Below are 144,179 nucleotides of genomic sequence, written 5' to 3' on the forward strand. Positions count from 1 at the left end.
ACCCCTTTCCAATGGTGGACTGATATCTGGAGTGACTGAGGCAAGTGGTGACCCTTCTGGCGAAACGCCCAAAACATGCGTGGAGAACGATTCAACTTTCCTTATCCAGTCTCGTATGAAAGCCGAAATTGCCGTAGTTTTAGACCAAAATGTTGTCGTGCCCGCGAGATCTGAGATGATTGTAGAGGGTAGATTAGTAAAATCAGCACAGACAGAAATAGGCATGATAGCGCCTCTAAAGAGCGAGTCAGGTAACGACATTCATGTGGCACATACAGTAGTCTGCCCGCAAGGTAGAAACATTGTTTTACGAGTCATGAACGCACATAGCGAACCTAGCGAGCTAAAATTCGGTACCAAAATCGCAGCATTTAGCCCTCTAGTCCAATCTCACAGCAAAATAAGTAGCGCAAGCTGTGGTATTAAGGCAAATAACGGAAAGGGCGAAACAAACAAATTTGAAGGTGTTGTAAATTCTAATTTAAATCAGGCCGATAAAAGCTGTGTTCTTGAAGTCCTATCCGAGTTCGAAGATGTTGTTTAGGCTACATTAGGGCACACAAATGTAGTGACACATAACATCGATACAGGTAACTCTAACCCCATTAAACATCGCCCTCGCCGTTTGCCGTACGCGTATCGAGAAGAGGCTGACAGACAAATCAAAGATATGTTAGCACAAGGTATTATAAGTCCTAGTACCAGCCCATGGGCAAGCCCTATTGTGTTAGTTAAAAAGCGGTCAGGGGAACTACGTTTTTGTGTAGATTATCGGAAATTAAACGAAGTAACACTCAACGACTCGCATCCAATTCCAAACATTGCGGACATACTAGATTCTTTGGGCGACGCAACATATTTTTCAACATTAGATCTACGCAGCGGGTACTGGCAAATTAACGTTGACCCCCGTGATCGGCCAAAAACGGCTTTCGTGACAAGCTCGGGTCTGTTTGAGTTTAACCGCATGAGTTTTGGCTTAAAAACGGCTCCGGCAACTTTTCAGCGTGCTATGGAAATAGTCTTAGCAGGTCTCACGTTCGAAATATGTTTATGTTATCTTGATGATGTTATTTGCTTTGGGCGCAACCTTGGCGAACACAATGACAGATTGAGAGCAGTCCTTGACAGGTTTCGGCAGCACAACTTGCGCGTTAAGTTGGAAAAATGTCGGTTTGCGGAAACTAGGGTTGCATTCTTAGGTCATGTCATTTCTAAAGACGGCATCAGCCCTGACCCACAGAAAGTCGAGGCAGTACAGAACATCAGTGCGCCAACATGTATAACAGAGTTGCGTAGTTTTTTAGGACTCGCCAGTTACTATCGCCGCTTTATTGCGAATTTTGCAACAGTCGCCGCGCCTCTAACTAAACTTACAACAAAAGAAGCCGCCAGAACACCTTTTGATTGGTCGAACGAGTGCGAAATATCTTTTAAGGAAATTAAACGTCAGCTCTGTTCCGCACCCTTATTAGCTTACCCAAAATTCGATCGCGAGTTTACTCTTTACACGGACGCATCAGATGTTGGTTTAGGTATGTACTTGCCCAGCACGATGACAATGGTATAGAAAGAGTCATCGCATACGGCTCTCGCAGTCTGACGCAACGGGAACGCAATTATGCGACCACTGAAAAAGAAGCGTTGGCAATTCATTACGGCACCCAACACTTTCGTCTATACCTCTTAGGGCGCAAATTCAGAATAATTACTGATCATAATGCACTTCGTTGGCTAAATTCCATCGAGCCGAAAGGGCGTTTAGCCAGATGGCTAATGGATTTGCAAGAGTTCGAATTTGTGGTTCAACATCGACCGGGTAAATCGCATTTGAATGCAGATGTCTTATCACGCCTAGTAGCTAAGAAATGCGAGGAAACATGTCAAACTTCCGCTATCCACACGATTCCTTCAATGCTAACTGAATGGAAAGCGACGGCAAAGCGTCTCATAACAGCGCCTGTTATCTATGTGCTTGGGCTCCTTTTCATGCTTTGGGCTAGTTGTGCACGCGCTATCGATTTTATCACATTGCCGCAAAAATGCACTACAAACAAATTACTCAACCCACACGCGCGCGCTTTCCAACCGCAAACACAAGCAACTGAGAATACACCTGTCTTTAGGCATGAAAAAATTAACTCAATTACTGTAAGCCCAACTATAAACCTACATGAAGCACAACGGCAGGACAGCAATATCTCGAAAGTTTTGGAATTTAAGATGCACAAGAAACCACGCCCAGATTTCAAGGAGTGGAGCATTGACCCAGTTCTGAAAAATTTTTGGCATAATTACGATCGCTTATTTATACATAATGGTTTACTAGTACGATCTCGCCACAACCAGTACACATATCCTGATCACGCCATTGTGATTCCACAATCCATAGTGCCTAAGATACTCGACGGTATGCATGATAGTCCGTCGTGCGGTCATCTCGGCTCAGCACGAACCGAACAGCGTATTCGCGAAAGATTTTATTGGGCAAATCTGCGTGCCTCTGTGCAAGCCCATATCCAACATTGCGTATCTTGCCAGCGCCGCAAATCACCTTCGAATCCAGATAAAGCGCCTATGAAAACGATCAGTGTTAGTGAGCCTTTTACATTTTGGGCATTAGATTACATGGGCCCCATATCGGAGACCGCGAGGGGGAATAAATATATACTCGTTATCATGGACCATTTTACCAAATGGTGCGAGGCGTTCCCTACGAAAGATCAAAAGGCCTCAACCGTGGCCGACTGTTTAATATCCAAAGTATTCTCGCGTTTTGGACCGCCGCTCGTGCTGCACTCAGACCAAGGGTCAAACTTTGAAAGTATCTTAATGCACGAAATTTGTAACATTATGGGGATAACGAAAACACGAACCACAGCATACCACCCTTCCGGGGATGGCCAAGTGGAGCGACAGAATCGCACGCTACAAGATATGCTTGCGCATTATGTGTCTAACAATGCTGACGATTGGGATGTTTGGCTAGATCCCGTTCTCTTTGCCTATAATACAAGCAAACATGAATCTACTGGGCTCTCCCCGTACGAACTCGTATTCGGAAAAACACCTCGCATGCCTCTGGAATTAGAATTCGGTGTAACGACTGGGAATCCAAGCACTCAACCAGAGTACGCACAGAAAGTCCGCAATAACCTTAAGAATGTTAGGCAGCTAGCTAGAGAGCACTTAGATAAGGTAAGGTCAACCAGGTGTTCAAATCACGACAATAAGAACTGGAAGCCGCATGCAGTAGGTCAGACCGTTTGGGTGAAACGCCCAAAGAAAGGTAAGTTCGGTAGGAAGTGGATAGGGCCGTATAAGGTAGTGAAGAGAATGGGACGACCTATCGAGTTAGCTCGAATGATGGAAAAGTTATGGTAGTTCACCACGACAACCTTAAGACAGGCTATATACCACTGGATAGCGGCCGAATCGTTGCTCCTGGTCGTGAGTCGGGTGATTTCGCAGTGGTTCACGCATTGCCCGAGCACCCCGTGTTACAACCACCTCCCCGTAGGCCTAGAGGTGACCCCCAACGTTATCAACTTCGGCAAAACATACGTCCTCCCGAACGTTATGCTTACGATTAGCTAAATCGTCGACTATGTAAAAATATGTTGTTTTCGGGGACGAAAACTTAAGTGAGGGGAAAATGTAACAGTGCACCTATTGTAATTAGATAAAGTAACAGTGCACTATTGTAATTAGAAATATGAGAGTCTTGAGCACATGTATATAGGGAGCACGAGGATGAAATAAAAGACACTTAGAAACTGGATCGAACGTGTGTGTGTCTCAGACAGCTCGGCCCGTTACACAGAGAACAAAAACAAGACCCAAGAGATGGAATCTGCAGTTGCTAGTGATTCTGTGTGAGGGGAAAATGAAAACGAGGTGGAAGATGAATAGCATTGGACGTACAAGAGCAAGGAGATCCTCCTGAACCAAACCAAGAAGCGGATGAGATAGAACCACAGGAACAACGTTATCCTCTGAGACTTCGGCAAGAACCGGTTAGACTAGGATTTGATAGTTAGACCAGACAGACCACTATATATACATATATGTTTAAACTAGGGTGCAAACCTTTTCGGACACCAACTGTTAACAGTTGAATATTGATATTAGAGGGACAACATTTATATTAGTGGGAAAAGATGTAGTGTATGACCCAGCATGCATAGCGGGTCAAACAGGACCGACACGTGTTGACATTGAGCCTCAGAATAAGTATTGTAATGGCTGAAGTTGAGTTGTATCATTTACAAAAATTAAGTCGAAAACACTACACACGTATCATTAACCTTTCCGAAAACGTCTTTTCATTGACGAATATGGCTGTATGCAGATGAAAAGAGCGGCCATTTTCAGTAGCCAATATATTCGTTCACATTACACGTGTATTTCTAGATACCGAATAACAGTTCTTTTTAATTTAGAAGTCCTTTCTTAGAACACCTTCTCAGATTTGGTTAAAAAGCTTAAAAAAATCAATAATTTTGAATAGTTGATGAACTGAGACAAGTAAATTATAATAAGAAATGTTATTTTGGAGGTCAAGATACTCGCGTGTAATACATGCATCTGAACAAATATGATACTGAAATTCGCTGCTCTTTAATCTCCCGCTGTCAATGAGTGCATACAACATGATAGGGCATAGATATTACCATGCAGCTTTTCAATTCCCATGTACATAATAGTGCTTTAAAGGTCACCATTATAAATTATATATATTTTATAGATATAAAATATTGCATGTGCATATACAAAATTTAATTACAGAAAGAGCGTTATCTATATGGACATTATTTTTTAATTTAGGGACGAGACACTCCGATATCCAAGAAAACATAAACAGACTTGCAGTTAATGTAAAACAAAATATTTACGAAGGAAATAAGAAATTTATGTAATGTGATTTTATAAATAGACTACGAAGGCAAGGTGTACCCCCAAGGGGATACGCCTTGCCGACGATAATTAAAAATCTTATATTATGGGCTTTGCGTCCTATCTAAAAGACCGACAGGTAATGGATGGCACGCAATATGGGAAAGGTGGTGAATGGCCAGCAGCAAATGGAAAACAAACAAAGACCGAATACCCAAACCACAAACGGTCGGTTTAAGCGTGACATCGCAAAAGACAGGGCTCCTTTAAAGTTGAAAGGTATTTACAGAAGTGTTCTATTAGTTTTTCTATATATTTATATATTAATATACATATACATATAGTAGCTACGAATACACAATGGTACCCCCAAAAGTTTTGGTCCTGGGACACTCATTTGTTCGTCGCCTACAGTGCGACCTGAAGCGTAACCGGGATATTCGCATGTGCCCGACCTTTAAACTCAAGGGCACAGCGAGAGTTTATCTAAACGGTATAGGGGGTAGTACAGTGGAGAAGATCCGCAAATTTGATTTAGGGGTAGTTCCTCGGCGTGCCCCAGATATTGTTATTCTGGAGATAGGCACCAACGATTTGTCCGCTTTAAGGCCCGAAACAGTCGGTTCACGCATTGACGACTTGGTTGCTCTAATGCTAGATCAATATCGCGTAAAATTGGTATGCGTATGCCTGATTTCCCCGCGAAAGAACAACCCCCTTTTTGAAAAGCAGCGTTTAATGCTAAATAATTACCTACAGGTAGTTTTAGAGAAGGTCCCGAGAGTGTTTTTATGGACACACCATGGCTTTATACGACCTTCCGTGACGCCATTTCTACCTGACGGGGTCCATTTTGATAGAATCGGGCAATATAAATTATACCGAAGTTATCGGGGGGCAATTCTTCAAGCAATTAAAATGTTATAAAATTCTTTCTCTATTTATATATAACAAGCTGCATGTCGTACGTTACATTTACTTTTCTATAACCTTGAAATTTGACAAACTTTACTCGTGATTACTTCTTATCAAACGCCTTAGCGCCTTTATCTATTCTATCTTTATCTCTTATCTATATGAGAGTTCTCACACTGTTTGTGAGTTTTGTTGGCCATATGATGAACGGTGCGGCGATCTTCGGATCTGCCATGTTCATCCTGCTGACGTTTGACTTTGTCTTTATCTCTCATCTATATGAGAGTTCTCACATGTTTTGTGAGTTTTTTGTTGGCCATAGGGTGAATGGCGCGGCGATCTTCGGATCTGTCATGTTCATCCTGCTGACGTTTGATTTTATCTCTCCTCTATATGAGAGTTCTCACACTTTTTGTGAGTTTTTTGTTGGCCATAGGGTGAATGGTGCGGCGATCTTCGGATCTGCCATGTTCATCCTGCTGACGTTTGATTTTATCTCTCCTCTATATGAGAGTTCTCACACTTTTTGTGAGTTTTTTGTTGGCCATAGGGTGAATGGTGCGGCGATCTTCGGATCTGCCATGTTCATCCTGCTGACGTTTGATTTTATCTCTCCTCTATATGAGAGTTCTCACACTTTTTGTGAGTTTTTTGTTGGCCATAGGGTGAATGGTGCGGCGATCTTCGGATCTGCCATGTTCATCCTGCTGACGTTTTATAATCATTCTTTCACACATTCCAACTTTCAATTACGACAAAATTAATAACGAACGAACCCTCACTATTGAATGTTCGCCTTACGGGGGATAGTTTTATTTCTCGCACAACGACAAAAATTTGGGTGCGGTTGCTTTACTATCTTTAACTCATCACGCCATAAGTATCTATTTCTGCTTTTAAAGTTTTATTTTTTAGAATGCCACCCGTGCGTCGTTCTAAGCGTGTCGCCGCTCCATCAGCCGTTTTGCGAGAGTCTGTTCAGAACCAACCAACAACATCTCGCCGAACTCGAAGTTCGCCCAATGCTGTATCTGTTGGTGCCACCCCGTCAACGTCAACTGTGCCCGTGAGTGATGTGGCTTTGCCCTCTCTTTCGAGTGAGCTTATCTCAACACTGGTGTCTTCGGTTACCGAGATAGTCACGCAAAAGTTAGCTGGCTTCTTACCAACCTCTGCGACTTCTACATCCACAATGGCGTCTGCCCCAACAGATTCTCTCTCCGGAATCCAAATCTCAAACCAGGGTCCCAATGCAGATTCTCTGGTCAACGACGCGCTCACGTCCATACAAGAAAACCTTACAGGTCAGACCATTCCTTTTTCTCTTCCATGTTCAAGTGCTCCGGGTCCACGGGAATCGTTCCACTCTGCCGCTTTGCCTCTTGATTCGCGGATTCCGGATAAAATAAAGTTTAAAATATGGAATGAGGAGTTTGTCGATATAAGTACTTTGTCAGGTGGTCCAGACGTGGCCGCTAAATACGAGATTAGTGTACGGACCTCTGACAACGGTCAACCTGCTTCTCTTCTTCTTGAGCCGGCTGCGAAATCCAAAAGGGTCAAAACTATTAGCGATTGGCTTCGTTCGTTTCATATTTTTGTTTCCATTTATACACAACGGTACCCTCATGAGTCCCCCGCGCTCATGAAATATTGTCAAATCATCCAGGATTTGGCCAATAGGGGTCATAATTGGTTTTACTACGATGAGAATTTTCGATTTTTGCGCCAAACATAGGCCACGCGCGTTCCCTGGGCGACCGTTCACTAGGAGTTATGGTTAAAATCTCAATATCCCACTACGTCTAAGCCGAACACGCAAGGCAACAATTATACACACGGCATGGTGGAAAACACGGATACCGGATAGCGGATACTGGATAGCGGATAGCGGGTACCGGATAGCGGATACCGGATAGCGGATACCGGATAGCGGATACCAGATAGCGGATAGCGGATAGCGGATAGCGCATACCGGATAGCGGATACTGGATAGCGGATAGCGGATACCGGATAGCGGATAGCGGATACCGGATAGCGGATAGCGGATACCGGATACTTAAATAAATGGAGAATAGAGTACATAGATTATATATACCTTTGGCGGCCATATTGGATTTACTGTCGTTTCAATTTTCAATTATTCGTCGATGTTTTGCAATAGATGTGCACTGATTTTAGTTTACAAAGAAGTTCTATGCTCCTTCATCGTTTCCGAAGAATTCGAAAGAACCAGTCTTATACGTTTGCCATTCACGGGAAAATATCTTTATAATTATAATCATAATACCCTGTTCCTTCTCTTTATTTTCGAATTAAAAATCCTGTCCTAGTCATTGCAAATCGAGGCTAAAAACACCTTTTGAAAATGGCCTTTGGCTAATTATTAAATGATTAATTTTAGCAAAATTAAACCTTCAATGTAATGGATTATGGAAGAATATTTTCCTATTTTGAGATGTACACTGCAATGAGAATGAGGAATTTTGGCAATTATTCATTCAGAAAATTATGGTCAAGTTCTTTTCTATAAGAGTTAGTAAAATCAACTGAGGTCAAATATCATAAAACAAGCCTTGAGAATTATTAGTAATAATAGTATTGGGAATTACCTGTTTGTTTTCATGAAGCACATTGTATTATGAATGACCATTTAATGCTAGTATTCCTCTGAATATTTAGGTGAAATTCTACATTATGATAAAATAGAAAAAAATTGAACCTTGTGAAAGCTATTAAATCAGCAATGACACTGTCAATGTAATGATCAGAAGAATATCTTTCCTATTTTGAGATGTACACTCCTCCAATGTGATTTGAATAGGAATTTTAACAATTATTCATGATAAAAATTATACTAATGTTATAACAGAACACTTTGTAAAACACTTTGTAACATAACAAAATTAAAATTAATTACAATAATAAACCCTAATATTTAACGTCCTTTCGTTAAGTTAATTACTAAATATGAATTTTAAAATCGCAAACATCTATACACATTGATTTTTTGTGTGCGTTGCGTCCAGTTGTTGTAACCCAAACTTCAAACTGATTATATGAAATATATAGTACTACGGCAAGCTGTATGCTGTAAGTTAAAGTCCAAAGTTGATTCTTAGGTATTCTTTGTGGACCGTGACCATACGAGATTTGACGTTTTCAGGAACACGGCACATGCTTCTTTCGAAGTTTGGTTGCTTTCGCTGCAAACATGGCCATTTGCAGTGAAAGTATACATTTGCTAATTTGCTTTGAGGGGTACCTTGATACGAAAATTCACGATACATCTTTGACACGATAACAAGGTCGTCAGGGGCTTTTCTTATAGCACTTCCATCCTTTAGCGGTAAGCTGCAACCAAAACACGAAGCGGTTTTGCTTGGGCAAAACTGGAGCAGTTTTTAATGATATTTGTCCTCAGTTGATTTAGCCATTTGCATGGAAAAGATTTTCACCCTAAATATCTGATGAACAATATTGCTAAAATTCATCTAATAATTAGCCAAAGGCCATTTTCAAAAGGTGTTTTTAGCCTCGATTTGCAATGACTAGGGTATTATGATTATAATTATAAAGATATTTTCCCGTGAATGGCAAACGTATAAGACTGGTTCTTTCTTCGGAAACGATGAAGGAGCATAGAACTTCTTTGTAAACTAAAATCAATGCACATCTATTGCAAAACATCGACGAATAATTGAAAATTGAAACGACAGTAAATCCAATATGGCCGCCAAAGGTATATATATCCTTTAGCGGTAAGCTGCAACCAAAACACGAAGCGGTTTTGCTTGGGCAAAACTGGAGCAGTTTTTAATGATATTTGTCCTCAGTTGATTTAGCCATTTGCATGGAAAAGATTTTCACCCTAAATATCTGATGAACAATATTGCTAAAATTCATCTAATAATTAGCCAAAGGCCATTTTCAAAAGGTGTTTTTAGCCTCGATTTGCAATGACTAGGGTATTATGATTATAATTATAAAGATATTTTCCCGTGAATGGCAAACGTATAAGACTGGTTCTTTCTTCGGAAACGATGAAGGAGCATAGAACTTCTTTGTAAACTAAAATCAATGCACATCTATTGCAAAACATCGACGAATAATTGAAAATTGAAACGACAGTAAATCCAATATGGCCGCCAAAGGTATATATAATCTATGTACTCTATTCTCCATTTATTTAAGTATCCGCTATCCGGTATCCGCTATCCGGTATCCGCTATCCGGTATCCGCTATCCGCTATCCGGTATCCGGTATCCGCTATCCGCTATCCGGTATCCGCTATCCGCTATCCGGTATCCGGTATCCGCTATCCGCTATCCGGTATCCGCTATCCGGTATCCGCTATCCGGTATCCGCTATCCGCTATCCGGTATCCGGTATCCGGTATCCGCTATCCGCTATCCGCTATCCGCTATCTGCTATCCGGTATCCGTGTTTTCCACCATGCCTACGCGCCACCCTTCAAAGGTGTCTGTTCCTCGGGGATATTGTTTTAAGTTTCATCGCGGAACGTTTTGTGCCGGTTGTGATTTCAAGCACATTTGTTTTAAATGCAACTGATCGCACCGTGCCGTGAATTGTAATTTTCGTGCCAACAACAGACCATCTCCCACTGATCGATCGCCTAAGCCTATTTCAACAAATTCCGTTGCCAACACCCGTAAAACTTCATAATTTACAAATATTGTTAGAAGGTTATCATCCCAAGTATTGTTGATACACTAATTTCCGGATTTACTTCGGGTTTTCGCATTCATTTCTCTGGCGCCAAACAGTCGTTTGAAGCAAAAAATTTACGGTCTGCTCTTGACAACCCAGAAGCGGTTGACCAAAAATTAACGAAAGAGTTAGAGGCATCTCGCCTTGCTGGGCCATTTAATTCTCCGCCCTTTCCAAATTTTCGGGTTTCGCCTTTGGGCCTGGTTCCTAAAAAACAACCGGGTGATTTTCGCATGATTCATCATTTATCGTCTCCAAAGGGAGCATCAGTTAACGATGGTATACCCGATTTCGAAACATCTGTGCGGTACTCTACCGTTGACGACGCTATTCAACTTATTAAAAAAGCGGGCCGGGGTTGTTTCCTGGCAAAAACAGATATAAAAAATGCTTTTCGAATCATTCCTATCCGCCCAGCGGATTATCACCTCTTAGGCCTAAAATGGCGGAGTTTGTATTATTACGACCGGGCAATGCCAATGGGTTGCTCCAGTTCGTGCCGCACTTTTGAAATTTTTAGTACGGCTATCGAATGGATCGCTAGGGAAAGGCTTAACATCGGCAAACTCCTTCATTTGCTCGACGACTTCCTGTTTGTTGCACCGGATTATTCTGCTTGTAAAACAAATTACAATTACTCATTGCTCTTTGTGATTTCATTGGCGTTCCTATAGCACCGGAAAAAACCATGGGTCCCTCAACAACCTTAACGTTCGCTGGGATTGAATTAGATACAATACAATTCCAGGCCCGATTGCCGATTGATAAAATCGAGAAATGTGTTCAATCTATTGCACGCTTTTTAATTCGCAAAAAGGTTACACTCAAAGAACTTCAGTCCTTAATTGGATTACTTAATTTCGCATGTTCCGTCATTATGCCAGGTCGCGCATTCCTGCGACGCTTAATTGATCTAACGCGTGGCATTTCACACCCTCATTTCTTTATTCGCTTAACGCAAAGTGTGAAACATGATCTTCGTGTCTGGCAAACGTTTCTGTCGAATTTCAACGGCAAATCATTCTTTTTGCACAACCGTTGGCGTAATAACTCCCATTTGAATTTATATACTGACGCTTCGGGTAATATTGGTTTTGGGGCCCTGTTTGGTTGCGACTGGTGTTATGGCGCATGGCCAATTGACTGGCGGAGTTACAATATTTCCGTTCTAGAGCTATATCCGATTGCCTGTGTTTATGGGGATCAAAAATGCGCAATCATTGTATCTTGTTTCTCACGGATAATGAAGCTTTGGTGTCTGTTATTAATGAGCAAACATCAAAGGATTCTTATATCATGACACTCGTTCGCCGGATGGTTTTAGTTTGTTTAGAAAACAATATTTTATTCAAAGCAAAGCATATATACCAGGTAAACAAAATGTCCTAGCTGATTGTTTGTCTCGTTTACAGCTCCAAAAATTTTCACAATTGGCGCCGGCCGACATGCATCGAGCTCCAACGCCTATTTCCTTTCACCTGCTGCCGGAAAATTGGCGACTATAGTTTCTCAATTAGCTCAAAGTAGCTTGCAACCTTCCTCAGTGCCGACTTATAAGCGGGCATGGGCACTTTTTACGATATTTCATGTGGCAATTTTTAATGAGGGATCGTTCACTTTGCCTTTGTCGCCCTCAGTCGTCGCGTTATTCCTGGCGTACTTATTTGACCTGTAGTACGCCTCTTCAACAGTTATTTCTTGGCCAGTATTAGAAAACCTAAGTTTCTTATTATTTATGCAAGTTTTTTACTATATAAACGTTAGCTGAATTTTGTATTAGGTCTTAGTTCCGATGAAGGTTGTGGAATACAATCGAAAATGTAATATATAAGCTTTAATATTTATATTCAAATATACTTTGATTCGTAGTAGACTTTGTGTTTGATATATTGATATATATATATATATATATATATATATATATATATATATATATATATATATATATATATATATATATATAAACTCATTGCCTGATGTAGTAGAAGAGCCAGAAGAAACTTTACTGAGGAGAGAAAGAATATACGTCTAGGTTTATATAGGTACCTTACGAATAGGTTAGAACATTTTTGGAACAGGTGGAGAAAAGAGTATTTGATTATATATATATATATATATATATATATATATATATATATATATATATATATATATATATATATATATATATAATTAAATCATATGCAATTCTAATTAGACTTCGAGTATCTATCTATCTATCTATCTATCTATCTATCTATCTATATATGCGGCCAACGTTTTTGCAAATGGGTATATATATATATATATATATATATATATATATATATATATATATATATATATATATATATATATATATATATATATATATATATATATATAGGTTATGACATGAGGGGCGAGGTGATATCAGTTTTATCGCTTGAGGGACGATATCATAAATGTCACGAGTGAGCGCAGCGAACGAGGGACATTTATGATATCGTCCTGAAAGCGATAAAACTGATATCATCTTGTCCCGATTGTGATAACCTGTTTATCACATGCTTCTTTTTGTTCTATAAAGCAATCGACATCGGCTGAAAGAAACCTCGAACTGCTCGAGTCAGCCATCTTTGTTTTGACAGCGGCAAATGCAGCGGGACAAAAAGCGATATCAGTGACAAAAAGCGATATCAGTGACGATATCGTTTTTATGTCACCCTGTTATCGCCCTGATAAAGGCACAAGTATGTGATAAATATATATATATATATATATATATATATATATATATATATATATATATATATATATATATATATATATATATATATACATATAAAGCAGTTACTTTTAGACAATTAGCTATTTATTTAATTAAAATCTAAAGATAGCAAAGCTGAATTATCTTCACGTAATGTGAACCTGAACTAAGCTCCCTCAACAAATGTGACAAACTCGCCTACACCGCAAATAAATCTTACTGGGGTAACACATTGTACCCACATGCATATGATCTATTTAATTTATCCATCTCTTTTATGTATACTAGTGGCTTACCAAAAACCATCCACTACAGTCGGTTTCATAGACCACCTAAAAATTTTTGTATACGGATGAAACATGACCATCCGTTCCTCGTGTTCCAAATCTGCAGACGTGTTAGGAATAAGGAGTATAATCTTTTCCCTTCAGATGATAGGCTACATGAAGTATATATATTCCCGACATTATTATCCTATACACATTAACCACGCTAGGCCTAGGGTTAGTGTTAGTAATCACAATTCTATAGTTTGGTAAGACAATTTATTTACCTTAATTGTTATAATGTTTGCAAAACCGTCTATAATAGGGATTGATTATACAACGAATATAATGGCGCAATATTTAAACCACCGTCAAGTGTATATATAATATTATATATATATATATATATATATATATATATATATATATATATATATATATATATATATATATACATAAAATACATTTTCCTGGTGGGGAAATACATTTAAAAAGGACGTTTATGCGTGATATAAGCAAATATGCAAAACTGACAAAATTTCGGAATTCACTAATTTGACGATGATTCCCACCCTATGACTATATATCCAATTGTACAGTATAAGCACGAACTTTGCTGTTTAGAAGCTATATGCATAGTATAAAATGCTTAATTCTGAGACAACGAAGCGCGGTGAGTCATTGCTGCATTCCTGGTGAGTCAATCATCGTACACTATTATACTAGCTATTACAGCGGCAGATGAGAAGAGCTGAGCAGTCAATGTCGTTAACATCACACGAGGGTATTTCTACATACAGAATAACATTTTTCATTAATTTACACGTCAGTTCATCAAATATTAAAAAATATACAATCGTTACATAAAATATTACATTGGCACTGTTTGAATTCTCATGGAAGAGTTACAAGAAGAGCTTTTCTTAACTCAATCTTTGTCATGTTTTGTACGATGACAAACATTTTTCTTTATTCTGACGAATCAATATTATCGTAAGAACATGCAATCATAGCTGCCACAAATGTTTCTTTATTATAAGCACGCTTTCGTCTTGGATATTGGAGCGTTGAGGTTTAAATGAAAATGTCAATGAGTAACTAGTTCTAGTATCTTATTACCCGAACACAAAATTTGTTCATTTCGTTGAACATTGAAAATTTTACATAATAATACTTCGTTTTTAAAAGCTAGATTTCTTCAAAGTTTAAAAATAAGAGAAACAACTATATCAAATTCCCAGAAGGTATGCATGATGCGAAGTTTTACGACTTTCAATGAAAGATCGTGGTATATGCTTCTGCACCCTGATGAAATGTCCCCCAAATGGTTGCGTTAATTGCATTTTAAAATTGAGTATCATAAATCAGTAGCTATATGCAAGTAGCTTTTGAAAAAATTCGGTTATTCACTCAAATAATAGACTGGACTTTTTTATCAACCTCTTTATTAATCAATGAAAACTGGACAAGTTACATTTCATAATTGCTTAATTAGATTATTCCAGCTTCATTTTCTACCTCAAAATGGGCTAAAAAAAAAGATTTTCGTTAAACTAATATTGAAATCAAACAAGGATTATTTAACCCCACAAGCCGCACAGAATTCGAATAAATATGTTCATTTTAACTTTGTTTTTTGCGGTATATATCGTTCTCCGTGTTACGAGAAAATTGTCAGGTTTAATTTCTCTTTTAAAATAGTTGTCATTCAATTAAAAAATTGGTCATAATACATACCAACAGCAACGTTGAAATCCTGGACAAAGATATTGAGGGCATGGAGTGTGTGTTGGAGGACACGGGATGCGTGGAGAAATACACACACCGCCCACAACTGTACATGAAACTGAAATATGAGAAGATATAGAAAGTATATGTGAGCGATATAAAGTGAATGATCGTGAGAGAAATCGAGAATTTTTTTGTGGGCGAGTAACCCGATAATTATACTGTGAACGTTTCATGCATACGGCCACCAAATGCCCTTGTCCCCAATACCAGCATTTTTATGACCACTGCATGCTTTATTTTTTTAATTATAGTACAAAATAGTGGCCTACCTTGAGAAGATTTACGGTCATCAGCATCAGAAAATGCCACGAAAAGTATCAACAAGAGACAAACATTCAGACGGAAATCCATTTGTGCAGAGAATATATCTGTAGAAATTAACATTAAAACATGCATATATAGATAAATAACATAAACCAAAGAGAACAGATTGAAAATACGACATGAATTTGCTGATTTTGTTATATTGTAGGCTATAATTGATTACTGCAGCCGTATCGGAAAAACTACGGATTATATAAGCCCGGTTGCTCTCGGAATCTGGCTGTAAGGTTTTAACGGGTACATCTTACATACAACGTTTGCTCGCTTGATTTACTAGAAACTCACATTTGGAACATCTATACGATGAAGGCAAGTGACCTAAAATGTGCCCCCTTTGCAAGGTTATGAATATCGCCATTTACCAACCAAAAGGCGACTTTCACACTATAACCTTCGAAATCGAGACAGGATTTAGCTACGTTGATTATAATTATATAATCTCGAAATTGAAGTATGTTAGATTTTGATTCTGTTTAAGATACCGCATTTAAGAAATATACTACATTTGGCAAAAACATATGATTCTTGCGGGAATAAATCGGCAACAAATTGCCTGAAAATACTGGGCTTTTTCTCACTTGGTTGATTGGAATCTGCTTCGTTAACAATTCAATAATAAAAAGAGATTTAAATCTGCCTTTTTGCCTTTTTATGATGGTCGCGGACTGCTTAAGCGTCTCGTTTTAGAGATATATATTTTTAGTATAGATGAAATTAATTAAGTTTTAACAATTCGAATGATCGTTTCAGAAGAAACTGACGTGAAACACAAAGTGTAGAGAGCTATATATATCCAAATTTTGTAATATTTCATTGATTTTATTTTATAAATTGCTCTATTAAATTTTGATATCGTGCTCTTTCAACTTGGATACTTTACTGATATATAGTGGTAACATGCATCGCATACCTGAGATCCCTAAGACCTCAAATTTAAAGCTATTTATTTAAACACAAACAGAAGCTTACCTCAGTTTGTAGACCAAAAGTAATGATTTGAAAACTTCTCAGAAAAACTTCGGTTCGGCAATGCATTAGGGTTGTTTTGACGCGAGTATATATGCCATCCGTTGTACTGAAAATGTCAAAAATAATGCACTTTCACACTTCCGATAAGTGTTTTTACATTCTTTATGATTACATTAAACGTCTATTCTTATACAAGTATTCACATCACTCTGTCGGATACGAGTGTCTTGGCTGTAAATTAACAATATCGATCAGTAGCGTTCTTCCGATGGCCGCCAGATTAACGAATTTGCCTGAGTAATAATGAGTACAACCTTCAAATCTGCCCGTAATAAAAAAATGCCTATATAGATATAAGAGTATATGAATTATGCTGTTCGCATGCTAGGGAGTTTTAGATGCATGTTGACAACGGACTGATTGCTAATACTAAATACTTCTCATTTCAAATTCATCTCGGATGATTTTACACGACATACAAGCTGATTTGATATCAAGGTTATTTTACATTTATCATCGGGCTGGTTTATCATCGCTTATTATAGATCCATTTAACGAAGTCATAATATCGCGTCGAATGCAAATGACAATCATGTGATAAACCATGATAAGTTTTACGATCATCTCATCAACAATATTGTTTGAATTGTATTCGTTGGAACCAAAATGCGTATAGAACATTTTCGAGTTGTGATTCGGCATTATTTTTGCAACATCGGATGCAAGTGCGGTGACTTAGATAGGTTTAAGTGTTTACGTAGAAGTTTTCAGACATAAGCATGAATTACCGCAACATTTCGCAACGTCTTAGAAGTGCATTGATCATACATTTTCAATAGTAGCTTTCTTTAGCTTATTTTCCTCATATTTACATTAACTGCAAGTCTTTTTATGTTTTCTTGGATATCGGAGTGTCTCGTCCCTAAATTAAAAAATAATGTCGATATAGATAACCCTCTTTCCATGCGTTAAAAATTTTGTATATGCACATGCAATACTTTATATCTATATATATATAATTTATAATGGCGAACTTTAAAGCACCATTATGTACATGGAAATAGAAAAGCTGCATAGTAATATATATATGCCCCATCATGTTGTATGACAGCGGGAGATTAAAAGAGCGGCGAATTTCAGTATCATATTTGTTCAGATGCTTGTATTACAGGCGAGTATCTTGACTTCCAAAATAACATTTCTTATTATAATTTACTTGTCTCAGTTCATCAGCTATTCAAAGTTATTGATTTTTTTAAGCTTTTTAACCAAATCTGAGAAGGTGTTCAAAGAAAGGATTTCTAAATTAAAAAGAACTGTTATTCGGTATCTAAAAATACACGTGTAATGTGAACGAATATATTGGCTACTAAAAATTGGCCGCTCTTTTCATCTGCAGCCATATTCGTCAATGAAAAGACGTTGTCGGAAAGGTTGATGATACGTGCACCTGCAAAGACTTGCGCATGCATCTCTGCACATTGGTATTGAAACATATCATAACACAGTCAGGTGAAAGTTTGAAGATGAAACAGTGTTAACGGTATGGGTGATAAAGGTAAAAAGAAAATAATTTTGTGTGTTTATCTCTATGCACAGGATTCTTGCCTTTTCTCAAGCATTTCCATTTACTTAAATTATATTAGACCCATGCATGACGTTGCATGACTTCATAATAACATATATTTCACGAATACACTTGATAGTAGTATTAGGAAAATTAAAGAAGGTCAATATAATTATACGTATAGATCTCTATTCCAATAACGCTCCTGCATGCGCACTTGAATAAATTTTTGCGAAATATATTATTTTTTCCGTCTATCGACTGTTTGCATGACAAGACATGTTCGTACTAGAGATCGTCATGCAACCAAAACCTTCTTTTCAACAGCTAATAGTCCAGTCATTATATATAGACAGCAAGAGGAATTGCACAGGCCTGAACAAAAGCGTTTTTATTTTTTACCAAAACAAATTAGTTTTTGTATAAGAAATGTATATGAATATTCACCCCCTCTCCCAATTATCGTTCTAGTTACGCCACTGAGCACACGCAAGCACTATGGCACTTAGTATCCAGTTTGTTTTTTGCTCGCGCATGCAATCCTGTTGTGTGCAGGAACTTTATCACGGGGGTACAAAAGGCGTTGAATTGCGTAGAATGACGCGTGCGCTTCTGAAAAGTTTCGGACACGAACCGAACATTAGCAAAATGCAAAGAATGAGAAGTCTAGTATAATGTCTATTCTGGTATATAATGTCTATTTATAGGTAGGTTTCTATTATTGGCGGCTTTACGGGCTACTCCTATTACTCAGGCAAATTCGTTGATATGGCGCGCGTCGGAAAGGACGTTACTGATCGATATTGTTAATTTACAGTCAAGACACTCATATTCGACAGAGTGATGTGAATTCTTGTAAAAATAGATATATCCTGGAATATAAATATATAAATAGAATGCAAAATAAGTATAATTTATCTTGAATGAAAGCATATAAACAGAATGTAAAAATAGATATATCCTTGAGTATAAATATATAAATAGAATGCAAAATAGGTATAATTAATCTTGAATGAAAGCATATAAATAGAATGTAAAAATAGGTATATCCTTCTTGGAAGTGTTAAACTGCATTATTTTGACATTTTTCGACCAACGGATGATAGCTATAATTATATACTCGGGTCAATAGAACCCTAAGTCAATTGAAGAACTGAAGTTTCTCTGCGGAGTTTTTGAAATCTTTCCTGCTGTCAGACTACAAACTGAGGTAAACTTCACACTTATTGTCTGGGCCATAACTAGAACAATAATAGAGGGGGGGGGGGGGGTTTATTCATATATTCAGTTCTGCCCGACGGATTTCTTTTGTAAGTCCAATAGCGCTCAAAATGGAAATCCGTCGGGCAGAACTATATTCAGGTTTCCCACCCATACAAAAAGTTTTCGATCGCTCATGATCTCTTACTCTCTAACTATCACACACTTTCTATGTTTTCATCTTTCAGAAGATTGCCCCGTGAATGGCTTGTGTTTAGAAATTGAGTGTCATGACAACTACTATGAATGTCCTGAGTATTTTTGTTCGCATCCTTGGCAAACTTGCTGTTGTTAAGTATCGTTTTTTGTGCTATGTTGATTACCAATTTTTACACTAGGTGACAACTATTTCAAGAGAAAAATTAAACCTGACAATTTCATGGTAACACGGAGAACGATATCACAAAGAAAAGGGTAAAAATGTTGGGAGAAAATGATTCTTCCTTGATTTCCTGATCAAGGAATCATTTCTTAATTATATAACAGCAAAAACTTCCGAGTTATATTTTATAAGCTCTTTATATAATATTTAACGCAATTATTAAACTTTTTTTCAGCCCATATTAACGTGGAAAATAAGAGTGGAATAGTCTAATTAAGCCGTTATAAAATGTAACCTGTTCAATTTACATTGATTAATTAAAGGGGTTGATAAAAATAACAGTGTATATTTGAGTGAATAACCGAATTTTTTGTACAGCTACTGTCATATACATACTGCATGCTATTTTGATTTTAAAATCCAATCAACGTAAACTATACTAATTGGAGCATAATCCTAGCTAGTAGGCAACAAGGCTACTTCATCTAAAATCACCGAAATCTCGCACGCTTTCACCTTTTCTTGGATTTAAACTATAGCTCAGATCAATAATTTGAAAGTACAGCGAACAAAATATGTCTGGAGGGAACTTTGGAGCATAAAAAAGTAAAATGGAAACAGTCTGTATGATCTTTTCACAACGATCCTCCAGCAAAGTTTGCAAAACTGAGCATGCATCATCAACAGAGCCGTCGCTAGAAGTTTAATGGGGGGAGGGGTGCATATTCGTATATTCGTCTTATTCCCGACTGTTTTCGTTTATAAGCTATTGTTTCTATACGGTTGTACCACTGAGCTAAATTAAAAAGAACTGTTATTTAGTATCTAGAAATATACGTGTAATGTGAGCGAATATATTGGCTACTGAAACTGGCTGCTCTTTTCATCTGCAGCTATATTCGTCAATGAAAGACGTTGTCCGAAAGGTTAATGATGCGTGCACCTGCAAAGACTTGCGCATGCATCTCTGCACATTGGTATTGAAACATATCATAACACAGTCAGGTGAAAGTTTGAAGATGAAATCACTGTTAACGATATGGGTGATATAGGGAAAAAGAAATAATTTTTTTATCTCTATACATAGGATTCTTGCCTTTTCTCAAGCATTTCCATTTACTTATAATATATTAGCCCCATGCATGACTTTCGACGTTGTCTCTCTTTCTGAAGATTTAATTCATGTTATGTTCATCAAACAATTGAAACAAATGTTCTTCATCAAAAGAAATGCAACGACTTTTGCTGTCGTAGAATTTAAAATTTTGTGTAACTTATATATAACCTCCATAAAAGCGATTCTTTTCTCCTGGATTTCTGATCATGTCTGCATGATCATCAAGGAAATACAATACGTACCACATGATAGGGCATATATAGAGATTTTCAGGCCTATATTGTATAATCTGGCATATGATAGGACGTCGTTTGATAAAAAATCCAGTTTTATGGCAGCACTGCATGCATATATTCGCATCATCATCCCGCGCATATACATACATATAGGATGCAGCCCGTTTAGAAAAATATAACTTACAAATTGTTACAAGGAGCATTTTCGCCTTCTTTTTAATTCTTCGTAATAATATATATTTCACGAATCCACTTGATAGTAGTATTAGGAAAATTAAAGAAGGTTAATATAATTGTACGTATAGATCTCTATACCAATAACGCTCCTGCATGCGCACTTGGATAAATTTTTGCGAAATATATTATTTTTTCCGTCTACCGACTGTTTGACAAAACATGTTCGTAGTAGAGGTCGTCATGCAAACAAAACATTCTTTTCAATAGCTAATAGTCCAGTCATTATATATAGTCAGCAAGAGGAAATTACACAGGACTGAACAAAAGCGTTTTTATTTATTACTAAAAGAAATTAGTTAGTAACAAATTAGGCTATAAATGTTCCTTATAATCATGTATCTTATATATCTATAGTCCATAGCGCGTTCATTAACGTAAGTAATTTCATGTATTGAAAGGAATTAATAATATCGTACGAACAGCCGGTTTAGGTTTAGATACTGCTAAGTTAGGGACGAATATAGGCATGCTTGCAGGATTGTGCACACAAAATCTTAAAATAACGAAATAAGTTAATTTGAGAGGGCGTTACATCGGCGCTCCGATATCCAACACGAAAGCATAATTATAAATATACTTATAATAAAAAAACTTTTGTTGTGGCTATAATTGCTTGTTCGAATGTATCGCTATGAAGAAAATACCACTCTAGAATGAACAACCCATTTCAAAGACGCTTTTGTGTTATTACAACAGATTGAATTAACAGTGCATGCAAAGGTTATTAATTTTATGGTCAGAGATACATGCTAATGTATGAGATACAGAAACCAAATGTGAGTCCCTTTCACGGGATAAGTTACACCATATATATAATTCTAAAAATGAAGATGTGAGTTATTTTTGCATTTCTTTTGATGGAGAACATTTGCATGATAAACATAAAAGTCCTCAGACACTATATGGTGCACAGAATGGGTAAAATTGTTCAATAAGGAATAATATCCTACCTATACCGATAAACACAGGATTATTATCTATAAAGTATATTAGGCCTCTATAAAGCACTAATATCATCTCCAAATTCATATGGACTACAATAGTTAGCTATTTGTTTCAGTAGTGTACACGTAGTATTAACATTTCCGACAATGTTTTTTTTTATGACTAATACAACGGGAGATCAAAAGAGAGGCCAACTTCAGTATCTAATATTCGTTCACATGCATGCATGTATTACACGCGAGTATCTCGAGCTCCTGATTAACATTTCTTATTATAATTTACTTGTCTCAGTTCACCAACTATTTAAAAATTATTGATCTTTTTTATGCTTTTTAACCGAATCTGAGAAGGTGCAGGAATACAGTAATTTCATGTATTGAGCTAGCAATTAATAATATCGTACGAACAGCCGGTTTATGTACATATACTGCTAAGTTAGGGACGAATATAGGCATTCTAGCAAGATTGTATACACACAAAATCTTAAAATAACGAAGTATGTTAATTTGAGAGCGCGTTACTCATCGGCGCTCCGATATCCAACACGAAAGCATAATAAAAATATACTTATGTATTATAAAAAAACTTTTGTTGTGGCTTTAACTGCATGTTGGAATGTATCTCTATGAAGAAAATACCACTCTAGAATGATCAACGCACTTCAAAGACGCTTTTGTGTTATACGACAGACTGAATTAACAGTGCATGCAAAAGTTATTAATTTTATTGTCGGAGATACATGCTAATGTATGAGTAGTGTTGTATACTTGTATGAGATACAGAAACCATATGCATGAGAGTCCCTTTCAAAGGATAAGTTACATCTGATATATATGATTCCAAAAATGAAGAGGTGAGTCATTTTTGCATTTCTTTTGATGAAGAACATTTGCATGATAGACATAAAAGTCCTCACACACTATAATAATGGTGCACAGAATGGCTATAATATCAAACGAACATGTATTTTAGTATTTCTAATATCATATTACTCGAACACAAAATTTGTTGATTTCGTTGAACATTGAAAATTTTACATAATAATACTTCGTTTTAAGAATCTAGATTTCTTCAAAGTTTAAAAATAAGAGAAACAACTATATCAAATTCCTAGAAGGTATGCTTGATGCTAAGTTTTACGACTTTCAATGAAAGTTCGTGGTATGCTTCTGCACCCTGATGAAATGCCCTCCAAATGGTTGCGTTGATTGCATTTTAAAATCGAGTACCATAAATCAGTAGCTATATGGAAGTAACTCTTGAAAAAAATCGGTTATTCATGCACTCAAATAATAGACTGGACTTTTTTATCAACCTCTTTATTAATCAATGTAAACTGGACAAGTTACATTTCATAACTGCTTAATTAGATTATTCCAGCTTCATTTTCTACCTCCAAATGGGCTAAAAAAAAAGATTTTCGTTAAGCTAATATTGAAATCAAACAAGGATCATTTAACCCCACCAGCCGCACAGAATTCGAATAAATATGTTCATTTTAACTTTATTTTTTTCGGTATATATCATTCTCCGTGTTACGAGAAAATTGTCAGGTTTAATTTCTCTTTTAAAATTGTTGTCATTCGGTTAAAAAATTGGTCATAATACATACCAACAGCAACGTTGAAATCCTGGACAAAGATATTGAGGGCATGGAAAGTGTGTTGGAGGACACCGGACGCGTGGAGAAATACACACACCGCCCACAACTGTACATGAAACTAAAATATGAGAAGATATAGAAAGTATGTGAGCGATATAAAGTGAGTGATCGTTAGAGAAATCGAGAATTTTTTTGTGGGCGAGTAACCAGACATGCAATTATACTGTGAACGTTTCATGCATACGGCCACCAAATACCCTTGTCCCCAATATACCAGCATTTTTATGACAACTGCATGCTTTATTTTTTTAACTATAGTACAAAATAGTGGCCTACCTTGAGAAGATTTACGGTCATCAGCATCAGAAAATGCCACGAAAAGTATCAACAAGAGACAAACATTCAGACGGAAATCCATTTGTGCAGAGAATATATCTGTAGAAATTAACATTAAAACATGCATATATATAGATAAATAACATAAACCAAAGAGAACAGATTGAAAATACGACATGAATTTGCTGATTTTGTTATATTGTAGGCTATAATTGATTACTGCAGCCGTATCGGAAAAACTGCGGATTATATAAGCCCGGTTGCTCTCGGAATCTGGCTGTAAGGTTTTAACGGGTACATCTTACATACAACGTTTGCTCGCTTGATTTACTAGAAACTCACATTTGAAACATCTATACGATGAAGGCAAGTGACCTAAAATGTGCCCCCTTTGCAAGGTTATGAATATCGCCATTTACCAACCAAAAGGCGACTTTCATACCATAACCTTCGAAATCGAGACAGGATTTAGCTACGTTGATTATAATTCGAAATTGAAGTATGTTAGATTTTGATTCTGTTTAAGATACCGCATTTAAGAAATATACTACATTTGGCAAAAACATATGATTCTTGCGGGAATAAATCGGCAACAAATTGCCTGAAAATACTGGGTTTTTTCTCATTTGGTTGATTGGAATCTGCTTCGTTAACAATTCAATAATAAAAAGAGATTTAAATCTGCCTTTTTGCCTTTTTATGATGGTCGCGGACTGCTTAAGCGTCTCGTTTTAGAGATATATATTTTTAGTATAGATGAAATTTATTAAGTTTTAACAATTCAAATGATCGTTTCAGAAGAAACTGACGTGAAACACAAAGTGTAGCGAGCTTTATATACATCCAAATTTTGTAATATTTCATTTACATTATTTTATAAATTGCTCTATTAAATTTTGATATCGTGCTCTTTCATCTTGGATACTTTACTTATATATAGTGGTAACCTGGCATACCTGAGATCCCTAAGACTTCAAATATAAAGCAATTTATTTAAACACAAACAGAAGCTTACCTAAGTTTGTAGACCAAAAGTAATGATTTGAAAACTTCTCAGAGAAACTTCGGTTCGGTAATACATCAGGGTTCTTTTGACGCGAATATATATGCCATCCGTTGTACTGAAAATGTCAAAAATAATGCACTTTCACACTTCCGATAAGTGTTTTTACATTCTTTATGATTCCTTTAAACGTCTATTCTTATATAAGTATTCACATCACTCTGTCGGATACGAGTTCCTCGGTTGTAAATTAACAATATAGATCAGTAGCGTTCTTCCGATGGCCGCCAGATTAACGATGCCTGAGTAATAATGAGTACAACCTTCAAATCTGCCCGTAATAAAAAAATGCCTACATAGATATAAGAGTATATGAATTATGCTGTTCGCATGCAAGGGAGTTTTAGATGCATGTTGACAACGGACTAATTGCCAATATACTAAATACTTCTCATTTCAAATTCATCTCGGATGATTTTACACGACATACAAGCTGATTTGATATCAAGGTTATTTTACATTTATCATCGGGCTTGTTTATCATTGCTTATTATAGATCCATTTAACGAAGTCATAATATCGCGTCGAATGCAAATGACAATCATGTGATAAAGCATGATAAGTTTCACGATCATCTCATCATCAATATTGTTTGAATTGCATTCGTTGGAACCAAAATGCGTATAGAACATTTTCGAGTTGTGATTCGGCATTATTTTTGCCACATGTGATGTAAGGGCGTTGACTTAGATACATTTAAGTGTTTACGTAAAAGTTTTCAGACATAAGCATGAATTTCCGCAAGATTTCGCAACGTCTTAGAAGTGCATTGATCATACATTTTCAATAGTAGCTTTTTTTTGCTTATTTTCCTCATATATTTACATTAACTGCAAGTCTATTCATGTTTTCTTGGATATCATATTGTCTCGTCCCTAAATTAAAAAATAATGTCGATATAGATAACCCTCTTTCTGCGTTAAAAATTTTGTATATGCACATGCAATATTTCGTATCTATATATATAATTTATAATGGCGAACTTTAAAGCACCAGGATGTACATGGAAATTGAAAAGCTGCATGGTAATATCTATGCCCCATCATTTTGTGTGCACTCATTGACAGCGGGAGATTAAAAGAGCCGCGAATTTCAGTATCATATTTGTTCAGATGTTTGTATTACAGACGAGTATCTTGACTTCCAAAATAACATTTCTTATTATAATTTACGTGTCTGAGTTCATCAGCTATTCAAAATTATTGATTTTTTTAAGCTTTTTAACCAAATCTGAGAAGGTGTTCAAAGAAAGGATTTCTAAATTAAAAAGAACTGTTATTCGGTATTTAGAAATACACGTGTAATGAGAACGAATATATTGGCTACTAAAAATTGGCTGCTCTTTTCATCTGCAGCAATATTTGTCCATGAAAAGACGTTGTCGGAAAGGTTAATGATACGTGCACCTGCAAAGACTTGTGCATGCATCTCTGTACACTGGTATTGAAACATATCATAACACATTCAGGTGAAAGTTTTAAGATGAAACAGTGTTAACGGTATGGGTGATAAAGGTAAAAAGAAAATAATTTTGTGTTTATCTCTATACATAGGATTCTTGCCTTTTCTCAAGCATTTCCATTTACTTAAATTATATTACACCCATGCATGACGTTGCATGACTTCATAATAACATATATTTCACGAATACACTTGATAGTAGTATTAGGAAAATTAAAGAAGGTGAATATAATTATACGTATAGATCTCTATACCAATAACGCTCCTGCATGCGCACTTGAATAAATTTTTGCGAAATATATTATTTTTTCCGTCAACCGACTATTTGGTTTGACAAGACATGTTCGTAGTAGAGATCGTCATGCAAGCAAACATTCTTTTCAACAGCTAAAAGTCCAGACATTATATAAAGACAGCAAGAGGAATTGCAAAGGCCTGAACAAAAGCGTTTTTATTTTTACCAAAATAAATTAGTTATTATTTAAGAAATGTATATGAATATTCACCCACCCCCTCCTCCCAATTATCGTTCTAGTTACGCCACTGAGCACACGCAAGCACTATGGCACTTAGTATCCAGTTTGTGTCTTGCTCACGCACGCAATCCTGGTGTGTGCAGGAACTTTTTCACGGGGGTACAAAAGGCGTAGAATTGCCTAGAATGACGCGTGCGCTTCTGAAAAGTTTCGGACACGAACTGAACATTAGCAAAATGCAAAGAATGAGAAGTCTAGTATAATGTCGATTCTGGTATATAATGTCTATTTATAGGTATGTTTCTATTATTGGCATTTTTGCGGGCTACTCCTGTTACTCAGGCAAACTCGTTGATATGGCGCGCGTCGGAAAGAACGTTACTGATCGATATTGTTAATTTACAGTAAAGACACTCAAATCCGACAGAGTGATGTGAATACTTGTAAAAATAGATCTATCCTTGAATATATATATATATATATATATATATATATATATATATATATATATATATATATATATAAATAGAATGTAAAAATAGATATATCCTTCTCGGAAGTGTCAAACTGCATTATTTTGACATTTTTCGACCAACGGATGATAGCTATAATTATATACTCGGGTCAATAGAACCCGAAGTCAATTGAAGAACTGAAGTTTCTCTGCGGAGTTTTTGAAATCTTTCCTGCTGTCAGACTACAAACTGAGGTAAACTTTAGACTTATTGTCTGGGCCGTAACTAGAACAATAATAGAGGGGGGGGGGATTTATTCATATATTCAGTTCTGCCCGGCGGATTTCTTTTGTAAGTGCAATAGCGCTCACAATGGAAATCCGTCAGGCAGAACTTTTCAGGTTTCCCGTCCATACAAAAAATTTTCGATCGCACATGATCTCTTACTCTCTAACTCTCAAACAATTTCTATGTTTTCATCTTTCAGAAGATTGCCCCGTGGATGGCATTTGTTTAGAAATTGAGTGTCATGACAACTACTATGAATGTCCTGAGTATTTTTGTTCGCATCCTTGGCAAACTTGCTGTTGTTAAGTATCGTTCTTTGTGCTATGTTGATTACCAATTTTTACACTAGGTGACAACTATTTCAAGAGAAAAATTAAACCTGACAATTTCATGGTAACACGGAAAACGATATCACAAAGAAAAGAGTAAAAATGATGGGAGAAAGTGATTCTTCCTTGATTTCCTGATCAAGGACTAATTTCTTAATTAATTAACAGCAAAAACGTCAGAGCTATGTTTTATAAGCTCTTTATATAATATTTAACGCAATTATTAAACTTTTTTTTCAGCCAATATTAACGTGGAAAATAAAAGTGGAATAGTCTAATCAAGCCGTTATAAAATGTAACCTGTTCAGTTTACATTGATTAATTAAAGGGGTTGATAAAGATTACAGTGTATGTTTGAGTGAATAACCGAATTTTTTGGACAGCTACTGTCATATACATATTGCATGCTATTTCGATTTTAAAATCCAATCAACGTAAACTATACTAATTGGAGCATAATCCTAGCTGAAATGTCGCACGCTTTCACATTTTCTTGGATTTAAACTATAGCTCAGATCAATAATTTGGAAGTAAAGCGAACAAATTTGTCTAGAGGGAACTTTGGAGCTTAAAAGAGTAGAATGGAAACAGTCTGTATGATCTTTTCACAACGATCCTCCAGCAAAGTTTGCAAAACTGAGCATTAATTTTTATACTTTAATACTATGTATCATCCACAGAGCCGTCGCTAGAAGTTTAATTGGGGGAGGGGTGCATATTCGTATATTCGTCTTATGCCTGACTGTTTTCGTTTATAAGCTATTGTTTCTAGACGATAATCCAATACGACAACATAAATATCCTTATATTAAAAAACTTATAATGTACGAGAGCGTCCAGATAAACTTTTGGATGTATCCGAGCCACTCGCCTTGCATTACTTGGCAAAAGTAATGCCTTCTCGAAAGACAAAAAAATTATCCTAAAAATTAATTTTGAGTGAATATATGAATGAATATGGCATGAATATATGCATTAATATGCCCCCCCCCCCGCAATTATCGTTGCTTTCTTCGCCACTGACGTCGGTATGACCTCGGTTCAACCGCGATCAGACGGAGGTTTGACCTAGGTTAACAGCGGTTTTTGTTAGGTTATTTCTGGACAGTACTTTATATACTTTTAGATCTATAGCACAGAATATATAGACATTATACTGACTATTCAGTCTATTACGTGTCTTAAGGCATTTTTCTATTATTTGCAGGTTTGCAGGTTACTCATATTACTTAGGGAAATTGGTTAATATGGCGGCCATCGCGCGGAAAGAACGTTACTGATCGATATTGTTAATATACAGACGAGACACATATATCCGACAGAGTAAGGTGTGAATACTTGTAAAAATAGATATAATCAAAAGAAATCATTCGGGCATAAGACGAATATATAAATATTCACCCCCCCAATTAAGCTTCTAGCTACGGCTCTGAATAGAATGTAAAAACAGATATATCCTCCTCGGAAGTGTCAAACTGCATTATTTTTGACATTTTTGGCTAACGGATGATAGCTAAATATACTCGGGTCAATTGAACTCTAAGTCATTGACGAACTAAAGTTTTTATAATATTTACTGTTGTCAGATTACAAACTGAGGTAAGCTCCAGCTTGTGTTTTAATAGTTTGGATGTTTATTTATTTGAATAGTTTTCAGTTTCTTACTATCTGGGGCCATTAAACGGTGGATAAGTCAAAACTAAATAATAACACTCTTACATCTCTTTTCAATGAGTCAATTTGAATATTATGCACTGAATAAGTAGTTGTAAACAGTATCGTTGTATTAAGGTTAAAAACATTTCGTTTTATATTTCGTTTTAATTGGGGCAGGGGTGCATATTCGTATATTCGTCTTATGCCCGACTGTTTTCGTTTATAAGCTATTGTTTCTAGACGGTTGTACCAGTCAGCTAATTTTGATATAGCTCAGTGGGTTGTACCAGCAATTAATAATATCGTACGAACAGCCGGTTTATGTATATATACTGCTAAGTTAGGGACGAATATATTGGCATTCTAGCAAGATTGTACACACAAAATCTTAAAATAACGAAGTATTTTAATTTGAGAGGGCGTTACTCATCGGCGCTCCGATATCGAACACGAAAGCATAATTAAAAATATACTTATATATAATAAATGGCTTTAACTGCATGTTCGAATGTATCTCTAAGAAGAAAATACCACTCTGGAATGATCAACGCACTTCAAAGACGCTTTTGTGTTATACGACAGACTGAATTAACAGTGCATGTAAAAGTTATTAATTTTATTGTTGGAGATACATGCATGCTAATGTATGAGATACAGAAACCATATATGAGTCCCTTTCACGGGATAAGTTACATCTGATATATATGATTCCAAAAATGAAGAGGTGAGTCATTTTTGCATTTCTTTTGATGAAGAACATTTGCATGATAAACATAAAAGTCCTAACACACTATAATATGGTGCACAGAATGGCTAATATCCAACGAGCATGTATTTGAGTATTTCTAGTATCATATTACTCAAACAAAAAATTTTTTCATTTCGTTGAACATTGAAAATTTTACATAATAATACTTCGTTTTAAGAAACTAGATTTCTTCAAAGTTTAAAAATAAGAGAAACAACTATGTCAAATTTCCAGAAGGTATGCATGATGCTAAGTTTTACGACTTTCAATGAAAGCTCGTGGTATGTGCTTCTGCACCCTGATGAAATGTCCTCCAAATGGTTGCGTTAATTGCATTTCAAAATCAAGTATCATAAATCAGTAGCTATATGCAAGTAACTTTTGAAAAAATTCGGTTATTTGCTCAAATAATAGACTGGACTTTTTTATCAACCACTTTATTAATCAATGTAAACGGACAAGTTACATTTCATAACTGCTTAATTAGATTATTCCAGCTTCATTTTCTACCTCAAAATGGGCTAAAAAAAAGATTTTCGTTAAACTAATATTGAAATCAAACAAGGATCATTTAACCCCAAAACCCGCACAGAATTCGAATAAATATGTTCATTTTAACTTTGTTTTTTGCGGTATATATCGTTCTCCGTGTTACGAGAAAATTGTCAGGTTTAATTTCTCTTTTAAAATAGTTGTCATTCGGTTAAAAAATTGGTCATAATACATACCAACAGCAAAGTTCAAATCCTGGACAAACATATTCAGGGCATGGATAGAATCCTGGAGGACACACGAGGCGTGGAGGAATACACACACCGCCCACAAATGAACATGGAACTGAAATATGAGAAGATATAGAAAGTATGTGAGCGATATAAAGTGAGTGATCGTGAGAGAAATTGAGAATTTTTTTGTGGGCGAGTAACCCGACAATTATACTGTGAACGTTTCATGCATACGGCCACCAAATGCCCTTTTTCCCAATACCAGCATTTTTATGACAACTGCATGCTTTATTTTTTTAATTATAGTACAAAATAGTGGCCTACCTTGAGAAGATTTACGGTCATCAGCATCAGAAAATGCCACGAAAAGTATCAACAACAGACAAACATTCAGACGGAAATCCATTTGTGCAGAGAATATATCTGTAGAGATTAACATTAAGACATGCATATAGATAAATAACATAAACCAAAGAGAACAGATTAAAAATTCGACATGAATTTGATGATTTTGTTATATTGTAGGCTATAATTGATTACTGCAGCCGTATCGGAAAAACTGCGGATTATATAAGCCCGGTTGTAGTGCTCTCGGAATCTGGCTGTAAGGTTTTAACGGGAACATCTTACATACAACGTTTGCTCGCTTGATTTACTAGAAACTCACATTTTGAAACATTTATACGATGAAGGCGAGTGACCTAAAATGTGTCCCCCTTGCAAGGTTATGAATATCGCCATTTACCAACCAAAAAGCGACTTTCATACCATAACCTTCGAAATCGAGACAGGATTTAGCTACGTTGATTATAATTATATAACCTCGAAATTGAAGTATGTTAGATTTTTATTCTGTTTAAGATACCGCGGTTAGGAAATATACTACATTTGGCAAAAACATATGTTTCTTGAATAAATCGACCACAATATTGCCTGAAAATCCGGGGTTTTTTCTCACTTGGTTGATTGGAATCTGCTTAATTAATAATTCAAGAATAAAAAGGGATTTAAATCTCCCTCTTTGCCTTTTTATGATGGTCGCGGACTTCTCAAACGTCTCGTTTTATATATATATATATATATATGTAGTATAGATGAAATTAATTAATTCTTAACAATTCGAATGAGTGTATTGGATTTTTTGCAGCAGTTGCATGCAAATGTTATAAAGTATTTCTTCGCTTTTATATCCTTTGCTTTGGTTCTATTTTAGAACGAAGTGTAGCGAGCAATATATATGTATATATATATATATATATATATATATATATATATATATATATATATATATATATATATATATATATATATATCCAAATTTTTTAATATTTCATTGATTTTATTTTATAAATTGCTCTATTAAATTTTGATATCGTGCTCTTTCAACTTGGATACTTTACTGATATATATATATATAAAGGTAACATGGCATACCTGAGATCCCTAAGACCTCAAATTTAAAGCTATTTATTTAAACACAAACAGAAGCTTACCTCAGTTTGTAGACCAAAAGATGATTTGAAAACTTCTCAAAGAAACTTCGGTTCGGTAATACATCAGGGTTCTTTTGACGCGTGTATATATGCTATCCGTTGTACTGAAAATGTCAAAAATAATGCACTTTCACACTTGCGATAAGTGTTTTTACATTCTTTATGATTACTTTAAACGTCTATTCTTATACAAGTATTCACATCACTCTGTCGGATACGAGTGTCTCGGCTGTAAATTAACAATATCGATCAGTAGCGTTCTTCCGATAGCCGCCAGATTAACGATGCCTGAGTAATAATGAGTACAACCTTCAAATCTGCCCGTAATAAAAAAATGCCTTTAATTTATAGATATAAGAGAATATGAATTATGCTGTTCGCATGCTAGGGAGTTTTAGATGCATGTTGACAACGGACTGATTGCCAATACTAAATACTTCTCATTTCAAATTCATCTCGGATGAATTTACACGACATACAAGCTGATTTGATATCAAGGTTATTTTACATTTATCATCGGGCTGGTTTATCATCGCTTATTATAGATCCATTTAACGAAGTCATAATATCGCGTCGAATGCAAATCACAATCATGTGATAAACCATAAGTTTTACGATCATCTCATCATCAATATTGTTTGAATTGCATTCGTTGGAACCAAATATAGTATAGTCTATAGAACATTCTCGAGTTGTGATTCGGCATTATTTTTGCCACATCTGATGCAAGGGCGGTGACTTATATAGATACGTTTAAGTGTTTACGTAGAAGTTTTCAGACATAAGCATGAATTTCCGCAACATTTCACAACGTCTTAGAAGGGCATTGATCATACATTTTCAATAGTAGCTTTCTTAATTTGGCTTATTTTCCTCATATTTACATTAACTGCAAGTCTATTTATGTTTTCTTGGATACCGGAGTGTCTCGTCCCTAAATTAAAAAATAATGTCGATATAGATAACCCTCTTTCTGCGTTAAAAGTTTTGTATATGCACACGCAATATTTTATATCTATATATATAATTTATAATGGCGAACTTTAAAGCACCATTATGTACATAGAAATTGAAAAGCTGCATGGTAATATCTATGCCCCATTATGTTAATTGTATGACAGCGGGAGATTAAAAGAGCGGCGAATTTCAGTATCATATTTGTTCAGGTGCTTGTATCTTGACTTCCAAAATAACATTTCTTATTATAATTTACTTGTCTCAGTTCATCAGCTATTCAAAGTTATTGATTTTTTTAAACTTTTTAAGCAAATCTGAGAAGGTGTTCAAAGAAAGGACTTCTAAATTAAAAAGAACTGTTATTCGGTATCTAGAAATACACGTGTAATGTGAACGAATATATTGGCTACTAAAAATTGGCCGCTCTTTTCATCTGCAGCCATATTCGTCAATGAAAAGACGTTGTCGGAAAGGGTAATGATACGTGCACCTGCAAAGACTTGTGCATGCATCTCTGTATACTGGTATTGAAACATATCATAACACAGTCAGGTGCAAGTTTGAAGGTAAAACAGTGTTATGGGTATGGGTGATAAAGGTAAAAAGAAAATAATTTTGTGTTTATTTCTATACATAGGATTCTTGCCTTTTCTCAAGCATTTCCATTTACTTAAATTATATTAGACCCATGCATGACGTTGCATGACTTCATAATAACATATATTTCACGTATACACTTGATAGTAGTATTAGGAAAATTAAAGAAGGTCAATATAATTATATGTATAGATCTCTATACCAATAACGCTCCTGCATGCGCACTTGAATAAATCTTTGCGAAATATATATTTCTTTCCGTCTACCGACTGTTTGGTTTGACAAGACATGTTCGTAGTAGAGATCGTCATGCAAGCAAACATTCTTTTCAACAGCTAAAAGTCCAGTCATTATATAAAGACAGCAAGAGGAATTGCACAGGCCTGAACAAAAGCGTTTTTTTTTTACCAAAATAAATTAGTTATATTAAGAAATGTATATGAATATTCACCCACCCCCCCTCCCAATTATCGTTCTAGTTACGCCACTGAGCACACGCAAGCACTATGGCACTTAGTATCCAGTTTGTGTCTTGCTCACGCACGCAATCCTGGTGTGTGCAGGAACTTTTTCACGGGGGTACAAAAGGCGTAGAATTGCCTAGAATGACGCGTGCGCTTCTGAAAAGTTTCGGACACGAACTGAACATTAGCAAAATGCAAAGAATGAGAAGTCTAGCATAATGTCGATTCTGGTATATAATGTCTATTTATAGGTATGTTTCTATTATTGGCAGTTTTGCGGGCTACTCATGTTACCCAGGCAAACTCGTTGATATGGCGCGCGTCGGAAAGAACGTTACTGATCGATATTGTTAATTTACAGTAAAGACACTCAAATCCGAGAGAGTGATGTGAATACTTGTAAAAATAGATCTATCCTTGAATATATATATATATATATTAATATATATATATATATATATATATATATATATATATATATAAATACAATGTAAAATAAGTATAATTTATCTTGAATGAAAGCATATAAATAGAATGTAAAAATAGATATATCCTTGAATATAAATATATAAATAGAATGCAAAATAGGTATAATTTATCGTGAATGAAAGGATATAAATAGAATGTAAAAATAGATATATCCTTCCCGGAAGTGTCAAACTGCATTATTTTGACATTTTTCGACCAACGGATGATAGCTATAATTATATACTCGGGTCAATAGAACCCGAAGTCAATTGAAGAACTGAAGTTTCTCTGCGGAGTTTTTGAAATCTTTCCTGCTGTCAGACTACAAACTGAGGTAAACTTTACACTTATGGTCTGGGCCGTAACTAGAACAATTATAGATGGTTGGGGGTATTTATTCATATATTCAGTTCTGCCCGGCGGGTTTCTTTTGTAAGTGCAATAGCACTCACAATGGAAATCCGTCGGGCAGAACTTTTCAGGTTTCCCGTCCATACAAAGAATTTTCGATCGCTCATGATCTCTTACTCTCTAACTCTCAAACACTTTCTCTGTTTTCATCTTTCAGAAGATTGCCCCGTGGATGGCATTTGTTTAGAAATTGAGTGTCATGACAACTACTATGAATGTCCTGAGTATTTTTGTTCGCATCCTTGGCAAACTTGCTGTTGTTAAGTATCGTTTTTTGTGCTATGTTGATTACCAATTTTTACACTAGGTGACAACTATTTCAAGAGAAAAATTAAACCTGACAATTTCATGCTAACACGGAAAACGATATCACAAAGAAAAGAGTAAAAATGATGGGAGAAAGTGATTCTTCCTTGATTTCCTGATCAAGGACTAATTTTTTAATTTAACAGTAAAAACGTCCGAGTTATGTTTAATAAGCTCTTTTTATAATATTTAACGCAATTATTAAACCTTTTTTTTCAGCCCATATTAACGTGGAAAATAAGAGAGGAATAGTCTAATTAAGCCGTTATAAAATGGAACCTGTTCAGTTTATATTGAATAATTAAAGGGGTTGATAAAAATTACAGTGTATATTTGAGTGAATAACCGAATTTTTTTACAGCTACTGTCTTATGCATACTGCAAGCTATTTTGATTTTAAAATCCAATCAATGTAAGCTATACTAATTGGAGCATAATCCTAGGTAGTAGTTAACAAGGCTACTTCATCTAAAATCACTGAAATCTCGCACGCTTTCACCTTTTCTTGGATTTAAACTATAGCTCAGATCAATAATTTGGAAGTACAGCGAACAAAATATGTCTAGAGGAACTTTGGAGCATAAAAAAGTAAAATGGAAACAGTTTGTATGATCTTTTCACAACCATCCTCCAGCAAAGTTTGCGAAACTTAGCATTAATTTTTATACTGTAATACTATGTATCATCCACAGAGCCGTCGCTAGAAGTTTAATTGGGGGAGGGGTGCATATTCGTATATTTGTCTTATGCCTGACTGTTTTCGTTTATAAGCTATTGTTTCTAGACGATAATCCAATACGACAACATAAATATCCTTATATTAAAAAAACTTATAATGTACGAGAACGTCCAGATAAACTTTTGGATGTATCCAAGCCACTCGCCTTGCATTACTTGGCAAAAGTAATGCCTTCTCGAAAGACAAAAAAATTATCCTAAAAATTAATTTTGAGTGAATATATGAATGAATATGGTATGAATATATGCATTAATATGCCCCCCCCCCCGCAATTATCGTTGCTTGCTTCGCCACTGACGTCGGTATGACCTCGGTTCAACCGCGATCAGACGGAGGTTTGACCTAGGTTAACAGCAGTTTTTGTTAGGTTATTTCTGGACAGTACTTTATATACTTTTAGATCTATAGCACAGAATATATAGACATTATACTGACTATTCAGTCTATTACGTGTCTTAAGGCATTTTTCTATTATTTGCAGGTTTGCAGGTTACTCATATTACTTAGGGAAATTGGTTAATATGGCGGCCATCGCGCGGAAAGAACGTTACTGATCGATATTGTTAATATACAGACGAGACACATATATCCGACAGAGTAAGGAGTGAATACTTGTAAAAATAGATATATCCTTGCATATGAATATATAAATAGAATGTAAAATAGGTCTATTTTGAATGAAAACATATAAATAGAAAATATAGAATGTAAAAACAGATATATCCTCCTCGGAAGTGTCAAACTGCATTATTTTTGACATTTTTGGCTAACGGATGATAGCTAAATATACTCGGGTCAATTGAACTCTAAGTCATTGACGAACTAAAGTTTTTAAAATATTTACTGTTGTCAGATTACAAACTGAGGTAAGCTCCAGCTTGTGTTTTAATAGTTTGGATGTTTATTTATTTGAATAGTTTTCAGTTTCTTACTATCTGCATGGGGCCATTAAACGGTGGATAAGTCAAAACTAAATAATAACACTCTTACATCTCTTTTCAATAAGTCAATTTGAATATTATGCACTGAATATGTAGTTGTAAACAGTATCGTTGTATTAGTGAACATGCACAATTCAACGAGAACGAACGACTATGCAGTTATGTTAATAAGGGCTATGTTAATATAAAACAAAACACATTTGTACCAAACTGCTTGTACACATTTATAAATACATAATTACAAAGATCTTAATTTTTGGATAATGAAAATAATGTCGAAATGACGTTCAACCATTACACATTTGATGTTAGGGTTTTGGGTTTACGGGTAGCGATATTTTACTCATTGAATTTCTCTGTAATTATTCACATGTTTAATCATGCAATTTTTGTTTGGCTCGACCTTTTACAAATAAATTGAACAGCCATGCTATAATTATGCTGTGTTTTCTTTGGGGATTTATCTCTATACATTCATACGGTTTAAGTGTTTTCAAAACAACACAATTGTTTTCTGAGATGGATGGCTTAGAATCAACCTTGACTGGTTTGGACTTGATGACTTGTTGACAGTTTTATTCAATGTTTTATTTTCTGTATACTTATATACCTGCGATTAGAACAAGTATTGGAAAATCGGAAGAAAACTACATAATATTGAACGATGAGATAAGGCCCTTTGTTGCAATCATCCACCTTGCTAATTGAGAGTTTCAACAAATTGGTAGCCCTTGCGGCCTTAAAATTATGCTCCTTTCTTTGTTTCCTAACCTTACAACTTGACGAGGAGGTATTGTCCGTAGCAAAGTCAAAGCTGTTTGCAGAATATTTTAAAAGCATTTACTGATTACATAACAAGCAAAGGGCTATACACAACTCTCAAGAGTGCATTGCTTAAAATCGTCTGGGTTTGAGGTTTTATTTCTTCCTTGTTGGTGAATTGTTTATGCTAATCAGCTTGGAACGGAATAAAATTATCACATTCGTCTAAGTGCTTGTCGAAAATTCATATTTAAGGTCTCATCCAGTAGCCACGCGAGTTCAAACAAGTGCAGACAACTGAGTCGCTCGGTTAATGAGGCTACTCGTTCGTTCTTGTTGAATTGTGCATGTTCACTATTAAGGTTAAAAACATTTCGTTTTATATTTCGTTTTAATTGGGGCAGGGGTGCATATTCGTATATTCGTCTTATGCCCGACTGTTTTCGTTTATAAGCTATTGTTTCTAGACGGTTGTACCGGTCAGCTAATTTTGATATAGCTCAGTGGGTTGCGGTACCAGCAATTAATAATATCGTACGAATAGCCGGTTTATGTATATATACTGCTAAGTTAGGGACGAATATATAGGCATTCTAGCAAGATTGTACACACAAAATCTTAAAATAACGAAGTATTTTAATTTGAGAGGGCGTTATTCATCGGCGCTCCGATATCGAACACGAAAGCATAATTAAAAATATGCTTATATATAATAAATGGCTTTAACTGCATGTTCGAATGTATCTCTAAGAAGAAAATACCACTCTGGAATGATCAACGCACTTCAAAGACGCTTTTGTGTTATACGACAGACTGAATTAATAGTGCATGTAAAAGTTATTAATTTTATTGTTGGAGATACATGCATGCTAATGTATGAGATACAAAAACCATATATGAGTCCCTTTCACGGGATAAGTTACATCTGATATATATGATTCCAAAAATGAAGAGGTGAGTCATTTTTGCATTTCTTTTGATGAAGAACATTTGCATGATAAACATAAAAGTCCTAACACACTATAATATGGTGCACAGAATGGCTAATATCCAACGAGCATGTATTTGAGTATTTCTAGTATCTTATTACTCGAACAAAAAATTTTTTCATTCCGTTGAACATTGAAAATTTTACATAATAATACTTCGTTTTAAGAAACTAGATTTCTTCAAAGTTTAAAAATAAGAGAAACAACTATGTCAAATTTCCAGAAGGTATGCATGATGCTAAGTTTTACGACTTTCAAAGAAAGCTCGTGGTATATGCTTCTGCACCCGGATGAAATGTCCTCCAAATGGTTGCGTTAATTGCATTTTAAAATCGAGTATCATAAATCAATAGCTATATGCAAGTAACTTTTGAAAAAATTCGGTTATTCGCTGAAATAATAGACTGGACTTTTTTATCAACCTCTTTATTAATCAATGTAAACGGACAAGTTACATTTCATAACTGCTTAATTAGATTATTCCAGCTTCATTTTCTACCTCAAAACGGGCTAAAAAAAAGATTTTCGTTAAACTAATATTGAAATCAAATAAGGATCATTTAACCCCATAACCCGCACAGAATTCGAATAAATATGTTCATTTTAACTTTGTTTTTTGCGGTATATATCGTTCTCCGTGTTACGAGAAAATTGTCAGGTTTAATTTCTATTTTAAAATAGTTGTCATTCGGTTAAAAAATTGGTCATAGTACATACCAACAGCAAAGTTGAAATCCTGGACAAAGATGTTGAGGGCATGGAGTGTGTGTTGGAGGACACAGGAAGCGTGGAGGAATACACACACCGCCCACAACTGTACATGAAACTGAAATATGAGAAGATATAGAAAGTATGTGAGCGATATAAAGTGAGTGATCGTGAGAGAAATTGAGAATTTTTTTGTGGGCGAGTAACCCGACAATTATACTGTGAACGTTTCATGCATACGGCCACCAAATGCCCTTTTTCCCAATACCAGCATTTTTATGACAACTGCATGCTTTATTTTTTTAATTATAGTACAAAATAGTGGCCTACCTTGAGAAGATTTACGGTCATCAGCATCAGAAAATGCCACGAAAAGTATCAACAACAGACAAACATTCAGACGGAAATCCATTTGTGCAGAGAATATATCTGTAGAGATTAACATTAAGACATGCATATAGATAAATAACATAAACCAAAGAGAACAGATTGAAAATACGACATGAATTTGATGATTTTGTTATATTGTAGGCTATAATTGATTACTGCAGCCGTATCGGAAAAACTGCGGATTATATAAGCCCGGTTGTAGTGCTCTCGGAATCTGGCTGTAAGGTTTTAACGGGAACATCTTACATACAACGTTTGCTCGCTTGATTTACTAGAAACTCACATTTTGAAACATTTATACGATGAAGGCGAGTGACCAAAAATGTGTCCCCCTTGCAAGGTTATGAATATCGCCATTTACCAACCAAAAAGCGACTTTCATACCATAACCTTCGAAATCGAGACAGGATTTAGCTACGTTGATTATAATTATATAACCTCGAAATTGAAGTATGTTATTCTGTTTAAGATACCGCGGTTAGGATATACTACATTTGGCAAAAACATATGTTTCTTGAATAAATCGACCACAATATTGCCTGAAAATCCGGGGTTTTTTCTCACTTGGTTGATTGGAATCTGCTTAATTAATACAAGAATAAAAAGGGATTTAAATCTCCCTCTTTGCCTTTTTATGATGGTCGCGGACTTCTCAAACGTCTCGTTTTATATATATATATATATATATATATATATGTAGTATAGATGAAATTAATTAATTCTTAACAATTCGAATGAGTGTATTGGATTTTTTGCAGCAGTTGCATGCAAATGTTATAAAGTATTTCTTCGCTTTTATATCCTTTGCTTTGGTTCTATTTTAGAACGAAGTGTAGCGAGCAATATATATGTATATATATAATATATATATATATATATATATATATATATATATATATATATATATATATATATCCAAATTTTTTAATATTTCATTGATTTTATTTTATAAATTGCTCTATTAAATTTTGATATCGTGCTCTTTCAACTTGGATACTTTACTGATATATATATATATAAAGGTAACATGGCATACCTGAGATCCCTAAGACCTCAAATTTAAAGCTATTTATTTAAACACAAACAGAAGCTTACCTCAGTTTGTAGACCAAAAGATGATTTGAAAACTTCTCAAAGAAACTTCGGTTCGGTAATACATCAGGGTTCTTTTGACGCGTGTATATATGCTATCCGTTGTACTGAAAATGTCAAAAATAATGCACTTTCACACTTGCGATAAGTGTTTTTACATTCTTTATGATTACTTTAAACGTCTATTCTTATACAAGTATTCACATCACTCTGTCGGATACGAGTGTCTCGGCTGTAAATTAACAATATCGATCAGTAGCGTTCTTCCGATAGCCGCCAGATTAACGATGCCTGAGTAATAATGAGTACAACCTTCAAATCTGCCCGTAATAAAAAAATGCCTTTAATTTATAGATATAAGAGAATATGAATTATGCTGTTCGCATGCTAGGGAGTTTTAGATGCATGTTGACAACGGACTGATTGCCAATACTAAATACTTCTCATTTCAAATTCATCTCGGATGAATTTACACGACATACAAGCTGATTTGATATCAAGGTTATTTTACATTTATCATCGGGCTGGTTTATCATCGCTTATTATAGATCCATTTAACGAAGTCATAATATCGCGTCGAATGCAAATCACAATCATGTGATAAACCATAAGTTTTACGATCATCTCATCATCAATATTGTTTGAATTGCATTCGTTGGAACCAAATATAGTATAGTCTATAGAACATTCTCGAGTTGTGATTCGGCATTATTTTTGCCACATCTGATGCAAGGGCGGTGACTTATATAGATACGTTTAAGTGTTTACGTAGAAGTTTTCAGACATAAGCATGAATTTCCGCAACATTTCACAACGTCTTAGAAGAGCATTGATCATACATTTTCAATAGTAGCTTTCTTAATTTGGCTTATTTTCCTCATATTTACATTAACTGCAAGTCTATTTATGTTTTCTTGGATACCGGAGTGTCTCGTCCCTAAATTAAAAAATAATGTCGATATAGATAACCCTCTTTCTGCGTTAAAAGTTTTGTATATGCACACGCAATATTTTATATCTATATATATAATTTATAATGGCGAACTTTAAAGCACCATTATGTACATAGAAATTGAAAAGCTGCATGGTAATATCTATGCCCCATTATGTTAATTGTATGACAGCGGGAGATTAAAAGAGCGGCGAATTTCAGTATCATATTTGTTCAGATGCTTGTATTACAGACGAGTATCTTGACTTCCAAAATAACATTTCTTATTATAATTTACGTGTCTCAGTTCATCAGCTATTCAAAATTATTGATTTTTTTAAGCTTTTTAACCAAATCTGAGAAGGTGTTCAAAGAAAGGATTTCTAAATTAAAAAGAACTGTTATTCGGTATTTAGAAATACACGTGTAATGAGAACGAATATATTGGCTACTAAAAATTGGCTGCTCTTTTCATCTGCAGCCATATTTGTCAATGAAAAGACGTTGTCGGAAAGGTTAATGATACGTGCACCTGCAAAGACTTGCGCATGCATCTCTGTACACTGGTATTGAAACATACCATAACACATTCATGTGAAAGTTTTAAGATGAAACAGTGTTAACGGTATTGGTTATAAATGTAAAAAGAAAATAATTTTGTGTTTATCTCTATACATAGGATTCTTGCCTTTTTTTAAGCATTTCCATTTACTTAAATTATATTAGACCCATGCATGACGTTGCATGACTTCATAATAACATATATTTCACGAATACACTTGATAGCAGTATTAGGAAAATTAAAGAAGGTGAATATAATTATACGTATAGATCTCTATACCAATAACCCTCCTGCATGCGCACTTTGGTTCGACAAGACATGTTCGTAGTAGAGATCGTCATGCAAGCAAACATTCTTTTGAACAGCTTAAAGTCCAGTTATTATATAAAGACAGCAAGAGGAATTGCACAGGCCTGAACAAAAGCGTTTTTATTTTTACCTAAATAAATTAGTTATTATATAAGAAATTTATATGAATATTCACCCCCCCCCCTCCCAATTATCGTTCTAGTTACGCCACTGAGCACACGCAAGCACTATGGCACTTAGTATCCAGTTTGTGTCTTGCTCACGCACGCAATCCTGGTGTGTGCAGGAACTTTTTCACGGGGGTACAAAAGGCGTAGAATTGCCTAGAATGACGCGTGCGCTTCTGAAAAGTTTCGGACACGAACAGAACATTAGCAAAATGCAAGGAATGAGAAGTCTAGTATAATGTCTATTCTGGTATATAATGTCTTTTTATAGGTATGTTTCTATTATTGGCAGTTTTGCGGGCTACTCCTATTACTCAGGCAAACTCGTTGATATGGCGCGCGTCGGAAAGAACGTCACTGATCGATATTGTTAATTTACAGTCAAGACACTCAAATCCGACAGAGTGATGTGAAAACTTGTAAAAATAGATATATCCTTGAATATAAATATATAAATAGTATGTAAAATAAGTATAATTTATCTTGAATGAAAGCATATAAATAGAATGTAATAGATATATCATTGAATATAAATATATAAATAGAATGCAAAATAGGTATAATTTATCTTGAATGAAAGCATATAGATAGAATGTAATAGATATATCATTGAATATAAATATATAAATAGAATGCAAAATAGGTATAATTAATCTTGAATGAAAGCATATAAATAGAATGTAAAAATAGATATATCCTTCTCGGAAGTGTTAAACTGCATTATTTTGACATTTTTCGACTAACGGATGATAGCTATAATTATGTACTCGGGTCAATAGATCCCGAAGTATACTTATTTTGCATTCTATTTATATATTATTTTCAATGATGTATCTATTTTAACTTTCTATTTATATGCTTTCATTCAAGACAAATTATACTTATTTTGCATTCTATTTATATATTTATATTCCAGGATATATCTATTTTTACAAGTATTCACATCACTCTGTCGGATTTGAGTGTCTTTACTGTAAATTAACAATATCGATCAGTAACGTTCTTTCCGACGCGCGCCATATCAACGAGTTTGCCTGGGTAACATGAGTAGCCCGCAAAACTGCCAATAATAGAAACATACCTATAAATAGACATTATATACCAGAATCGACATTATGCTAGACTTCTCATTCTTTGCATTTTGCTAATGTTCAGTTCGTGTCCGAAACTTTTCAGAAGCGCACGCGTCATTCTAGGCAATTCTACGCCTTTTGTACCCCAGTGAAAAAGTTCCTGCACACACCAGGATTGCGTGCGTGAGCAAGACACAAACTGGATACTAAGTGCCATAGTGCTTGCGTGTGCTCAGTGGCGTAACTAGAACGATAATTGGGAGGGGGGGTGGGTGAATATTCATATACATTTCTTATATAATAACTAATTTATTTTGGTAAAAATAAAAACGCTTTTGTTCAGGCCTGTGCAATTCCTCTTGCTGTCTTTATATAATGACTGGACTTTTAGCTGTTGAAAAGAATGTTTGCTTGCATGACGATCTCTACTACGAACATGTCTTGTCAAACAGTCGGTAGACGGAAAAAATAATATATTTCGCAAAAATTTATTCAAGTGCGCATGCAGGAGCGTTATTGGCATAGAGATCTATACAAATAATTATATCGACCTTCTTTAATTTTCCTAATACTACTATCAAGTGTATACGTGAAATATATGTTATTATGAAGTCATGCAACGTCATGCTTGGGTCTAATATAATTTAAGTAAATGGAAATGCTTGAGAAACGTATCCTATGTATAGAGATAAACACAAATGTATTTTCTTTTTACCATTATGACCCATACCGTTAACACTGTTTCATCTTAAAACTTTCACCTGAATGTGTTATGATATAATTCAATACCAGTGTACAGAGATGCATGCACAAGTCTTTGCAGGTGCACGTATCATTAACATCTTAACATTTCCGACAACGTCTTTTCTTTGACGAATATGGCTGCGGATGAAAAGAGCAGCCAATTTTTAGTAGCGAATATATTCGTTCACATTACACGTGTATTTCTAGATACCGAATAACAGTTCTTTTTAATTTAGAAATCCTTTCTTTGAACACCTTCTCAGATTTGGTTAAAAAGCTTAAAAAATCAATAACTTTGAATAGCTGATGAACTGAGACAAGTAAATTATAATAAGAAATGTTATTTTGGAAGTCAAGATACTCGCCTGTAATACAAGGATCTGGACAAATATGATACTGAAATTCGCCGCTTTTTTAATCTCCCGTTGTCAATGAGGGCATACAACATGATGGGGCATAGATATTACCATGCAGTTTTTCAATTTCCATGCAGGTTAAAGTTCGCCATTATAAATTATATATATAGATATAAAATATTGCATGTGCATATACAAAATTTTTTACGCAGAAAGAGGGTTATCTATATCGACATTATTTTTTAATTTAGGGACGAGAATATCAAGGTCATCAACGTAAGTAAATATTGTTTTATAAATTTTTAAAATTTGCGTAAATGATGAAAATGTGATATAATTAAGCCAATAAGGTCAAAGGGCACCAAATTCAAATGTGTCTTTGACTAAAGTATTTTTCATTTACCGTTTTACAGCTTATCTGCGTCGATTGCATAAAGAAAAGGTAAATCTGATTCCCGAGTATTCATATACCTGTCGCAAAGGCCGATTCTCGATTGTTCATTATTCACAAAATATATGACATGTTTTTTTCCTTCAAATCCCACGCGGCGAGATGGCCGAGATGGCATATAATATGATGTCAATAAGTGTACTGCGTTGTATCATTGTATTATTACCTATCTAAATTATAGAATAATTTACATGTTTATAATTTAATAATTTCGTTTTTCGATTTCCTAGGCTTTCAAAGGTCCGTCTTAGCAAAGCTAATCAGCTAGACACCCTCATAGATAAACACGAAGAAGCTTTATCCATATTGCGCGTTCTCCTAAGTGCTACCGGCCAAAGGCGTAAATAACGATCGAAAATATCGCTGAAGATATCATTCCAAATGGATCGAAAGTAGGAATCAGAGAAGCAATAATTTTGCATGTCAATTCCGTGTTTTAAAGAAATATGTTAGCTTGTAAGGTATTAATTTGAATGAAATAAAATATTGAACCGATGAAACGTATATACTGTGGTGTGTAAATTTAATTGCGACTTCGGAGGCATTGTTCGCCAGCCTGTGAATACATGTAGATTTTATGTCATTGGCATTGATTAAAACATTTCTTCTAGCAAATTGGCGAGACGGCTGATGACTATAAGTTATCTGTATTCGAAAGCTCGCAGAAATTTTCAAATACCCCGAAATAATTAACGTTGTCTCAACCTTGATATCCAACGTTATCTTAACGTTGGTTGAACGTTGTTCAAACGTTGTTCAAACGTTGGCCGAACGTTAGCGCCAAACGTTGGCTGAACGTTTCGTTAACGTCTGACATTAGGTTATATGAACATTGAGTTAAACGTTGTACGGACGTTGTATTAACGTCGCGCTGTAACGTTAATCCTAACGTTAATACCACGTTCCTACGAGTTCACAAAAAAACGTTTACCCAACGTTAATCAATAACGTTACCTAAACGTTCGACGAACGTTAATACAACGTTCATACAACGTGATTGTGCTAGCTGGGTTATCTATATCGACATTATTTTTTAATTTAGGGACGAGACAATCCGATATCAAAGAAAACATAAATAGACTTGCAGTTAATGTAAATATGAGGAAAATAAGCCAAAGAAAGCTACTATTGTAAATGTATGATCAATGCCCTTCTAGGACGTTGCGAAATGTTGCGGAAATTCATACTTATGTCTGAAAACTTCTACGTAAACACTTAAACGTATCTAAGTCACCGCCCTTGCATCACATGTGGCAAAAATAATGCCGAATCACAACTCGAAAATGTTCAATACGCATTTTTGTTCCAACGAATGCAATTCAAACAATATTGATGATGAGATTATGGTGAAACTTATCATGGTTTATCACATGACTGTCATTTGCATTCGACGCGATATTATGACTTCGTTAAATGGATCTATAATAAGCGATGATAAACCAGCCCGATGATATATGTAAAATAACCTTGATATCAAATCAGCTTGTATGTCGTGTAAAATCATCCGAGATGAATTTAAAATGAGAAGTATTTAGTATATTGGCAATTAGTCCGTTGTCAACATGCATCTAAAACTCTCTAGCATGCGAACAGCATAATTCATATACTCTTATATCTATATAGGCATTTTCTTATTACGGGCAGATTTTAAGGTTGTACTCATTATTACTCAGGCAAATTCGTTAATCTGGCGGCCATCGGAAGAACGCTACTGATCGATATTGTTAATTTACAGCCGAGACACTCGTATCCGACAGAGTGATGTGAATACTTGTATAAGAATAGACGTTTAATGTAATCATAAAGAATGTAAAAACACTTATCGGAAGTGTGAAAGTGCATTATTTTTGATATTTTCAGTACAACGGATGGCATATATACTCGCGTCAAAAGAACTCTGATGTATTACCGAACCGAAGTTTCTCTGAGAAGTTTTCAAATCATTACTTTTGGTCTACAAACTGAGGTAAGCTTCTGTTTGTGTTTAAATAAATTGCTTTATATTTGAAGTCATAGGGATCTCAGGTATGCCAGGTTACCACTATATATAAGTAAAGTATCCAAGATGAAAGAGCACGATATCAAAATTTAATAGAGCAATTTATAAAATAATGTAAATGAAATATTACAAAATTTGGATGTATATAAAGCTCGCTACACTTTGTTTCACGTCAGTTTCTTCTGAAACGATCATTCGAATTGTCAAAACTTAATTAATTTCATCTATACTAAAAATATGTATCTCTAAAACGAGACGCTTAAGCAGTACGCGACCACGATAAAAAGGCAAAAAGGCAGATTTAAATCTCTTTTTATTATTGAATTGTTAACTAAGCAGATTCCAATCAACCAAGTGAGAAAAAACCCCGGATTTTCAGGCAATTTGCTGCCGATTTATTCAAGAAACATATGTTTTTGCCAAATGTAGTACATTTCTTAAATGCGGTATCTTAAACAGAATCAAAATCTAACATACTTCATTTTCGAAATTATATAATTATATTCAACGTATAGCTAAATCCTGTCTCGATTTCGAAGGTTATAGTGTGAAAGTCGCCTTTTGGTTGGTAAAATTTAATGGCGATATTCATAACCTTTCAAAGGGGGCACATTTTAGGTCACTTGCCTTCATCGTATAGATGTTCCAAATGTGAGTTTCTAGTAAATCAAGCGAGCAAACGTTGTATGTAAGATGTACCCGTTGAAACCTTACAGCCAGATTCCGAGAGCAATATGCAACCGGGCTTATATAATCCGCAGTTTTCCTGATACGGCTTCAGTAATCAATTATAACCTACGATATAACAAAATCAGCAAATTCATGTCGTATTTTCAATCTGTTCTCTTTGGTTTATGTTATTTATCTATATGCATGTCTTAATGTTAATTTCTACAGATATATTCTCTGCACAAATGGATTTCCGTCTGAATGTTTGTCTGTTGTTGATACTTTTCGTGGCATTTTCTGTTGCTGATGACCGTAAATCTTCTCAAGGTAGGCCACTATTTTGAATTATAATTAAAAAAATAAAGCATGCAGTTGTCATAAAAATGCTTGTATTGGGGACAAGGGCATTTGGTGGCCGTATGCATGAAACGTTCACAGTATAATTGTCGAGTTACTCGCCCACAAAAAAATTCTCGATTTCTCTCACGATCACTCACTTCATATTGCTCACATACTTTCTATATCTTCTCATATTTCAGTTTCATGTACAGTTGTGGGCGGTGTGTGTATTCCTTCACGCGTCCCGTGTTCTCCAACACACACTCCATGCCCTCAATTTCTTTGTCCAGGTTTTCAACGTTGCTGTTGGTATGTATTATGACCAATTTTTTAACCGAATGACAATACTATTTTAAAAGAGAAATTAAACTTGACAATTTTCTCGTAACACGGAGAACGATATATACCGCAAAAAACAAAGTTAAAATGAACATATTTATTCGAATTCTGTGCGGGTTGTGGGGTTAAATGATCCTTGTTTGATTTCAATATTAGTTTAACGAAAATCTTTTTTTTAGCCCATTTTGAGGTAGAAAATGAAGCTGGAATAATCTAATTAAGCTGTTATGAAATGTAACTTGTCCAGTTTACATTGATTAATAAAGAGGTTGATAAAAAGGTCCAGTCTATTATTTGAGTGAATAACCGAATTTTTTCAAAAGTTACATATAGCTACTGATTTATGATACTCGATTTTAAAATGCAACAAGACGCCTGTTCTGGCGTTAACTCCGGCGTGGCGCGCACGTGCCAGTCTTCAATATAAAGCTTCCGAACATAAACAATACAGTTCATATTCATTTAGATGCCTTGCGAACCTAAATGTTGTTCGATCGCGAAATTCAGAAGCACATCGTACTTTAAAAAGTTTAGAAGTTCAATTGTTCAAAAATGTAAATAAACGGCATGATACATTCGCTTTGTCTTACACTTTGCTTTTGGAATTCGCGCTTATATAGTTTATATATTAAATCTTCAATCCTGTGCAAACTATGACGAGTCAAAGCGCCCATACACGACCACATCATCTTGTTAAACGGCGAAATAGCAGCGATATTACTAAAATAGGACCAGAATCTACATGTATTAAATATATTCTTACCCCAATTCAATCTAAACTTAATCGAACAGCATGAAAACAACGGTTTATTTGTTCCTCTTGGAAGAATTGCCGTATCATGCGAGCGAAATCGAATCGCGCAACGAAAAATTAGTCAAAGCTGTGCACCACAACTCTTGGGAGACAAGACTGGGACATAGATAAATCCAATAAATCCAACGAAAAATAATATAAAAAAAAACTAAAAAAAAAACAAAAGCAAAACAAAACCGAGGCGAATTTTCAACTCCGTCACTGACGCCGGAGTAATTAACGCAACCATTTGGAGGACATTTCATCAGGGTGCAGAAGCATATACCACGAGCTTTCATTGAAAGACGTAAAACTTAGCATCATGCATACCTTCTGGGAATCTTATATAGTTTTTTCCCTTATTTTTAAACTTTGAAGAAATCTAGATTCTTAAAACGAAGTATTATTATGTAGAATTTTCAATGTTCAACGAAATCAACAAATTTTGTGTTCGAGTAATATGATACTAGAAATACTCAAATACATGCTCGTTTGATAATAGCTATTCTGTGCACCATATTATAGTGTGTGAGGACTTTTATGTTTATCATGCAAATGTTCTTCATCAAAAGAAATGCAAAAATGACTCACCTCTTCATTTTTGGAATCATATATATCAGATGTAACTTATCCCGTGAAAGGAACTCACATATGGTTTCTGTATCTCATACATTAGCATGTATCTCCGACAATAAAATTAATAACTTTTGCATGCTCTGTTAATTCAGTCTGTCGTATAACACAAAAGCGTCTTTGAACTGCGTTGATCATTCTAGAGTGGTATTTTCTTCACAGAGATACATTCGAACATGCAGCTAAAGCCACAACAAAGGCTTTTTTATTATATATATAAGTATATTTTTAATTATGCTTTCGTGTTCGATATCGGAGCGCCGATGAGTAACGCCCTCTCAAATTAACATATACTTCGTTATTTTAAGATTTTGTGTGTACAATCTTGCTAGAATGCCTATATTCGTCCCTAACTTAGCAGTATATATACATAAACCGGCTGTTCGTACGATATTATTAATTGCTAGCTCAATACATGAAATTACTGTATTCCTTAGAACACCTTCTCAAATTCGGTTAAAAAGCATAAAAAAGATCAATAATTTTTAAATAGTTGGTGAACTGAGACAAGTAAAGTATAATAAGAAATGTTAATCAGGAGCTCGAGATACTCGCGTGTAATACATGCATGTGAACGAATATTAGATACTGAAGTTGGCCTCTCTTTTGATCTCCCGTTGTATTAGTCAATAAAAAAAACATTGTCGGAAATGTTAATACTACGTGTACACTATTGAAACAAATAGCTAACTATTGTAGTCCATATGAATTTGGAGATGAAAATAGTGCTTTATATAGACCTAATATACTTTATAGATAATAATCCTGTGTCTATCTGTATACGTATATATAGGATATTATTCCTTATTGAACAATTTTAGCCATTCTGTGCACCATATAGTGTCTGAGGACTTTTATGTTTATCATGCAAATGTTCTCCATCAAAAGAAATGCAAAAATAACTCACATCTTTATTTTTAGAATTATATATATGGTGTAACTTAATTATCCCGGGAAAGGGACTTATGTTAGACAGTGTTCATAATAATGTATTTTATGTTTATAAGTTAAATCTATGGCGTCATTACTATAGAGCATACCTGTTCGGGAGACTTTCGTTAACCCAATGAACTTCGTAGGAACTTCGGAACCTCGCGGAAAAACACATGTTTTATCCGGTTTTGGTGAATTTTCGTTTTGATCTTTGGATAATCTTTTGTAAAAGCTTTTGTACAACATTTTTCTTATTGAAATATATTATTTATTGTTTTTGTACCAATCGTATGGGATAATTTGCGAGTTCTAAGGAACATTTGGCGATCCTGCCAGGACGTTTAGCAACCTTTTTTACCGTATAAATGCGTATCGTGCGAAGCTATTGAAATATGCCGTTGGAAGGTGAAAATGCCGAACAAAGCGACGCGGTTAGTTCGAATGATTCGGGAGCTAAAGATCAGGAAATCGAAGGGAAGATCTTGGAACTAAAACGTAACAAAAGGGCGAAGAAAACAGCGACCACAAAGGTACGACACAATTGTTACGCAAAGCTTTATTGTGTTTAGAGATATGCATATAAAAATATAGCTGTAAAAATAGGAATATCAAGAGCATGACAGGGATTAGTGAGTGATTTTTGCCACAAGACGCCTGAGTAAATATAATTTTCGGCCGTTAGCAAACATTAATCGCCTTTCCCTTTCATGTATGACATATCGTGGGATTAAATAAGTAATAAGGTGAAAATATTTATAATCCTCTCAGAACTAATACCTGGATAAACAGTCTTAAGTCTTCACTAATCTTAATGACCGCATTCTTTAAAAAAGTGTGCGTGCTGTAGGCCATTCAAGTTCTTATGTCAATCAATTGTGTTAAAAATGTTGCTCGGTCAAGCATGTAATAGATTACGTCATCAAAAGTTCAATTCGATAAAATAAGAGTGAAAATAGTTTAAGTTGAAAGATATTGTTCACAGACGTATTGTTTGTAAATTTTACTAGTTGTTGATGATAAACATTTTAAGTTGTGAACATTTTTAAGTATTGATCGATTGAACAGAAGACCAACTCGACTAGTGCGACAACGCCTTAAACAAACAAGATATGAGAGCTGGAACGAGCTTCTAAGACCAACCCACATTTCTAACTTACAACGCTGATTGGTTGGATAAGGATCAGCCCACTCTGGTTGATGACGTCTGCAAGTTTCCCTCAACCGTTACTATAAAAAGGCGTGCACAACACCCCAACCTTCAGTGGACTAGCGGAGTAAAAGGCATGTGAAACGTTAGGAAGCTCAACCTTACAGGACAGACAACCAAAACAAGAACTCAAAACGACGAAGATCAGAAGATCAAGTGAAGAGTAGAGAATCCAGAAAAGAAACTGAACATTATTGAACTTTAGTAAAACCATTGCAAAGATCTCCTACCTCGCGTAAATAGAAAATAAAAGCTACTTAACACAATGTTGAAAAGTTGTGTGCTTCGAAGGGTGAATTGAGCGTAGTCGTAGAAGAGATTGAGAGAGATATCGCAGCACTTTTGGGGTTATTAGAAGTAACATTGGATATAATGGACGAACTAAGCCTTGTTTATATAAAAACAAATGATCGTGATCATAAAGAGGCAATGGCAAAAGAGTCTGACTCTTTCGAAGCCGAGATAAATGAGTGTATTAGCAAGGCTGAGTCGATTATTAAGGACAATTTGAGCAAGAAGTCAAATCGAAGTACTATAAGCGCGACCGGAGGCGTGGAAGCGATTGTGTCTACCCATTCACAACAGGGGCCTGAGTCCAATGTGCCTTCGGGGGCAGAGGAAAGGGTAACAGTCACGAGTCGTCTAAAACCCCTGAAATTACCAGTTTTTGATGGGAATAAGATCATGTTCGAGGATTATTGGGCGTTATTTGAAAGCTTAGTGGACAAAAGTACTGAATCTGCAAATGTCAAGATGGCTAGACTGCGGCAAAGTCTCACAGGGCAACCCCTCGAAGCAATTAGAGGGCTTGGTGTATCCCGGCCAGAATACGAGGAAGCGAAAGAACTTTTGACAACAAAGTATGGTGGTCAACGTAGGCAGCTACAAGCATACATGGACCAACTTGAGAGTATGACCCCGCTCAAAAACAACGATATTAATGGATTTGAGATGTTCTCAGATCTTGTTCGCGTATCGGTTGTGAAGTTGCTGGCAGACGGTAGAGATGGCGAGTTAGGGGAAGGGAACTTGCATAGTTTTGTTGGTTAAGAAGCTCACGGATAGGCAGGTGGAAAATTATAACCGGTGGTTGGGGGAAAATACGAAGACGCGATCTGTGTTGAATCTCCGGGATTGGTTGAAGTGTTATAAGGTTTTTATTTCTTCTTACGCGAGGTAGGAGATCTTTACAAGCTTTTACTAAAGTTTACTAATGTTCTCTTCTTTCTCCGTTCTTCTCTTCTCTTCTGATTATTCGTCCTTTCGGATCTCGTTGTTTTCTGTTCTTGTCTTCTTCGTCAGTTCTGTCGTTGAGCTTCCTAACGTTTCATAAGTTAATCTTTACTCCGTCAGTCCACTGAAGGTTGGGGTGTTGTGCACGCCCTTTTATAATGAGGGTTCAGTGACTCTTGCATACGTCATCAACCATAGTGGGCTGATCCTTATCCAGCCAATCAGCGTTGTACATGTAATCAGTGGGTTGGTCTTAGAAGCTCGCTCCAGCTCTCATATTTTGTTTATTTAAGGCGTTGACGCAGTGGTCGAGTTGGTCTTTCGCTTAATCGATCAATACTAAAACTTGTTCACAACTTAAAATATTTATCCCCAATACTTAATAAAAATTCAAACATTACTTCTGTGAACCCTATTTTACGACTTAACTACATTTACTACAACTTTTAATCGACTTAAGTTTCTTGTGACGTAACTCTTAAAATGCTCGACCGCGCATTATAAAAAACACATTTGATTGACATAAGAGCTTCGCAGCTGCCTCGAGCATGCATATTTTCAATTATGAAAGTTAAACTTGGCAACGACATACGACTGTTGATCCAGATGCGCACGTTCTGACAGGATGATTGATATTTTCACCTTACTACTTTATTGAATCCCACGAAATGTCATGCATGAAAAGAAATGTGATTAATGGTTGCGAATGGGCCGAAATTATATTTACTCAGGCGTCTTGTGGCAAAAAATTAATCACTAATCCCTGTCATGCTCTTGCTACTTCTATTTTTATGGCTATTTTTATATGCGTATCTCAATCACTATGAAGCCTTGCGTAACAGAAGGAAGAGGTTCGAATTAAGATAGAGGCTGCTGAGATGGTGCATGGGATTGAGGATGGCGGTGACAGAGGCGGTAGAAGGATTGAGGGTAGTCGTGGTAGATGTGGTTTCAGGACGGGGGACAGAAATAGTAGTCGTTCGTTTTTCAGTGATGGCGTAGGAAGTAGCAAACCACCCTGTGCTTTGTGTATGGGAAACCATGGAGTGTGGGCATCTCGATGGACGGTTGCAAAAGAAAAACATCTGTGTTTTCGGTGTTTGGCCAGTAACCATACGGGAAAGTTGTGCACGCGGTCAAAGGTGTGTAATATTGATGGGTGTAAAAGAAACCATCATACGCTATTACACGATACACTACCGAAACCGCAAGACGGCCAAGACAGAACCAATGTTGAACCACGGGAGGGGGAGCATCAACGTACCCTTACATCGGTAAACGAAGGCGAAAGAATGGAGACATTGTCACTGCGAACAGTTCCCGTTTGGTTAAAGGCTAATAAGCGGAAGATAAAGATCAACGCGATTTTGGATGATGCCTCAAACGAAACCTTTTTAAATGAGGAAGTTGCGGGAGCACTCGGGTTATCTGAACCATTTGAGACTGTGAAGGTACATGTTCTGAACAACGAAGTGGAGACTTTTCAGTCAATGCCAGTGAAACTAACAATTGAGAGTGTTGATGGTCAATTCAGCAAAGAAATACAAGTAAAAACTTGTCCAAAGAAGGTGACCGGAACGCATAAAGTAGAGGACTGGGGTAAAAGCAAAGGGAACTGCCCTCATCTAAGGGAGTGTGAATTTGCCAAACCTGCAAAAGATGGGCTGGTAGACTTACTAATCGGTGTTGACAATACGGAACTGCATTATTCCAGAGCAGATGTCCGGGGCAGTGTTGGAGGTCCAGTTGCTCGACTAGGTCCACTCGGGTGGACTTGCATAGGGGCGCCAGAAGATCGCAAAGTTGCTGGACCTAGGACTCATGTTATACGAACCCACCTATTGGCTAATCCAGTCAAGATTGACAATGAAAGTGTTTGCTGTGATGTTGACCAGTCTATTAAACGGTTTTGGGAAATCGAGAGTTGTGGCACTGAAGCTTGTGAGACTAAGATTTACACTGAAGAAGAAAATGTAGCCCTAACGCTGGTCAAGGAATAGTTGAGCTATGATAACACTACACATCGATATACTGTGGGAGTTCCGTGGAAGGATGGTCGTCCGAAGTTGCCAGATAATCGCGAACAGGCCACATTCCGTTTGTGCAGCACGGAAAAGAAGTTGAAGAAGGACGAATTTCTACAAAGCGAGTACCAGAAAACTATCGACAGGTATATCAAGAAGGGGTATCTAAAACGTGTGTCTAACGACGAAGAAATTCCGCCAGAGGTATGGTATCTACCGCACTTCCCCGTGGTACGAATGGATTAAACTTCGACAAAGGTGCGAATCGTGTTCGATTGTTCTGCAAAAACGGGCGGAGTTTCGCTAAACGACGTGATTCACGCAGGTCCAAAATTACAACAGGACCTGTTTGACGTGTTAATTCGTTTCCGTCGAAACCCAATCGCGCTCGCGTGTGATATCAGAGAAATGTACTTACAAGTTGAGATCATGGAGAACGACCGACGTATGTTTCGAATCTTATGGAGAGACCTGGACAGTGATCGGGAACCTGATGTTCTCGAATTCAGCCGCGTAGTCTTCGGAAAGAATGCTGCACCAATGGAATGCCAGTTCGTTATTTAAGAAAACGCCAGACGGAACCAAAGTTCATATCCAATGGCAGCTGAAACAGTGTTAAAATCCACATACATGGATGATTCAATCGACAGTGTTGATACAGAAGAAGAGGGAATCGAGTTATATCAACAACTGGATGGTTTATGGAGCTTAGAAGGTATGAAAGCAAGAAAGTGGATATCAAATTCTTCCAAGGTCATTTCAGCTACCCCAGAGGAAGATCGTGCAACTGAATTCAATCTAGGTGGCCAGAAAGATCCTGTAGTAAAAACACTTGGACTTTCGTGGAAGAGCAAAGAGGATGTGCTATCCATTGCTACTGCGGAAGTACCACCAGATATATCGTTGACTAAACGGAATGTGTTGAAAAAAATTGCTACCGTATTCGATCCGCTCGGTTTTGCAAGTCCATACGTGGTTGTGGCCAAGATTCTCCTGCAAGAATTATGGACGAGAGGTTATGATTGGGACGAAGTTATTCTGGACGAAATTGGAGACAAAATTATGCAATGGTTCCAACAGTTGGAGAGTTTGGCGGGTATACGAGTTCAAAGGTGTCTTCGCGAAATGAAGAAAGTTGTAATGAAGAAAGTGATCACCTTCGTTGATGCATCCATCCAGGCGTATGGGACAGTGGTTTATTTATTGTGCGAGTATGATGACGGGACAGCGAGTAGCCGGATTATCGCGTTTAAGACTAAGGTCGCACCATTAAAACCTATAACGGTGCCAAGGCTGGAGCTGATGGCCGCGATACTTGGTCTTCGTTTAGCACAGAACATTATTCGTACTTTAGAAATACCAGTCCAGACGGTATTGTTCTTCTCAGACAGCAAAGATGTGTTATGGTGGGTGCGAGGTTGCGGGCGTGATTTCCGACCGTTTGTGGCAAATCGTGTAGGAGAAATACAAATGGAAACTGAACCATGGCAATGGCAATATGTACCAACTGAGCAAAACCCAGCAGATCTGTGCACACGGGGAGCAAGTCCATCTGAGCTCAAGAATAGTCCTTTGTGGTGGAATGGACCTTCATGGTTGCTCGAAGATCAGGCTAAGTGGCCAAAGATGGATGTCGGAAGTCGTCCAGTTAAGTTGCCGGAAACGAAAGCTTCAAAAGAGGAACTCAAAGAAAAGGGGAATTCGACTTTTACCACTCGGCAAGGCAGGTGTTCAAAACAGCAGCCGACCGAACAGCAGATAACGAATGACGAATGGCAACTCGACTCGAAACGTTTTTCAAGTTGGATACGACTCGTACGGTTACACGCCAGAGTGAAGAGAGTAGTGCACAACATGAAGAACGGTGCTGAAAAGCATTGCAGCAAGGAACTAATTCCAGACGAAATCCGAGATGCGGAGGAAGACATCATCCGTCAGGCGCAAAAGGAGGCTTTTGTAGAGGAATATGCAATGTTACAGAAAAAGAAACCTGTCTCACAACGAAGCATTCTGTCCAAGCTTAACCCCGTACTCGATGAACAAGGAATTATTCGTTCGGACAGTCGCTTGAGATATGCAGAGTATCTACCCTATCATGTTCGATTTCCTATAATACTACCTAGAGGCCACTGGACGACGAAACTGATTGTCAAATATCATCACGAGATGGCGAATCATGACGCAGGCACCAACTTCGTGTTATCCCAGATTAATCAGAAATACTGGATTATCGCTGCCCGTGAAGAAATCAGAGAATGGGAAAGAACCTGTAACGAGTGTAAGAAACGCAAGAACAAAGCAGCAACGCAGATCATGGCTCCTTTACCCTCAAGACGGACTCGCTTGACATACCGTGCATTCGACCAAGCAGCGGTGGATTACGCTGGACCCATTCAGACTATCCAGGGCAGGGGAAAGAAACGACTAAAGCGTTGGTTGTGTGTATTTACATGTACGGCTACGAGGGCCATACATCTGGAAGTGGCGTTTGGTTTGGACACTGATAGTTTTCTCAATGCTTTCGAAAGATTCACGAGCAGACGAGGAATACCATCGGAGATAATAAGTGATAACGGAACAAACTTCGTGGGGGCTGTTAGCGAGTTAAAAGAGTTGGCGAATAAGTTGGACAAGGAAAAGATTCAAAGATTTACGGCGCACAAGAATGTCAAATGGGTTTTCAACCCTCCTGCCGCCCCACACTTTGGTGGAGTTTTTGAGAGCATGGTGAAGACAGCAAAAAGAGCATTGTACGCGGTGTTGGGAAACAGTGACGTAACGGACGAGGAGTTAATAGACAGATTTAGATAGAGGACGGGAACGTCAAGAGTACGTCAAAATATTGCGTGAGGTCTGGTTCGAGGACGTCGCCGTGTTGTTGACAAAAAGAGATTTAGATTTTTATATAGGACGTCAAGAGTACGTGGAATATTTTTTTGGTTTGGAAAATGCATCTTTATTACCGAACACTTGTGTGAATAAATCTATTTCAAGTAAAGGATGATGAACAAAAGGTTTACCATAACAGAGTTTTTAAAATATATAATGAAAGCTATATATGTATGTTACGAACTATTGCGTATCTACGGATTGTCAATGAAACTGAATATAATATATAAAAACTAAACATTTACCAAAAAATATTTATTTTTATTTCCATGTTACCTATAAGATTGTTCCCAAAGGTGTTTTTAAAATAAAATTTTAGTCGTTAAATAGCGTAATGCTCTCGTGATATTTGCTGTATTTGTTTTTTATCAACCGGTTCATGACAATTTGGACATTAGTTTGGACAAAATGAGTTTGCAATCTGTTCGTGATGCTTTAGTTTTTACGCGAGCTCAACGATATATATCTGATGCTGAATTTGTTTTATTGTACGATTACAACTGGTCAAAACCGCTATTCCCTTATTGGAAATTCGAGTCTTTTAATGTTGATGCTTGGGATGACGAGGAATGCAGGACTGAATTACGGTTTGCCAAGAAAGACCTACCTTTACTGAAGCAGCTGTTGGGAATTCCTGAAAAAATCACATGTCAACAAGGCACAACATGCTCTGGGGAAGAAGGTCTGTTTATTTTGTTGAAACGATTTGCCTATCCATGCAGATACACCGATATGGTAAGCCGGTTTGGGAGGAATCCAACAGAATTGTGTCTGATCTACAACAAAGTGTTAGACTTGGTGTATGAGCAGCATCATCACCGCCTAGAGAGCTGGAATCAGCCTTTTTTGTCTCCAGAAAAGCTTCAAAGTTATGCTGATGCGATTCATAACAAGGGTGCCCCACTTGACAATTGTTTTGGCTTTGTGGATGGGACTGTTCGCCAAATTGCACGACCAAAGTACCATCAACGAACTATGTACAATGGTCACAAAAGGGTGCATGCAATAAAATTTCAAAGTGTAGTTGTGCCAAACGGTCTGATTGCAAACCTTGCTGGACCCTTCGAAGGTAAACGACATGATAGCACTATCTTACATGAATCAGGTCTTTTAACAAGCCTGGAACAGGTTGCCTTCTACAATAACCAACCCCTCTGCATATATGGTGACCCTGCCTACCCCTTGAGAGTCCATCTACAAGCACCATTTAGAGATAGGGAGCTAACACCCGAGATGATTGAATTCAACCGAGAGATGAGTCAGGTGCGAATCTCTGTGGAGTGGATGTTTGGAAACATTACTAAATATTTTAGATTTGTTGACTTCAAAGCACTCATGAAGTTACATTTGAGTCCAGTTGGAAAGATTTACTGTGTTGCTGCATTGTTACAGAATGCTCACACATGTTTGTATGAGAACCTTGTTTCTCATTTTTTTGGTCTTCAACCACCATCAGTTCATGAATATTTCTGGCAATGAGTTGTGACCTAATCTATAGTTTGTTTACATGAGTTATGCCAACTAGCCAATTGCCTATATTTTTATATACTTTTATATACTATATGTATATATATATTTTATATACTTTTATATACTATATATATATTTTTATATACTAGCCAATTGCCTATATTTTTATATGCATTTTGTCAAGAAAAATCAAATAATTTATTTAATATTGTTCAAATTGTTAATACACAATGTAATTGTAAATAAATTTTGTAACATAAAAATTTATAAATATTTTTTATCTTCTTAGGATATAATAAAGTTATAAAATGTCTGTTAATCAATGACACAAAGTACCATGCATGCATGTTCTTAATTTATTTTTTAAGCATGTTTGCCAACATTTGTGTTTGCTGCTGCTGCTGCTGCATTAAAGCCAACATTTGCTGTTGTAAAAAACCAAATTCTTGCTGGTGCTGTTGTTGTTGTTGTTGTTGCATTTGTAATTGCTGTTGTAGATGTTGCTCAGATAGCTTCATTTGCATGCTGAACTGTTGCTGACTCTGTTGCATTACCTGCAAAAGTTCCAAATGTTGGTTCATTTGCATCTCCACATGCTCCCGTTTTTCTGCCTGCTTTAACTCTCTCTCTTCTTTTTCCAATTCCACCCTCTGCTGCAACCACTCCATCATGTCTCCAGATCTTCTTCTCCTCTGAGGTGGACCACTCTCACTTGTCATTCCAACCCTTTTCTTTGTTTCCCCCAACCTCTCCATTGCTCGTTCCCTCATCTCCAATGCCTGCTCTCGTTCATTCTCGATCCTCTGACTTCTTGCTGCACACTCTGTTTCCATCTGCCGATCAGTCTCGTCCTCAATATTGATTAGTTCTTCCATCAGTTTTTCATACTCCGTCATTTCTTCACCACCTTCCCCTGTAGCTCGCTCTTCTTTAGCCATTTGGGCGCGATATTTCTTTGCCGCCAAACTGTAGCGCTCTCTGACCCCCCTCAAAGTGACTGCCTGACCCAAAGTACTGACATTATCAGCTACACTTTGCCACCCCAGACCACGTTCTCTTGACCTTTGCTTATGTGTCAGAACACCTAGAGCTGCCACTTCCTTCAAAAGTATTAAGTCTTTGTCTTTTGACCACACCATGCTGGACCTAAAAAATATTTTACACTTTCAACTGAAATTTTCATTTATTACTTAAGCAGTAGTGAGCAAACTATGGGCGATATTGCTGAATAAATAACCAACACTTGGGGCACAGTGGGAGCTAAGTGCATTGGCATATTAAGCTGTATGTATATTGAATAAAATTTATTAAATTGTGCAGAGCTTTGATGTGTGTACAATACCTCTTGTTTGGGCAATCCTTCTTGTCTTCCATAGAGCAAATGGCACTTACTCAAAATAATGCTGAAAAAAAGACAAACGAAATTAGGAAATGTTGTGTCAAGAGTGAACAAATTATACTCTGCCTGTATGAATATACGTGAAAACGTAAACAATCTTTTTGAAAATCATGTTAAATGTTGAACAAAACCATGAAACGTCAACTGTTTTAAAACCACAAAGTCCACAATTCACAAACGATGAACATTATTAGTTATTGATGATTGTAAATGCGTGTATCTTTAAAACCATTCTGATGGATCTATAGTCCTGGGTAAAAAGTGTTTATCTCGATTCTCGACCTACTAAAAACACTGTGAATAAAATTACGCAAAATGTGCATAATTTTGTATGCTAATTAGTACATAATATTCAAAATAATGATAAAATAGTTGCTACCGCAAATTATTTTAAAATCATTTGTGTACGTACCTTTTTGATGCAAAAAAACCCCCAAAAAACCCGACGTCCTAAACACAACGTGAAAATTTGATTTTGGCGTCCTGAAACCTGACGAGACGACGTCGTCAACAAAACAACGCCAAATTTTCGCGCCATATTACGCGATCTTACGTACTCTTGACGTTCCCGTCCTCAATCTAAATCTGTTTAATCACCGCATGCGCCGGTGTGGAGAGTTTGATCAATTCGAGACTCTTAACATATCAGTCGGCAAGCCCACAAGATGACGTACCATTGACTCAAAACCATTATCTTCACGGTCAGGTCGGGGGATCCTTCGCTCCAGAAGTCGTTGACATCGAACCGTTTAATCCTCGAAAGCGATGGCGTAAGGTGCAAGATTTAATCTCTAGAGTTTGGTCGAGGTGGCTTAAAGAATACTTGCCCACACTGATCATGAGACCAAAGTGGACGGAAGTGGTGAAGGATTTAAAAGAAGGAGATGTCGTTCTATCTATTGACAAAGATCTGCCTCGTGGTCGTTGGCCTTTAGCACGAGTTGTTCAGACGTTTCCAGGGCGAGATGGCCACATTAGGGCGGCAAAAATCCAGTGCGGGAATAGAACACTTATGAGGCCGATCCATAAGCTGGTTCCCATAGAACATTAGAGCGTTAAAAAGATAATAGGAAATTCAGTTAAACGTTGGTTGACATTAATGTTTGTTAGAATAGTCACACTTCCTTTCCTCAGTGTGGGGAGGGGGGATGTTCGGGAGACTTTCGTTAACCGAATGAACTTCGTAGGAACTTCGGAACCTCCCGGAAAAACACATGTTTTATCGGGTTTTGGTGAATTTTCGTTTTGATCTTTGGATAATCTTTTGTAAAAGCTTTTGTACAACATTTTTCTTATTGAAATATATCATTTATTGTTTTTGTACCAATCGTATGGGATAATTTGCGAGTTCTAAGGAACAATACCCAATAGGAAGAAAGGTAGTAATTGTTAATAATAATTAATCAGTAATTAAATAGTGCATGAGATATATAGAGCATGCTAGAGATTTAAGGAATCGACACAGGTCGCTGAAGGAGCAACATCTATGTACGAAGTCAGATTTATTAGAGTTAAAGTTTTGATAACTAGAATTAAATAAAGTTTTGGAGTATAAAGTCAACGTTGTGAATCACTTTTGGCGATACGCGAACTGGCAAAGTAACCTAGCTGCACATGGTACGAGGTAACACTTACATATGGTTTCTGTATCTCATACATTAGCATGTATCTCCGACCATAAAATTATTAACCTTTGCATGCACTGTTAATTCAATCTGTTGTGATAACACAAAAGCGTCTTTGAAGTGGGTTGTTCATTCTAGAGTGGTATTTTCTTCATACAGACACACTCGAACACGCAGTTATAGCAACAACAAAAGTTTTTTTTATTATAAGTATATTTATAATTATGCTTTCGTGTTGGATATCGGAGTGCTGAGGTAACGCCCTCTCAAATTAACATACTTCGTTATTTTAAGATTTTGTGTGCACAATCCTGCAAGCATGTCTATATTCGTCCCTAACTTAGCAGTATCTACCTAAACCGGCTGTTCGTACGATATTATTAATTCCTTTGAATACATGAAATTACTTACGTTAATGAACACGCTATGGACTATAGATATATAAGATACATGATTATAAGGAACATTTATAACCTAATTTGTTATTAACTAATTTCTTTTAGTAATAAATAAAAACGCTTTTGTTCAGTCCTGTGCAATTTCCTCTTGCTGACTATATATAATGACTGAGCTATTAGCTATTGAAAAGAATGTTTTGTTTGCATGATGATCTCTACTACGAACATGTTTTGTCAAACAGTCAGTAGACGGAAAAAATAATATATTTCGCAAAAATTTTTTCAAGTGCGCATGCAGGAGCGTTATTGTATATGTTAGTCTTGCGGCCACAGGTTCTTTAGATATCGTTGCACACACCAGTATTACTCACGATTTGACTTCAACTCTTTACTTTTATTATAACAATATAACAACAATATGCAAGTGATCTACACTCCTATCGTATCTGACTTCGACTCACTTCTTTTCACACACGTGTGTATATGTTATCTGATACATGTCTGTCTCATCGAGTCTGGCTAATTAATGCGGCTTACATATTTCCCCCCCCCAAGATAAGTGTCGTCCCGTGACACTTGGAGATGTTTTTTTCTCTACTTATATAATAAACGCTAAATGTTGTACCATAGGGTACGTTGTTCTTTCAGAGACATGTGTCTCTCATGACTCTATCACAGCACAATACAAAACTTTTTTTCAAGGATCCTAATTTACGATAATCTACTTTGTTATCTTCGTAGCCAAAATAACACGCTGCAGCTTGTATTACCGTGGAATAACTGTCTACTTATCTCACGTGATAGCTTCTGGATACCGTGCATCCTAAAAATTTTGTGAAGGTTGAAAGCGTTTTTTATTTTTTTGGGTTTTTTTTATATCTAATACGAAGTAAAACAATTTTAATAACTAAGGTTCATGTTTTCTTGATACGGCATCGCTGGCTGCCCATACTCTGGTCGATAGTGGCTGGTTGATGGGAAGGGTATGTTGGGGTGGAGAAATGGGTAAGGTAGGTTCACAAGAGGTGGCTGGGTGAATGGATATGGTATGTTCACGGGAGAGGGCCACGTAAAAGGGGGAAGTGGTACGCTGGATGGCTGGGGGGGTCGGTAGGGTATGTTCACGAGAGGTGGCCACGTAGCCGGAGGAAGTGGTGGGGTTGTTGTTGTCATGTAGCACACATTTGCTGGGTCGACTTGGCCAGGTGCGTAGTACGTCAAGCGGTCAGGTGGATGCCTTAGTCTTCTTGTTCTTGACTGTTCAGTCTGTGGTGGCTCCGTCTCAACTGCGTTCTCCATTTCAGCTGTGTTTTCGTCCTCTACTTCGTTTGCGTTATTGCCTTCGACTACGTTCTCGTTTTCGACTACGTTTGCGTTTTCGTTCTCTACTACGTTGGCGTTCTCGTTCTCAGGGACACATACGTTCTCATTCTCGACTACGTTTGCGTTCTCGGGAACGTCAAGGCTTGTATCGCTGGGGTTTACGTTCACTACTACTTCGTGCAAGTCTTCGTCATCACAAGATAACTCTCCGCCGTCTGAGGTTGGATGAACGAGTTTCGTTTGTCTTTGGTTACTTGGCCTGGGTAATGAGGTTCCTTTGGTCTGATGGTCTTCTATTGGCAAGGAATTACACGGAAGAAGGTTTCTATGCAAAGTTCTTCTCCCCGTCCCCGTGCCTTCGGGTTTAACCTCGTAAACTGGACTTTCCGTACTCTTCCTTCGCACAACTACGTGTATGTCCTTTTCCCAGTAGGCTCTCAGTTTTCCCGGACCACCACGTTCACTTAAATTCCGTACTAATACTCTATCGCCAGGCTGTAGTACTGAGCTTCGAACCCAACGATCGTAATGTTTCTTCGCTTTGCCCCCTTTCTCTTTCGCCTTTCTTCCAGCCAACTGATATGCCTCGTGCATGGCATTTTTCCACTCTGACACGTACCGTGGGTAGGTTTTACAGGTGGTTGCTAAATTGGGATGAAGCAGCACGTCGATTGGTAGTCGGGGATGTCGTCCGGAGAGGAGAAAGAATGGTGAGTAGCCGGTTGTATCGTTCCGTGTACAATTGTACGCATGTACGACTTTGCTTACGTGGTCTTTCCAATGGGACTTTTGATTTTCAGGGAGTGTTCTAAGCATATCCAATAGCGTTCTATTGAATCTCTCCACTTGACCATTCCCTTGTGGGTGGTAAGGGGTTGTCCGAGAATGTTTCACACCGCAGAGTTGTTCCAACCTACCGAGGAGTTGATTCTCAAACTCTCCGCCCTGATCGTGATGGAATTTGGCGGGGAACCCGAAACGTAGCACGAAATCGTTGTAAAGCTTCTCTGCCACGGTTTTTCAAGCTTTGTTTCGGGTGGGGTAGGCTTGAGCGTATCGCGTGAAATGATCAACGATCACTAAGATGTACTCAAACCCACCACTCGACTTCTCTAGATGAACAAAATCAATAGATACCAACTCAAATGGCGAGGACGTTATAATTGGTTGTAGTGGGGCTCGTTTCTTCAGCCGTGGAGGCTTTTGTTTTACACAATGGCACGCGTTCTTTACGTAATGTTCAACGTCTCGCTGCATGTGGGGCCAGTAAAATCGGTCTCTGGCCAGATGTAGAACACGATCAGAACCGAGATGACCCATGTTGTTGTGGAGTTATCTTAGTACCATCGCATGATAATTTCTGGGTAGGACTATTTGGTCATGGGTTCCTTTATTCCGTCGTAATACTCCGTCTGAGCCAATTGACAGTTTCTGCCATTCATGGAAAAGCGACCGAGGTTGGTTGGTTCGCGAGTTCGCTCGCTGGCCGTGGGTCGCTTGTTTACTTTGACAAAGGAGTATACTCTACCAATAACTCTATTCTCGATTTGGGCTTGTCTAATGTCCTCTGCTCCCAATGTTGGTCCATTGCTCTTTGGAGTTCTTGATGTGTCGGCATCTAGGGTACTTGCATCGTTGACTAACGAAGATACCAATTCAACTTTTCTTGCCCCTGGAATTTCACGGTCTGGATTATGGTCCGTAACTCGTCTTGTGCCGTCTCCTCAGTACATAAGTTCATGTAGTTGTCCATATCTTTCGGTGCTCGAGATAATGTGTCGGCGTCAGCTTTTCCAGGTCGATAGCGAATGGTGAAGTTGAAATCGGCTAACTCCCCTATCCACCTAAGTCCTGTTGCAATTTGGCCGTAGACAAGATATATGTCAAGGGGTTGTTATCGGTGAACACAACAAAACCTGGCGCATAGTAGAGGTAGTTTCTGAACTGTTCCCAAATTGCCCACTTCAGAGCGAGGAATTCTAACTTGCCGGAGAGAAGGTGGTAGTTTCTCTCAGCTGTCGTTAACGTGCGGGAACCGTAAGCGATGACTCGTAGAATACCATTCTGTCGTTGGTAAAGCACCGCGCCAGCCCACTTTCGGACGTGTCGGTGTGCAACACGAAGGGGCTATTAGGTTCTGGATAAGCCATTATAGACACGCTCACAAGACACTGGATGAGCCTCTCCAAGGCTATTTGATGGATTGACGTCCAAGATATTTGTTGGTTTGGAGATGGCTGGTTGCGACGTTTCCGCTTAGGGTCTTCATTGAATTCAGTGTTGTCGGCTACCTTGACGAGGTCATAAATTGGCTTCGCGATTCTCGAGAAGTTCTCGATGTACCGACGATAGTAGTTTAGGAATCCCATCAATTTCCGGACGTCGTTTACGGTTTTTGGAGGGGTTTCTTTCATACGAAGAATTGGAGCAACTGTAGTCGGACCCAGCTTATAGCCTTCTTCTGACATGATTCGCCCAAGAAACAGGACCTCGCGTTTAAACATCTTGCATTTTTTTGGTTTGAGCTTGACACCGTGTGCTTTCAGGCGTTGAAGGACTTTCCGAAGGTGCCCAATGTGTTCGTCGAAAGATTTGCTGAACACGATGATATCATCCAGGTATGGCACGCACATCTCGTCCCGTAAATCACCCAAACATGTTTCCATGAACCGTTGGAAGGAGGCCGGTGCATTGCATAACCCGAATGGAATCCGAACCCACTCATATAGTCCCCATGGAGTGATAAAAGCTGTTAGGGGTTGACTTTCTTTCTTGAGAAATCCTTGATGGTACGCTTTACCCTGGTCCAGTACCGAAAACCACGAGCTTCCCCCTAGGTTGTCTAAGGTTTCCTGGATTCTCGCTATTGGGTGGCGATCCACTTGGCTTTTTTTGTTAAGCTCCCGGTAGTCAACGCACAGTCGTAGGCTCTGGTCTTTTTTCCTGACACAAACCACAGGCGAGCTATACGATGAAGTTGAACTACGGACAAAGTTTTTGTTCAGTAGGTCTTCGATGTTTGCTTTCACCTCTGGATATAGTGGTCGGGGCACAGCAACATAGTTCTTTTGAACTGGTGTAGTGTCGTTGAGTTTGATGTCCATTTGAAGCTCTGTGATGCATCCAACATCGTCATCATCTACGGCAAATGCATCAGCCTCTTCGATAAGCAGCTGCGTCGCGGCTTCTCTTTGCTCGATGTTCAAATCTCTCAAGTCCACATCGTCCAGGTGTTTTGGCCAGTTCGTTGTTTGGTCACCAGTGTTTTTGCAGGTGTCTTTATTTAGTTTTGGAGGCGACTCATTGTCTGCTTTTAACTTCACCTCAACTGGGGTAACTGATTGAACAAGTTGTAAGCGTCCTAGCACCGTTCTGTTCCGTAATACTATGTCATGCTTGGTCGTATTCCTCACTTCTACTTCCACCCTGTTAGATTTACCTGTCATTGCGGCCAATAGGTTGTCCGAAACTTGGAGACCTGAGGGCCACTGACCGTTCTCATCGGCTTCGAATAAAACAGGTGTGGGTTTGTTCAGAGGACCAGTGTTCGCTCTACAGCTCACTTTAAGGGATTTTCCCCGGGGTATTATTACATCTTTTTTGCAGGTCTTTACGAGACATAATTCGCCGTGGTTTACCCCGTTCACTATATCAACCAGAGCTGTCGCATTGCAAACACTCACGCCATTTAAAGCCGTTGCCATCTCGTTACCTTGCAGGTTATTGACTTTGGTTAAGTGTTCGATTGCATTAAAGCCGATCAATGGAAGTTCCATTTCCTCCCTTGCCACTAGAAACGGAACAGAAAGTACGTGTTCAGAATCTCCAATTTGGAGATCCAACTCAACCCATCCGTTGTACGGTATGCTACTACCATTGGCTGCAGTCACGGTCAAGTTACCATCCAGTAACTCACCAACATCTCTTACCAACACGCTTGGAAAGTTCTGCTTAATGAAACTGGCCGAAACAATAGAGACTTGGGCCCCAGTGTCCCACAGAATCTCTGCTCTTCTTCCGTTAAGTCTCGCTTTAAGAGAACATCTCCTGCCCACAAGGCTTACTACCTTTTGGTGTTGTTTTGGTGACAGATGGCTGAGGAAGATACCTGAATTTGCGTCTTCTGTCGTTTGCCTCCTGTTTTGGGGTTGTCACTTAATGGCGTTACACAAAGTCTTATGTTGTGGCCCGTGTTTTCGCTGGCATTTCGTACCACAGTAATTTACAAGCTTGCGACATTCACAACGCAAAAAAGTCTGTTCCAATACTTGATTGCAGCCATTGCACTGATGGGACACTTCCATTTCTTCGGCTAATCCCTGAATGAATGCTTTCATGAATTGGCCATTCAAGATTGAATTTATCTGCTCATAATAAATGATTTTCCATTTTCATTTAAGATTTTGTAAGTTTCCCTTGAAATGACATCCCAAACACTCTATTATTCACTATTTGTGCACTAAAGAGCATTATAGCATATATGACATATTTACCATTAATTATGTGCAGTGCTTCTGGTTTTATCGCTGCAATTGGAATTTTCCAACCTTTGGCCATCTTGCATTTCTCCTCGTTTCGTTTTTTTATGTCTGTTATAGTACAGTCATCCTGAACAGCAAACATCATTGATGTGCTTGATGTTTTATCTGACATACTCTTCAGAAATGCTGAAACATCCTGTGTGACAGATGGTACATAAACAGTATATACAGATTCGTATTAAAAATAAAAATGTAAAACAGGTATGTTCTTTATTCTTAGGGGATTTCAATTTATTGCAAAATGTTGCGTGATCACTTTCTTTTCATATGAGTTCACAATCAAGGTCATTAGGTGCACTTAATGTACACAGGACTATCTTATGACAACATACCTTGCTTTTTATATTGATAAACGTGTCTAGAACAGACGATTTTATTCCTATTGCTGGGCCATATTGTTGGTAAACGGGAAGTGTCGTTAATGGATTAAGCCATTTCATAACCTGAGAAAAACGATAATTAGTTATAAATTCGATATTGTATGAGCAACCTCTAGGCTGAATTTAAATTAGTGAAATTTTCGGCTCGTTTTTCTTTTCCATTGTGACTGGTCAAGGGATTCCGCTACGGTCGAATTCTCACAATAGAAAAGAAAATTCGACCTAGTGGAAAACTGCCCTAATGACAAGTGCCTGCAAAGCCAATAGGTACATGAACGTAAAGTAATAATTAGCTCGTGAAAACCACATCGTTTGGTTGCATCAATGGTATTTCACTGCCAAATTGGTCGAAATTTAGTTAGTTATTATCAATTGAATTTATTCAATTACGTACATTTTCGTCATCCTTCGTCAGTCTTTCCATCAGGCATGTATTTAATTTTTCCAATAAATCTTGGCCATCATTGCCCTTTTCCACAGCCATATCTTGAATCAGTTTCATAATTGCATCCTTGCATCGTGGTTTTATGCCTACAGATGTTTCAAACTGAAAAAGAACATCATATTGGAGAGGGAAAATCAACATAAAAGGAAAATGTTCAGTATCTTGTTTCTTGGCGAAAGATACCTGTTCAAACAGGTAATACAATTTTAGTACCGAGGATGCACTTCGTTCCTCTGACTGGAAGGCGTACGTAGGTGCGATTCTTGTCAGACGATCGAGCTAATGTCCTAACCCTAGCGTCTACACATTTTTGGTCGAAAGGTGAACGTACTATCGCATATGTTGCTATAATAGCTGAAGCCCCTTGTTGCCATCTGTCTTGAATTTTGGGCGGAACTAATCGTGACAAAATTTTTTCCACCAGGGGCCGGTTGTTCAAAAGCCGGTTAGCTTAACCCTGGGTTAAAGCAAATCTTCACATCGATTTTTTAAATCGCTTGTTTACAAAGTTGAATATCTTTTTTCATAAATATTTTCTGTACTAATAGAAGTCATATTTTCTAAAGTTTCAAAACGAATAGTGGTTCAGAAGCACATAAACTAAAACACTGGATTAAAATTAACCCAGGGTTAACGCTAACCTAGCTTTGAACAACTGGCCCCAGGGTGCAAATTGTCGGGAATTGCTGTTGCCAAAAAGGAAACATTCTGATCACCCATGCTAGTAGAAACCCCTATATAAGTAAAGGTAAAAATAAAATTAAATTGGATATCCTGTGGCGAAAATCTTACGAACACACGATAACTTCAGATAACATTATACCGTGTGAATTTCAGCTATTGATCCAATGCCGGCTTTAAGCTTTTGCCTGTCTTCTACCGAAAATGGCGTTTTTCGGTATTTTAGCACAATGATCCTCCCATCGGCTCTGAAAATGTTAATATTTTCACAGTATATATAGGAATTCCGTCGACTTATATGCATGATATGTTTGTGCATGGATACGTTCCAATATAACCAGAGAGCAGCGTAGCAGCGTCTTCAAACAGCTTCTTATCAAATGTGGTATGACAACTGGCTAAAATATAGACTAAGCACCTCTCGACGTTTTGACCTAAGCCAGGGTCCTTGTCACGACGTAAGGGCGAGAAATGTTTTGTCTATTTTAGGCAGTTGTTATACCACATGTCATGCGAAATTGATATATATATATATATATATATATATATATATATATATATATATATATATATATATATATATATAATATTATATATATATTATATATATATTATATATATATTATATATATATTATATATATATTATATATATATATATATATATATATATATATATATATATATATGTATATATTGTATTATATATTGTATTCATGTTCATGAACTATTCTATACGTACTTTGTTGCAAGGGTACAACTAAATACAAATTGATTCGTGCATGTCAATACTCTGATTTCTCTTACCTATTGAAAACATCGTTGTTAGAGGTCAAAAGCAAACTTCCTTCAGGTGCTGCTAATCCACCTGCTATCGACCCTGCAAAGAGCCCACTGCCTGTTTGCAGGAGAAACTCTTCCATACCTGGCGTTATTATTGGATCGACTAACATGACCACTACATTAGTTTGTGTCAAAATTTTTCGAATCATTGCCCTATAGAGCGCAAAATTGAAGCATAAATAGTAATGAGTAAATAAAGCATGTGTATAATGTTTAATTAAAACGATTTACATTTTTTTGTTGATGAGGGATGCTTTTTCAGTTTATGTACTTCCCTAATAAATAGATGTTTGTTAACTGGACAGAATAATAGTATATTTTGACTTACACGGATGTTCCTGTTTTATTTTTATCTCCACCAGCCGGTAGTAAAGAATGCTGTCTACGATTAACACCCTGTGCCTTGGAAAGGATATCTAGGGTAAAGGATTTCCCGACATTTCGCTCTGCAATGGTGGAATGTAGCAGCAAGATTGAACTCTCGTCTATAATGAAACATGCGAGAAAAACTCGAATTAACTCAATTCAACCGTGCATATGATTCAAACCTCGTACGCAAATGTCCTAGCACGAGTATTTAGAGAATTGACTTTTATAACGTCCTGTTTAAGAAAACCTTTATACCACTAGAAATTATGCCATAGATATAGTTGCATCAACGATTTCATGCATACACTAATTATATGCCAAGTTAAGATATTGAACATTGCGTACCCCAATGGTTATTGTCGCCTGTTCTTAAGAGACGAAGCAGAAGAAATGCTGTCGCTAACTTGAAGGCCATTGTATTTTCCTTGAACGCCAATGATTTCTCGATAAATCTATATGAAATGGATTGTGCTCAGATGATTCACTAGCGAGCTTAGGATGCACCAAAGTCCAGATCTACGACGCGGACGTGACATAAAAACAGTTTTGGAATTTAGTTTTAGTTTTTATCCGTATCATAAAACTGTATAGAATAATAGGTAAAACAATAGTTTCTCCTGATATTCGCGTCGTAGATTTGCTGCATCTTATGCTTGCTACTATTCAACCCCACCAATGGTGTTTAAACGGCATCTTATACTTTGTTCTTCAAGGGAAGGAGATGTGAACTGGTGCAAATAATTACAATTTTAATCAACCTCACTATAGTATTATATGTCTGTAGTATCTAACGCTATTATACTTCAGTCTCTCACGCGACGGTATATGTTTTACAATACAATTTTATGCGTTATTTTTCAATTGGGGGGCATGCCTAAATTTCCCTAGAATTCTCGAAACGCCCACCCCCAATATTTCATGTGTGTCATATGACAGTGTCCGCCACTGTTTTAATCCGTGATTTTGAAATCGATTGTATTCGGAGTAAATTGTTGGTAAAAAATGAACAAACCTTTGGCATATTAGCAACAAATTTGAGCTGTCGCTTAATAATCGCTCCTCAAGGAAAAGCTCAAAATCCGTCAGATCCGTTAGACTAAAATAGTGTTTCTTGTCTTCTTCCTTAAGAAACTGGCCATCATTGTTTATTTGTATCTGAAATGAAACAAGCTATTATAGATACATAGTAATTATATTGGGATTTTTGAAACCCTTCAGACCATTGAAACCCTTGAAACCTCCAAGACCATTGGAACCATTGAAACCCTTGAAACCCCTGAGACCATTGAAAACCTTGAAACCCCCGAGACCATTGAAACCCTTGAAACCCCCAAGACCATTGGAACCATTGAAACACTTGAAACCCCTGAGACCATTGAAACCATTGAAACCCTTTAAACCCCCGAGACCATTGAAACCTTGAAACCCCCAAAACCATTGAGACCATTGAAACCCTCGAGACCATTGAAACCCTTGAAACCCCTGAGCCACTGATACCATTGAAACCCCCGAGACCATTGAAACCCTTGAAACCCCAAAGACTATTGGAACCATTGAAACCCTTGAAACCCCTGAGACCATTGAAACCCTTGAAACCCCCAAAACCATTGGAACCATTGAAACCCTTGAAACCCCCGAGACCATTGAAACCTTGAAACCCCCAAAACCATTGGGACCATTGAAACCCTTGAAACCCCTGAGCCACTGAGACCATTGAAACCGTTGAAACCCCCGAGACCATTGAAACCTTGAAACCCCTGAAACCCTTGAAACCCCCAAAACCATTGGGACCATTGAAACCCCTGAAACCCCCGAGACAATTGAAACCCTTGAAACCCTTGAAACCCCTGAGCCACTGAGACCATTGAAACCCTTGAAACTTTCGAGACCATTGAAACCCTTGAAACCCCCGAGATCATTGAAACCCTTGAAACCCCCAAGACCATTGGAACCATTGAAACCCTTGAAACCCCCGAGACAATTGAAACCTTGAAACCCCCAAAACCATTGGGACCATTGAAACCCTTGAAACCCCCGAGACCATTGAAACCCTTGAAACCCCTGAAACCCTTGAAACCCCTGAGCCACTGCTACCATTGAAACCCTTGAAACCCCAGAGACCATTGAAACCCTTGAAACCCCTGAGACCATTGAAACCCTTGAAACCCCCAAGACCATTAGAACCATTGAAACCCCTGAAACCTCCGAAACCATTGAAACCCTTGAAACCCCCAAGACCATTGGAACCATTGAAACCATTGAAACCCCTGAAACCTCTGAAACCCTTGAAACCTCTGAAACCACTGAAACCCTTGAAACCATTGGGACCATTGAAACCATTGAGACCCCTGAAACCCTTGAGACCATTAATTGAGACCATTGAAACCCCTGAAACCCTTGAGACCATAGAAACCCCTGAAACCCTTGAGACCCTTGAAACCCTTGAGACCATTGAAACCCCTGAAACCCTTGAGACCATTGAAATTTGAAACCATTGAAACCCTTGAAACCCCTAAAACCCTTAAGACCTCCGAGACCATTGGGACCATTGAAACCCTTGAAACCTTTGAAACCATTGAGACCATTGGAACCATTGAAACCATTGAGACCATTGGAACCTTTGAAACCATTGAGACCATTGGAACCTTTGAAACCATTGAAACCATTGAGACCATTGGAACCATTGAAACCATTGAGACCATTGGAACCTTTGAAACTATTGAGACCATTGAAACCATTGAGACCATTGAAACCATTGAGACCATTGGAACCTTTGCAACCATTGAGACCAATGGAACCTTTGAAACCATTGAAACCATTGAGACCATTAAAACCCTCGAGACCATTCGAACCAATGTCAGAAACCATTGAAAGCCTTGAAACCCTTGACATCCTGAGACCATTGAAACTATTGAAACGATTTACCTGCGAAATTCTTTTAAACAAAAACGCTTTGATAAAAATGTTCTACAAAAACGTAAATATTCGAAACCGGATGTGGCTAATTTGAAAGCCTCGAAACCGGAACACTTGTTTCGACCAATCAGGTAGGACATTGCGAGACGTGCTACCTGACCCACAATCACCGAAGATGTCAACAAACACGGCTATCTTTAAAAGGGGGAACGGGGAATGGGGGAATCGGGGAATCGGGGAATCGGGGAATGGGGGAATCGGGTAATGGGGGAAACTGACAATGAGATAAAGGGAAAATGCGATTCATTGAGATAAAAAACGCGATATTTATAAAGGATAGGAATAGCCTGAAAGCGGCTCTCAGAGGGGATAAAAAGCCGTTTGAATAAAGCTCAATCTGCTTGTAAACTAGAACTGAACTAGCGAACTTTGATTTGAGTAGACATTGATGGCGTTTACACACTGCAAAATAGTTCTTCGCACAGTTAAATTGTACCATGTGGCCTTTTGCAACACCATCAATAGGGTGGTTCCAAGCCTAGATTACATAGCCTTTAATACGACTTGTTTGCTTTCCCGTTCCATGGCTTATTCTTAATTAATGCTTTTTAGAACAAATTTGAATAACTTCACAAATAACCTCACGATTAACCCTCTGCTCTGTGTGGAGACGGAAGGAGCAAGCTCACAAAAAGAAAAGCGTTGGTATTAGTCATAGTATTATTTTGTTAGAAAACAACCCATTTAAAAGCAGCCGAATTAATAAGCTGAAAGGCTATTGTTTGTAAAAAAGTATTTAATAATAATAATGAAATATCACATTTTTTAGGGCGATTTCCCGATTCCCCGATTCTCCCATTCCCCGATTCCCCCATTCTCCGATTCCCCCATTCCCCGATTCCCCGATTCCCCCATTCCCCGATTCCCCGTTCCCCCTTTTAAAGATAGCCAACAAACACTAATAGTTCATAATCGTGATCTGTTCACTTATCCGACGATTTCCGAAGATGTGGACATTTAGACGGACGGGGACATTTTTCAGCTATAACATAGTGGTTAGCCGCGCATGCGCAGCGGCTACCCACAAAAAACGGCTTCATATTTAATGAAACTGGTATCGATAGAAAGCTTAGATAACACGGATTCCGAATATGTAATTTTTATCCTGGCCCAAATTCGTCGTCGAATGTTACAGCTCCTAAAACGCAGACGTCTGCCAGCCTAAGATTCGAAATCGCATATAATGATGTACATTAAATGTCCGTGAAATACGAGAAAAGTACGCACCCAAAAACGGCTTCATATTTAATGAAACTAGTATCGATAGAAAGCTTAGATAACACAGATTCCGAATATGTAATTTTTATCCTGGCCCAAATTCGTCGTCGAATGTTACAGCAGAAAACGCAGACGTCTGTCAGCCTGACATTCGAAATCCCATATGGTGATGTACGTTAAATGTCCGTTGAAATACGAGCAAAGTAAACTGAAAAACGGCTTCTATTTATGACTGGTCATTGTAGAAGCTTAGTACAGATTTGATATTGTATTTTTATCCTGCCCAAATTGGTCGTCGAATGTTACAGCTCCTAAAAGGCAGACGTCTGCCAGCCTAAGATTCGAAATATGCGTGAAATACGAGCGAAGTACGCACCCAAAAACGGGTTCACATTCAATGAAACCACAGGCAGCCTGGTCACTGCTGTTACGTCATGCTATATACGTAACAGCAGTGACCGGGCTGCCTGCGATCAAACTGGTATCGATCAGTAGAAAGCTTGCAATAATAAATATAAATAAAAATAAATAAGTAAATATAAAGCTTCGGTTAAATGTGTATCGTACGTAATACGGTGGCCCATAGGGGACATGCCATAAATATAAATATATGCCTTCAGAATTTTATATAATGCCTTCAGAATTTTATATGATACCTCAAGAATTTTAGATGAGGCCTTCAGAATTCTATATGATGCCTTCAGAATTTTAGATGATGCCTTCAGAATTCTGTATGATGCCTTCAAAATTCTATATGATGCCTTTGGAATTTTATACGATGCCTTGGGAGTTTTTCGTGATGCCGTCGGAATTTTATATAATATGCGGAATACGGAGTAAGGAGTGCGAATGTAGAGTATAGAGTAGAGCGAAGGATCAGAGTATTACAATATTTTTGTAAGTAGTGGCAGCGCTAGGGGGGTGTGTTGTTTGCCCCCCAGATCTTTTCATGTTACGTAAGTAGTGTAATACTCTTTTAACTTTTAAATACTTTTCTAGTCTTTCCCCCAAAACATTTCTTTGACCCCCAATTGCCCCCCACTCATTTTAACCAGGCGCCGCCACTGTATGTAAGAACAAACAAGGGACGTTGCGAAAAGTGCAACCCAGGTCCTCCGGCAGGAATCGAACTATAACTGAGGTGAGGTTAGGTATAGGGTTAGGTATGACGTTTGAGAGATTTTGAATTGACAAAATTCTGCTGATTTATTGGGACTAGGCCATGAATTTTGATGAAATTTGCATTAAAAAGTACAATTGACATTTTTTAGCTTTATGCCAAAATCTAAAATTCTACAACTTTATTCTAACAATGCTACACGCTTTTTAAAAAACATATCCGCAGTGCGAAAGCCTTCAAAGATGATGGATTGCTTTAACAGAAAAAAAAATTCAGATTGCATCAGTTAAACTCTTCCATCAACCAAATTGTTGTGAAATGTTCATGTAAATCTCATAACTCCAATCCCCCGATTGTTTAGTCCGTACTTCCGTAGTTCGTTTTTTTCTAACCATAAGAATTTTATTGTCTTGCGCATGCGCTCTGCCTCATGTTTTACACGATTACACGTGTTATTGTGCATAATATTGTTCATAGGGCAGTTTATATACTATAGCCCTAGAACTAGGACGTAACTTATTAGCTATATAAGTTACGTCCTAGTTCTATAGTCATATGGCATCGCTATCATTGGAGCACGCTACATACATGGTTCTAACAGTAGTTTTGTAGTAAATTGCCTACTTTACTATATTTAATTCATTTTATTTAACGCATATCATAAGTGTTTTACGGATTTTTTATTTACTGCGGCAAGGTTTTCATCAGCGAGCGTTCAGCGGTATGCAAGCGGTAGTTCAATTCTTGTTATATAGATGTTTTGTTGTTTATGTGGAACTGAAGTTTTGCATGAAGCAAATTATTGTCACGAATGTAGTTCAAGAATTAACAATCAATATAACGAAGATCCTCAAAACAATATCGAAAATGTAATTGAAGCTTATTTCAATAGAGTTTACCAGTACCACAGAATACCTAACAGAAGTAGAACTCTATACTATTTTTTCGTAAGTGTGATTCGTCATGATTCGTCACTTAGCAAGTGCATTTTTTTGAGGCTATCACCCCCCGGCCAATTCTAAAATCAGGGCATTTTTAGTACTGGCAGGGGGGTGACTACCTCAAAAAATGCACTTGCTAAGTGAGGAATCATGACGAATCACACTTACGAAAAAAGTACAGGAGTTCTACTTCTGTTAGGTATTCTGTGACAGTACACCGCAATTGTCCGTCAACTTGAGAAATGTTATAGTGTGAAGATCCATATACAAACACTTAAGAGAAAATTGCGCGAGTACGGTTTAAAACGACGGGAAAACAATTACGATGAAGCAACAGTTCGCCAGCATATTGCCAGAGAGATGGAGGACTTTGGGAGACTTGGAGGCTATCGTTACATTTGGCATGCGTTGAGATTAAGGCACCATATGGAGTTATGAGATTTACATGAACATTTCACAACAATTTGGTTGATGGGAGAGTTTAACTGATGCAATCTGAATTTTTTTTTCTATTAAAGCAATCCATCATCTTTGAAGGCTTTCGCACTGCGGATATGTTTTTTAAAAAGCGTGTAGCATTGTTAGAATAAAGTTGTAGAATTTTAGATTTTGGCATAAAGCTAAAAAATGTCAATTGTACTTTTTAATGCAAATTTCATCAAAATTCATGGCCTAGTCCCAATAAATCAGCAGAATTTTGTCAATTCAAAATCTCTCAAACGTCATACCTAACCCTATACCTAACCTCACCTCAGTTATAGTTCGATTCCTGCCGGAGGACCTGGGTTGCACTTTTCACAACGTCCCTTGTTTGTTCTTACATACAGTGGCGGCGCCTGGTTAAAATGAGTGGGGGGCAATTGGGGTCAAAGAAATGTTTTGGGGGAAAGACTAGAAAAGTATTTAAAAGTTAAAAGAGTATTACACTACTTACGTAACATGAAAAGATCTGGGGGGCAAACAACACACCCCCCTAGCGCTGCCACTACTTACAAAAATATTGTAATACTCTGATCCTTCGCTCTACTCTATACTCTACATTCGCACTCCTTACTCCGTATTCCGCATATTATATAAAATTCCGACGGCATCACGAAAAACTCCCAAGGCATCGTATAAAATTCCAAAGGCATCATATAGAATTTTGAAGGCATCATACAGAATTCTGAAGGCATTATATAAAATTCTGAAGGCATATATTTATATTTATGGCATGTCCCCTATGGGCCACCATACTACGATACACATTTAACCGAAGCTTTATATTTACTTATTTATTTTTATTTATATTTATTATTGCAAGCTTTCTATCGATACCAGTTTCATCGCAGGCAGCCCGGTCACTGCTGTTACGTATATAGCATGACGTAACAGCAGTGACCGGGCTGCCTGTGGTTTGACTTGTTTCATTGAATGTGAACCCGTTTTTGGGTGCGTACTTCGCTCGTATTTCACGCATATTTCGAATGTCAGGCTGACAGACGTCTGCGTTTTAGGAGCTGTAACATTCGACGACGAATTTGGGCCAGGATAAAAATTACGTATTCGGAATCTGTGTTATGTAAGCTTTCTATCCATACCAGTTTCAAAGCCTATGCTATTGTAGCTCTAGAAGATGCTATAAATGATCTTAAAAACGAAAAGCAAGAACTAAAAATGGAAAACGGCAAATTAAAGGAACAAAATAAGAGTTTATTTCAATCACTAACAGATGCAAGAACAAAAGTCGTGGACCTCCAGGAGGAGAAATCAAGTCTTTTTACAGCGCTAAAATTGATTCAACGAGAACAAATATCATCTGCAGAAAGAAAGAAAATTGAAGAGCTGGAGGTTGAAAATACCAATTTAGGAGCTGCCGCAAGAGCCCTACAAGAAGACACTAATAAATAGGGGAAAGGAAAGCAAGAGTTCACCGTAGTAACGAAACAGGGAAGAGATACACTTATAAGACATAATACCTTAAAATCCTATGATACCAAGAACCAGTACCAAGTCCTCTGCGACAGTGACCAGGAAGATGATGCCAACACATCTGTACAAGTCATGTCCGTGGAACAACCAACTAAACAGCCAGAAGATAGACAACCTAAACACAAGGTGAGAGACACGGACACAGCAATTCAGAGATGAAATCATTTGATTCCTTTGAAATTTTTTTCAGTAAGTGTGATGCTGAAAACAAGGAGTTGCTTATTATAGGTGAAATAAATTGTAACATGCTAAAGTCACCATATGACTCAAGTACCAATAAATTACAATTTTTGAGCACACTGTATAATTTGAAACAACTAATTAAGGAGCCAACTAGAACAACAACTACATCATCAACTTCGATTGACCTAATATTCACCAATCAGCCTAACAACATCTGCAGTAGTGGTGTTATTGACATAGGAATGTCAGATCACAGTTAAATTTATGCGGTTAAAAAAATCAATGTTCCAAAATATAAACAAACCTATTCGAAAGTTCGAAACTTCAAACGATTTAATGAAAGCGATTTTCTTGATGAACTATCTAAAATACCTTGGTACATAATCACACAGTGCATGAATCCAAACGATAGTTGGCATATTTGGAAATCTTTTTTTCTGGAAACTCTTGACAGGCATGCACCCTTAATTGACAAAAGTCTTAAGCATAATTCTGTCCTTGGATAAATTCCAACATCAAAAATCTAATCAGATCTAGAGACTTTCATAAAAAGAGAGCAAAGAAATATAATTCTCAGGTTCACTGGAATATATATAAATCTGAGAGAAACAAAGTCAACTCGGAACTAAAAGTGGCCAAAACAATCTATTATCAAACAAAAATTAAGGAAGTTTCTCTAGCTAAAGATATGAAAAAAACCTGGTCACTGATAAATAACTTATTAGGCAAAGGTAAAAGATCTAATATTGCAGAAATCAACATTAAAGGCAACATATATAATGACCGCCAACAAATAGCAGAACATTTTAACGACTATTTTGTTAATATTGGGCCGACCCTTGCTGCAGAATGTGAATGTTCATCCGATAACGAAGACCTCCACCGTAACTCAAATGAGGCAAATTAAACAATTCCATTTTCACATAATCACTGAATTCAACATTCTGAAAAACCTAAACAATCTAAAAACATCCAAAGCCACCGGGGTTGACGGCATCCCTGTAAAAATATTGAAATTATCTAGCAATATTATTACCCCAACCCTGACTTATATCTTTAATCTTTCAATTTATCTGGTATATTTGTTGACGATTGGAAAATAGCTAGAGTAACACCTATTTACAAATCAGAAGATAGAACGAAATGTGAGAACTACCGCCCAATATCCATTCTTCCTATAATAAGCAAATTATTTGAGAAAGAAGTATTTGGTCAACTTTATCAATACCTGATAGATCATGCACTCATTGCTCTCACGTTTTCAATCGGGCTTCCGACCAAAACATTCGACATTGTCCTTATTAATACAAATGAGTGATAAGTGGCTCGAAAATATAGACAATGGAGAAATAACCGGATTAATTTCAGTTGATATTAAGAAAGCCTTTGACTCTATTGATCATAACATATTACTAAAGAAGTTGCACGAGCAATTTGGCGTTCAAAATTTGGAGCTGCAGTGGTTCCAATCTTACTTGTCGAAACGCAGTCAAGTCTGCGTGGTTGATGGCTATACATCGTCAGCCAAAGAAATTATATGCGGAGTCCCACAGGGATCTATTGTATTGATTAAAGATAAACCTGTTATTCGCTACTCCTCTTTTCGTTGTTTGGGAGTAGAACTAAACGAAAAAATGAGCTGGGATAAGCATATAGATGCAACATGTAAAAAAGTTGCGTCCGGCATTGGAATTATTAAAAGAGTAAAACAATTTGTACCGTACGAAACTTTACAAAATTTGTATAATTCTCTCGTGCTCCCATATTTTGATTATTGCTCTCCTTTATGGGATAATTGTGGAAGCTTACTTATTGAAAAACTGCAAAAACTACAAAACAGGGCGGCAAGAATTATGACAGGGGCCAACTACGATGTTAGATCAACAGATTTGCTCCATGCTATGTCGTGGAAGAATCTGAATGATAGACATAAAATGAATAAATCTGTTTTTATGTTTAAAATACTAAACAACCACTCATCCCCTAACTTAAAACATAAATTTATTACCAGGGAGACAAATATGAGAAATTATAATCTTAGAAATGGCGACATAAATCTCTCACTTCCTAAACCAAAAACTGAATATTTAAAAAAGAGTTTTGGTTACAGTGGGGCTGCGCTATGGAATAGTCTACCAAAGCAAGCAAAGGAAACAAAATCTTTAGGTATCTTTAAAAATATGATAAGATAATGTAACTACTGAGTCAGACATCGATTATTCCCAGTTTTTATCTTCTTTAATACTTACATTGCATGTTTATTCATTTATATTATAATACTATTTTTAATACTTGTACATAGGTATTTTTAATCTATTGCAATTGTGTGACGCCCCTCACGAAAACCATCAACAGATGATGAGGGTAGCGTGGTTAAATAAAGTTTTATTGATTGATTGATTGATTGATTTCATCGAATGTGAACCCGTTTTTGGGTGCGTACTTTGCTCGTATTTCAAGGACATTTTGAATGTCAGGCTGGCAGACGTCTGCGTTTTAGGACCTGTAACATTCGACGACGAATTTGGGCCAAGATAAAAGTTACATATTCAGAATCTGTGTTATGTAAGCTTTCTATCGATACCAGTTTCATTGAACATGAAGCCGTTTTTGGGTGCTTACTTTGCTCGTATTTCAACGCGCATTTAACGTACATCACTATATGCGATTTCGAATGTCAGGCTGGCAGACGTCGGCGTTTTAGGAGCTGTAAGATTCGACGACGAATTTGGGCCAGGATAAAAATTACATATTCGGAATCCGTGTTATCTAAGCTTTCTATCGATACCAGTTTCATTAAATACGAAGCCGTTTTTTATTGTTTACTTTGATCGTATTTCAACGCCTATTTAACGTACATCATTATATGCGATTTCGAATGTCAGGCTGGCAGACGTCAGCGTTTTAGGAGCTGTAAGACTCGACGACGAATTTGGGCCAGGATAAAAATTACATATTCGAATTCTGTGTTATCTAAGCTTTCTATCGATACCAGATTCATTAAATATACTGCCTGTTTTTAACGGCAAAATAAAAAATAGGTACGCAGCGCGTACATGTGACTACCGCTCTGTCTTTGTCATCTGAGTGGTATCATGGATTTGGCTGGCCATTCAGTTTACCTTTTTTCAAAGGTGAAAGGTTGTGCATGTAGCCAATAACGGCCGGATTATTTCTTCGCGAAGCCATGAATATCGTCTGATTAAACTGATTCACTGAATCAGCACGGCATACTGCGTGTGACTTTTTATACTAAAGCGCGTGGTTGACACTACTGTACAGGGTGTCTCAAAAAAACGCGACCACTTAAATATGCAAGAATATTAATATTGTTCGGGTTTGCACCATAGTTCAGCTAAAATGACTTTTAGCATTTTAAACGAAGGATTAAGAGCCATTTTCAATTTCCAGAGGTGCGTATCTATTGCGCTTTAGAGCTGTAGTAATGTTCTGCATAATTAAGTGATTGCGTTTTTTTTAAGACACCCTGTAGTCCAAAGAATGGGCCATGTCATTACCGGAGGTCATTGGTGCATGTGTAGAATCCTTTGTCAGTCAGAGAAGAATACAATGGATCAGTGAGGATCGGCATATTATTATCACTGTTCATTGCTGATGATTGATGAAAGGTCTCATTCTTTCCTAAATAAGCAGGCTATTTTACTCACCATGCCACTAATTACCACATTCTTTGATCGTATTCAATGAAGGCAGTAAAGCTAATGCTGAAGTGAATGACGATGCGTGACGATGTATAAAGTAATTGGGATCACGTTTCGACCTGTTCGGCCGAAGCATAATTTTAGGTAGAATGACACGGCCTTTTATTTTGCGTTCATGCCTCTACTTATGTTTACAGAAACTGATTGTGCATGTGAGCTATATGCTAAAGTTTCAGCATTCACATCTACAAATATTACATGTTATAGTATTAAAGTATAAAAATTGCATTTGGTTTTGCAACGCATCCGCGGTATTGATTAACTCCAAATTTCATAAGATATGAGCGATTAGCCGTTTTCACATCAGAAGACGAACAAATCGTCTATAGACAAACAAATCGCTTGCTGTCGGCCGTCTGCAGGTGTTCTTTAAATACTGTAGCTGTTTTCACACTAGAAGACCATATGTGTCGTTTAAATATTGATTATTATATTTGAGTAAGACGTGCAAAGCTCAAACAGCTCAAAAATGTAAGCAAAACAACGTACGTATAGAAAAGCTGTGTTGATACTAAAATAATTTGTATTTGAATTGCATATTTGATTGCACCGGAAAGGTTGGCGATAAACAGCGAAAACTGCCGAGTGTGACGTACATCAGCTGTGTGACGTAGTGCTGAGTGTGACGTCATGGTCCAAGACAAGCATTCAAGAAAGCAAGCAAGCAAGCAAGCAAGCAAGCAAGCAAGCATGCAAGCAAGCAATCAAGCAAGCAATCAAGCAAGCCTCTGACATAGTGGCTACCGCTTACGCGGTAGTCACAAAAATACGACATAATATATTGTATTTACGTATCGAATTTAGTGCGGATGAATATCGTGCTAGCTTCGCATATGTTCGATTTTGTTGTTCTCGGAGGAAGAGCGAATCCTGTGGTGAATCCTGTGATAGCTTCACACTAGTGGATTTGGCGTTCTCCGGAGACGACGTTCAATATGGCGCAGGAAAAAGCTTCTTCAAGGTAATTAATTACTTTATTTCGGTAGATATTTTACCCCTAATCTTTTAAAAAACTATTAAGAATGGTTGTATGTCTACAGAAAGAAGTAGAATCAAGATAACTTGTATTTTGTATAGTCGTATTTATAGCTAATGATTTGTTTCTTCTGGCATCACACTCAGACATCGCATAGCTAAAACAGACCGGTAAAATTAATGGCCAGTGCAATGTTTTGTGTGAGTTTTTCAGCTCTTCAGCTTTGCTACATGTATGCGCAATGAAACTGGTCAGGCTGGGTAAGATGTAGGGACGGTTTTATATTAAATTCAACGAATTAAATTCGACTGAACTGCGAAGTGTAAACAACCTTAGTTAGACAAATTATTCAAACTACTGAATTAATATTCAACCACTTGGAGTTAAAGTGTTAAACAGCTATGTATGTATTAAACCAATGAATTAATTGTGTATGTAGTCTAGTGAATTTTGGGTCATTTGACCACATTTAGTTTGCTGAGTCTTATTTTTGTTCTATGTTATTTCACACAGTGCACATATGAAATGGAGTGAGACTCATGACCAGATGTTAGTTAGAGAATTGCTGGAATTACCATGGAATTACAGGCGTTCATCACCAGAAAGAGCAGAAGTTTGGCTTAAGATATCTGCATCACTGAATGCTTTATCCACCCCAATGTTCCGAGTTACTCAGAGGTCAGTTCGTGATAGATATGCATTGCTGGAGAAAAAATACAAGAAAAAAATTAGAGAAGAAACCCTAGCAAGTGGAATATCACCTGAAGAAAATGAAATTGATCTTGCAATGGATGAGATAGTTACCTTGTTCAACGAAGCTGATAGAGAAAATGAAAAGATTGCAGCTGATAAGAAGCGGAAGATTGAGGAGGAAAATTCTCAAGCAGCTGAGCTGAGACAACAGTCAATGGAGAGTTTTGGTGAAACACGTAGTAGAGTTAACTCAAATCCTGACCAACAAAAAGAACTGGGAGCTGGGCCAACAAAAAGAAAGAGAAGCACTGGATCAGATATGGTTTCATATCTAAATTGCAAAAGTGAAAGAGAAGCTGAACTGAGGAAAAAGGAGATGGAAATGCAACAAGCTGAGGCAGCAAAAGAACATGAGTTACGAGAAAAAGACATGAAATTGAGGGAGGAAGCTATGAAATCATCACAGCAACAAAATAGTTTCATGATGAATCAGCTACTGGAGCTACAAAGAGTCCAACAACAACAATTTATGTTGTTGATGCAACAACAGAAAGAACAAAGTACATGTATTATTTCCTTATTGGACAAAATAACACCATCACAAAAGTAACCAGAGAGGTGCTGAAATCACCTAACGCTCGCCTGCACTGTTTGTCTAGAATAAGGCTAAACTCTGTATGAAAGGTATCTGTTTGAAGCACAAATTACCGATCTTTTTATTACAAATTACAAGGCTAAAATCCACGTTGGAAGGTAATATTAAGCACAAACTTCAGATATTAGTTGTGACCTCAGAATTACTGGCCAAAACTGGTCTCGGAATTACATTAGTTTTATTTGTGACCAATATTTCTTCCGTTTCTCGCAATCCGCGCACGTGATATCAACAGGTAAGTTAACGGACCAGGCAAAAGTCCCTGCTTTAAGCCGGGCGCACACACAACGATTTTACGGTAGTTGGTCCATTCAGGTTTAGACATATAGGCAGCCCTTGCCCAGACATGTTTTCCTTCTCGCGGCGCTCGCGCCTCGCGCGTGTACGCGAGTCTACTTGGTCTAATATAGTAGATAACCCCCCCCATATAGGGATCAAAGGGTGCCGACACAATAGGTTCACGTGAACAAAAATTACGATTCACGTGAACAAAGACCATGCGTTTGCACGTGGGCATGGGTCATGGATCATGTGAACAAAGAAGTCATGATTCACGTGGACAATGACCATGAGGTACATGTGAACAGGCATCATAAATCATGTGGGATGGAGACTTTCCATCACGTGAATAGGGATCATTGAATATGTGTACAGTAGGACGCATTTAGAGTGTAAATGAGATCATTTACAATTATTTTAATATGTTATAAAATTTAAAAGATAATTCACAAATTTCTTCTGCTTTTGCCTCGTTCACGGAGATCTATACCAGCCAAGAAGTATTTTATAATTTTAATATAGTATAAACCTTTTTTTTAAAAAACCCCGACTGTTCTTACATGGAATATTTCGGTTCACAAACACGAAAAATATAGTCCAAGAAATACTCCAAACATTTTGCTAAATTAGTTCCTTTCTGCCGAGTATACGTCCATCAATTGCAAGTATGGCAGCGCGAATATTTGTTCAAATTCTCTTTTGTGGGTTTGCTGTACTTTAGCACATCATATGCTTCGCCAACTGCTTGCCAAAGCCTAGTTTTGTTTTCCTCTGCTTTTGCCTCGTTTACGCAGATCTACCGACCAAGCGATCTGGGTTCCTTCTGCTGATTTTTTCAATTTTAATTTCCTCTGTATGAAGTTTATTAATGTTAGCCATAATCTCATCTCTGGCTAAAGTCTTCACTGTTGTTAAATCAACACCGTACATTTGTTTAAATGAATGAATCATTTTAGCATGAGTAAATTGGTGCTAATAATTAAGAAATGTAAATGAAGGGATTTCGCACGGTTGAGCACATCAAGTTAGATCCTGTTTACACTGTACCCGATTCGCATGGTCACGACATCAGTTTACGTTGTTTTACCGTATATTTGTCCCCCAGAACTTTTTTCATTTGTCAGATCATGCTAAAGTAACCATGCCACCAAACGTTTGGAGGTGAAACTCCCGTTGACATGATTAATTTTGATGTCGTGACCATGCGAATCGGGACTAAGAGGCCACTTGGGGGATGTAAATTAGGCGCTTGCAAAATTAAATGCGTGGGAAGAGCACGTTGTGGATGTAAATGAGACCGGCTAGCAAAATGATATGCATGGAGAGAGCACGTTGTGGATGTAAATGAGGGGCGTGCGAAATTAGACAAACGTGGGTATGCTAAAGAGGAATGTGAGACCACATGAACAGAGTGTGCAAGTGGTGTGATTAACACGTCGTCCACGCAAATGAATAATCCTTGAAAGTAATATGGGTTACAATTTTGTGGAATGAGCCGATGAGCACATGAGCATAACTGCTCATAATTGCTCGTAACTGCTCATAACTGCTCATGAGAACATGCTCAACTGCTCGTAGACATTTTTAATACCAAACTATTAAATAGTATTAATATCAGATTTGGGTAGATTTTGAAGGCAAAATGGGTTGCAATTTGGTGCAATGAGCGTATGAGCATGTGCTCATAACTGCTCATAACTGCTCGTACACATGCTCATAGCTGCTCATAGCTGCTCATATAGCTGCTCAACTGCTCATAGCTGCTCATAGCTGCTTATAGCTGCTCATAGCTGCTCATAGCTGCTCATAGCTGCTCATAGCTGCTCATAGCTGCTCATAGCTGCTCATAGCTGCTCATAGCTGCTCATAGCCGCTCATAGCTGCTCATAGCTCATTTTGCTCAACTTCTCATTGCCAATTTTTAATAGTCCAAATTAAACTATTACTAGTATTAGGCCAGAAAAGTAACATACTGGTTGAACGAAATAACAAAGACAATCATTGGAATAACGATTTTAACATTTATTTTTCTGTTATAATAATTTCTTCTAAATCGTTTTTTATCTCTTTTTGTTCGTTTTTCATGGTTTCTTTATAAGAATGGTTTAGTAAATCATTATTTCTAATCATCATCATCGCTATCTGTATTTTCTTCTTCATCCTCAACCTGGTGATTGTTTAAAAGCCTTTTAATAAGAAACTTTCTCTTATCAACAGCAGCTTCTATTGCCTCTTCTGGATCAAAATCGTCATTTTCAACGAACGCATCTTTGGTGTGCATTATTTTCTTATGTACTGGATCTTTCTTTAGTTGTCTCATCCACAGAAGCCGTTCCAAATAAATATTTTCCAATTCTTTCTGGAGTATAGGCATAATATTCGAGTAAGCTTTCTCCTTAGCAGATTGCTCATCCAGGCCAGTGTTTATAAGGCTTTCTTTCATTTCTTCGAAATCTGTATTACTTTTTTGCTTTGCTTCTTCTATTAGGGGTATCCATGGATCCATTTTTTCTTCAGTTTCTGAGTCAGTCGTCATCGAACTTTCAGACTTTACAGATGAAGTGGTCGAGACATCGTCCTGCAAATCCCTTTCTTGACTGTCCGAGCCTCTTCGAGACATGCCTCTTTCTTGCTGTTTTAGTGGACAATATTCCCGTTCGTGTCTGCGCAGATTGTAACCGCGTCTAAAGTGTTTCCCGCAAAACTGGCAGCTCATTCCCTTAGGACTGATTGTGTAAAAATGGTTTGTTATTGAGCAGTAACTGAATTTTATGAGCACAGAAGCCGATTAACTCACGAGCAGCTATGAGCAGCTATGAGCAGCTATGAGCAGCTATGAGCGGCTATGAGCAGCTATGAGCAGCTATGAGCAGCTATGAGCAGCTATGAGCAGTTATGAGCAGTTATGAGCAGCTATGAGCAGCTATGAGCATGTGTCCACGAGCAGTTATGAGCAGTTATGAGCACATGCTCATACGCTCATTGCACCAAATTGCAACCCATTTTGCCTTCAAAATCTACCCAAATCTGATATTAATACTATTTAATAGTTTGGTATTAAAAATGTCTACGAGCAGTTGAGCATGTTCTCATGAGCAGTTATGAGCAGTTACGAGCAATTATGAGCAGTTATGCTCATGTGCTCATCGGCTCATTCCACAAAATTGTAACCCATATTACTTTCAAGGATTATTCATTTGCGTGGACGACGTGTTAATCACACCACTTGCACACTCTGTTCATGTGGTCTCACATTCCTCTTTAGCATACCCACGTTTGTCTAATTTCGCACGCCCCTCATTTACATCCACAACGTGCTCTCTCCATGCATATCATTTTGCTAGCCGGTCTCATTTACATCCACAACGTGCTCTTCCCACGCATTTAATTTTGCAAGCGCCTAATTTACATCCCCCAAGTGGCCTCTTAGTCCCGATTCGCATGGTCACGACATCAAAATTAATCATGTCAACGGGAGTTTCACCTCCAAACGTTTGGTGGCATGGTTACTTTAGCATGATCTGACAAATGAAAAAAGTTCTGGGGGACAAATATACGGTAAAACAACGTAAACTGATGTCGTGACCATGCGAATCGGGTACAGTGTAAACAGGATCTAACTTGATGTGCTCAACCGTGCGAAATCCCTTCATTTACATTTCTTAATTATTAGCACCAATTTACTCATGCTAAAATGATTCATTCATTTAAACAAATGTACGGTGTTGATTTAACAACAGTGAAGACTTTAGCCAGAGATGAGATTATGGCTAACATTAATAAACTTCATACAGAGGAAATTAAAATTGAAAAAATCAGCAGAAGGAACCCAGATCGCTTGGTCGGTAGATCTGCGTAAACGAGGCAAAAGCAGAGGAAAACAAAACTAGGCTTTGGCAAGCAGTTGGCGAAGCATATGATGTGCTAAAATACAGCAAACCCACAAAAGAGAATTTGAACAAATATTCGCGCTGCCATACTTGCAATTGATGGACGTATACTCGGCAGAAAGGAACTAATTTAGCAAAATGTTTGGAGTATTTCTTGGACTATATTTTTCGTGTTTGTGAACCGAAATATTCCATGTAAGAACAGTCGGGGTTTTTTAAAAAAAAGGTTTATACTATATTAAAATTATAAAATACTTCTTGGCTGGTATAGATCTCCGTGAACGAGGCAAAAGCAGAAGAAATTTGTGAATTATCTTTTAAATTTTATAACATATTAAAATAATTGTAAATGATCTCATTTACACTCTAAATGCGTCCTACTGTACACATATTCAATGATCCCTATTCACGTGATGGAAAGTCTCCATCCCACATGATTTATGATCCCTGTTCACATGTACCTCATGGTCATTGTCCACGTGAATCATGACTTCTTTGTTCACATGATCCATGACCCATGCCCACGTGCAAACGCATGGTTTTTGTTCACGTGAATCGTAATTTTTGTTCACGTGAACCTATTGTGTCGGCACCCTTTGATCCCTATATGGGGGGGGTTATCTACTTAATATTATGACCAAGTATAGATCGCCAGTCGCCGCATTTTGATGAAAACATCCATCTAGACAATCTAGACAGGAATCGGCCGACTAAAATCGTCGTGTGTGCGCCTAGCTTTATGAAATAAACAAGATTGGATTTTTATATCTACACAAAAAAGGATTATGCATCAAACAACGAAAAGGTATGTACATAATTAAATCTTATAGGTAGTTCAAACATAGGCGGCCCAAAATTGGGTGATATTTTTTCGCGCGAAAAATTTTTCGGCAATTTGTCAATGTAATGTATAATATATAATTACATAAGGTAGGAAGCTCTTTTTTACGTTACGAAACTTACCACTTAGACTATGACAAAATACATCGATTATATTGATCGAAACTTAATGAAAAAATATGGTAAACTAATCTCTGATAATTTTCCTCGCTTCTTACATGCGAATTACGATTTAAAACTACTTTCAACATGACAAAATACGGCAATATTTTTATAGTTTTTGATCAAAAATATTTCGTACGATGCGGGATGACAGTGGTCCCTGTATTCGTCATTGTTTTGAAATATTTTACATGATCCTATTGGTTGAAAAAAGTTCGTTCAAATACCTTACAGTTTGTTTCTTTTTTCAACCAATAGGATCATGTAAAATATTTCAAAACAATGACGAATACAGGGACCACTGTCATCCCGCATCGTGCGAAATATTTTTGATCAAAAACTATAAAAATATTGCCGTATTTTGTCATGTTAAAAGTAGTTTTAAATCGTAATTCGCATGTAAGAAGCGAGGAAAATTATCACTTATCAGAGATTAGTTTACTATATTGCGGTGCCCGCGCCAAGTTTGGCACCGCATTATATTCTGCCTGTGAGTTTGTTTGTTCGCATCAATACGTTTCCTTAATCGCCCAGTAAAAATTCCTTGCACATGCTTGGAATGCTTGGAATTTTTTCCTAATTATTACCATTAATCTTGTTGTACGTTTGCCAAATTCCTTTTTTAAAGGAACGTTCTTTTTTCCATTTCAATCTCAAACTCTGATAATTGCGTGTATCTCTGCTTTTATGCACCCAAGAAGGACAAAAATACCACCATTCGATTCAGCGTAAGAAATTATACTTACAGATCTTAAATATATTACTAAACAAGAGTATTGGCAGCGATTTATGACGTTTGAAAGCCAAACGAAATTGAATTGTTGACAAATCGCTCAAAATTACTATGCTATACTTTACTAGTAATAGTAAGTTTGGTCTTTGATATCTTTCATATCGTTGGTTTTCTCTTTTAATTTTCGTCCTTAAATAAGTGGATCGGTCTTACATTACGATTTATTTTATAGTACTTTGAGCCAAATATATTCTATTTCGAAGGTTTTAAAGTATAGTTTCAATAAGCAAACTTTATGACAAATCGCTCAAAATTATTAAAGGGAAATGGCAATATATTTTTTTTCGACTTTAAAATAAAGCCCACCCTATAACATATTAAAAATCAGTAAAAGTTTAGTCTTCAGACAATTGCATCTTCAGAAAATCGCGATTGTTTATACTCGTGTATTGCGTCTTCGTCCGCCATCTTGAAAGGAATTCTCGTATGCTAATTTATGTAGAGTTTGCCATGTCTGACGTCACAACCTGGGTTGAAGGTTATAGCGCGAAATGCAAATATTTTCCGGGAGTTAAATCACGATGTATTGTCCCGTCTACGGGTGCAATAGCGACAGCAAAAAGAACACTGAAAATAAATTATATTTTTTCTCATTCCCAAAGCCGGTTAATAAGAAAGAACAAAAATGATGCAAATTTTGGATTGAATTTTGCAAACGAAAAAACTTCATTCCGTCAAAATGCACGTGTTTATGTTCACTACACTTTAGCCAAGATGCGTATATTCCATCGCATTTCCCATACTTTTTGGAGTCGATAAACTTTTCTGGTAAATGCAAATTAATACTTAAACCCACTTGATGCAACAGACAAGCCTTTAGAATCAAAGAAGAGGCAGACTCTGTCAAGGAAGAAAGTAAGTGTATGTTATTGTGTATTATGTTAATGAGTATGTATTTAATATTTCGATCAGTCCCCAGCAAGTTAGATTCGTACCAAAAAGTTGGTGAATAGTAATATAAACATAAAGAGCCAAAGCAGGCAACTTGGGTATGTAGATCTACATGGTTTTATTGATTCTATTAGGAGGTTGAGCACTGGATTTTCCAAGCAGAAAAATGTGTAAAAGTGCCAAATACCACCAAAATGGCAGAAACAATGACAAGTAGTGAAATGTGCAAACAAGAGGTTGCCTGTCAAGATGTCAGCTCATTAAACTCAGTTCATATACAGACTTTGCCATTGGAATATTTTGGAAGGAGTCAAGGAACACAAACCAAAGAGAGTAAAACCATGGTCACAAAAGGAACACAAACTTGCATCACTAGTGACCTGTTATCTAAGTACAGGTCTGTCAAAGCCTAAGATGGTGTCAACCAGTGTCCAAACTGATCCAATCAACATAGACATAGCTATTGAACCTGAAGAAAATGCCAACATTTGCAAAAGTGAGAGACAATATGAAGGTGCAAGCATGACAGAGCCTGCATTAGAGGTTAGCAGTGGTGCCGAAGAGTTGGATCTAGAACAGTCAGAGAATGAGTCAGATGGTGAGGACAAGCATGACAAAGAATATATGGTGATCCCAGATGCAGAAAATGAAACTGAAGAATGTGATGAAGAAGAGATGCAAGATGAAGAAGGGGAAGAAACAATAATACTTACAACTGAAAAATCTGTCAAGAACCAATTAAAATTTGTTATATGTGAAGAGTCCATTGCCACAACCTTTGGTGTTTGCTTTAAATGCGGAAGTCACTGCTCTGTTTCAGTGAAAAGTATGATTGGAAGCTATTGTACAATTTTGATCTCATGTTCCTCTTCAGCAGCACATGATATATCATGGTCAACAGGGCCCCTTATAAATAGATTACCTGCTTTTAACCTACTTTTGGCTTCTAGTATTCTAACCCCTGGAATAGAGTTGAACAAAATAATGAGACTTTTGGAGTCATTAAACATTTTGAGCTTCAAGAGACGAGAGGTAACAAATTTACAAAGTGCATATGTTATCCCATCTGTATTAAATGTGTGGAAAAGGGAACAATGTAAACTGTTGAGTGAAATAAATGGCAAACCAGTTGAAGTAGCATCAGACATGAGAGTGGATAGTCCAGGACACTGTGGGTTACTTGGTGCTGGAAGTACACTGGATGTAAACAGAAATGTAATTCTGGACACTCAAATAATCAAGGTAATTTGATGGGAATGCCTAATAATATTCTACTTGCTAACAAAAACTTGCTAACATATGTCATTATATTTATAGAGCACAGAAGTTTCGCCAGGTTGCCAATGTAAAATAGACGTATGTTCAAACATGTAGATATTGTATATAAATGTATCCATGCAACTGTTGTAACATAGAATAATCTAACTTGCATGGCCACGGTCAGTATTTACTTTGCGAACTTGAAATGAGTGTATAAACCAGTCGGGGAAGCAAATTCTTTTCGGATGCAAGTATACACACACGATGGGAAAACTCTGCGCACCTTTTTCCCAAAATAGTAAAAACCCATCTCGAGCACCTTCTGTAAGAAACAAGACGATATAGTTTATGCGTTTGTTCCAACTGATCGTCGCCAAGCGGCCAATTCTCTTCTAAATATTGCAACACATCAATATCAAGGACGTCCTTCGATAGCATATTTTGCACAAACGAAGACAGGCTTGTTATACAACTTAATTCTTTATTTTTGCCGTTGTAAGTTTATCGTCGTATTCATCGTACTCCAATGCTTTCTCGTGACAGTAGAAGCTTTCAATAGTCTTCTCCATTATCGTACATTTACCGCACTTAGTTTTACAGCAGTCGAGCTGTCGAGGGTAGTACGACGCCAAGCATTGGCCGCTTCGAATTCTTCGTCAAATTCATCCTCTTCTGACCCAGAATCTTCACTCGAAACGTCACTATCCATGCCTTCATCCCGTTTATTCGGCTCAAACATGTACGGTTCAATAATCTTCTCTTTGCTGTCTTTTATTTCAGTAGTTTTGACGCTTTCTTCGCTTGCCATATTGAAACGTATATATTAGGCGAAAACAACAACCCAGGTTGTGACGTCACACAGAAACTTCAGAATAACTCTAATTTGTTCGAAATTTAATCCAAGATGGCGGACGAGGACGCATTACACGAGTATAAACTATCGCGATTTTCTGAAGATACAATTGTCTGAAGACTAAACTTTTACTGATTTTTAATATGTTATAGGGTGGGCTTTATTTTAAAGTCGAAAAAAAATATATTGCCATTTCCCTTTAAACAAACTAAAAATGCAGTACGCTTAATCCTTGACTTCTGTATCGTTGCTTTTCTAGTTTCCGGCTCTACACCAGTTTATTCGTCTCACGTTTCTCTTCATTTTGATAGTATTTTTAGATACTATTTTTAGCCTAAATATTATTATATTTCTGAAGATTTTAAAACGGCGCAATTTTGACCTTAATGTCCAACCAACCAGGCTGCGGCCGACAGGAGAATGTAAGTTGGTGATGTCGTTAGAAATGAGCGGACGTTTTATTTCTATGCAAGCATTGCGGGCACCGCATTTTAGTACTGTGTCTGGTTTTTTCATTAGTTTCGGTCAATATAATCGATGTATTTTGTCATAGTCTAAGTGGTAAGTTTCGTAACGTAACTGAAGATCTTCCTACCTTATGTAATTATATATTATACATTACATTGACAAATTGCTAAAAAAAATTTCCCACGAAAAAATTTCGCCCAATTTTGGGCCGCCTATGGTTCAAAGGGCCCTGTCTACAATTTAACTGGCTTTAATAATATATTTGCATGTGTATCTACATAAATAATATGCAAATATATTTAGGCATGCGTTGCCATTTGCCTTTGCATTCCGAGCCTATCGGCTTTCTACTTATAAATACTTATGTGCTAAAGCTTGTAATTGCGAATTATCTGACAATATTCTTTAAACTTTAACGTTGGACTATGTTATATATATTCACTCCCTGAATGATTTCTATATTAAGCGATTGAATTTTGATAGGGCATGTCACAACACAATCTCATAATTTATAATTGTACATGTACAATACAAACAAATGGTAGCATACAGGTGAAAATATTTGAAAGTTTCTCATTTGGCTTAGGGTTGTACAAATACTTTCGTTAAATATGATTCAGCTACAACTTTGAACTAAAAAAAACAGGGCTACACAATAGCCCTGAAAATCGTAATGAGCGTGATAACTCTGGATAACTCTAACATTGACCTTATCATGATGCTAATAAGCTTAACATTTGCCTTATCATTTGATAATTTTGAGCAAAGCTCTCTTTATTATTGTATAAATGTGTACCAAATGGCACTGAATAGTCACAATGCATATCGATGACTTATATTTATGATGATTCCTCTGATGTAAAGCCATAATATTTAAAAATATAGCATCTTAACATTGACCTTATCATTATGCTAATTAGCTTAACATTCACCTTATCATTTGATAATTTTGAACAAAATTCCCATTATTTTTGTGTAAATGTGTACTAAATGTCACCATATAGTCACAAGACATATCGATGAGCTATATTTATGATGAATCTTCTGATACAATTAAAGCCATAATATTTAAAAAATATAATAATTGACCTTATCATTATGCTAATTAGCTTAACATTCACCTTATCATTTGATAAATTTGAGCAAAACTCTCTTTATTATTGTATAAATGTGTACCAAATGGCAATAAATAGTCACAATGCATATTGATGAATTATATTGATAATGATTCCTCTGATGTAAAGCCAAAGTATAGAAAAAATATAGCATTTTAACATTGACCTTATCATTATATTTTGTTGTATAATGTTCACTCCCCCCTGGTAAATGGTTCTTTTGCAACAAATAGACTCCTTAAGTAGATAAGTTGAAAATAATGGAAAAATAAAAGTGGCATCTTAACATTCTACTTATCATGTAGTGTGGACGCGGACGGGGACGGGGACGAGGACGAGGACGGGGACGCGGACGCGGACGCGGATGCCAAGACTATAGCAATAGCTCTCTTGCACTAAAGTGCAGGCGAGCTAAAAAACTTGTTTTAAGAACTAGCTAATAGCTCATTATTAGCTCGCCTGCACTTTAGTGCAAGAGAGCTATTGCTATAGTCTTGGCGTCCGCGTCCGCATCCCCGTCCCCGTCCCTGTCCCTGTCCCCGTCCGCGTCCACACTACATGATAAGTAGAATGTTAAGATGCCACTTTTATTTTCCCATTATTTTCAACTTATCTACTTAAGGAGTCTATTTATTGCAAAAGAACCATTTACCAGGGGGGAGTGAAAATTATACAACAAAATATAATGATAAGGTCAATGTTAAAATGCTATATTTTTTCTATACTTTGGCTTTACATCAGAGGAATCATTATCAATATAAGTTATCAATATGCATTGTGACTATTTAGTGCCATTTGGTACACATTTATACAATAATAAAGAGAGTTTTGCTCAAAATTATCAAATGATAAGGTGAATGTTAAGCTAATTAGCATAATGATAAGGTCAATGTTAAGATGTTATATTTTTTAAATATTATGGCTTTGCATCAGAAGATTCATCATAAATATAGCTCATCGATATGTCTTGTGACTATATGGTGACATTTAGTACACATTTACACAAAAATAATGGGAATTTTTTTCAAAATTATCAAATGATAAGGTGAATGTTAAGCTAATTAGCATAATGATAAGGTCAATGTTAAGATGCTATATGTTTTAAAATATTATGGCTTATACAGAGGAATCATCATAAATATAAGTCATCGATATGCATTGTGACTATTCAGTGCCATTTGGTACACATTTATACAATAATAAAGAGAGCTTTGCTCAAAATTATCAAATGATAAGGCAAATGTTAAGCTTATTAGCATCATGATAAGGTCAATGTTAGAGTTATCCAGAGTTATCACGCTCATTACGATTTTCAGGGCTATTGTGTAGCCGTTTTTTTTAGTTCAAAGTATGAATCATATTTAACGAAAGTATTTGTACAACCCTAAGCCAAATGAGAAACTTTCAAATATTTTCACCTGTATGCTACCATTTGTTTGTATTGTACATGTACAATTCTAAATTATAAGATTGTGTTGTGACATGCCGTATCAAAATTCAATCGCTTATTAAATATAGAAATCATTCAGGGACTGAATATATATAAAACATAGTCCAACGTTAAAGTTTAAAGAATATTGTCAGATAATTCGCAATTACAAGCTTTAGCACATAAGTATTTATAAGTAGAAAGCCGATAGGCTCGGAATGCAAAGGCAAATGGCAACGCATGTGACATATATTTGCATATTATTTATGTAGATACACATGTATGGTGGCCTATCGTTTTCATTCAAAATTTCTCAATTAAAATAACAAAAAGTAGAGATGAAAGTTAAAATTATTTCGAATTTAATTATTATAAGAATGAAAATAAAAAAAAATTATTTTAATAGTGAAGTAAAATGAAAATGAAATTCTTTTTAAATGTAAACGAATTTAAAATAAAAGTAAATTAAAAATTTACCCAGCCTATCGTTGTCACAATATACCATAATGCATTGCGGTGAGTTTTCAATATGGCGTATTTGCGCAATGCAGATTGGAAAGAAGATGAAGCTCTAAAGGCCGATTTACAAAAGCATGTTAGGGAAGATCTTAGGAGAACAGAAATTTTGGATTTCGTAAAAAGAGATTTCCCGCATTATGCTTGGAGTTTATCGTCGTTGGACCGCCGAATGCGGTATTTTGAGATACATTATACTGACAAGGAGGTTACAATTGAGCAAGTCAGGGCTGCTGTCAAAAAAGAAGTAGACGGACCAGGAAAGTTACTCGGATACAGGGCCATGCAAAAGACGCTGAGACAAACTCATGAGCTGAAAGTTCCAAGAGACTTAGTTTATGCCGTTATGCAAGATGTGGACCCAGAAGGCTTACAAGCCAGAGGAGGGGTTGGGAACACAAAACAAAAGAAAAAAGGGAAATACACCACAAAAGGCCCCAATTTTGTTCTTTCGCTTGACGGGCATGACAAGTTGATGGGCTACCAAAATAGTACATTTCCTCTTGCAATTTATGGGTGTATAGATACAGCTAGTAGGAAAATTTTATGGCTTAAAATTTGGGTTAGCAACTCCGACCCTCAACGAATTGGCTATTGGTATTTGGAGTACCTTTTTGAAAGTAGGCTTTTGCCTCGGTACTTAAGAATAGACAAGGGAACAGAAACTGGGACAATGGCAACAATGCATGTCTATTTACATCAGGTACTTGGTACACCTGACTATTCTGACACTGTCATATATGGCCCATCTACATCAAATCAGGTAACTAAAATCATTATCATGTTTTTCTCTCTATTAGGGAGGCTGCTATTAGGGAGGCTGCTATTAGGAGACCATTCAGGGTTCCATTAGAATAAAATACAATTAAATACTAGAATAAGGCACATCAGGGTACATTGCATGCAAATATGTATGAATTACATGTTTAATTACAATTTGATTTAATTTTTTCAGATCGAAAGATGGTGGAGGGAATTACATGAGAGACTAGAAAAATACTTCAAAGACCATCTAAGATGGCTGAAAGACCAAAATCATTATAATCCCAATGATGAAACTGACAGGTATATTAATGTGTATGTCAAACAATTTGCTACATTTCTCTATATAGGATTAGCAAATATTCAGAATATATTGGTCTGCTTATATTTTTCAGGATGTTGCTCTCGTTCCTCTTCATTCCAATAATGCAACGTGAACTTGATAAATTTAAAGACACTGTTTGGAACAGTCATAGGATAAGGCAGCAAAAGGATACCAATCTACCAGGTGGCGTGCCTAACCACATCTATCAATTTCCTGGCCAATACGAATTGGAGGATTGTGGTACGTTTTGAATACACCTTTTTATAAAGGCAATTGCCAGTGACCCTTTTATGCCCAGAGTTTATAGTGCATGGACAACCCTGATTGAATGAGCTGCACCAGGAGGGTAGGCCACTTATTTAATTTCTCCATTATTAGACCTATAATATTGTCCCATACTTCAATAAATATGTGCTATATATAGGCTACCAGGTTACAGAAGAACAGTTGCAAGAGGTTGCAGAACAGTCACAAGTACTTCAGGCAGACAAGGATTTCTTATCTGAGGAATTTAGGGCAGCCTGTCTAGAAATTATTCCATTTCCGGAATTAGTAGAGCCAAGAGAGTGCTCAGATGCTTTTGTGTACCTTAAAACAAACATTAATATTTCAGCCACTGTTAATAGCCGAATGTGATATGGATATTATATAACTTGATTGTTAACCTGTTTATTACCCAAGGAATGGGGCATGGCACAAATAGTGCTTAAACTGTGAACCATCTGGTCTTCTTATTGCTGGCCCCAACAAAATTCTTTTTTTATTTTTTGTATGTTTTAGCTATAAAATTATCTATCGAATCTTTCATGTCATGTTAAAAGTAACATATGGGCAGCACATTATTTACATACAAATTTTTTGTCAAACCATAATAATGCATAATAATTGTCTAATTAGATAATAAAATACTTCCTTATATTTATATAGTTATGTTTAAAATGTAAACTTGTTTATAAACTCAATAAACTTGTTGATATGTATAATTGTTCACATATTACTTCATGAAAACATCAATTTAGTGTACATTAACTATAACCATTGCAAAAACAAAACAATTACTAATTGAGAATAATGTTAATTCCCATGGTAAAGTTCTTCTTCAATTTTCCACTATTTAGTTACTAAGTTCAAACATTTCCCAGTGAAATCAGTCCCAGCAATTGAATGATGAATTAAATGGTTTTAGCTCTAGCATTTTGCAATATTCATTGCAAACATGCAGCAAAGTAAACTTCTCTATAGCTGTTTTCGAAAGGTTTCCTGCACAAAATAGTACCTTACCATCCTCTACTAGGTCCATTGATGCAATCTCAGGGTCATACAAGTTAGCATCACTACCTTGAATATCCAAAATCATCAGTTTTTTCTCTGACTCTTTTCAAATGAAAAGTGAGACAGACATTCAGCCTTCTGGCAAAACTCGTCACTTGGTTCTCCACACACTGCACCAGTGTTGTTCATGTATTTCTTAAATTCACCAGGTATAAACTCCTCAATTGTCACATATTCATTTTCCATTTTCCCAAAAAATATATCTCCATATTGAAGCATTTTGCCAAAATCCTGTTGTTTATTTGCCTTCTTAACTGCTGCAGATAAATTCATCGCCATATTGGAAGCAAGATGATGCATTTGCACTACCTTTTTGGTATGACTTTCTTCTGTTTCACCCATTTCTTTGATGGTTTCTTTTGTTTGTGGAATGTATCTTTTCAATACCCATTCTTTTTTTGCAAACTTCTTATCTCTTGAAGTAGCTTTATATGCTTCTCGAAAACCACCCGATGCAAACGATGTTTTTGCAACAGAAAATTCGACACGATCAGGTACTTTTGACCAAGACAATGTTTCAAGGTCAAAGGTGAACACTTCAACCACGGTGGACGTTTCTTCAATTGTCTTTCCCAGCCTCAACATTGTTGAAATAGAAAGACTTTTCGGGTATTGTTTCCGAGGCAGATCTTGAGTGGATGTCGGCACTGATTTCGACGGTGAACCAGCGTAAGAAATATTCCCTTTTTGACGTTTTGGCACTGAGGGACCTTCGACAGGATCACGTTGAGAGTCCACGCTTTCAATGAACCGAACATGTATGACTTTTGTATCGGGAAGTTGATCTATAGATTGGCAAGAAGGACCTTGATCCCCGGCTAGAACATCACATACTAAACTACTGCCAACCACAGCTGCAAAGTGCTTCTCACACGAAGACTTGATATTCTCTATCGTCATTTCCTCGTGCGGAAATGTAACAAATTCTCTTGGCCCTACTCTTGAGTATTTCTGAGCTTTGCCCGATACGGTCGAACTCAGGCGCTGAACTACAAGTTCACCAGATTTTAAAACAGCCGATCTTCCCTTTTTTCCTCCTTTCCCCATTCGCTTATCTTTCATAGTTTGTTTAAAGTTCTTCCAAGCTTGATTACTCATGTTTAAAATAAATACAGCAGCACCCACACGCCGATTACAATTGCAAATTTACAACAGGAAACGTGTTTACTGCTCTTATCCACGCGCAAACTCACCGCAATGCATTATGGTATATTGTGACAACGATAGGCTGGGTAAATTTTTAATTTACTTTTATTTTAAATTCGTTTACATTTAAAAAGAATTTCATTTTCATTTTACTTCACTATTAAAATAATTTTTTTTTATTTTCATTCTTATAATAATTAAATTTGAAATAATTTTAACTTTCATCCCTACTTTTTGTTATTTTAATTGAGAAATTTTGAATGAAAACGATAGGCCACCATACACATGCAAATATATTATTAAAGCTAGTTAAATTGTAGACAGGACCCTTTGAACTACCTATAAGATTTATGTACATACTTTTTCGTTGTTTGATGCATAATCCTTTTTTGTGTAGATATAACAATCCAATCTTGTTTATTTCATAAAGCTAGGCGCACACACGAAGATTTTAGTCTGCCGATTCCTGTCTAGATTGTCTAGATGGATGTTTATGTTGATAAATGTGGCGACTGGCGATCTATACACGCGCGAGGCGCGAGCGCCGCGAGAAGGAAAACATGTCTGGGCATTGGCAAGGGCTGCCTATATGTCTAAACCTGAATGGACCAACTACCGTAAAATCGTTGTGTGTGCGCCCGGCTTAAAGCAGGGACTTTTGCCTGGTCCGTTAACTTACCTGTTGATATCACGTGCGCGGATTGCGAGAAACGGAAGAAATATTGGTCACAAATAAAACTAATGTAATTCCGAGGCCAGTTTTGGCCAGTAATTCTGAGGTCACAACTAATATCTGAAGTTTGTGCTTAAAATTACCTTCCAACGCGGATTTTAGCCTTGTAATTTGTAGTGAAAAGATCGGTAATTTGTGCTTCATACAGATACCTTTCATACAGAGTTTAGCCTTATTCTAGACAAACAGTGCAGGCGAGCGTTAGGTGATTTCAGCACCTCTCTGGTTTTAGTTTTGTTATTATGTTGAAATTATTCTGTTGCAGCATGCATGACATGATGGCTAACCATTTTTCTGTGAAGTCAGTTAAAGTTCATTTTAAAACTTTTAAAAGTATATCTTGTTAGAGTTTTATATTAGTCAAAAATAAAAACAATGATATCCATTCATATTGACTATGTCCACAACTAATGTTTTGAGAACATATCACACAAACTATTCCTGAATAGTGGATCAACACCAAAATATTTTGCAGTTAGTGTGCCATATAAGGAAGAGCGAGCATTTTCTAGTAATGCGCAGACCAAATACATTTTCCCCACCACGCTGAGACCAACTTTCAATTTTTTTTTAAAATCTAAAAATTTAAAATAAATAATTATATCGCCAAACATCCATTCGACAGAAACTCTAACTTTTCTCATTGATTTGTTCCACTGGCTTTGCATCTCTGTGACCATGGCACCTTTAAATGGACCTGGTAAATGTGGGCGGAGTGGGTAAGCTGGGTCACCATAGATGCACATGATATTTCCTTGGGTATCAAACGAACATTGCTCCAACTTCTCTAGCATACCCGACTGAGCGAGCATAGAACTGTCGTGACGTTTCCCTTCAACTGGCCCATAAAGATTTGCAATCATTCCACATGGTGTAGCAATCGATTGGAACTTTATCGCGTGAACTTTTTTATGGCCATTGTAAAGCCCACGCTGAAATCTACCTGGTCGAGATACATGCCGAACAGTTCCGTCGATAAATCCCCTGCAATTTTGTAGTGCTGCTTCTTTTTGGTGAATAGCGTCAGCAAAGATCTGTAAACGATCGGGTTGCAACCAAGGTTGATCCAACTCAGAAAGCAAATGCTGCCATCTATCATATATTATATTCAACACTTGGTTGGAAATCATGCATAGCTGAGGCTCTGGCCTGGCAAATCTATGTACCATGTCCAGGTACCTGCATGGGTATGCAAAACGCTTCGGCAAAATTGACAAGCCTTCAACTTTATCAACAACTAATCCATTATAGCATCGTATTTCTGATGGTATTTCAAGAAGATCTACTAGATTATAAATATCATTCTTGAAGAATCTAAATTCTGAAAGGCATTCGTCGTCGTTCAGTTCATCTAAATCAAAGCTTCGATTAGTCCAGTAGGGAATTCTTGGATTCTTTGGTTTTGCTGCATTATACAGAAGGGCAAATTCTTCGTCAATTAGACCATTCAAAGCGTGGCCAAATATGCAAATTTCACGAAAGTTCAGCCTCGGGTTCGGCATGTTTATAAATTTGGGTTTCGAAATTTCCCGCGGTTTTGCGTCAATAATCGTAATCATTTGAGAGCAACGACGGCGACGAGAACGGTGACGGCGGTCTTCTCAAAGTAAGACGTTGCCGTCACCGTTCTCGTCGGCCAAACGTAAGGTCACTATTATAGCTCAGTGAACGTTACTGACAACCTCGTACTCAGGGTTTTTACTCTACTCGTGGGGAGTAAAGACCCTGGTCGGGGCTGGTCACCTGTCACGCAGATTTTGCATGATGAATTTAAATTCTTATCTGGGAGGGGTGGCAGAGGAGTTGTACTAATCCGTCTTAAAAATTGAAATATAGATTGGTTATTGCGCTCATTTGTTTTGATTATACAGAATACGCAAAAGCTTGGATTTCTTCTTCGCCACTATGAATTTAATATATCTTGGATTGAAATTAAATACATCCTGTTGTCAAAGGCACCTCACATGCAGTAATATTAAATTACACAAGTCAAAAATTCCGGTCAAATTTCACTCATTCTATCTCGAGTCTCGACCGCCGCAATGGCTAGCACACCGAAAAAACTCTACCCAAAACGAAAGGAATCGACAGCTATTTCTCGCTGCAGGCTTTGTAACTGTGTTGCTGATCCAGGGCACAGTCTGTAAAAATCTGTTTCGTGAAAAGAATAAAACAATTTTACGAAACGCGGAGGTCGTTTTTGGTAACGAGTTGCCACAAGATAACAACCTTCCACATTTGGTTTGCGCCTCGTGTGTTAGGAGATTGAATAACTTTATTCTGTTCAAGAATATTATTACCGAAACACAGCGATCGTTAAAAGAAGATACACGTGTTAAACGTTGTGTCGAAATTTCACCTTCTGTGGCAAAACCGTCAGCCAAAGCTCGAGCAACAGGAGCATCTAGACGACGAAGCATAGATTTCAATCTTGCCACTGCCGGCGATCAGTCGCCTAGTTCGAAATCACAATTGCACGTAAGTATTTAAATTTATTAAAATTTATCTGTTTGGTTTCTTACAGAATATTCTGCGTTGATAATGATCATGATAGACTTAAATTTTGCATTTTAATCAGATTCATGTTTCATAAATATAAATATGAACAATGGTTTCGTTCAGGATATTGCACAGTGTTTCAAAAATTGGGATATAATCATAAAAACTGTAATTTGTCTAAATAGTATGAATGATATATTACTTTTTTAATTAAAGACGGTACAAGTATTGGATATGGCAAACAAAGAACTAGTTGAGGTTGCCAGAAGAACTGAGCCATCTGTTTTGAGGCACAGGACATATGATGGTATGTCAGCTGACAATTGGATGTCAGAGGTGTTGGAGGAGTTGGCCACTAGATGTCCAGTTACCAACAACATTTTGTCTGCTCTTCTGGAGAGCACAATCTACCAGAATAAGAAACAGCCTGCTATCTGCTTAATTTATGGTATCATGATGTTCTTGCGATGCCATGAATTAAGCAGAGTTCAACGAATCAATTCTGTCTTGCTGATAGAAGGCCAAGCATCTGAAAATGTAAGTCATTATTGATTATTGCATGTTTTTCATAGATTCAACTGGTAAATAATTATACAGTAATACTGTGTAGCTAAGTTATATAAAGTTGCCCATTAATTTCTTGTTATGTAACATCAGTTGGTTTAAACCATTTTGTCAAGCTATAAACATTTGCACCTTTACACTTTAAGCCGTGCAATGAACCAATGACCTATCTTCCTGCAGCATCTTATGGCTCATTTATAATTTTTTTCTAAGCAAACATTCTGTGGATAAAATTCTAATTGTTTGCACAAAGGCTACACTGGCAACCCTGACTATTTTTATTCCCAAAATCCATTTTTATTTCTAAACTAGAATCAATACTTAAAAACAGTAACACCAAGACAATATTATCAACCCATATAAATGTCAACTAACCTAATTTCATGCTCATATGGGTATTTGAGGGGGAATACCCCATATTTAGACAGGGCTTTCTTTTACTTCATGGCTGACAATGTGGTCAAATATGCTGGTTTCAGACACAATTTTTAAACTTTGAACCATTAAAACATTATATTACCCAAAGAGAATGTTTATAATGTAGCATGTTTTCTCTGTCATTTCACTTTCTATTATTGTATGCAATGTTACTTTAATTAATGCCGAGTATTTTATCACTTTAGCACTAAGTTAAGATTCAATCATAATATATTGTAAACATTGGCGAAAATTTAATCATATTAAAAGTAATGGGAATTATCTCTTGTTTTGTATGAGTGTGCACTGTTAATTGTTTCCAATGCTTAATCTTTCAGTCACTGGCTCGTTTGAATAAGTATGGTTTGTGTCTTGAACCCAAGATGAAGTACACAATTCTTGAGGACATTGGCAAACAATTCATCGATCATGCGGCGGATTTGGTAAAGTCTGGCCACACATTTGTGTATGTCCTTGACAACATAGATTGGGAGGAGAAGGTGCATGATATGAGGCAAGATGTGCAAAACAAGAGTGTTCATGCAGTTGCAACAAGTATTGTTTTTGACCGTGTTTGTCATCAAGATTGCCGGATTCTGGTCCACAGAGAGATCTGAAAGATTGCAATGTCCATCAGTTGGTGGATATCAATCGACTGGAATTCGATGCAATCCGAAACTGGTATAGAATATTTGTTGCCAAACTGTTATTTGAACATTTTCCAAGTTTTGCTATGTTCAAAACATATGTACCAGAAAGTACTGAGTGCAAATATGTGGAGGAGATGCGAAGAAAGTCCGAAGTTGTGACAATGCCAGTTGTGATGAAGGATGAAAAAAAATATGCTGAAGTAGTGGATGTTCTAGATCAGCTTGAAAAGTGGACACAGGAAATCTATTTAGCTGCTGGATTTTGCTTACCAGATCCTGAACCTGACAAGACATTACAGCAGCAATTGGAACCACCTCTAGACCGGACCAACCTGCTGCACATATCCCACCAACTGCTTCGAACAATGATCCATTGTGTGGTGTGAAGATACCATGTTATGGTTTCAACTCACTCGTGTCAGGTTTGCTGGAGCGAAAGATCTGAGGGCTGGATGCCATTCAGCAAAGCAAAGATTCGACCATATATATCCCTTCTGCATTGTTGATTGGCATACAAAGAGAAGTTTCTTGAAGGTATATGCAATGATTTTGTTATATTTAATGTTTTAGATTTTTACTCCAAGTCACATAATCATGTAGTGCACTATATTTCATTACAACAGATTTTTCAGACAAATTTAGTTTGTTAAGTGCAAAACCAGTCTTGTTGAGAAGCAGTTTATATTGTGTCACAGGATTACACAAAGGAAGAGTTAGCCTTTCGGAATTGGCCACTATGTATATTTAGTTTTTTTGCTCCAATTTTTGGTTAATGTTTTATTTTTGACAGTGACAGTGTTCATATGCATTCATGGGTAGTTTGGTTTTCAGTACTGGTATTTAATTGTGTGCAGTTACTACATCATTTAATATTTTTGTTGAGAGAACAATCATATAACATCCGGTGAACTTTAATACCGGATATGACCTTTCATTAAATTAGCGAATCATAAGATACTTGAACTATTACGTCATGAAAAAAAAAATCCTGAACGCATGTTGAACGTTTTTACGCAGATACATATTTTTTTTACTCGTTCTTGTTACCAATATATTGATATTATTCCTTGGTGTAATAAATTTAAAAAGAGAAACGATGTCTCTCCATTCAATACACTCAACAATTTTTTTATATAGACTGTATTCAAGAAGCTTTATAAGAACTCGGGGCGAGAGAGAGGAACTCTTCGGTTTTTCAGAGAGAAGCTCAACCGAAGGAATGTCACTGAAGATGTTAAACACTATGAGGACTGTGAGCAGCTGTTTTACAGTGTTGGGAAGTGTTATGTTGTTGAGGCATTGTTGGAATTTTTCCAAATGGCTGATGCAGAGGACCGACCAACAGCAAATGGTCCTCATAGTGTTTATGTTCTCACAGAAGAATATAGGAAAACCTATATTGTGGATGTTCTGGACAAATTTTTGAACGAGTTTGTCTTTAACGATGGAGATGAGAGTTCATCAGACGAGAACACATCAGACAGTGTTTGGTGTTATGGGATGAACATCATTAAGAGCTTCCTGTTGCTTGCAGATTTCAAAGATGCTGTGTCAACAGGTAATGGTGAGCACCTGTTGATTTTGAGGAAGCAGCTGTTGGTCCATTTCTTTTCGACACCTGGCTTCAACGAGTTTGCAATCGAAATGCTAATCAACATCCTCCAGTGCGAAGTCTTGCTTTCGGAAGCAGAGGCACATCGTTGTAAATGGGCGGCTACCGGCTACGGTCAACTGGAAAGGCGGTTCCAGTAGGAACATTGAAATTGATCTTTTTCAGGAAAACCGAAATTGCGAAATGAAGAAGCTGATAACATCAATGGGGGCGAACAAAACGGAAAAGGCGATCAGCAGAGCAAGCAAGGCTTCTGGAGGTGTGTCAAAGATTGTGGAAGCGTATGATCAGCAGGTAAATATTCAAAAACAATTCAGCTCACATTCTCACAAGTCATCAAGTATTGACGAAAAAAGTATACGTGCGGACTTGCAAAATTTAAGACCCTTCCAGATGGAAGATGGCAGACATTTCGAGTCTTTTGTGTGGATCTCACCTGACCCAACCTCATCATTCGACCAAACCAAATTTACAACCTGGATCAACCGACACACGAAAAACATTCTCATGCACTATACGGTAGCAGGTGAATCAGATGAAGAAGATTCAGGAATATAGAATTGCATGGAAAAACATTTTCAATGTGCAACATCACTAATATTAGGATCATTTTCTTGAGGACTGTTCATTTCTTATTAATTATAGATAGTGTAGATAAAATTATTTCATTTATGTAGATAGAACTATTCCTACATATGCACATAAGATGGAAATGTTCGAGCATTCCAAAAACATAGGGAACAAAAAAACTGCAACTTATTGAAAAGGATTTATTTGTTAGAATTTGAATGCCCTAGGGTGTAAAAAGAAAAAAAATGACATTTCCAAACTAACTAAATGTTGTGAAGCACAAAAGTTTATCACAACTATGTTTAATCTAATAGCTCATAAGGTCCCTTCTTTTAAAATGCAATGTTTATGTGATGTGCAAACATTAGCTTAAATTAAAAATTTGGAGCCTGTGTATTAAACTTAAGACGGCAGGGTTGTGGCATTCAGATTTTAAAATTGATTTATTTCAAAAGTTTGCGTTTTTTTGGCATTCTCTATAAGATTTGAGAACTAATAAGTGTACATAAATTAAATAAGTAAAATTGGGTTTAAGAATATTTTTGGCATTATTAAAAAGGTTTACTTTTCAAAGGAAAGGCACTAAGATAAAGTTTTCTGTCTCAAAGTATTGACTACAGCGAACTCTACAATGCCTGCTGTAAACATTTACACTGCAACAGTTACATTGCAACAGTTGCAAAAAACAGCATGAGCAATTATTTTTACCTGAACAAAGTTGCCTTAGGATTTCTTGCTTTATCTAAGAGGTTTGTGGGACATGGAATTGTACACTGCAAATAGCCTGCTATATACAAATAACCAGGGGGAAGTACTGTTTATTATTGAGATCATGTTCAAAAAAGTTGTAAGCAAGTCCACATTGCGAAAATTATATATAAATAATAGTTGTGGAAAGTACACTACGCTTTAATAGCTCTTTAAAAATTGGTGTCAAAATTGATTGTTTAGCATAAACATATTTTCCTTTGTGATGTTAAATGTTTTGCCTGTATTCTAAAAGCTCACTCACACTCACACTCAATGAGTGGACACTCATTCTTAATGAGTGCAACTCATCACTCAATGAGTGTCCACTCACACTCACATAGTATAATGCCACACTCACACTCCAACTTTTCAAAGACACCACTCACACTCAAGTGAAGCTCAGATTTTGAGTGAAGTGTGAGTGAGAGGCATACGTCCCTTGAGCTACACTCAGTTATACTCAGTTGCAGTTAGTGATTCAAATATGGCGGAAAGGTGGTTAAGAAGGTTAGAATTGCTGGATAATGTCTCAAGAAACAACAGAGATAGGCGGAGACCATATATTTTAATTATGGGAAATATGACGAGGAGCAGTTCCGTGGCAGATACCGAATAACTAAGGCCGGATTTCGAGAGTTACTGGAGATAATTAGGCCAGAAATATCTGCACACAATGACCGAGGGAAACCTATTCCCGCAGATATCCAACTTTTGTTGACGCTCAGGTTTTACGCTACGGGAACATTCCAGCTAGCATGCGGAGATTTGTGCGAAATTTCGCAGCCATCAGCAAGTCGAATTATAAAGCGAGTATCCGAGGCAATCGCACGCTTAAAAAACAATTACATAACTTGTCCTGAAGGTGATATGTTGGATCAACTTAAACTAGATTTCTGGAGAATTTGTGCATTTCCAAGTGTTGTGGGTGCAATTGACTGTACACACATAAAAATACCATGCCCGGGGGGTGAAAATGCTGAACTATTTAGAAATCGAAAAGGATACTTCTCAATAAATGTTCAAGCGGTTTGCGGGTCAAATTTAGAAATTTTAAACATTGTCGCTCGTTGGCCCGGTAGCGTACACGATGCTAGAATATTCGACAATTGTCGCATATGTGCACAGTTTGAACGTGGTGATATCCCAGGTATATTACTTGGAGAGTAATTGATCCGCAGACCCGACCGGAACGCAGATATAATGTGGCTCAAACACGTACACGAAACACAGTGGAAAGGATGTTTGGGACATGGAAAAGGATGTTTCCATGTCTTTTGACGACACTTCGCACAAAACTGCAAACGTCCCTAACTATATATATAATTGTCGCTACAGCTGTGTTGTATAACTTCGTAAGAAGCCGAAATGATCCCATAGATGAACCAGATCATATTCCGGCTGATGAGGAAGCATTAGATGATATGCATGCTGATGAAAGACGCTTGGGAAATGCGGTTCGACGATCCCTGATAATGCGACATTTTACGTAAACTATACATATCGTATTCATATTGAAGACACAATTAATATACATGTATACTAAACTATTAAATATACAATATACATCATTGATCTTTTGTTCTCTAATTACACAACTTAATAATGGCCAGAACAAGCAATATATAATATGCTCGTACAACCATTTCCTATTTTTAGGGCTTTTTGTCGTTAATTTTGCTTCCTAGCCCGTGTTTTTGGTTTCTGTTCCTGCTCTTGTGTGGATTTAATTGAATTTGTCATCGATTCCCAATATTGCAGTTCAGCGTCTAGCACTTCCATTTTTCTTGTGTGTTCATTTATTATATTTTGTTTTTTTTAACACCAAGATCTCCATCTCTGCTTCATGCTGCTTGCTTTGCATGTCCAAACAATGTGCTTGGGCAGCGGATATTTGAGGTTTTCTTGTGAATGATGGTGTGAGGGCAGCGTCAACGACAGATGGCGGCAATTCTTTTTCGTTCGGTGCAGTGACTTCACCTGAAGTTGTCGTCTCTAAATCAATTTCATTTTCATCGCGATCGAATGCTATACATTAAACATCCAATAAAGTCAATTACATGTTATGTACAAATTTAAAAGTAATTGGAAATTAATTGAAGACATATACCATGGTATAACAACTACATCCATAGCGATTTTGCATTGTCTCACCTACTTCAAAATTATCATCATCAAATACATTATTTAAGCTGACAGTTATATACCACTTACCAGTAAACTATGCAATTTCTCTTCATCTATCACACGCTTGGATTCTGCTCATGTTTATGCCAGATATTTCGTCATTCATTAAATAGTTTAAGGTCGAAACGACAATAGAAATGATGTTACAGAGCAATTTTAATACTTCTCTCCAAGAAGTATATTTGTCGCGCAACTTTAATTTCGAAACGTCATGGATTACATCAACATGGGCATGAGATGGAAATTTAAGGACTTTATATATCCTTCTGCGATGCACACATTACTTCTTCTCTAAATAGGCACTTTCCAGACAAAAAAATTGCTTCGGTTTGAGAATAAGTTGAATAACTCGTTTTTTAACAAAAAAGCGATATGGTCGAAGCAAAGACCTAATAGCGATTTCGAATGAAAGAACGCTACAAGTGGAAGCATGTAATACGACACTCTCCCACACTCCCTGTAGCGATAGAATTTTCATTGATCACGTGACCAGCCCCGACCAGGGTCTTTACTCCCCACGAGTAGAATAAAGACCCTGAGTACGAGGTTGCGTTACTGATCGATATTGTTAATATACAGACGAGACACATGCATATATCCGACAGAGTAAGGTGTGAATACTTGTAAAAACAGATATATCCTTGCATATGAATATATAAATAGAATGTAAAATAGTTCTATTTTGAATGAAAACATATCAATAGAATGTAAAAACAGATATATCCTCCTCGGAAGTTTATAAAACTGCATTATTTTTGACATTTTTGGCTAACGGATGATAGCTAAATATACTCGGGTCAATTGAACTCTAAGTCATTGACGATTGTCTAAAATTAAATTACTGCTTTATTATCTTTTATGCTACATATACTAGTTTCTGTTCAGGAAGGACAAAGACCTACCACGTATGAGGCCTTTGAGTTTCATATTTCAAGCTTTTGCCTATAATCTTTACAAAATTAACTTATAGAATAATTTTTTGTCTTTTGCGAAGGCATTATTTCTGCCATGTAATGCAAGGCTAGTGGTTAGATAGGTTCAAGTGTAAAGTGTTTATCTGCATGTCCTTATAAATTACCATCCATTTCCGTCAATGAATAACCTTTGCACCGTAATTAAATCTGCCGTATAACACAAAAAAGTCTTTCAGAAGCACATCGATCATATACATTCTATATAGTGATAAATTTTTTTTCGTGGATACATTGGATCTTCCAAATATAAGTTTTTTACCACAAGAATCTTTATGTTTTACTTCGTGTTGGATATCCGAGCGTCAAGGTCTTAATTTAAAATGCATGTGGATAAAGTAACGCCATCTTCCCTGTACTTAGGTAATTTAGCAATAAATTAAATTAAAAATGACTTGTAACTCTACTAAATAATGTTATGAAAGCAATTCGATACTTTAAAAATGTCAGATCTATTGAAAATTCAACGGCTAATGACTAGGAAAATGCCTAGGGATCACCCGGATCATCCGAGATCATCTCTGGAGATTTGAAGATTACGTATATGATTGTCTCTCGAATTACCAAGAATGAAGAAAATCGAACAATTGGAATGCTGTAGATATTATATCTTAAACATATTTACACCTAACACTGCATGCGGTTGCGCTTCGGTTGCGGTCGACCGTAACCGCAAGGGAAAAAAGTGCCTTCGCCGTAGCCGTTCGCTTCCGAACGAAATGTTATGACCAGCTGAGCGCGTCAGCAAAATAAACAAATCGAAAAAATCTTACCAAATGTCTCTGTAAGATCGAGTAAGGCGCCGATGTTAAACTCCGTTTCACCGCGACCGGTATGACCTCAATTGCTCGGTATGACCTCGGTTCAACCGCGATCAGACCGAGGTTTGACCTAGGTTAACGGCGGTTTTTGTTAGGTTATTTCTGGACAGTACCATGGCCAGAAAATTCGGACATAATTAACATTCTACTTCCGCCTAAATTTGCATATGGTGTCAAAATAAAGCTTCGTGAGTTTATAGTAAACTGTAATGTGCACAGTACTAAACGCTAAAAATACACCTTTAGGTAGGTCAATTATAATTTGCCTTAATTACTCGTTGCAGAGCAAGTTAATCTTAATATTTTTATATAGTATTTCAAAATATTTTATCAGTATTCGTCCTGCATTTTCAAAAAAAAGTTTGATTATTTATCACGTTGAATACCATATAAAACAAAAACCGTAATAGCGTAGAAATAAAATAAAAATGCAGAGCCGACATAAACCTTTGCCAGCAAAATATTACCTCAGGATCTTCAATATGACACGAATTACAAGAAACAACCAGGGCAAATTGCAAAGATGCAATGATTTTCTTAAATTTTGCGAAATTTAAGAATGCGCAATATAATTTATGGTTCTGCAAACGAATAATATTTGAACAGATATGCAAATTTGCTACGGCAATCTGCATATTCGATGTCCGCAATTTCTGGCCATGTGTATATACTTTTAGATCTATAGCACAGAATATATAGACATTATACTGACTATTCTGTGTCTAAAGGCATTTTTCTATTATTTGCTGGTTTGAAGGTTACTCATATTACTTAGGCAAATTCGTTAAAATGGCGACCATCGGAAAGAACGTTACTGATCGACATTATTAATGTACAGACGAGACACATATATCCGACAGAGTAAGGTGTGAATACTTGTAAAAACAGATATATCCTTGCATATAAATATATAAATAGAATGTAAAATAGTTCTATTTTAAATGAAAACATATCAATAGAATGTAAAAACAGATATATCCTCCTCGGAAGTTTATAAAACTGCATTATTTTTGACATTTTTGGCTAATGGATGATAGCTAAATATACTCGGGTCAATTGAACTCTAAGTCATCAACGAACTAAAGTTTTTAAGATCTTTACTGTTGTCAGATTACAAACTGAGGTAAGCTCCAGCCTGTGTTTTAATAGTTTGGATGTTTATTTATTTGAATAGTTTTCAGTTTCTTACTATCTGGGGCCGGTTGTATCAATTAAGCCCGTTTAGTTTAAACGGTGGATAAGTCAAAACTTAATAATAGCACTCTTACATCTCTCTTGAATGAGTCAACTTGAATATTATGCACTGCATGATTATGAAGTTGTAAACAGTATCGTTGTATTAAGGTTAAAAACATTTCGTTTGCTTGTTGATTAAAACGATAGACTTGCTTTCTGTTTTAAACTTAACCTTCGTTTAAGCTACACTGGCATGATATACCACCGCCCCCCTGATATGTAGCCCTATAGTCGTCCAAAAAATTGAATTTTCCCGTTGAGCACGTAACTATCGTAAACCACACAACGTCTATGCAAAATTCGTTATAATTAAGATGTACTCGCGTTAAAACCTTTCAACCAGAGTTCGAAAACACTACAACCGGGCTTATATAATGTGCAGTTTTCACAAACAGGGAAGCAGTAAACAAATTTTGAAATAAATAGATCAGCAAATTCATCTCGTATTTTGTTCTCGTCAATTGATTTTATTTATCTATGTTAATTTTAAGATATATTCTCTCTACACAAATGGATTTCCGTCTGAATATTTGTCTGTTGTTGATATTATTCGTGGCATTTTCTGATGTCGATGGTGGTAAATCTCTTGGACGTACTGAGGGTATGCATAAAACGTTAATCTTTTTCAGGTTTCCCGCCCATACGAAAATTCTCGATCGTTCATGGTCTCTTACTCTCTAACTCTCACACACTTTCTATGTTCTCATCTTTCAGAACTTTGCTCCTCCGTGCCGGGTGGCTTGTGCTTAGAAGCTCAGTGTCCTGACGACTACTATGCATGCCCTGAGTATTTTTGTTCGCATCCTTGGGAAACTTGCTGTTGGTATGTGTCGTTTTTTGTGCTTGGTTGGTTACCAATTTTTAAACTAGGTGACAACTAAGAGAAAAATTAAACCTGACAATTTTATCGCAACACGGAGAGCGATATCATGCACAAAGAACAGAGTAAAAATGATGGGGAAAAAGATTCTTCCTTGATTTCCTGATCAGGCACTCATATTTTAACTAATTAAGAGCAAAAACTTCCGAGCTATGTTTTATTTGCTCTTTTCCATAATATTTTAACGCAATTATTAACCTTTTTCTTTTCAGCCCAATTTAGCGTGGAAAATAAGAGTGGAATGGTCTAATTAAGCAGTTGTAAAATGTAATTGTTCAGTTTACATTGATTAATTAAAGGGGTTAATAAAAATTACAGTGTATATTTGAGTGAATAACCGAATTTTTTGTACAGCTACTGTCATATACATACTGCATGCTATTTTGATTTTAAAATCCAATCAACGTAAACTATACTAATTGGAGCATAATCCTAACTGGCAGGCAGCTAGGCTACTTCATCTAAAATCACCGAAATCTCGCACGCTTTCACATTTTCTTGGATTTAAACTATAGTTCAGATCAATAATTTGGAAGTACAGCGAACAAAATTTGTCTAGAGGGAACTTTGGAGCATAAAAAAGTAAAATGGAAACAGTCTGTATGATCTTTTCACAACGATCCTCCAGCAAAGTTTGCGAAACTAAACATTAATTTTTATACTGTAGTACTATGTATCATCCACAGAGCCGTCGCTAGAAGTTTAATTGGGGCAGGGGTGCATATTCGTATATTCGTCTTATGCCCGACTGTTTTCGTTTATAAGCTATTGTTGCTAGACGGTTGTACCAGTCAGCTAATTTTGATATAGCTCAGTGAGTTGAACCAGCAATTAATAATATCGTACGAACAGCCGGTTTATGTGTATATATATATATATACTGCTATGTTAGGGACGAATATAGGCATTCTAGCAAGATTGTAGACACAAAATCTTAAAATAACGAAGTATTTTAACTTGAGAGGGCGTTACTCATCGGCGCTCCGATATCGAACACGAAAGCATAATTAAAAATATACTTATATATAATAAAAAACCTTTGTTGTGGCTTTAACTGCATGTTCGAATGTATCTCTATGAAAAAAATACCACTCTAGAATGATCAACGCACTTCAAAGACGCTTTTGTGTTATACGACAGACTGAATTAACAGTGCATGGAAAAGTTATTAATTTTATTGTTGGAGATACATGCTAATGTATGAGATACAGAAACCATATATGACTCCCTTTTACGGGATAAGTTAAATCTGATATATATGATTCCAAAAATGAAGAGGTGAGTCATTTTTGCATTTCTTTTGATGAAGAACATTTGCATGATAAACATAAAAGTCCTCACACACTATAATATGGTGCACAGAATGGCTAATATCCAACGAGCATGTATTTGAGTATTTCTAGTATCATATTACTCGAACACAAAATTTGTTCATTTCGTTGAACATTGAAAATTTTACATAATAATACTTCGTTTTAAGAATCTAGATTTCTTCAAAGTTTAAAAATGAGAGAAACAACTATATCAAATTCCTAGAAGGTATGCATGATGCTAAGTTTTACGACTTTCAATGAAAGTTCGTGGTATGCTTCTGCAGCCTGATGAAATGCCCTCCAAATGGTTGCGTTGATTGCATTTTAAAATCGAGTACCATAAATCAGTAGCTATATGCAACTTTTGAAAAAATTCGGTTATTCACTCAAATAATAGACTGGACTTTTTTATCAACCTCTTTATTAATCAATGTAAACTGGACAAGTTACATTTCATAACTGCTTAATTAGATTATTCCAGCTTCATTTTGTGCCTCAAAATGGGCTAAAAAAAAAGATTTTTGTTAAACTAATATTGAAATCAAACAAGGATCATTTAACCCCACAACCCGCACAGAATTCGAATAAATATGTTCATTTTAACTTTGTTTTTTGCGGTATATATCGTTCTCCGTGTTACGAGAAAATTGTCAGGTTTAATTTCTCTTTTAAAATAGTATTGTCATTCGGTTAAAAAATTGGTCATAATACATACCAACAGCAAAGTTGAAATCCTGGACAAAGATGTTGAGGGCATGGAAAGTGTGTTGGAGGACACAGGAAGCGTGGAGGAATACACACACCGCCCACAGCTGTACATGAAACTGAAATATGAGAAGATATAGAAAGTATGTGAGCGATATAAAGTGAGTGATCGTGAGAGAAATCGAGAATTTTTTATGGGCGAGTAACCCGACAATTATACTGTGAACGTTTCATGCATACGGCCACCAAATGCCCTTGTTCCCAATACCAGCATTTTTATGACAACAGTGCATGCTTTATTTTTTTAATTATAATACAAAATAGTGGCCTACCTTGAGAAGATTTACGGTCATCAGCAACAGAAAATCCCACGAAAAGTATCAACAAGAGACAAACACTCAGACGGAAATCCATTTGTGCAGAGAATATATCTGAGGAAATTAACATTAAGACATGCATATAGATAAATAACATAAACCAAAGAGAACAGGTTGAAAATACGACATGCTGATTTTGTTATATCGTAGGTTATAATTGATTACTGCAGCCGTATCGGGAAAAGGGCGGATTGTATAAGCCCGGTTGTATATTGCTCTAGCTCGGAATCTGGCTGTAAGGTTTCAACGGGTACATCTTACATACAACGTTTGCTCGCTTGATTTACTAGAAACTCACATTTGGAACATCTATACGATGAAGGCAAGTGACCTAAAAGGTGCCCCCTTTGCAAGGTTATGAATATCGCCATTTACTAACCCAAAGGCGACTTTCACACTATAACCTTCGAAATCGAGACAGGATTTAGCTACGTTGATTATAATTATATAATCTCGAAATTGAAGTATGTTAGATTTTGATTCTGTTTAAGATACCGCATTTAAGAAATATACTACATTTGGCAAAAACATATGTTTCTTGAATAAATCGGCAACAAATTGCCTGAAAATCCGGGGTTTTTTCTCACTTGGTTGATTGGAATCTGCTTAGTTAACAATTCAATAATAAAAAGAGATTTATATCTGCCTTTTTGCCTTTTTATGATGGTCGCGGACTGCTTAAGCGTCTCGTTTTAGAGATATATATTTTTAGTATAGATGAAATTAATTAAGTCTTATAACAATTGGAATGATCGTTTCAGAAGAAACTGACGTGAAACACAAAGTGTAGCGAGCTTTATATACATCCAAATTTTGTAATATTTCATTTATATTATTTTATAAATTCATCTTGGATACTTTACTTATATATAGTGGTAACATGGCATACCTGAGATCCCTAAGACTTCAAATATAAAGCAATTTATTTAAACACAATTAAACAGAAGCTTACCTCAGTTTGTAGACCAAAAGTAATGATTTGAAAACTTCTCAGAGAAACTTCGGTTCGGTAATACATCAGAGTTCTTTTGACGCGAGTATATATGCCATCCGTTGTACTGAAAATGTCAAAAATAATGCACTTTCACACTTCCGATAAGTGTTTTTACATTCTTTATGATTACATTAAACGTCTATTCTTATACAAGTATTCACATCACTCTGTCGGATACGAGTGTCTCGGCTGTAAATTAACAATATCGATCAGTAGCGTTCTTTCGATGGCCGCCAGATTAACGAATTTGCCTGAGTAATAATGAGTACAACCTTCAAATCTGCCCGTAATAAAAAAAATGCCTATATAGATATAAGAGTATGTGAATTATGCTGTTCGCATGCTAATTAAGGAGTTTTAGATGCATGTTGACAACGGACTGATTGCCAATACTAAATACTTCTAATTTCAAATTCATCTCGGATGATTTTACACGACATACAAGCTGATTTGATATCAAGGTTATTTTACATTTATCATCGGGCTGGTTTATCATCGCTTATTATAGACCCATTTAACGAAGTCATAATATCGCGTCGAATGCAAATGACAATCATGTGATAAACCATGATAAGTTTCACGATCATCTCATCATCAATATTGTTTGAATTGCATTTGATGGAACCAAAATGCGTATAGAACATTTTCGAGTTGTGATTCGGCATTATTTTTGCCACATCTGATGCAAGGGCGGTGACTTAGATACATTTAAGTGTTTACGTAGAAGTTTTCAGACATAAGCATGAATTTCCGCAACATTTCGCAACGTCTTAGAAGTGCATTGATCATACATTTTCAATAGTAGCTTTCTTTGGCTTATTTTCCTCATATTTACATTAACTGCAAGTCTATTTATTTTTTCTTGGATGTCGGATTGTCTCGTCCCTAAAATAATGTCGATATAGATAACCCTCTTTCTGGGTTAAAAATTTTGTATATGCACATGTAATATTTTATATCTATATATATAATTTATAATGGCGAACTTTAAAGCACCATTATGTACATGGAAATTGAAAAGCTGCATGTTAATATCTATACCCCATCATGTTGTATGCACTCATTGACAGCGGCAGATTAAAAGAGCAGCGAATTTCAGTATCATATTTGTTCAGATGCTTGTATTACAGGCGAGTATCTTGACTTCCAAAATACCTTTTCTTATTATAATTTACTTGTCTCAGTTCATCAGCTATTCAAAGTTATTGATTTTTTAAAGCTTTTTAACCAAATCTGAGAAGGTGTTCAAAGAAAGGATTTCTAAATTAAAAAGAACTGTTATTCGGTATCTAGAAATACACATGTAATGTGAAGGAATATATTGGCTACTAAAAATTGGCCGCTCTTTTCATCTGCAGCCATATGCGTCAATGAAAAGACGTTGTCGGAAAGGTTAATGATGCGTGCACCTGCAAAGACTTGTGCATGCATCTCTGTATACTGGTATTGAAACATATCATAACACAGTCAGGTGAAAGTTTGAAGATGAAACAGTGTTAACGGTATGGGTGATAAAGGTAAAAAGAAAATAATTTTGTGTTTATCTCTATACATAGGATTCTTTCCTTTTCTCAAGCATTTCCATTTACTTAAATTATATTAGACCCATGCATGACGTTGCATGACTTCATAATAACATATATTTCACGAATACACTTGATAGTAGTATTAGGAAAATTAAAGAAGGTTAATATAATTATACGTATAGATCTCTATACCAATAACGCTCCTGCGTGCGCACTTGAATAAATTTTTGCGAAATATATTATTTTTTCCGTCTACCGACTGTTTGGTTTGACAAGACATGTTCGTAGTAGAGATCGTCTTGCAAACAAAAAATTCTTTTCAACAGCTAATAGTCCAGTCATTATATATAGTCAGCAAGAGGAATTGCACAGGCCTGAACAAAGGCGTTTTTATTTGTTACCAAAATAAATTAGTTATTATATAAGAAATGTATATGAATATTCACCCCCCGCCCCCAATTATCGTTCTAGTTGCGCGACTGAGCACACGCAAGCACTATGGCACTTAGTATCCAGTTTGTGTCTTGCTCACGCACGTAACCCTGGTGTGTGCAGGAACTTTTTCACGGGGGTACAAAAGGCGTAGAATTGCGTGGAATGACGCGTGCGCTTCTGAAAAGTTTCGGACACGAACTGAACATAAGCAAAATGCAAAGAATGAGAAGTCTGGTATAATGTCTATTTATAGGTGTGTTTCTATTATTGGCAGGTTTGCGGGCTACTCCTATTACTCAGGCAAATTCGTTGATATGGCGCGCGTCGGAAAGAATGTTACTGATCGATATTGTTAATTTACAGTCAAGACACTCGTATCCGACAGAGTGATGTGAATACTTGTAAAAATAGATATATCCTTGAATATAAATATATAAATAGAATGCAAAATAAGTATAATTTTTCTTGAATGAAAGCATATAAATAGAATGTAAAAATAGATATATCCTTCTCGGAAGTGTTAAACTGCATTATTTTGACATTTTTCGACCAACGGATGATAGCTATAATTATATACTCGACTCAATAGAACCCTAAGTCAATTGAAGAACTGAAGTTTCTCTGCGGAGTTTTTGAAATCTTTCCTGCTGTCAAACTACAAACTGAGGTAAACTTCACACTTATTGTCTGGGCCGTTACTAGAACAAAAATAGAGGGGGGGGGTGTTTATTCATATATTCAGTTCTGCCCGACGGATCTCTTTTGTAAGTGCAATAGCGCTCACAATGGAAATCCGTCGGGCAGAACTTTTCAGGTTTCCCGCCCATACAAAAAATTTTCGATCGCTAATGATCTCTTACTCTCTAACTCTCACATACTTTCTATGTTTCCATCTTTCAGAAGATTGCCCCGTGGATGGCTTGTGTTTAGAAATTGAGTGTCCAGACGACTACCATGACATGCCCTGAGTATTTTTGTTCGCATCTTTGGCAAACTTGCTGTTGGTATGTATCGTTTTTTGTGCTATGTTCATTACCAATTTTTACACTAGGTGACAACTATTTCAAGAGAAAAATTAGACCTGACAATTTCATGGTAACACGGAGAACGATATCACAAAGAAAAGAGTAAAAATGATGGGAGAAAATGATTCTTCCTTGATTTCTTGATCAAGGACTCATTTTTTAATTAATTAACAGCAAAAACTTCCGAGCTATGTTTTATAAGCTCTTTATATAATATTTAACGCAATTATTAAACTTTTTTTTTCAACCTATATTAACGTGGAAAATAAGAGTGGAATAGTCTAATTAAGCCGTTATAAAATGTAACCTGTTCAATTTACATTGTATAATTAAAGGGGTTGATAAATATTACAGTGTATATTTGAGTGAATAACCCAATTTTTTTTACAGCTACTGTCCTATACATACTGCATGCTAATTCGATTTTAAAATCCAATCAACGTAAACTATATACTAATTGGAACATAATCCTAGCTAGTAGGCAACAAGGCTATTTCATCTAAAATCACCGAAATCTCGCACGCTTTCACATTTTCTTGGATTTAAACTATATATAGGTCAGATCAATAATTTGGAAGTACAGCGAACAAAATTTGTCTAGAGGGTACTTTGGAGCATAAAAAAGTAAAATGGAAACAGTCTGTATGATCTTTTCACAACGATCCTCCAGCAAAGTTTGTAAAACTGAGCATTCATTTTTATTGTGTTATATTGTGTATCATCCAGAGAGCCGGGCCGTCGCTAGAAGTTTAATTGGGGGAGAGGTGCATATTCATGTATTCGTATTATGCCCGACTGTTTTCGTTTATAAGCTATTGTTTCTAGACGGTTGTACCAATCAGTTAATTTTGATATAGCTTTGTGGGTGGTACCAACATTTCCCCAGAGGGAAAACCCTGGTTAAGAAGTTGATGTATATACTGTTAAATTACGTCATGCAGTATTGTGCATACATGCAAAATCTTAAAATAAGGCCCTCATCTACATTTTTAATTCAGGCCTTGACGCTGCGATATCCAACACGACAACATAATATCCTTATATTAAAAAACGTATAATGTACGAGAACGTCCAGATAAACTTCTGGATGTATCCAAGCCACTCGCCTTGCATTACATGGCAAAAGTAATGCCTTCACGAAAGACAAAAAAATTATCCTAAAAATTAATTTTGAGTGAATGTATGAATGAATATGGCATGAATGTATGCATGAATATGCCCCCCCCCCCCCAATTATCGATGCTGGCTTCGCCATTGACGTCGGTATGACCTCGGTTCAACTTCGATCAGACGGAGGTTTGACCTAGGTTAAAGGCGGTTTTTGTTAGGTTACTTCTGCACTGTGCTTTATATACTTTTAGATTTATATCACAGAATATATAGACATTACACTGACTATTCAGCCTATTATGTGTCTAAAGACATTTTTCTATTATTTGCAGGTTTGCAGGTTACTCATATTACTTAGGCAAATTCGTTAATATGTCGGCCATCGGAAAGAACGTTACTGATCGATATTGTTAATATACAAACGAGACACTCATATCCGACAAAGTAAGGTGTGAATACTTGTAAAAATAGATATATCCTTGCATATGAATACATAAATAGAATGTAAAATAGGTCTATTTTGAATGAAAACATATCAATAGAATGTAAAAACAGATATATCCTCCTCGGAAGTGTCAAACTGCATTATTTTTGACATTTTTGGCTAATGGATGATAGCTAAATATACTCGGGTCAATTGAACTCTAAGTCATCAACGAACTAAAGTTTTTAAGATCTTTACTGTTGTCAGATTACAAATTGAGGTAAGCTCCAGCCTATGTTTTAATAGTTTGGATGTTTATTATTTGAATAGCTTTCAGTTTTTTACTATCTGGGGCCAGTTGTATCAATTAAGCCCGTATAGTTTAAACGGTGGATAAGTCAAAACTAAATAATAGCACTCTAACATCTCTTTTCAATGCGTCAATTTGAATATTATGCACTGAATATGTAGTTGTAAACAGTATCGTTGTAATAAGGTTAAAAACATTTCGTTTTCTTGTTGATTAAAACGATAGACTTGCTTTCTATTTTGAACTTAACCGCCGTTTAAGCTAAACTGGCATGATACCACCGTTCCCCTGATATGTAGCCCTATAGTCGTCCAAAAAATTGAATTTCCCCGTTGAGCACGTAACTATTGTAAACCACACGACTTCTTTGCAAAATTCGTTATAATTAAGATGTGCGCGTTAAAACCTTTCAACCAGAGTTCCACAACACTACAACCGGGCTTATATAATCCGCAGTTTTCACAAAGAGGGATGCAATAAACTATTTTTGAATACGATAAATAGATAACAAATTCATTTCGTATTTTGTTCTCGTCAATTGATTTTATTTATCTATATGTTAATCTTAAGATATATTCTCTTCACAAATGGATTTCCGTCTGAATATTTGTCTGTTGTTGATATTTTTCGTGGCATTTTCTGATGTCGATGGCCGTAAATCGTACCGTAGAGGTATTACTTTTAAGTATAAGGGAGGGTATGCATAAAACGTTAACATTTTTCAGGTTTCCCACCCATACAAAAAAAATTTCGATCGCTCATGATCTCTTACTCTCTAACTCTCACAAACTTTTTATGTTTTGATCTTTCAGAAGCTTGTTCCTCCGGGGGTGGCATGTGTTTTGAAGTTGGGTGTCCTGACGAATTCTACTATGAATGCCTGCAGTATCTTTGTTCGCATCCTTGGCAAACTTGCTGTTGGTATGTATCGTTCTTTGTGCCATGTTGGTTACCAATTTTTAAACTAGGTGACAACTAAGAGAAAAATTAAACTTGACAATACTATCCCGACACGGAGATCGATGTCAAAAAGAACAGAGTAAAAATGATGGGAGAAAATGATCCTGGCTTACGCAATTATTAAACTTTTTCTTTTCAGCCCAATTTAGCGTGGAAAATGAGAGTGGAATACTTGGAATGTTCTGATTAAGCATGCAGTTATAAAATGTAATTGTTCAGTTTACATTGATTGATTAAAGGGGTTAATAAAAATTACCGTTTATATTTGAGTGAATAACTGCTTTTTTTGGACAGCTACTGTCATATACATACTTCATGCTATTTTGATTTTAAGATCCAATCAACGTACACTATACTTAATAATACGAACATAATCCTAGCTAGTAGGCAATTAGCTACTTCATCTAAAATCACTCAAATCTCGCACGCTTTTATATTTTTGGGAATTTAAATTATAGCTCAGATCAATAATTTGGAAGCACAGCAAACAAATTTGCTTAGAGGGAACTTTGGAGCATAAAAAATTAAAATGGAAACAGTCTGTATGATCTTTTCACAACGATCCTCCAGCAAAGTTTGTAAAACTGAGCATTAATTTTTAGTGTAATGCTATGTATCATCCACAGAACCGTCGCTAGAAGTTTAATTGGGGGAGGGGTGCATATTCGTATATTCGTCTTATGCCTGACTGTTTTGGTTTATTAGCTATTGTTTCTACGGTTGTAACAATATTTCCTCAACAGGGAAAACCCTGTGTACGAGGTTGATGTATTCTTAAATTACGTCATGAAGTCTTAAAATCTTAAAATAAGGCCCTCATCGACATTTTTAATTCAGGCCTTGACGCTGCAATATCCAACACGACAACATAAATATCCTTATATTAAAAAAACTAGAAGTTTGAATATAGTTGTATACGAAGAAAATTTTATCACTATGAAATATGTATGATCAATAGAATTCAATACACTTCTAAAATACTTTTTTGTGTTTACGACCGATTTAATTAACATAACTAATGTACGAGGACGTCCAAATAAACACTTAACGTATCCAAACCACTGGCCTTGCATTACATGGCAAAAGTAATGCCTTCTTGAAAGACAAAAAAAATTATCCTAAAAATTAATTTCATAAAAATTATAGTCAAAAGCTTGAAATATGAAACTCATGGCCCCAATATGTGGAATGTCTATGTCCTTCCTGATAAGAAACTAATATGTAGTACAAAATATAATAAAGCAGTTACTTTTAGCCAATAAGTTATTTAATATTGTAAGATAGCAAAGCTGAGTTATATATCTATGATGCCATTCGAAATACCTGTGTAATTAGCTACTGAAACTGGACGCCGTTTTGATGATGTGTACAATGAAAGGCCATTGTCGGAAGTAGCTACTATAATGAAGCGTGCACTTGCAAAGACTTGTGCAGCAATATTCCAGTGATACCAGACTGGTATTGAAACTCATAACTAATGCTGTAATTTAAACGTTTGTGTGATGAAATCAGCGGTAGCACCTTAATCTAACTAAATGGCCATACAGGTGAAAGGAAATTAATTTTGTTTATCTCTGAAGAATACGGACTTTTCATCTATTTGGTCCACCTATAATCGCCTTTTGTGAAACATTAATACTATTAATTTACATATCATATTCGTTCGATCGTTTCTCAGGATTCTTGTTATTTTAATCGATCAAATGTTCACCATGAAAAGAAATGCAGCAATGACTCACCTTTGCTGTCTTAGATTCAAATACCTTGCATGCGTGTAACACATTGTCTGATTCATTTGGTTCTTTAATGTTTACATGTTGAAATCATTTTTTGCCAGACGCTAACTTTGTCAAAACCACCCCAAGCACCGTGATGTTATATGTACTGTTATGTCGTAGTTAAGGTTATTAGTGTAGTAAAGCATACCATTGGGAGTATGGAAATTTGATTCGCCTTATCGCTTGTCTCAGTTAAACACTTAGAAAACAAAGCCTTAACCGTAGTCGGCTATACTCGTCGTTCGTTGTGGCATCTTAAGGTCATTCCTGCTTTGAGTGAGTGGAGAAAATTACATTTATGAAGCTGATGAAACATCAAGGAGATTTTACATTTATCATCAGTCTAGGCACAATTAAGGCTATCATCGCTTATGATCATACAGCCATTGAACGACGTCAAAATATCACGTCGAACACAATTGAGAAAAATGATAGTTAGGTGATAAACAATAGTAAACTTCAAGATCATCTCATCGTCAATATTTTGGGAGTTGCATTCGATGCGACCAAAATGCGTATAGAATATTTTCGAGCCTTGAACAATTCGGCAATATTTTTGCCAGATGTAAAGCAATGTCTTAGAGTTTAAGTATATGTAGACGCATTCAGACATTGGCATGTATTTCCGACATTTCGCAACGCCTTCGATCAGTATAGAAGAACATTGATCATACATTTTCAATAGTAGATTTCTTTAGCTTATTTTTTTCATATATACATTAACTGCAAGTCTATTTTATGTTTTTCTGTTGTATATAGGAGTGTCTCGTCCCTAAATTGAAACTGATGTCGCTAGGTAACTCCCTCCCTTTATTAAAGATTTTGTGCATGTGCACAACACTGCATATTGTAACCTGCAAGCAGGCCTATGGGTCGTTCCTAATTTAGCAGTATGTGTTTAAACCTGTTCGTACAATAATATTAAACTAATAAGACTAATATTAAAAATTCCTCGGAATAAATGAAACTATTTGCCATGAATACGATACGAATGAAACAAGTACATAGGTTTTATTTCACATTGCTGCATTAGCTATATCTGCTTAATTATATGCAGTGTAAACAAGGGCTGGGAATAGCAATGCCTTTAGCCCCTTTTCCACTTGCGATATTTTTTGTGCAAAGCGACTTTGTTGTTTTGTATTTGAGCAATTTGTTCCAGATGGTTGCGGTTGACATCGCTGTCACTTCTTTATATACGTACGTATTTTATATACCTTGCTGATCCACTGTTAATAGAATATACATGGTTTGGAGACCACACAGACCTACAATACAACTCAGTAACCATGTTGAGGTAGATTCATACAAAAACTTAATTGTCTCATTACATGTCTATTGTATTTTGCACAGGTAAGATAATAGCAATCTTATATAATTAACATATTATTCAAGTCAAGGTTGCATGATTATAACTAAGCAAGACGAATGCCATTGGTAAATTTAGACAATACCATAGTTAATGAGTTGTATATTCTACTTTTATTCAGGGTTGATCAGAAACTATATGTATAAAAAATATTAAGGCGGTTCCTATCAGACAATGAATGTTACACAAGGTATTTGAATCTAAGACAGCAAAGGCCTGAGTTATTCCTCCATTTCTTTTGATAGCGATGAAAATAACAAGAATCCTGAGACACAATCGAACGAAAAAGTCTGATTATGATATGTAAATTAATGTTTTGCAAAAGTACAAAATGGTTGTACCAGTGGAATATTGCTGCACAAGTCTTTGCAGGTGCACGCGTCATTAATACTTCCGACAAAGACCTTTTATTATTGTACACATCATCAAAATCGCGTCCAGTTTCAGTAGCTAAATACACAGGTATTTCTAATGACATCATAAAGATAACTCAGCTTTGCAATCTTAAACTTAAATAACTTATATTGTCTAAAATTAAATTACTGCTTTATTATCTTTTATGCTACATATACTAGTTTCTGTTCAGGAAGGACAAAGACCTACCACGTATGAGGCCTTTGAGTTTCATATTTCAAGCTTTTGCCTATAATCTTTACAAAATTAACTTATAGAATAATTTTTTGTCTTTTGCGAAGGCATTATTTCTGCCATGTAATGCAAGGCTAGTGGTTAGATAGGTTCAAGTGTAAAGTGTTTATCTGCATGTCCTTATAAATTACCATCCATTTCCGTCAATGAATAACCTTTGCACCGTAATTAAATCTGCCGTATAACACAAAAAAGTCTTTCAGAAGCACATCGATCATATACATTCTATATAGTGATAAATTTTTTTTCGTGAATACATTGGATCTTCCAAATATAAGTTTTTTACCACAAGAATCTTTATGTTTTACTTCGTGTTGGATATCCGAGCGTCAAGGTCTTGATTTAAAATGCATGTGGATAAAGTAACGCCATCTTCCCTGTACTTAGGTAATTTAGGAATAAATTAAATTAAAAATGACTTGTAACTCTACTAAATAATGTTATGAAAGCAATTCGATACTTTAAAAATGTCAGATCTATTGAAAATTCAACGGTTAATGACTAGGAAAATGCCTGGGGATCACCTGGATCATCCGAGATCATCTCTGGAGATTTGAAGATTACGTATATGATTGTCTCTCGAATTACCAAGAATGAAGAAAATCGAACAATTGGAATGCTATAGATATTATATCTTAAACATATTTACACCTAACACTGCATGTGGTTTCGGTTCGGTTGCGGTTCGGTTGCAGTCGACCGTAACCGCAAGGGAAAAAAGTGCCTTCGCCGTAGCCGTTCGCTTCCGAACGAAATGTTATGACCAGCTGAGCGCGTCAGCAAAATAAACAAATCGAAAAAATCTTACCAAATGTCTCTGTAAGATCGAGTAAGGCGCCGATGTTAAACTCCGTTTCTCCGCGGTATGACCCCAATTGCTCGGTATGACCTCGGTTCAACAGCGATCAGACCGAGGTTTGACCTAGGTTAACGGCGGTTTTTGTTAGGTTATTTCTGGACAGTACTGTATATACTTTTAGATCTATACTATAGCACAGAATATATAGACATTATACTGACTATTCTGTGTCTATTGCATTTTTCTATTATTTGTAGGTTTGAAAGCTACTCATATTACTTAGGCAAATTCGTTAATATGGCGGCATCGGAAAGAACGTTACTGATCGATATTGTTAATGTACAGACGAGACACATATTTCCGACAGAGTAAGGTGTGAATACTTGTAAATATAGATACATCCTTGAATATGAATATACAAATGGAATGTAAAATAGGTCTATTTTGAATGAAAACGTGTCAATACAATGTAAAAACCGCTATATCCTCCTCGGAAGTGCATGTCAAACTGCATTATTTTTGACAGTTTGGCTAACGGGTGATAGCTAAATATGCTCGGGTCAATAGAACTTTAAGTCATTGACGAACTGAAGTTTCTCGACGAAGTTTTAAAATATTTACTGTTGTCAGATTACAAACTGAGGTAAGCTCCAACTTGTGTTATGATATTTTGGATGTTTATTTATTGGAATAGTTTTCAGTTTCTTACTATCTGGGGCCGGTTGTATGAATTAAGCCCGTTTAGTCTAAACGGGGGATAACTCAAACTAAATAATAACACTCTTGCATCTCTCTTGAATAAGTCAACTTGAATATTATGCACTACATGAATATGTAGTTGTAAACAGTATCGTTGTATGAAGGTTAAAAACATTTCGTTTGCTTGTTGATTAAAACGATAGACTTGCTTTCTATTTTAAACCTTCGTTTCAGCTAAACTGGCATGATATACCACCGTCTCCCTGATATGTACTCAATGGACGTCCAAAAAATTGAATTTCCCCGTTGAGCATGTAACTATCGTAAACCACACAACGTCTATGCAAAATTCGTTATAATTAAGATGAACTAGTTAAAACCTTTCAACCAGAGTTCGAGAACACTACAACCGGGCTTGTATAATCCGCAGTTTTCACAAACAGGAAAGCAGTAAACAATTTTTGAAATAAATAGATTAGCAAATTCATTTCGTATTTTGTTCTCGTCAATTGATTTTATTTATCTATATTAATTTTAAGATATATTCTCTCTACACAAATGGATTTCCGTCTGAATATTTGTCTGTTGTTGATATTTTTCGTGGCATTTTCTGATGTCGATGGCGGTAAATCTCTTGGACGTACTGAGGGTATGCATAAAACGTTAATCTTTTTCAGGTTTCCCGGCCATACAAAAATTCTCGATCGCTCATGATCTCTTACTCTCTAACTCTCACACACTTTCTATGTATTCATCTTTCAGAACTTTGCTCCTCCGTGCCGGGTGGCTTGTGCATAGAAACTCAGTGTCCTGACGATTACTATGAATGCCCTGAGTATTTTTGTTCGCATCCTTGGCAAACTTGCTGTTGGTATGTGTCGTTTTTTGTGCCTGGTTGGTTTTTTAAACTAGGTGAAAACTATTTCAAGAGAAAAATTAAACATGTCAATTTCATCGTACGGAGAACGATATCACAAAGAAAAGAGTAAAAATAATGGGAGAAAATGATTCTTGCTTGACTTCCTGATCAGGCACTCATTTTTAAACTAATTAAGAGCAAAAAATCCGAGTTATGTTTTATTTTCTCTTTTCCATAATATTTTAACGCAATAATTAAACTTTTTCTTTTCAGCCCTTATTAACGTGGAAAATAAGAGTGGATTGGTCTAATTAAGCAGTTGTAAAATTTAACTGTTCAGTTTACATTGATTAATTAAAGGGGTTGATAAAAATTACAGTGTATATTTGAGTGAATAACCGAATTTTTTGACAGCTATACTGTCATATACACACTGCATGATATTTTGATTTTAAAATCCAATCAACGTAAACTATACTAATTGGAGCATAATCCTAGCTTGTAGGCAACTAGCTACTTCATCTAAAATCAGCCAAATCTCGCACGCTTTCACATTTTCTTGAATTTAAACTATAGCTCAGATCAATAATTTGGAAGTACAGCGAACAAAATTTGTTTAGAGGGAACTAATTGGAGCATAAAAAATTAAAATGGAAACAGTCTTTATGATCTTTTCACAACGATCCTCCATCAAAGTTTGTAAAACTGCACATCAATTTTTAGTGTAATACTATGTATCATCCACAGAACCGTCGCTAGAAGTTTAATTGGGGGAGGGGTGCATATTCGTATATTCGTCTTTTGCCCGACTGTTTTCGTTTATAAGCTATTGTTTCTATAAGGCTGTACCACTGAGCTAGTTTTAATATAGCTCAGTGGGTTGTACCTTGCAACATTTCCCCAGAGGGAAAACGCTGGGTACGAGGTTGATGTATATACTGTTAAATTACGTCATGCAGTATTGTGCATACAAACTCTTAAAATAAGGCCCTCATCGACATTTTTAATTCAGGTCTTGACGCTGCGATATCCAACACGACAACATAAATATCCTTATATTAAAAAAAATAGAAGTTTGAATATAGTTGTATACGAAGAAAATTTTATCACTATAAAATATGTATGATCAATGGAATTCAATACACTTCTAAAATACATGGCAATGTTTTTTTGTGTTATACGACCGATTTAATTAACGGTGCAAAGCATTGTCGGAATAGCATGCTAATGTATGAGAACGTCCAGATAAACACTTGAACACATGCATCCAGGCCACTGGCCTTGCATTAAATTCGAAATACCTGTGTAGTTAGCTACTGAAACTGGACGCCCTTTTGATGACGTGTACAATAAAATGTCTTTGTCGGAAGTACTAATGACGCGTACACTTACAAAGACTTGTGCAGCAACATTCCACTGGTATTGAAACTCATAACTAATGCAGTCATTTAAAAGTTTGTGTGATGAAATCAGCGCTAGCACATTAATCTAACTAAATAGGCGATAAAGGAAAAAGGAAATTAATTTTTTTATCTTTGAAGAATACGGACTTTTCATCTATTTTGTCCACCTATAATCGCCTTTTGTGAAACATTAATGCTATTAATTTACATATCATATTCGTTCGATCGTTTCTCAGGATTCTTGTTATTTTCGTCGATCAAGTGTTTGCCATCAAAAGAAATGCAGCAATGACTCACCTTTGCTGTTTTAGATTCAAATACCTTGCATGTGTAACACATTGTCTGATAGGAACTGCTTTAATATCTTATACTACATAGTTTCTGATCAACATTGTATATAAAATACGTACAACGTGAGAAGCCGTACCACGTGATAATACGTACCACGTGATTTTCCAGTAGCGTTAATTTTCGCGTGGCATTACTTTTGTATCAGAGCTCTCAACTTCAACCATCTCTAACAAATTGCTTGAATACAAATGAATGAAGTCGCTTCGGACGAAAATAATCGCTTGTTGAAAACCGACTATAGGGCATTGATGTTCCCAGCTCTTGTTTGTATTGTACTATGAAACAGATAATTGTCAAATTAAAATTCTTATGCATAATTCTATAATTCCTATCTCGTTCATGACAAATATTTTCATTTATTTCGAGGAATAATTATTAGCGTACGAACAGGTTTATGTACATACTCCTAAATTAGGCACGACTATTGGCATGGTTGCAGTATTGTGCACACAAAATAATTAATACAGATTGGGCGTTATATATCGACATTTTGTTTTTCGGGACGATACACTCGGATATCTAACAGTAAAACATAAAGTAGACTTGAAGTTAAATGTATATATGAAGAAACTAAGCTGAAGAAAACTACTATTAAAAATGTGTGATCAATGTACTTCTACTGAAGACGTTGTGAAATGTCGGAAAGGCATGCTAATGTCTGAAAACGTCTACATAAACATGCTTACGCCTGTATTCTGAAAGCTTACTCACACTAACACTTGAGTGCCATTCCAGTGAGGTGTACTCAAGAAGAGTTGAAGTGTGAGCATGAGTGGAGTGTGAGCGATATGTTCTGCTCATTGAGGTAACACTCATCCTCAACAAATGTTGTTCAATTTGTATTCACTGAGGTCACTCAAGTATAACTTATATGAGTCGCACTCGCCTTTGTCATCAAAATCAGTGAAGCGTAGCTTACTTTAGTGCAGACAGGATACTGCATAACCAATACAGGCAATATGTCCCAAATAAGACTATATTTTTCTGAATTAGAGAAGTCGTTTATAACAGAATTAGTTGCAAAGCATAAGGATGTCCTTGAGAACAAAAGGAACGATTACAAAAGTATACAGCAAAAAAATAAAGCCTGGGTAACTCTGACAGAAGAGTTTAACAGTCAGGCGGGTGTCCAGAAGCGTGAATCGAAACAATTACTTTAATTAAAGAAATGCTGGGAAGATATCAAGTCTCAGGCGAAGAAAAGTATTTGCAAAAGAGAAGAGAGAAGCCAAACTGACTGGTGGTGGTAAGGCTTTGACAGAGAGAGATGAAGGTGCAGAAGCCGTTGTTGCAATAATTTCAAGTCAAATTAATAGTCTGGATAATCCATTTGATGACGATAATTATCAACCCGGTAAGTGAATTTTAGCAAATAAATATATGTACTGCTCAATGTTACAGATTATATACATAATACTGAAAAAAAATGTAGGTTGCTGATGACGATCTTAATTTCGATTTAAACTTATATGCACAGATATTTAAGTTGAATATGTATAAATACGGAATAGTATGCATAAAAGCATTGTTATCTATCCATGCAGCATTTAGCCTCCCTATACGCATACTTGCCCACAACTCATTACTCTCCACGTTTTTTAGATTTCAAAAACAGTTTTAACAATTAAAACCACATATATTATCATCATCAATAGCTACTATTATGACCATAACAATACAATTAAAGTATATACGGTAGTCTGTAGAATATATTTCCCCGTTGGTCTATAGATAACCTAGAAGCCACTGGAAATGAAGAGGACGATGAATCCCTAGTAGAAGAAAGAACAAATATAATAATTCCAATGAATGTTGACCACCAACATCAGAGGTTATTGAGGAGATGCTGAATCCGCGCACTTACAAAAAGTGTAGAATGTCAGCTGCGCAAAGAAGATGCTTGGATATGCAAGAACAGCAACACGCAATGGAGATGGAAATTCTTCAACTGAAGAGGAAAAACCTTGTGGAGGAACACCAGAAGTAGATGGAGGTCCTTGAAGTACAATATATTGGACGTCTACCAAAAATAGAACGGCTGATATTGATACTCCAGAAGAGCTTCCGAAGCGCTTTACACGGCAAAGGAATAAAAAAAATGTTAATGGCCAAGCATATAGCTTGCATATTCATTATATAATAATATCAAAATAAAACGAGTTGCAGTTCCTTGAAAAATTCATGTAAATTGCTGTATTAAGAGAGCACGACGTGTTGCATTTCCCAGGGATTTGGTCTAGTCGCTCATAGCAGGTAAAGGATTTTTCATCCGGATCCTCTAGGTTTTCTCCAATAGGATCATTTCTTCTTCTTATAAAATTGTACAGGACTGCTGTCACTACAATAATGGTAAGGGTAGTGGACAGTTTTGTTCTAATGGACATGGAGAGAAAGGGGAATAACCTTTTCCAAACCCTGAACATCCTCTCCACAGTATTTCTTGTACGAATTTGGGAAACGTTGTAGTTATCTACGTTCGGGGGGTGTATGTGGGTTCGCTATAGGTGTCATCAAGTAAGGTCGACAAGGATAGCCATTATCACCGAGAAGCATGCCTTGGATGTCACCACGCTCAAACTGAGCGCACATGCAAGCGACTGTTATCCAGTATTCTCGAGTCGTGCACACTGCCTGGCCACCGCAATACGATGTTCTGTATTTCTAGATTTGGCTCAGAAACTGCTTGAACATTCAGTTAATAAAAACCCTTCCGATTTCTAAACAATTCTGCGTTTTCTCCTCTGCATGGGCATGGAATTTTTATATGGGTACAATCAATCGCCCCAACAACATTAGAAAACGAGCATATTCTCCAGAATTCAAGTTTGGTTTGCTGTAGCATTTCAACAGCAGGAAATTTGATATAATGAACTTTCAGTCGAGCAATGGCCTCAGATACGCACTTAAGGATACGACTTGCAGACAGTTGTGATATGTCACATAGGTCCGCATATGCTTCCTGAAACGTGCCAGTTGCGTAATAACGTAAAGTCAATAAAAGCTTAATTTCTGCAGGAATTGGATTCTTTCGTTCGTTATGAGCAGATATATCTGCCTCTATAATGTCAAACATCTCCCGAAAACCATTCTTAGTTAATCCCCGAGCCGGTGCGGAGCACCGTGCGAGGGTACTAATTCCGCTCGGATATTTACACCCACGAAATGCGAATGCGAAATCAAAGTCGTCCGCCATTATGCAATGGACCCACTGAGCTATATAATAATTCCTGGAGGACCGGCTCGTCATTTTTCGGTAACTTCGCCGCCATCTTTTTGTCGCCAAAAACATGGCGGACTTCGCCCTTCTGCGCAAGCGCAGAAGCTCTGCTGACGCCACATGGTTCCTTTTGGCCATGGTAGTTACCACTGACCAGGCTCAATTGTGAGCCCGCTACAAGGGTGTTCTCCCCCCTGGATTTAGTAAACAACAGATTCTCCCCCCTCGTAGACGCTGTTATTGCCAACGCAAGAACAAATATATATTAAAATGTCAAAAAATTGTGGACAAAACTGAAGATTTTAATTCTGACACGAACTGACAGGTGTTTTTTTATATTTTCATTATTTATACATTCCTATAACAAATGCTTGAACTTTTTGGCACTATTGTCGGACATTTTTGGGACAACTGGATATTTATGGACATCAATTAGACTTTTTTGAACCCTGTTACCTGTATGAACTGCAGAATTACTGAATTCAATTAATAATGTTTTCTTGAATGTCTTCAGGACAATATATCTAGGTATAATCCAAAGAAACAGAGGCCAAAGCTCAGGGGCAAGATGCTTGGCAGCTGACTAAGTGCAAGAATATAGTTTCAACCATGAGTCATATTTGCATAATATACTTTTCATTAAGGTCATCAGCTTAATTGTACCTCAATGGGCTATAAAAGTTTTCAATATTATCTAATTGCACCCCTGGACCCCTGGTCGTTATCTTCATCCTGAAAAATATAAATGAAGATCTGATCAAGATTTATTCACAAGGTGCAAGAAGTTAAAAAATCAATTAATATAAGCCATGATAATTAAATTAAATTTGACAAGGCAAACAAGATAATATATTAACTAGGTTGAAACATCAGAGGTTGAAATTTACATCGTTTGCAGCAAAAATCTTATTACTTTGTATCAGCACCCACTTAGCACTTTTGTCAGTTAGACCATGTTAATTATTGCTTGAATCTAATAGACTCACTGGGGGGAAGGTTCACCTAGTTACATTATTGTTTGCTTTCATGAAAACAAAATAGACCAAACTCAAAAATTGACATTGCCAGGAATTTAATTCCTTCCCCACACAAGTCAAGAAAAATGATAAAGTTTGACTGTTTGAGTATATAACATTGCACATGTACCAAAGGTCTAAAATAGTATATTTGCTGTTTGTACCATAAGTTTTGATGGATTTATACGGCTCAGAACCTTTGGTAATCAGTTTATATTCGAGTCCAAAGGCAAAAAACTGAAATTGTTATAAAAACCGGCTTACCTGGATGCCATAAAATGACAGCCGAATGAGAAAAATCATTCCCCCGATAAGTGAATTAAGCCATTCACAACGTCAGACGTAGAGCACAAAGCTACGTCTACTTTCCATTTGTTGAACAGGAAAAAAGAGGAACACTTTTATCCTTTTTATATGAAATACAAAAAATATATACAGAAAGCCGAAAATATTTTCATAAAAACCAGGAGGGAGATGGACACAGTTTTTCACCTTGTATCGCGGTATGTCAGTGGTAACCACCATGAGCAAAAGGAACCATGTGGCGTCAGCAAAGCTCAAAATCCGCCATGTTTTTGGCGACACGATTTGGCCGGGAGCCGGTCCTCCAGGAATTATTATATAGCTCAGTGAATGGACCTCACGCCATGGACGGTCTTCTACGTTATGCGCACGCGCCAGTGTGAACTACTAAGCTCTTGATTGGTCGAGACAAAAATTTGTATTTTCAAACGTCAATGAATAACTGTCTTTTGGCAAAATTTTGATGAAATTTATAAATTTATACTTTTATAAATATGGAATATATGTATTTTTACTAAATTAGAGGGAAACTCGAATGAGGTCAGGACTTTTCACGGTTTAACAAATAACAAGACCAAATTTTCGACCGAATTCACCGTGCATAATGAAGTCGGAAGATTTTACACTTGATAATATTTCATCCGGCACAGCTCTAAAAAGTAATTCTTTTGTGGCAAACACAACTTTAATATTCTCAAATGTATTTCACTATAAATCTGAATGTGTTCTGTGATAAACGACATTATAATTTTATTTATAAACTCCGTTTTCCTAATGACAAAAAGAAAACAAAATGAAAACATTCCCGTACAAAAACCAGTCGAAGCGCTGTATGAGACGTCTGTTGTTATATTTCATGGTATTTAATAATTAAAATAATTTACCATAACACTGACTATAGATGAGTAACTTAACTTCCAGAAAAAGGTAAGAATCTTGTCGTATTTTTGCCAATTTTTCACAAAAATATGAGGGTAAACTTTGATTCTTTAAAAATATACGGCCACTGAGCTATATAATAATTCCTGGAGGACCGGCTCCTGTCAAAAAAGTGAAGCCACTAAGATGGCAGATTTTGAGCTTTGCCGCGCCACATGGTTCCTATTGCTCATGTTAGTTACCACTGACATACCGCGATACACAGTGAAAAACTGTGTCCATCACCCTCCCGATTTTTATGAAAATATTTTCAGCATTCCGTATATATTTTTTGGTTTTTCATATACAAAGGATAAAAGTGTTTCTCTTTTTCCCTGTTCAACAAATGGAAAGGACACGTAGCTTCGTGCTCTGCGTCTGACGTTGTGAATGGCTTAATTCACTTATCGGTAGAGTGAATTTTCTCATTTTGCTCTTATTTTATAACATCCAGGTAAGCCGTTTTTCAACTTTTTTTACTATAAATTTCGTTTTTGGCCTTTCGAGTTTGGACTATAGTATAAACTTATTACCAAAGCCTCTGAGACAATAAATCCATCAAAACGTGTGGTACAAACAGCAAAGATACTATTTTCACCTTTTGGTACATTACAGTGCTGTCAGTGCAATGTTATATACCCAAATTTTATCATTTTTTCTTAACTTGTGTGGGAAAAAAATTAAATTCCTGGCACTGTCAATCTTTCGAGTTTGGTCTATGTTGTTTTCATGATAGCAAATATCAATGTTAATAGGTAAACCATTTCCCCAGTGAGTCTACTATAGTCACTCTTCTATTGATGCCACCCAACATCAATTAACATGATCTGAGGGTGCTGATACAGAATGATAAGATGCTGTAAACAGTGTAAATTAATTCCAACCTCTGATAGTGAGCCCTCTTAAAGCCTAGTTAATATATTATCTTTTTTTTTCCCTTGTCAAATCCAAAGTGAAATGAACTGATCAATTATCACAGCTTTTAATTTATTTTTTAGCTTCTTGCACCTTGTGAATAAATCTCGATCATATCTCCATTTTTATTTTTCAGGATGAAGTTCATGCATTTTATGACTGTGCATTGTTATTCTTCATTACCATGTTATCTGATTTTGTTGTTGGCTGGTGTTTTTATACCATTTGTCATATTTATTAATGAATGAAATAAAAATAAACATGCATTGACTGAGCAGTGTGTCTTTAATCTGCAGCAACTTATATAAACTCTCTGTTTATGGTATCAACCTCCAAGAGGGCTATATTCATTAGGCTAATCAGTGGAGCCTATGGAGGGATAAATGTTATTCTTTACTATGACCAGGGGTTCAGGGATGCAATTAAAGAATGCTGAAAACTTTTATAGCCTATTAAGGTACAACATCATCTTGAAGACAACATCACATACTGAATACTGATTACATGCTTCCTGCAATTCATCAGTTAAGTTTAGGGTTTAGAAAGTCAAATTGTTGCCCATAAGTTCCTAGTTGTCTTCAAAATATGCGAGGATACTGCCAAAACATTCAAACATTTGTAAACTTTCATGTTGGAAAGTATAAATAACAAAATTATTATTACGAAAAAAAAATAATAAACCTGTCAGTTCGTGTCAGTATTTAAAATCTTTAGTTTGTCTACATTTTTCCATATTTTAATATATATTTGTTCCGCACTGGCAAAAACAGCGTGTATGACTTGTATTCATCTTAAAATAAAACTTTATTGTATGTCAGGGCGAGAAATATCAAAAAACAACCTAAAAACATTTCAAAAACAAAAAATATTTCATGATCACGGCAAAAAAATATAAAAACCAGGGGGGAGAATTGTTATTTACAAAATCCGGGGGGGAGAATGCTGCTGTAGCGGGCTCAGAATTGAGCCTGGTCAGTGGTAAATACCATGGTCAAAAGGAACCATGTGGCGTCAGCAGAGCTTCTGCGGTTGCGCAGAAGGGTGAAATCCGCTATATTGGTGGCTTCAAAAAGATGGCGGCGAAGTTACCGAAAAATGACGAGCCGGTCCTCCAGGAATTATTATATAGCTCAGTGTATACGGCCGTTGCGAGTTGCTATGACTACAGTGTTTCCACGTGCAGAAAATATTTCTATACTTCTCTCAATTTCTATTTCTCAAATACCCTCTACCCTCCAAAACCCCCAAACCACATAAAATTTCTAACAATCATTAACTAATTTTGTTTAACCTAGGCGAGGGGTTGCTGCATGCATGTATTTCTACTCTAACTCTACTTCTAAATTGTTCTTCATCATAAATTTCATAGTTGAAATAATAACTTCTATTCTCCTTTCCGTTACTGCGTTGCAAATTGTCCAATTGTTGCAATCTTTCAAGCCATAGATTCGCCATGTTGTTTATCACAACTTTGTTTGAGTGTGGTTGAAGGGAGGTATGACCTACATTCAAACTCCACTCAAACTCGGCCTCTACTTCGAGAGTGAGTGCCGTTTGTGAATGGTCCGAGGGCAAGTGTAACTTTCCACTCATTGAGAGTGAAAGAATACTCAGTGAGTACAGAGTTGCACTTTCGAGTAATGAACCTCTACTCATTGAATGTGAGTGTGAGTAAGCTTTTAGAATACAGGCGTAAAACGTATCTAAATCACCAGCCTTGCACTACAATCATGGCAAAAATATTTCCAAATATTTTGTAAATATATGTAAAATCACCTTGATATCACATTAGCTTAAATGTCATCTTTTCCACTCAGTAAAAGGAATAATATCCTAGCATGCAAGCTAGCATCTACGTTTAGATTTGAAAACATGTGTTTTGTATAGGCAGGCATACAGGTTTCTCATATTGTTCGTGGCGGTCATCAGAACGTTACTGATCGATATTGTGAATTTACAGCCGACACACTCGTATCCGACATAGTGATGTGAATACTTCGAATAAATGTATGTGCTTGTTTTTAATAGAATGGACAAATAGATATATATTGATTGTAAATATATAAATAGAATAATATATCCTTCTCGGAAGTGCTAAACTGCATTATTTTTGACATTTTGAGACCAATGATGATATGATTACTTGTAAAATAAATATGTCCTTGAATGTAAATATATAAATAGAATGCAAAAATAGATATATCCCTCTCGGAAGTGTTAAACTGGCTTATTTTTGACATCTTCAGACCAACTATTTGGATATATACACGGGTGAATAGAACCCGGAGTAACTGACGAACTGAAGTTTCTCTGCGAAGTTTCAAAATCTTTACTGTTGTCAGACTACAAACTAAGGTGAGCTTTACATATCTTGTGCTTTATTAGTTAGGAAATTTATTTTATTTGCATATACAGTAGATTTCAACTTCTAACTTGGTGATCTGACACAGCTATATAGACGTCTAAACGATGCGATATATCTGTATAGAGTCATAGACGTCCGTTGAATACGTTACTATCGTATCGAAAGTCACTTATAAAAATTATGCAAAATTTTGATTTGCACAAGCATGATCATGCTGGAAAAGACCTATGCGAAATTATTTTTGATAGCTTTATAATGAAATTTTGGTTCAATGTAACTATCACACAATTTCAATTTGAAATTCTTGCAAAGAACAATGATTAAAATTCCTATAAATTCCACGTAAATTCTCCCCCGATTTCGAAGGTTCATAGTGTGAAAGACGTCTTTCGGTTGGTTAAGGGCGATATTCAAAACCTAGGTGAACACATTTTAGGTTACCTGCTTTAATCCGATAGATGCATGTTTCCAAATGCGAGTTTCTCAGTAGTAAATCAAGCGAGCGAACGTTTTAATTAAGATGTACCCGTTAAACCTTGTGATTGTGAGAACACTACAACCGGGCTTATATATAAATTCATAAGAGATGCGTGCAGAGGAGGCTAAGATAATCCGCAGTTTTGACAAAGAGCGCTGTAGCAATCAATGTTAGGTTAATTAGATGTTACGATAAATAGATCAGCATAAAATTATTCATTTGGTATTTTCAGTCCGTTTATTTATCATGTTAATATTTCAAGATATATTCTCTACACATGCAAATGATGGATTTCCGTCTGAATGTTTGCCTGTTGCTGATACTTTTTGCGGCATTTTCTGATGTTGATGGCCGTAAATCACATAGGGCCATTTTCAACTTGACGAATTTTCTTTTCACGTGAAAAAGAAATACAGCAAAGTAACTTACCTGCAAAAATACTTTTCAAAACCATATCATTTCACTAGCGAAACACTTCGACGGGATTTCTGATTTAGCTTTATTATCATCTCGTTAGTGTCGACGCGACCAGAATGCGACGTATGCATGTAACCTGGGCTTAAGTATCTTTGGCGTGCTCCAAAATCTTATCT

At 36.6% G+C, this 144,179-nt stretch overlaps 9 protein-coding genes and 4 long non-coding RNA genes across 13 annotated transcripts; 7 read left to right on the top strand and 6 right to left on the bottom strand.

Moving 5' to 3' along the window:
* Nucleotides 1-14,979: 14,979 nt before the first annotated feature.
* Nucleotides 14,980-16,669, bottom strand: LOC114536072. The gene is made up of 4 exons (XR_003688391.1): nucleotides 16,622-16,669; nucleotides 15,598-15,696; nucleotides 15,275-15,383; nucleotides 14,980-15,066 (listed from the first exon to the last, which is right to left on the bottom strand). It is a non-coding gene; the product is annotated as an uncharacterized LOC114536072 (long non-coding RNA).
* Nucleotides 16,670-31,152: 14,483 nt separating this feature from the next.
* Nucleotides 31,153-33,034, bottom strand: LOC114536129. The gene is made up of 4 exons (XR_003688397.1): nucleotides 32,939-33,034; nucleotides 31,770-31,868; nucleotides 31,449-31,557; nucleotides 31,153-31,241 (listed from the first exon to the last, which is right to left on the bottom strand). It is a non-coding gene; the product is annotated as an uncharacterized LOC114536129 (long non-coding RNA).
* A 20,459-nt stretch (nucleotides 33,035-53,493) lies between these two features.
* LOC114536126 lies at nucleotides 53,494-54,414 on the top strand. Its single transcript, XM_028557477.1, has one exon. The coding sequence runs from the start codon at nucleotides 53,640-53,642 to the stop codon at nucleotides 54,315-54,317; it is 678 nt and encodes a 225-aa protein (XP_028413278.1). The 5' UTR covers nucleotides 53,494-53,639; the 3' UTR covers nucleotides 54,318-54,414.
* A 947-nt stretch (nucleotides 54,415-55,361) lies between these two features.
* LOC114536124 lies at nucleotides 55,362-56,511 on the top strand. Its single transcript, XM_028557475.1, has one exon. It carries the CDS (start codon nucleotides 55,379-55,381, stop codon nucleotides 56,498-56,500), a length of 1,122 nt encoding a protein of 373 aa, XP_028413276.1. The 5' UTR covers nucleotides 55,362-55,378; the 3' UTR covers nucleotides 56,501-56,511.
* Nucleotides 56,512-57,121: 610 nt separating this feature from the next.
* Nucleotides 57,122-59,335, top strand: LOC114536094. The gene has a single exon (XM_028557446.1). It carries the CDS (start codon nucleotides 57,122-57,124, stop codon nucleotides 59,333-59,335), a length of 2,214 nt encoding a protein of 737 aa, XP_028413247.1.
* A 1,863-nt stretch (nucleotides 59,336-61,198) lies between these two features.
* LOC114536125 (putative uncharacterized protein DDB_G0271606) lies at nucleotides 61,199-62,837 on the bottom strand. Its single transcript, XM_028557476.1, has 2 exons — nucleotides 62,226-62,837; nucleotides 61,199-62,029 (listed from the first exon to the last, which is right to left on the bottom strand). Exons 1-2 carry the CDS (start codon nucleotides 62,255-62,257, stop codon nucleotides 61,240-61,242), a joined length of 822 nt encoding a protein of 273 aa, XP_028413277.1. The 5' UTR covers nucleotides 62,258-62,837; the 3' UTR covers nucleotides 61,199-61,239.
* Nucleotides 62,838-69,849: 7,012 nt separating this feature from the next.
* LOC114536127 lies at nucleotides 69,850-71,359 on the bottom strand. Its single transcript, XM_028557478.1, has 5 exons — nucleotides 71,326-71,359; nucleotides 70,944-71,096; nucleotides 70,502-70,612; nucleotides 70,122-70,305; nucleotides 69,850-69,992 (listed from the first exon to the last, which is right to left on the bottom strand). The coding sequence occupies exons 2-5, from the start codon at nucleotides 71,049-71,051 to the stop codon at nucleotides 69,868-69,870; spliced, it is 528 nt and encodes a 175-aa protein (XP_028413279.1). The 5' UTR covers nucleotides 71,052-71,096; nucleotides 71,326-71,359; the 3' UTR covers nucleotides 69,850-69,867.
* Nucleotides 71,360-71,635: 276 nt separating this feature from the next.
* On the bottom strand, nucleotides 71,636-74,099 carry LOC114536095. The gene is made up of 6 exons (XM_028557447.1): nucleotides 73,899-74,099; nucleotides 73,232-73,338; nucleotides 72,846-73,002; nucleotides 72,482-72,670; nucleotides 71,818-71,923; nucleotides 71,636-71,728 (listed from the first exon to the last, which is right to left on the bottom strand). The coding sequence occupies exons 2-6, from the start codon at nucleotides 73,299-73,301 to the stop codon at nucleotides 71,636-71,638; spliced, it is 615 nt and encodes a 204-aa protein (XP_028413248.1). The 5' UTR covers nucleotides 73,302-73,338; nucleotides 73,899-74,099.
* A 12,414-nt stretch (nucleotides 74,100-86,513) lies between these two features.
* On the top strand, nucleotides 86,514-87,296 carry LOC114536096 (DNA ligase 1-like). Its single transcript, XM_028557448.1, has one exon. It carries the CDS (start codon nucleotides 86,514-86,516, stop codon nucleotides 87,294-87,296), a length of 783 nt encoding a protein of 260 aa, XP_028413249.1.
* A 12,554-nt stretch (nucleotides 87,297-99,850) lies between these two features.
* Nucleotides 99,851-101,560, top strand: LOC114536097. The gene is made up of 4 exons (XM_028557449.1): nucleotides 99,851-100,600; nucleotides 100,793-100,902; nucleotides 100,995-101,164; nucleotides 101,349-101,560. The coding sequence occupies exons 1-4, from the start codon at nucleotides 99,851-99,853 to the stop codon at nucleotides 101,558-101,560; spliced, it is 1,242 nt and encodes a 413-aa protein (XP_028413250.1).
* A 4,806-nt stretch (nucleotides 101,561-106,366) lies between these two features.
* On the top strand, nucleotides 106,367-108,232 carry LOC114536099. The gene is made up of 3 exons (XM_028557450.1): nucleotides 106,367-106,613; nucleotides 106,851-107,171; nucleotides 107,954-108,232. Exons 2-3 carry the CDS (start codon nucleotides 106,869-106,871, stop codon nucleotides 108,230-108,232), a joined length of 582 nt encoding a protein of 193 aa, XP_028413251.1. The 5' UTR covers nucleotides 106,367-106,613; nucleotides 106,851-106,868.
* Nucleotides 108,233-119,017: 10,785 nt separating this feature from the next.
* Nucleotides 119,018-120,688, bottom strand: LOC114536130. Its single transcript, XR_003688398.1, has 4 exons — nucleotides 120,637-120,688; nucleotides 119,640-119,738; nucleotides 119,318-119,426; nucleotides 119,018-119,107 (listed from the first exon to the last, which is right to left on the bottom strand). It is a non-coding gene; the product is annotated as an uncharacterized LOC114536130 (long non-coding RNA).
* Nucleotides 120,689-131,616: 10,928 nt separating this feature from the next.
* On the top strand, nucleotides 131,617-132,982 carry LOC114536071. The gene is made up of 4 exons (XR_003688390.1): nucleotides 131,617-131,705; nucleotides 132,301-132,410; nucleotides 132,524-132,632; nucleotides 132,894-132,982. It is a non-coding gene; the product is annotated as an uncharacterized LOC114536071 (long non-coding RNA).
* The last annotated feature ends 11,197 nt before the right edge of the window (nucleotides 132,983-144,179 follow it).

Source organism: Dendronephthya gigantea, unplaced genomic scaffold, assembly GCF_004324835.1.
Source record: "Dendronephthya gigantea isolate DGI-Jeju-01 unplaced genomic scaffold, DenGig_1.0 000130F, whole genome shotgun sequence".
Classification (NCBI taxonomy): domain Eukaryota; kingdom Metazoa; phylum Cnidaria; class Anthozoa; order Malacalcyonacea; family Nephtheidae; genus Dendronephthya; species Dendronephthya gigantea.

Bases quoted from the DNA above. Each gene is read 5' to 3' on its own strand.
- LOC114536095 (XM_028557447.1), bottom strand. From the start codon at position 73,301: ATGGCCTTCAAGTTAGCGACAGCATTTCTTCTGCTTCGTCTCTTAAGA. The intron at 72,671-72,845 runs GTAAGTCAAAAT...TGCGCTCTATAG, and splicing joins AATAAAACAGGAACATCCGT to GGCAATGATTCGAAAAATTT. The intron at 71,924-72,481 runs GTAAGAGAAATC...TAACATTTTCAG, and splicing joins AACAACGATGTTTTCAATAG to AGCCGATGGGAGGATCATTG.
- LOC114536125 (XM_028557476.1), bottom strand. From the start codon at position 62,257: ATGGAAGACAAGAAGGATTGCCCAAACAAGAG. The intron at 62,030-62,225 runs GTATTGTACACA...AATATTTTTTAG, and splicing joins AAGGATTGCCCAAACAAGAG to GTCCAGCATGGTGTGGTCAA.
- LOC114536094 (XM_028557446.1), top strand. From the start codon at position 57,122: ATGGCAGCTGAAACAGTGTTAAAATCCACATACATGGATGATTCAATC.
- LOC114536127 (XM_028557478.1), bottom strand. From the start codon at position 71,051: ATGAAACTGATTCAAGATATGGCTGTGGAAAAGGGCAATGATGGCCAA. The intron at 70,613-70,943 runs GTACGTAATTGA...CGTTTTTCTCAG, and splicing joins TGACGAAGGATGACGAAAAT to GTTATGAAATGGCTTAATCC. The intron at 70,306-70,501 runs GTATGTTGTCAT...TCTGTCACACAG, and splicing joins TTATCAATATAAAAAGCAAG to GATGTTTCAGCATTTCTGAA.
- LOC114536126 (XM_028557477.1), top strand. From the start codon at position 53,640: ATGGACGAACTAAGCCTTGTTTATATAAAAACAAATGATCGTGATCAT.
- LOC114536097 (XM_028557449.1), top strand. From the start codon at position 99,851: ATGGCGTATTTGCGCAATGCAGATTGGAAAGAAGATGAAGCTCTAAAG. The intron at 100,903-100,994 runs GTATATTAATGT...TATATTTTTCAG, and splicing joins CCCAATGATGAAACTGACAG to GATGTTGCTCTCGTTCCTCT. The intron at 101,165-101,348 runs GTACGTTTTGAA...TGCTATATATAG, and splicing joins ATACGAATTGGAGGATTGTG to GCTACCAGGTTACAGAAGAA.
- LOC114536124 (XM_028557475.1), top strand. From the start codon at position 55,379: ATGGTGCATGGGATTGAGGATGGCGGTGACAGAGGCGGTAGAAGGATT.
- LOC114536096 (XM_028557448.1), top strand. From the start codon at position 86,514: ATGAAATGGAGTGAGACTCATGACCAGATGTTAGTTAGAGAATTGCTG.
- LOC114536099 (XM_028557450.1), top strand. From the start codon at position 106,869: ATGGCAAACAAAGAACTAGTTGAGGTTGCCAGAAGAACTGAGCCATCT. The intron at 107,172-107,953 runs GTAAGTCATTAT...TTAATCTTTCAG, and splicing joins AAGGCCAAGCATCTGAAAAT to TCACTGGCTCGTTTGAATAA.